Source organism: Thermobia domestica, chromosome 4 (genome assembly GCF_964235325.1).
Source record: "Thermobia domestica chromosome 4, izTheDome1.hap1.1, whole genome shotgun sequence".
Lineage (NCBI taxonomy): Eukaryota > Metazoa > Arthropoda > Insecta > Zygentoma > Lepismatidae > Thermobia > Thermobia domestica.
In genome coordinates this window covers 247,974,940-248,097,168 of record NC_137457.1, presented here as the reverse complement: position 1 = coordinate 248,097,168, position 122,229 = coordinate 247,974,940, and the positions used below count along the sequence as shown (strand labels likewise).

The 122,229-nt window shown below is 35.2% G+C and overlaps 5 protein-coding genes across 5 annotated transcripts in view; 1 reads left to right on the top strand and 4 right to left on the bottom strand.

The window, feature by feature from the left end:
• Positions 1-10,295: 10,295 nt before the first annotated feature.
• On the bottom strand, positions 10,296-23,878 carry LOC145683962 (uncharacterized). The gene is made up of 2 exons (XM_081755680.1): positions 23,745-23,878; positions 10,296-15,331 (listed from the first exon to the last, which is right to left on the bottom strand). The coding sequence occupies exon 2, from the start codon at positions 15,299-15,301 to the stop codon at positions 13,946-13,948; it is 1,356 nt and encodes a 451-aa protein (XP_081611806.1). The 5' UTR covers positions 15,302-15,331; positions 23,745-23,878; the 3' UTR covers positions 10,296-13,945.
• Positions 23,879-33,521: 9,643 nt separating this feature from the next.
• Positions 33,522-64,764, bottom strand: LOC145683960 (uncharacterized). Its single transcript, XM_081755678.1, has 2 exons — positions 64,566-64,764; positions 33,522-41,580 (listed from the first exon to the last, which is right to left on the bottom strand). Exon 2 carries the CDS (start codon positions 41,551-41,553, stop codon positions 40,159-40,161), a length of 1,395 nt encoding a protein of 464 aa, XP_081611804.1. The 5' UTR covers positions 41,554-41,580; positions 64,566-64,764; the 3' UTR covers positions 33,522-40,158.
• Positions 64,765-73,892: 9,128 nt separating this feature from the next.
• On the bottom strand, positions 73,893-83,905 carry LOC145683961 (uncharacterized). The gene is made up of 2 exons (XM_081755679.1): positions 83,773-83,905; positions 73,893-75,581 (listed from the first exon to the last, which is right to left on the bottom strand). Exon 2 carries the CDS (start codon positions 75,538-75,540, stop codon positions 74,398-74,400), a length of 1,143 nt encoding a protein of 380 aa, XP_081611805.1. The 5' UTR covers positions 75,541-75,581; positions 83,773-83,905; the 3' UTR covers positions 73,893-74,397.
• A 26,079-nt stretch (positions 83,906-109,984) lies between these two features.
• LOC145683092 (protein GVQW3-like) lies at positions 109,985-110,431 on the bottom strand. The gene has a single exon (XM_081754450.1). The coding sequence runs from the start codon at positions 110,429-110,431 to the stop codon at positions 109,985-109,987; it is 447 nt and encodes a 148-aa protein (XP_081610576.1).
• Positions 110,432-118,752: 8,321 nt separating this feature from the next.
• LOC145683959 (prolyl endopeptidase) overlaps positions 118,753-122,229 on the top strand; it is a 113,549-nt gene continuing 110,072 nt past the window's right edge. The window contains exon 1 of the mRNA XM_081755677.1: positions 118,753-118,953. Coding sequence (XP_081611803.1) covers positions 118,807-118,953 — 147 coding nt within the window. The 5' untranslated portion in view covers positions 118,753-118,806. The remainder of the gene's footprint in view (positions 118,954-122,229) is intronic.

Below are 122,229 nucleotides of genomic sequence, written 5' to 3'. Positions count from 1 at the left end.
GTAAAACTTGTCGTTCTATCTAGTTGCGCAAATCCAATACGACTAAAGTTTTCTTATTTTCAGTCCAAAGTAACGTTTTCCTATCGAATGTAACCAACTCCTTAACTTCACATTACATACCTCATTTCACAGTACTCAGTTTTCAACTTTTATGCTTCCTACCTGTAGATTTTTCGACTACATAAATAATCTGTATTTTTTATCTCAAACTACATACTACTTTTCAGTTTTTTCAAAAGAAATATATAGTTTTGAATTTTCAATGTCATCACCACTTTCTTTGTCATCAGTACAATAAGGATTCAAAATTTCCGTAAAATTATTCACGAAAGAATCGTTATCGTTGCATGCATACAAAATTCCATTATTGAATTTTGATGCGAAACACAAACACCCACATCATGCGGTCTATACAAACTGCATGTATCACTTATAGAACAATAACTCGGCTTGTCTGGAAGCTTCACTGACTGTCAGGATTTTCATGTGTCGTTTCGAAACGAACTATATTCTAATTTATTTAGCTGAGATGATGATTAATCTATTGTAGATTTTCAAATGCAGCACTTAAAGCTAGTACTTTTAACATGCTTGATGGATGCCTCAGTCATTGGTCTCTGAATTACCGTTGGTAACGGTCGTAAAGGAAATATAAGAGAGATTTTCAGGTTTTCGATATTTTTGGGACAACTTTCTATACCGAACGTCTAACATGAAATTTTCTTTTAATTGTACACCACAATAAACTGATATTAATTATATTGCTTCTGCCACTACAGAGTTAATATCTGCTCCTAGGTTGCCAAAGTTGCAAAGTTTATGACCAAGCACGAGGATTTGAAGAACCCTTTTCTTTCCAATACCATAAAGACTTCCGACGGTATCACATCCCGTTAATGCATGTGCAGCAAGCAATTGAATAACGATGACAGAATTCGTATCCATTGATGTGGATATTATCGATGATTGTTCTATTCTGAGCTGGAAATTCCATGCTGATTTTACTGTCCGTCAGACCCGTATCCAGGGGGGTCTAGGGGGCCGGCCCCCCCCTAAATTTTTACTGGCCCCCTCTAAAATTTTCACTGTAGGTTTGCAAATGAACTATAATATGGAATGAACTAATATTTTTGGATCGGGCCCCCCTAAATTTTCGAGATGGCTACAGGCCTGCTGTCCGTGCCATTTCCTGCAAAGTGATGAAGTAAAAAAAGTATGTCTACGTTGTCTGAGATGATTCGTGTCTTATTCTGACCAAATATAGAGGTTGATATCTTTGAATTCATGCTTATTCTATAAGTTTTCACATGCTATGTGATTTCAAAAAGGATAAATTCCTGATAGATGATGTGTAATTCTGGAACTTTTGATTCATCTTTAAGGTAGTTGAATACTTAACTTGCAACTCATTATGTACAACTGTAAGAAGTGCCCGATTTAAGTATAAGCTAAACAAGCTATAGCTTAGGGTCCCACTCGCTTGGGGGCCCAGAAATTTCAAGAAAAAAATGTAATGAAATTTCAAAATAACAAGAGAAAAAGCAAATAGGATAAAATGCACATATAACAATGGAGTTTTATATTGTTATGTACTAGGGTTTTATGAAGCAAGTAATAGGGCTCTATTTGTCAGTCTCACTTGTAGTGAGGTCCCTGTTATTCAGCTCCGCTTATAATGAAGCTCCCGTTTCTCAGCCTTCCCTGTATTTGATCCTTGTTTCCATTTAGATATCCATGTGGTCCATAAATTAGCATATAGCATATGTTCAAACCTAAAAAACTGCGACATGTTGTTGCTGAAAAAGAAAGCTTGACGCATAAAGGGACCCGAGAGCTTGATGTATAAAGGACTCTTTTCAATAGCTTAGGGCCCCATCAAACCTAAATCCGGCACTCACTGTAAGCTCCATTTTCTTTAATGGAAGAGGACTCTTGATATTAAGTTCATTTGTTTATTATTAAAGGTAGCTGAGCGCTTTGCACGGGTTTTGTTCTTGATGCTATGTTGATAATACCTGTCAAATTTTAGGTACACATTTGCATCTTATAAATATTTAATAATGTATCCTGCGCAGTTCCTGACAACCTTTAACCAGTCTCGTTCTATGGGCAAAGAATAAACCAAAAGACTGACAGCTGTCCAAAATACACTGTACTCGGTAGGATTTGGTTGCACTCTGTCAGACTGTTCAACTTCCAATATTGATTTTAAGGCTGCTTTCGTAGTGCTTTTCATAGATCCCTTGTTCAGGAGAGCGATTTCAATACTGGTGTCAACTTATGTTTTAGGATTTTGGATCTCTAATATTACAGTTCAATACACGAGGGTGTTTAAGTGTTGTGTTGAAGATAGGAACCCCATCTATATTTATATGTTTCTTCAATGTACTCGTAGTGACCACCTTCTATACATCAAACACGTAGCCAAGGGGGGGGGGTCCGGCGGGTCTGGACCCCTTCGAAATCAGAAATGAAAAAAATAAGGAAGGATGAAACAAAATGAAATGAGAAAAAGAAGGATCAGCGTTAAAAATAAACTACAGGAAGCTTTTCGTTACTCTTTCTTATTAGGGATGGTACCGAGACCGAGACTAGACCGAGACCGAGACGGACTTTTGTATACCGAGACGAGACCGAGACCGAGACGGACTTTTAAATACCGAGACGAGACCGAGACCGAGACAGACCTCTATAAATCGAGACGAGACCGAGACGAGACTTAGGTCAGTCTCGAAAGTCTCGGTCTTGTCTCGAATATTGATATTGAAATATACTAAAATTGCCTTCACTCAAAATTTGTTTCGTTGCTGTGTTAGGTAATATTAGAACGGTTGACTAATGTTCAGTGGCGCATTTAGGGGTGGTTATCAAGCTCAAACCCCTCCCGAAATGAAATTGTGATCATTTTTTTGCATTGCACGTACAACGCAAATGTTTCTTGCTTGTTCCTCAAGCTTCTCCCGAAACAAAATCCTCTGCTGATGCAAATATAATTGTCTCTCTGTCTCTCTCTCGATATATATATATGATCGCGGTGCCACCCAGGGCCGCCCTGTATGTGTTCCCGGGGCCCAACTTTAATTTTAAATGGAAGCAAGGGGTGAGTGGTACCTCGTTCGATATATCTTTAAAAACTAAAAAGCGTTCTGGAAAAAGATCTTTCATATCGGGCACTGTATTCAAAATGGCCGCCAAGACATGTTGCCTCTACCAGATACAGTAAAATGTGCAGTACCACTAATATGAAAACGGTTTAACATAAATGAACCGAATAACAACTCAAATAGAAAATGTCATGTGGCACATCGATTAATATTGTCGCAGAGGCTCCCAGGGCCACCCTTCATGGGGGCCCAGGGCGAAACTTCAAAATTGTAAATGAAAACATGAGGTGAGTGATACCTCGTCCGACATATCTTTAAAAACTAAAGTGTGCTGTTGCAAAAGATTGTTCATATGAGTCACCGTTTTCAAAATGACCACCAAGACATCAAATAAAACGTCCAGTATCGCTAATATGAAAACACCAGAAAAATATTCGAATAGGAAATCACAGAGGATATTTATCATTCTATATCTCGGGAATGTTGCAACAGTAAAAGGATGATTAGAGTGAAAGTACCATAATGGAAAGGAATAAATCTAACTCCTAGAAAATTATTGTTCCAACCTCACTCTGTAAGTGAGTGAAGCGGAAAGGATCGGTGGAATTGCAGATGAGAGCCTTAGTTTTTGCAAATTATATCTACGAAACAAAGTTATTTGAAATATGTTTTTATAAGAGATAAATGTGTCTCTAATGGGATAAAGTATGTAAAACTCTTGTTAAATGGTACCTTCCATTTTGATTGCAGGCAATGGTTTGATGCAAAAATGAATCAACTGAAATGCGAAACAACTTTGTCGAACAATGCAATTTTAGAACAATATTTACAAACGTTGGTTTTGTTCAACAGTCGTCTGCATGATATTGGTCTACTTCTTCTCCCTCTATGTCTTCTTGCATGTGATAGAATATGAGTTTCACTGAGATGTTGTCCACAGTTACATTCCGAACTTGGTAATTTCAGTTGTGATCCTTAGTAACGAAACGGTACATATTGATGCAGATATGTCCCAAAAATCTTGCACGCATTGCGTTAAATTATCAGGGGCAAAGGGGAGGGCAAAATGTTGTTAAACTTGAATTTCACCTTATTTCACTTTATTTTTATTCATTATAGTACCAGTCATTTGTACACACAAGTGTTTCAGACAAACCATGTCTATTGCAAATAAAAGTGAGGTTCTCATTTGAGATTTTACCATTCATTCCCGCTTCACCTACTTACGGACAGAGATCGGAAAGATAATTTTCTATCATTTCCTCTTTTGCATCATGTCAATTATACTTTAATAATCTTTTTCTCCGTTGCATTTAACTTGAGCTGTGGAATGATAAATACCCTTTGTGCTTTCCTATTCGAGTTTTATTCTGTTCATTTATCTCCAACTATTTTCATATTAGGAGTCTAGTGGTACTGGACGTTTTATCTGATACAGGCACCATGTCTTGGGGGCCATTTTGAAAACGGTGACCCATATGAAAAATCTTTTGCCACAACACTGTTTAGTGTCTCGAGATTTATCCAAAGACGTATCCTTTGACCCATATTTCGGTTTCAATTTCTAAGTTTTGCCCCCTTGAAAGGCAGTCCTGGGAGCACTGCGAGAACATTACTAGACGCGCCCCATGCCTTTCCTGTTTCACTTTCTGACTGTTCGTTTACCCCCAACTGCTTACATATTAGTGGTACTGGACGTTTTATCAGATACAGGCACCACGCCTTGGCGGCCATCTTGAATACGGTGACCGATATGAAAAATCTTTTGACACAATGCTTTTTACTTTTTAAAGATCTATGGAACGAGGCATTACTCGCCACATGTATCCATTTAAAATTTTAAAGTTTGGACCTGGGACCCCATGAAGGGCGGCCCCGAGAGGCACCGCGACAACACCGTTCCGTGTGCCCCATGACATTTCCTATTTGAGTTTTTCTTTGGTTCATGTTCAATCGTTTTCAAGATATCGTCGTGGAAAGATTAAAATGGGTTATCCTCTCTCTCTCTCTCTCTCTCTATATATATATATATATATATATATATATATATATATATATATATATATATACAGCCACGGATCCAGTATATGATCAAGGGAGGGGCTAAACCATGGTTTACCGCTTTATCCAGTGTAAAGAAAGTAGGATTGAAGCCTATTTTATCCAGTGTATACCTAAGCGTTAAGTGGGGGGGCTATAGTCCCTAGAGCCCTCCCCTAGGATCTGCGATATATATTGTACCAAGTTGGAAAATTCTTCTTGATACTCTGCAATACCACTAGATAAACAAGCAATGTTGCTAAAGCAAAATAAAGTTGTATTTTCTCAAATTGCGCTACTTAAAGTATTACATATTTCTAATTTAGTTATTTAACAAAACCACAATAGCCCTTACATTATTTAGTGTAACAAAGGACAACACAATATCACTAACATCAACATTTTGGAGATCTCTAATAACTCAAATGACATGGACGGTGCAATGCGCATCAACTGTATCTTAGCGTCAAATATTATGATCATGGTATAGTATATTTCGAATGCATGAAGAAACAAATTTATAAGAAATGGAAAATTTAAATGTTTCTAAAGACTTTACTTCGAAAACACGCTGTCATATCACGTCTCATCATGTAGATGCTTCCAAAAGACTTAAATGCTTATAACGCCATTTACAATCATTGTTATTTCAAATCGTTTCAGAAATACCAAACACATTGGTAGTGATTGTTATACTGCTTAAAATGACGTATTTGTATTAAATTTTTATAATGATTAATGCTTTCCTTTGCTTCTATAACATTACAACAATAGTTTTTTGTAGTTTTAATTAAAACAAGTCGCAGTTACATTATTTTAAGCAGTTTGCCCACTTAAATAAATTACTAAATATTATTCTAAATATTTGCAATAACGTAGATAAACTGCAAAATATTTTAAAATTACTGGTAATTTGTTTTATGGTGCAAGAATGCTTTCAAGAGACGACGTTTTTCATAGTCTTTGGGCTACTTATAATGTTAATGTTTAAATCTTCGTTCCACAATACATGTAAATGCAAATTGTAACTGAAATTAAATGTAAGTGATACATTTTCAGTAACACTAGTTGTTCCCCCTAAGCCTTAGGCCTGGTGTACACTTTAGATTAAGACCGTGCTTAATTAAAAGTTCTAATTACATCCTAATTACATTTCACTTGATTTAGTTTGACCACCGACCACCTCAAACTCGATCCATACCATATAGCTATATGCAATTATTCAAGGACTTATAGTTAGTAATACACAGTGTTCATTTTTGTTTTGTTTTGTTTCACTTGAAGTCCCACAGTTATGCTAGTGCGGCTAAAGGAGACGTGGAGCTAATGATTATAGTGGAATCCGAACCACTTCGGTCGTTCAACAATACCCCTACCGGAAATCGAACTCGGGACCACGCGAACCGAAATCAAGCATGCTAGCCACTAGACCAAATGGAGGTCCTCACATTGTGTTGATTTAAATCATTCAGTCATGTTGCCAGATCCGAGGATTAAAAAGTAGCGTGTCTGTACTCCGAAAGTAGCGAATTCGAACTATTTGTAGCCCAAATATGTAGAAATGAATACTGATGGTGCTAATGAAATAATTTAATATGAGCTGGAAAATGTGCTGGACGTATTGCAAGAAGAAATTATGATCGAGGGACGAAAATAATTCTAGACTGGATACCACGAAACAAAACCAGCCTAGGAAACCTCCGCATACAAGAAGGCGTGACGAAATCAAGAACCACTGAGGAGTAACCTGGAAAAGAATTGCCCAAGTTAGATAGTTGTGGAGAAGACTTGGAAAGACCTTCATCCAGCAGTGGGTTGATAATGGTTGATTATGATGATGGTGATGATTTTATTATATCTGGATCTCCGTGGTAAACTAAATCAAATCATAATTTCGTAATTTCACAGAAGCGAAATACCGGTTCCTCAACTAAGACCTATAGTACTGTTTATCAAACTTACTAAGTAGTTACAAAGTGTTAGGATACTTTCAAACTTACATTATTACACCACTAGAGAGAATATAGTCAATTAAAAAAGCATTCTTAACTCAATTTCGACCAAAAACTGACTTAGCATAGTCTACCTCTAAAGTTCATAAATATATATATATATATATATATAAAACTTTTACTAAGTAAGGCAGGATAAAAATGGATCCAAAATTTAATGCAAGTCGCAGAGCGAAAATATTTTTGACTATTCAATCCATCATGTTGCAGCAAAATTACGAAAATTAATCAAGATAAAACTAGAAAGTTAAGAATCACTTGTTTTGGCGAGTGAGAAAAAAATACATACAGATAACTCGAATTACTTATATACTTACATAATATGTTTGTCCATGTTTCGCAAGTAATTTTCAATCAATATAAAATTTCAATGTAATGAACGCACGATTAGTTTTCTCGAATAAAGATTACATGCACCGTTGACAGCTCAGGAATAAGATTAATCTATGTTACGGCACTGCATATGTGCTTACGTAATGCGTTACGCCCTTATGAACTTGTATAAGAAAGAGAATGCACTTAAAATGAGACGCGAACTATGCGAAACATCGGACTTTGAATCTAACTTGTTTTGTGATCCAACTTGAGATCTCACATAGCAAAGATGAGTGTAGTAGCTCCCACCACAAGGTTCAGGACGTTCGTGTTATAAAGTGTTAATTAAACACGGAGATGTGAAACGGGAATAAAGTATTTGATCAATTTGAAACAAAATACGTATATTGTAGTAATAATTTACCCTATTTGTTAAGATATGAACGTTTTATTCTGTTTTGAAAATGACAGTCAAAGCAGAATGTATTGGATAATAAATGAGAAACTGTAAAATTTCAATTTCGGTACGATTAAACACATTCATGCTGCTATATGTTGCGTTATCCGTTAGGAGGTATTGAACAATTCTGATTCAAAGGAAGGAAATAAACTACTGTATAGTACTGGAGTTAATTTAATAGAGTTTAATTGTATAGGCAGTTCTGAGGCTATATGAGACAAAGTCTATTGCTGAAAGTGAAATATGGGTTACTATTAGGGTTTTAGGGTGACATACCCACTGATCATTGAACCTAGAAAATACACACATGGAAAACATTAGCACTAGCAAATTAGCTATGAAGAGGTACACCATACCATAATTCTAAGTCAAAATGAAAGGAAAAAATAAGCGGAGACGACAGACTGTACGAAAGTAATACTTTCACTATTTTAATTTCACACTATTTATTTCGAGACTTTCGAGACTTTCGAGACGAGACCGAGACTTGGTACTCGAGACCGAGACCGAGATCGAGACAAGCATCTCTTGACCGAGACGAGACCGAGACCGAGACGGTGATTTTTTACTCGAGACGAGACCGAGACCGTTATTTATTAACCGAGACGAGACCGAGACTATACAAAGTCTCGTCTCGTCTCGTCTCGATACCATCCCTATTTCTTATGGGGAAATTTGTATTATTTGCAATACATGGTTGCGAGGTGAGCGATATATCCTGAAAGGGTCAGGGAATTTGAAATTTGTAGAAGAGTTGCGGAATTCTCAGAATTTCTGCTACTAGTCAGGGAGATTTCAAGCTTCCGAAAACATAGTGCCGTTATATAATAGCGTGGACATTTTTTAATCATAATTTTTCGTCATCGTATCCTTATAATATCAAACATGTTATTTCAAAAACAATTTTCTACTGCTCCTTTATCCTGTCATTTGTAACAGACAGTAGTTGACGGAATAATAAAAACAAAAATATATGTGGAAAGAAAGTTCTGTTAACATTTGATTCAACAGAAAAAGGAACGCAGATATTGCAAAATATTTTACAAAACATTATTGATTATGTACTTTTTATAATAGTGAATATGTACTTTTTTTAATAGTTGAGGTCATAATGAAAGGAAAATTGTTATATTTAAATAAACAGAGGAAGTATGTAAATATTGTATAATCTTTTTCAATGCTTTTTTTTAAAAAAATTACTCGAGATTTCTTCATATTTTATTAAAATACTTACCAACATATCCTCACAAACCAATATATGTTGATAGTAAAGTAGTTTAGATTGATCGAGCTCCTGGGCCTTCAGAATTTCATGTAACGCCCCCCCCCCCTTACGAAATCCTTGCTAAACGAACCAATATATGTTACAATAAAATTGTTTAGAATGATCGAGCCCCTGGTGTGATGACCACAGTATTTCGTCACGGACCTCCCCTTCCTTAACGAAATCCTGGCTACGTGCCTGTATACATTCAATCTAGTCCACCTTGTGAAATCCCTCTGGCCGGGAACTTTGAAATCTTTCCATCTAGTTCCTTGCCATTGTAGCTGCGTTGTCATTATTTGAAAAAAACAGTTTCAGTTACAATATTTTTCAATACTTCAGAATGCTGGGAGGAATATAGTTGATTTATACAGTGTATTAATTTGTCGCATACCTTGCTTTCCTTCTGTCAGCAATACTTTTCTATTTCATAGAGTGAAAGCTGTAGCTAAAGGGAGAACGAGCAGGGCGGTCGCCCCGGGCGCTAATAGCAAGAGGGCAACGAACGAGCAAGAAGAAAAGAAAAAAAAGTGTTGGAAATGAGTAACGATGCGTCGCCCTGAAGAGATATTGGCGCCCTATTAAATCAATATTGTTGTCGGTTTGGAAACAAATAGATTTGGTAAAAATTTTCTTGCTCGCTTCGCTCACAACCCAAACGTTTCAATAAGAGTCACAACGAGTTTTTACTTATTGCTTAAAGGAAATTATTATATATTATTTGTTAATGACGATTTGATATGCAAGGTGCCGAGTAATTACTTATAGTGTACGCATCAGCGTTTTAAAAATCAGAAACGGTCAAAGTCTAAAATACCTGTTCGGCGTTTTGATGGTAATAAGTTTGCTTAGTTAATCATGCTTTTCTACCCAATCAGATTAATCACGACGTTGAGAATGAAGTTATGAGAATGAAAGTAGTGAAGAGACACGCAAGCACATGCAACCTGCTGTTTGCGCGGAGATATTAAAAATGAAGGTAAACAAAGGTGATAATAACATTTTCAAACTTGAAGGAATTGTAGAATAGGGGCTTAAGGAGTCAGAACTTAACCCAAGGAATTTCGTCTTTTCAAAGACTGGTCACTACCAGTGATTTTTTTTTATTCCATTGCCATATGAAGTGCTTCCAATTTGAAGGAATTGATTGGGATCATTTCTAAATCAATTACTTGTATTGCCAGGATATGTTTTGTGCATGCGTACCTAGTTGTGTGATATTTTATCTATCTACATACATATATATATATATATATTATACGTATATGTACGAGGGGTGGTCAATATATTGTTGCCCTCGTATCAAAATGTTTCAGCTATTTGTATGCAAATTGTGTACGAAATGCAGCAACCTCTGATTTGATTAATGTGTAAATTTTATGCTTCTAGGTTCAAAACTGTTGAAGATATGACGTCTGGAAAAAGTGAAAGTGTAGAAGTGGCAAACGTGGGACATCTCGCGGTCATAAAGTTCCTCCATCTAAAGGGGATGAAAGCCAAGGACATCTATGCAGAGATGAAAACTGTTCATGGTGAAAAGTGCCCATCTTTAAAGACTATTAAAACATGGATGAGATAAATGAAATGTGGACGGATGAGTTTGGAGGACGAATCTAGAGAGGGAAGACCGTGTTTGGTGATTGATGAAGACATTATTCGGAAAGTGGAACTCGTAGTGATGGACGACAGACGAATAATCATAAATACCATTGTTAATGAGTTGAATATTTCCCATGGCTCAGTATCCATTATCTTACATGATCATATGCACCTATCCAAAGTGTCCGCACGGTGAGTTCCCAAGTTACTCACTCCTTTTCAAAAACAGCAAAGCGCTGATTGTGCATCGGAAGTGGGTCTCTGTATACCCAATGAGAACGACATTTTCAATCGTCTTGTGACAATTGATGAATGTTGGGTATATCATTTTGACTCAGAGACTAAAGTGATGACTAAACAGTGGAAACACATTCTCCCGCCCCCCTAAAAAGGCCCGTGTGCAGCCTCCTGTTAAGAAGGTTTTAATTTCAGTCTTTTGGGATTGTAAGGGCGTTATTCTTACGCATTACCTAAATTAGGGCATAGTGTGACTGGAACATATTACAGAGGTCTGCTGGAAAACCTTCGCCGAAAAGAAAAGTGCCGTGGCATCCTCACCAAAGGTGTTCACCTGTTAGTTGACAATGCTCCAACCCACAAAGTCCACGAAACAATTAATCCTGTTCAACGTCTAGAGTACCAATTAATTCCCCATCCTCCATATTCACCTGACCTCGTGCTGTCATATTTATTGTTTCTAAAACTGAAACAGTCTTTGAAAGGACGGCATTTTTCTTCAGATGAGGAGATCATTGCTGCAGTGGAGCACTGGTTTCCCAGCCAATGTAACACTTTCTACAAAGAGGAGTTGTGGAAGCTGAAAGACCAGTTGCAGAAATGAGTTACTTTGCTGGGTGACTACATTTGACCCTTCTCCCTCAACCCCTTTATAGTAAGGACAAAAATTTATTGACCGCTCCTCGTATATATATGTGTGTGTATTAGTGTTTTTTTTAATATATTAGTAATAAGTAACCTGAAATTCAGCACTTTCATCAGAACTTTCATTCATTAAGAAATTAAGTAGTTAATATAATTTCAAACATATGCAGTAGCCAAACTATATTTTGAATTTTAAATACAAATATTAAACATATTATTCATCTCCATTGATCAATATTGAGAAACTCACAAGGAAGGCTACTGAATTTCCGTTAAATTTCACAAAATATTTTTTTTTAACCATAAAAGAATCGAAATTGAAAAGCTATTTGTGTGGTCACATACAGAATAAAATTATTACAAAAGTTTACAATTATTACTGGAAATTAATACTGTCACCTCTTTCCAACACTTAAAAAAATAGTTTCTAATGTATTGAAATTTCATTTCTTATCGATAGTATGAAACATTGTAAATATTTGTAAATTTCCAAAACTGTTCTCCAATTGGACCTGTAGACAACCAAAAGTAGTTTTGTCAAGTTTAACAGAAAGTCCAAAATAGTGCTCATGAAAACAGCTCTTATTTGTAAAAGAATAGACACTGATCGCTTTTGACTGTTGGAATGATCTGTCCAAGAAGCTTCATAAGAATTCAGCGTAGTGTAAAAAAAAAAAAAAAAAAAAAAAAAAAGAAAAGAAAAGCTTGGTAAGGTGAATGTTGGGGCGCCGAATTCTACTTCGCTCCTTGCGTTGTATTTTGTTGCTACGGCTCTGCATAGAGTCAACTTCTTTGTAAATCTCAATAGATAAATGCATTACACCCCCACATCTCATCTCATTGATGTCTTTGTTCAATTTTCAGTAGGCTTATTGCCAGAGGCGGACTGGGAGTACAAGGACCCACCTGGAGAATGATGTTTAAGGGCCTTGATGAATACTGAGTTGATCTGGAGTATGGACTGCCCTTTTAGGAATGAATCCTAAGCTGGAGAGTTGGGTGGCTAAACCCCCGCCCTCCCAAAATGTAAAAATTGTGTATGCGAATCTATAGTCATGTATTCATAGCCAAGTATTCAAACAGTAAATAGTATTTATAAATGTGGGATGATAATGGCTTCATTGCTTTAAAAAAAAGTTGAGAAATGTTAATAATTTACATTGAGCTTCAGTCTTCAATTTTTTAAAAAGAAACCAATGAATCCATTATGACCCCACATTTATATTTTGACCTGCGATTTACAACACTAATAACTATTGCTACAATCGTTTTTCTGCTTAAATTCTAGCCAAAAATCATGTATCATATTGTCTTATTCCTATTTACAAAACTTGACCTGAATTCAAGATGGTGGATTTCAAGATGGCTGCTGTCAAGGTTAACCTTACCGTACGACTTCCCCTTAGGTATAGTATGTGCCCACATTGTTGTTATTGACTTTTTATTATTAACAGGCCGTTTACAAGGGGTGGTACTGAACGTATTGTGCAATTGTCGACATGGATACGCGACATTTCAATCTGCCATTTTGGTTAATTCCACTCCGAAAACGCAACTGCTTTTTTGTGTATGGTCTTTCTGTGGGACTTCCTTTCTCTGAGTGAAATTTTAGGGTAGGTTTCGATATGAGCTCATTCATACTTCCCTTGTTAGTCGCAATCGATCATCGAAATTTAAAATCAAAAAGTTATGCAGTTATTCAAGATTGTGTGTACATCAAAAATAGCTGCACTAAACTTCGTAATTTTTAGTCATAATCAACTATGTTAGGTATAATCCAGTTAATCTATTATCCTAAAAATTGTCTAATACTTTAAATTTACATATCAAATATTCGCAACACAAACACTCACTCAAACACAGTAAAAATGAGACAACATACATGTTAACTAATAATTTAAATTGTGTTTATCATTTACACATACAGTCCTGTTTTGCCGTCTCAAAATAGTAGTGGAAATCCTCTAAGTACCTCATAGCACATCATAGGTGCGTTCATTCAACATTAGCACTATAAGTAATGTAAAATGTACCTTGAGCTAATGCTACCAATCTGTGCTTTGTAATAAAATAAACTACATTCCAATACTGAAATCAGTAGAGTTAAGAGTAGTAATATCAGTGAATTCAGTAAAGATATTGTGCTATTTTCTTTAGTAAATATTTGGGGTAATCAACTAAATGACTTTAATTGTTTATTCACAACTGCAAATTAGTGACTATAGTAAATGTCCTATGACAAGTTTCTTGTGAGCGAACATTTTGATATTTAAGCTTCAAGATTCAGTGAATCGTATAACGCAGGATATTCGAAGTGAAGTATATCTTCTTCGGATATTTCCAGATCTCGCAAAGGAGCAGCTCTCTCCCTGTCCGATAGCATCATGGGATTGTATTCTACCAATGAATATACTGAAGAATATAATGGTTCTTCTAAAATATAAGGTATAGATTTACTGGTTCTTGGCACATCATAATTAAGACTGAGCTGTGATTTGCGCATTTGAGCACTTCGATAATGCACTGACGTAGTATTCTCTCCCGCTTTCTTTTTTCTTAATTTCCATATGATTATTCCAGCAACGACAACCAAAACTACACTCACACTACCCAGAAACGTTCCTAGAAGCCAATGTGGTATTAAGGAAATCTCTTCGTCCTGTTTATCATATGTCTCTTCGATACTTGAGGTGTTTGTATATTCTTCCGATTCTGTTTCGGTTTCTCTAAGTAGAACTGTTGTTAGTAATAAGTAATGATCACTACAATTTACATTATCACTACTTTCGTCTACACTGGCATGTTCGGTTACATATTTCCACACAGACGTAGAATTCTTTACTTTTGTGGGAGAATTTTCAGTGTTTGAAATGTTATTTGTTTTATTTGAGTCGGTTCTAGTAGTTGTTTCGGCTGTTGAAAGAATGGTAATCTCAATAGTACTAGATACATCTACATGTACACAATTCGAACTATTTCCGGAATCAAAGTGTAGCTTAAAAGTTTGATAATGAACCCCACAAATCCATGGATTATTAGACATGTTTAACTTTTTAAGATCTTTTAGATACTCTAAGAGTTCTGTATTTAATGCACTTATATTATTATTAGAAATATCTAGGTGAAATATGTTTCGCATTTTATCAAAACTGGAGGGACGAAGTTTGCTTAATGCACAATCACGGAGATTCAAGTATTTTAAAGAAGGTGCGTTCAGAAATGGACCATTTTCAGGAATTTTAATAGGGTTATTACTAAGGAAAAGAAGTTTTAATTTATGATTTGATGAAAAGGCTTCAGGGTGAATAGTTTCTATGTGATTGTAAGATAAATCTAAATTGGACATATTTACAAATGTACGAAATTGAAATTCTTCCACGTTCCTTATCCGATTATGTGATAAAACTAGGTTAGTAACACTTGATATTAAGCCATTATCCTCATGCTCTTTGTTGTCACTAATTAAATTTGGTATGCTAGTGAATCCTAAATTCTGGCAATCTGCTCGTACTGTCCCCAAGCTGTTGCACGTGCAGTTCCAAAGACAGTCTTCATGGCTGATGATCACAGACGTAGAATGGATAAGAATGAGGAAGCTCCATTTCATCAGAGATCCAGAAAGCATGCTGGACTTCTTCTTCGTCTATGAACATGCCTAAGGAAGAAACACATTTTATGTCTTGTTAATATTTGACATACTTTATTATTATCATTATTCCCTATGTATAAGGTTGTCATATTTCAAAAATAAAAATCCGGGCGCTACTAAATTACAAGGATCTTTAAAATACTTAAAATGAAGAGAAGCGGTATATGCTAATTTACTTTCTTCCATTAGATAGAGTTGTTCAAGTATTATGTAATCACATTTTTAGATATTTTAGTAGAACTTCTTCCTAGTTAAGCAAACATAAGCAGATGACTGGTAATTTTTTTTTTTTAAATTAATTTCTCAGGATGTGTTATGTTTCTTGGTTTCCAGAGTCTGTTTTAGCTCATTCAATGTATGATGTTTCGTTTCACACGTTTTGTCTGTTCGTGTTGTATCTTTTATTTAGAACGGTAAATTCATTGGCGATATGTTCTGGCGGCGTTTATTGTTTTCAAAGAATTTCTTTCGTTGAATTTTTTTACTGTATTTCTGTTATTTTTAACAAACTAAAATCCCAAAAATAAGGGTGTAGTTAAATTTACATTGAAGTTGCACCATCGGTCGTGACGTACAAGTAATTAGTTCATTTTGCATAGGGATGCGCACGAGTCGAGTCGAGTCCAGATTTAAGCCTGTCTCGACTCGTCTCGAGAAAATGTTGTCTCGACTCGAGTCTCGACTCGAAAATATATATCCGTCTCGACTCGACAGTTTCTGTCTCGACTCTACTCGAATTCGAGACGAGACGTCTCGAAATTCGAGTCGAGACAAAATATACGAGTTAAAATATACGCACACATCAGCCAGAACATTATGACTACCTACCTAATTGTCAGTATGATATGCTGCAACATATTTAAGCCTCAAAATAGTTAGGGAAGCGAATAATGAGGAGTTATGTAGCCCTATTGCGTTCATGGGAACGAAAACGCAATAATTATAACTATGCTAAATTACTATTATATATAGACTCCTAATTGCTCATTCAGAGAATTTATGAAGTTTACTTTATCGCAATAGTTTGATACAAACTACATATTGGCTACGGATAATAGTTTTGTAAAACTACATTTATTATTATTATTATTATTATTATTATTATTATTATTATTATTATTATTATTATTATTATTATTATTATATTTAAAGTACAATCAAATATCACGACATCAATTATTAGTTTTAATTAACTGAATTGAGCTGAAAATTAAATCTTGATCTCGAAATATTAACTATTACGTTTATGCGTTCTGTATGTTTCTAAAGTAATAAAAGCTGAAATTGATTTCAAGGCTGTTTCTGAGTGAATACTTTCTTCAAAATAATATTAAAATTATAGAAAGATTTTCGAGACATTCGAGTCGGGTCGAGATTTTTACGAGCAGTCTCGACTCGACTCGTGTATCGACTTGAAAATTCGAGTCGAGAAACACGTTTGTCTCGACTCGTCTCGAATTTTACAAAGTGTGTCTCGACTCGTGCGCATCCCTAATTTTGAAGACACAACTTTATTGATTTTTTTTAAAAAAAAGTGATTTACTTGTGTTACAAAATGTAGCTAAGGGATCGTCAGCGTGCGAAGGGGGTTGGAAGCCCCACAGGGCTCGTTTTATTTCACCTTTATCCCCATGTTAATACCACGTGACAGTATGTCACGCTCGGGTGGTGCATCTTTGATATATTTACATCAAACCTTACACTATTAATAACTCGCATGTATGCTTACGTCGGTACTAAAGATAGGCTAACAATAAGATTGAGCAGTAAAACCTTTTGTTCCTGTCCCAATAAAACGAATGCTTCGTTCAATGTCAAAGCAGTTAAATCGTGAACTTAATTAAATCCATGTTTTATGCATTCAAGTTTTTTTTTTAACTTTTGATTTGCAATACTCAGAAGCTGAAAAGAATAATTATATACCTAATCCTGTGAAAAAATGCAAAATATAATATCCCCTTCCTTTCTTGTTCACTGAAATCTGGGACATTTAAGCATCCCGAGAAATAATTTTGGGACACTTAGACACAGATCTCGATTTCGTGACAGTCTCGGATTTTCCAGGGAGAATGGCAACCCTTCCTATGTAACTCTGGGACGCAGATCTCGATTTCGTGAGAGCTCCTCCGTGGCTAAGCGGTTAGCGCACGCGCCTTTGGAGTGGGAGACCTGGGTTCGATTCCCGGCGGGAGCTCATGTGGTTCGGATTCCACGTTAATCAGTAGGTCCACCTCTCATATAGCCTCGCTGCTGAACGGGATGTAAAACTCAAAATCAACTCAACTCAACTCAACTCGATTTCGTGACAGTCCTGGATTTTCCGGGGCGAATAGCAACCCTTCCTATGTAACTTGGTAGATACATAAAGACAGGCAGTGAAAAGCAGCATGTTTTTCCTCAACAGCATGTTTTTCTCGTATGCCAATCAGCTCATTTTACAAGCATGGGGCCGCGGTGGCTCAGTGGTAGAGCGTTCACCTCTGGTGCTTGGGGTCCCGGATTTGATCCCAGCCCCCGCCAAGTGAACTTTGTGGTGGACAAACACCATGTGCGTGGGTTTTCTCGGGGTTCTCCCGTTTCCTCCCACATCCCTCATTCCACTATTTCATTCATTACTCATCATCACCGTCTCCTTTAGCCTAACCGACATAATCGTGGGACGTACAACTCAAAGATTTCATTTCATTTCATTTTACAAGCAGAATTCGCTTAGAAAGAATTGCTATATTGCATTATCAATGCATTATTCATATTATTCTACCTATCATTTCTCTGTTTAATTAGTCGAATTAGTATTTCATCAGGCGAGACTCCTGCAATAGCTTCCATGAATTTGTAACCGGCTATTTTATAAACCCCCAAAATGTTTTGAAATGTTAGAGTAGTCTTTGAGAAAAATCAGCTTTGCTCCTAACCTTTTGTAGTGTTTTGTCGAATGGGGACTTGACAGTAATTTTATCCTTACAGTCAGATGTCGAGTTACACTCGACGTGATTACTGCACTGCGGTTGATTTCGTCCAACGTCTCTTAATTAGTTATTTGATGAGTTGTTATTTAATGTGGTGTTAGTTACCGTTTTTTTCTTTTTTCTTTACTAATCCAAAGGGCAACCGTGAAACCATGATTTTCATTCCTGTTCTAACACATGGCGTTAATGAAGTAGGTTTTAACTCTGAAAACCTATCATTATGTACGAAATGTTATAATTTGACAAATTAATTTAGACCAGTTCAGACAAATCTGACAAAATGTTAAGGGTAAGACAACATTGATGCGTCATTCAAATATTCGTATAAAAGAACGCTTAAAAAAGACCGGTTTATATTTGTGGTTGCGTAAGCGCTGCAGCGGCATCCAATAACATTCACCACAAGAAGGAGAGATTCTATCACTCTTATATTCGGGTATTGTCATCAAATGAATGCAGTCAGTGGACATCCACCAGCAGTCAAGTTCAGGAGCGGATCCAGGACGGACTTCTGGGGGGTTGTAATACTGCTATTTAGAGCTACTTTTAAGAGCTTCAAACTCTGGGATGGATTTTATTTATATATAAAATAAGAAAGTTTCCTCTTCTGGGGGGGAGCGATCGTCCCGATCGCCCCCCCCTGAATCCACCCCTTGTCAAGTTCAATAATAGTTAGAAATGTTAACACTTAGGAGAGCTAGAATTAATTTTATTTTATCCCCTGAGAGTAAGTGACGGAGAAATGAAAAGAAAGGAAATATTCAATGATTCGCAAACACACTTCAAAAAAGGGAAATGAGAGTGGTCCTGTTCCGTAAACCGAATTCAAGTTACTAGTAAAAGAGCAGAGGGAATCTTCTATAAAATATTCCAAATCAGTTGTTTTAATCCTTCTATAAAAAGATAAGTACCAAGTTTTTTTCTTTTTTTAAATATGCCTGGATATGGCGGTAGCTCCTTTGTTTTTAATTCCATAAATGAAATGGAAGATAGTCTACGAAATGATTGTAATTTACTTTCTGCTTTACAGTACATGTCATATTTAATTTAATCATATTGATGTAACAGTTTTGTATAGAAATAGGCTTAACTTTCAAACTTGGGGTAATGAAACTCTTGTTTGAAAAGAAGTGTTAATTGAATATTAAGCAAGAATACCGAATGCAAACTTAAATGAATAAATAGGAAAATATCTGATACTGTTATACATCCTTTCCCCCTCATATACAAGATCACATCTGCAGAAAGAATGATGGTTAAACAAATGGACTCTGCCATACTGTAAATTCACATTTATTCATCAAAGTACAACATGAAGTACACAAAACATTCAAATTGGCCTCTCTTATTCTTAATAGAAAATCACAAACAGTCAGATCGCGGGTTTATATCACGCACTATTTTTAAGTGGAATTACTTCATAGCTTGTACCAGTACAACGGATCATTTTAGAGATTAAACAACGGGCGGACTTTTACTACAAGTCTTTTTTTCAAATTCACGCCACAGGTAATAGTCCAGCGGATTCAAATCTGAACTCAGCCGAATAATCTACACAATTAATGAACTTAAAAGGATGAATGTTATGTTCAAGTTTCCTTCGAGGACAAATTAGATCAATATTGAGAGAATAATCCGTGCACTTTTGTGTTTTTAGTTACATTCATTGTACAGAGTTATATTGTTGGGAGCTTGTTCCTAAAAAGCAAAATTAAGTGCACGTTACAACGAATAAAACCAAAAGAATTGCATGAACAATTCTCTAACTATTAATATAGTTTGTTTTTGGACAAAATTTGAATATTCACCTGTTGAGGTTCATTCAATTGTTGTGAATATTGTAACTCCTAAGAAATCTATTGGAATGATAGGGGAAATTTGCTGTCATCCGTTGTCCTTTTCCATTTACCCTAAGCTCATCATTAGGCTTAAATTTCTGTTTATCGGTTACCAGACCACATTGTGTCTGTGGGGGTGGGGGGGATGGATGTGTGTGTGTAAACACAACTCAAGTCCTGTTCCAATATAATGGTGTATTTGATATTGATTACCTATATTTGTAACATATGAATTTAGACTATGTACTGAGATTAATTCATTTATATTGAGCCGAGATCAATGTGCAACAGTACCGTGCATACATAACCCATCGTCGTGAGATTGTTACGAGCCAATCAACAGTGTCTCGTTAGTCACGCAGTTAAGCAGTATGGTCGACCGTAGTCTGACGCCGCCAAATCTAGACAGATTCTGGGAGGGGTTCATTGTGGCCCTTTCCGACGCTAAGTTCACGGCGTCGCACCTCCCAGAAATGTCATGTGCATAATTTTCGTATTGGTCATACCAGTGTAAATCGTATTATACAGAAATATGTGGTACAGGATCAAGGACGTTATAAAATAGAGGATGTGCCCATACGTATCTTCATCATATGAACTAAATGAAGCCAAAAAATAACCGAGCATCGTCTAAACCGGCACGTCTGATTGACTACTCTCGTTTCCGCCATAATTGTTGGCTCGAAACATTGCGATCTTAGTGGCGCGGAGTGGACAGAGTAGGTGTGGCGAAGCTGTGACGTATGGCTTCACGATTTTGTTGTATATGCAGATCCTCTATTTTATAACATCCTTGCACAGGATAGTGGACTTAACCACACCGACGCGAGTAGCTAGAATCGTTTTCTGAAAGGGTTCATGATTGTGGTCGGTTTCTCTTATACGAGAAGCTGCGTCTGCGAAAGGTAGAGCGAGACATCAACATCAATGCTGCGGACTACTAGACTCATGTCCTAACTGAAGTGTATCAGCATGAAATTCCAGCACTGCACGAACAAGACGTGAACAAGGTTAACTGCACCAAAACAAGGCTTCCAGGCACCGGCGAAAACATCATTGGAATTCTATCGCCGTGTGGAACAGAAAACTGGAATTTCGCCAATTTCCTTTTCTGACATTCCTATCAGGAGTGTAGACGACAACCAAAGTGCTATTGTGCTTTCAAACGACTGAAGCGAGATCTATCCTCTCATTTAGTCCGCACCGTCACCGGCTTGTGAAGAGCCTGTAAAGAGGAAGGGGAAGCAATACCCATGGTCAAGCTGTAACGCAGCCTCCTCCAATAGAAACTCCTATGCCGGGGAATAGTTAGTAGACCTGACCTGCGGATCGAACACAAGGTGGTTGAAACATGAAATTTCCTGGGTAAAAGCCATATTCAAATTTGGCTCAATATAAGTGAATCAACATCTGTATAACGTAAATCGTACTAATAAAGAATATTACAGAATATTTCCTTTATCTCAATATGAACACTAGCATAGCGAAGTCTTTCCTTTTTTTAATAATAATAATAATAATAATAATAATAATAATAATAATAATAATAATAATAATAATAATAAACTTTGTATACTTCAAGCTATTATTAGCCTTGTTGTTACCTAGGAAGGCTTCAACTGGGGAATTATAAAGTGTTTGATAAACTCAATGTCAACACATGACTATAGCATAAGCTTCCAGTGAGTGTTTTTTCTAAGTATCAAATTACTATTCTTTCTACGGTTTCGTCCGTTGTGCGCTCTTACAAGTGAGACACCAATCCTATTCCTTAATTGCATACGATCTCTTTTCAACGTGCCGCCAATGAAACAGGCTACTTACTCTGTTCATTTCTCTTCTGCCTCAGACTGGCTGTCCACACTACGGTCAATATGCTGCCGACCTTATTGTGACACCTTTCACAAAATTGGAAGACCCGTCAAAAACAAATAACAAGAATAACCGTTACGAGGTGTGATAACGCACGCCCACGTTCTGCCAAAACTACCATGAACACTATCAGTAGTGTATGTAGAATCTCACCAAGGGCAGGGATCAAGTTTCCAGGTTCACATTATTTCAAGACTTCTAATTGTAACATCTGTTTACGTTGATTTTCACATATCTTGTTAAAGAGGATTAAAGTCCGGAAAGTGCCCCTTTACACATGCTATTGAATATTGTATCACTTTGCTAGGCTTTGTTGAATAATTCGCCTTATAGTTGAATTCAGATCTGTCGTACGACTAGCATATTTCATCTTCAATTAAGCAGTTATTAATAATATGGAAGAATGGTTCAAGCAACACTTTTATCTCCCTTTGCGGAGGATATAGACAGATTTGCTCAACTTGGGATAGCTTCCTCTACAATGAAATGCTTATCTGTAGCCCAGTAGTTCCCAATCTTTGGGCATGAAGAGCGAGCAATAGGGGTGCAAGCCACTCACAAAAATAAACTATGAATAAAACACCATTTGTAATGTCCATTTACAATTTAGTTTAAGCAAGCTTTACAGACGCTACATGCAGTGACGTATTTAGGGGGCTATCGAGCTCAGGCCCATTCCGCAAATAAATTTGTTAGTTTTTCGTATTTCACGTACAACAATAATCCTTCTTACCATTTCTGAGACTTTCATTGATTTTCTATTTTCTTCTGCTCTTTGTTCTGAAATAATACTGTATTTGTCAAATTTCATTCCATGTAAGAATTGCATTCCACATCAACTTGCACGGATATCAATATAACGGGACTTTAGTTATTATAGCAAACGAGTATTTACATCGTTTAGTTATAAAGAAAAGTAAATATATATGGATTAAAGAAAGTCAAGAAGAGAGAATAAGTTGCAAGGAAAATTAGGTAGGCGAAGAGGATGCTTACTTTTTCTTCTATGAATAGTACAAAAGGTTACATTCATAGCTAAATTTTTGTGTCTATCATATCACGTGAGATTCACCAGTCTGCAATTCTTGCCATTAAAACTGCAATAAGTATACTTCAGCTTCAATTTGTCGCAACATTTTCTTCAGATAAAAACGTACACAGATAAAACTGAATATTCCCATTTCAGATTTACTTGGTAGAGTAAGATTCTCTACCGACATACGAGTTTCACGTTATTTTCTTAGACAATCGATTAAAATATATTTAATTCTCAACATCAGGTGGGCAATTGCCCCACTGCTTCTTCAATGATGTTTGTGTTTTAAAGGGTGAGAACAGTCACCTCTGGGGTTTCCAAACCCAAACCACTCAGGAAACTGTGCATAACCCCCCGAAACAAAATCCTAAATACGCCACTAGCTACATGTAAGACATTTTGCCTTTGTCCTAGGTAGAAGAGTGGAGTGAAGTATGCAGGATTTACGAAGAGGGGAGCCAGGTAAACTTAATTGGAAACCAATTCCGTAGACTTTCTCGAACTGTCATCTCTATCCTATCGGTGAAATATGTTGTTTGGTATCCCATACAAACATACAGTGTTTCTACAGTGATACCAGCCAATATTTCAGTTGAACTACCCTTACAGATGATACAATAATATTCAAAATCAAATTCAATAATATTCAAGTAATACTGAGTTACCCAAAAGACCAATAATAATAATAATAATTAAATACTTACTTTCAATTTACACATCGTTGAATTGTGTGCATTTTCTAGGAATGATGTGGCATCCGGAACTTAAAATTATTGTACTACAAGTGTTCTTGTGCGGAATTATCTTTAGAGATAAATGCATCTTCTTAACAATAAACTCTGATACTAATACAACAAAAACAAGTTTGTACAATGCTGATTGTGCTATTAAAACATTATCAGGACTTATTTTTGATAAAGACACTCTGAAGAGATAAATGTTTTATCTATCTGTGGTAAGAGTGGGTGGTTGACAAATTGTTTATCGGTTACAGGAAGAGAACAAAGACAACCAAACATACTTCTCCTGCGTGGTAACTTTAACATCAAGATAATCCTTGTTAAAATATTTGAACAGTGACTACAAATAAAAGCATTTTGGTTTGTTAGTGAAATATATACATAAATATATAATTATGTAATTTTTAGCTGTCCACTTCCCTGATTAGTTTGTCTAAAAAAGTGTTGACCATTTGAAGATCAAAATTGAGAGTACGTTTACTTTTATTTCAAAATTACATTATTAAATCAAATGTGCGCCATTTTGTTCGATACTCTGCCATTTTCCCTTCAACATGATGATCAACTTGTCTTAGAACTTCTATGGTTTATGATTAACAACAACAACAAAAAAAAAAAAAAAAAAAAAAGGAAAATAAAAAATGGATCAAAAGATTGAGATCTTGGCCAATAATTCGTTTTTGGATTACGAATCACAAAATTTTTGAACGGTCCTTAAATCGAGTTTTCACATTTTCTACGGAATAAGCACATCATATTGAGTTAAGTGATATTTTGAGTTTGGTTACACTATATGTAGTTCTTCAGATGTGAAATGAAATGAAATGAAATCTTTGAGTTTTACGTCCCACGCTTATGCCGGTTAGGCTAAAGGAGACGGTGATGATGAGTAATGAATGAAATGGTGGAATGAAGAAAGTGGGAGGAAACGGGAGAACCCCGAGAAAACCCACGCACACGGTGTTTGTCCACCACAAAGTTCACTTGGCGGGGGCTGGGATTGAACTCGGGACCCAACGCACCAGAGGTAAACGCTCTACCACTGAGCCACCGCGGCCCCCTTCTCCAGATATAAGGCGTACAAGAAAATTTTTGATTAAATGAAATATATTGGATTTTTTTGCTCAGGGGCCACAAAGTTTTTTGATGGCCCCTAAATCAAGTTTTCGTATTTTTGCGGAATAAGCACATCATACTGAGTTAAGTGATAGCTTGGACAGGCACATAGCCAGGAATTCGTGAAGGGGGGGGGGGTCCGTGACATGGAATACTGTGGTCATCACAACAGGGGCTCGGTCATTCTAAACTATTTTACAGGAACATGTATTGGTTCGTGTAACCAGGATTTCGTAACGGGGGGGTCCGTGACATGGAATACTGTGGTCATCACAACAGGGGCTCGGTCATTCTAAACTATTTTACTGGAACATGTATTGGTTCGTGTAACCAGGATTTCGTAACGGGGGGGGGGGGTTGACATGAAATTCTGAATGCCCAGGAACTCGATCAATCTAAACTACTTTACTATCAACATATATTGGTTTGTTAGGGCAATAAAATGAGGATATGTTGGTAAGTATTTTAATAAACTATGAGAAATCTCGAGTAAAATAATTAAAAAAAAAAACGTGCTGAAAAAGATTTTACAATATTTACATCCTTCCTCTGCTCATTCAAATATAACATTTTCCTTTCATTATGACCTCAACTATTATAAACAGTACATATTCACTATTATAAAATGTACATGCTCAATAATGTCTTGTAAAATATATTACAATATCTGCGTTCCTTTCTCTGTTGAATCAAATGTTCATAGAAATTTCTATCCATATAAATTTTTGTTTTTATTACTTCGTCAACTACTGTCTGTTCCAATGACAGGTTAAAAGAGCAGTAGAAAATTGTTTTTGAAAGAACATGTTTGATACTGCAAGGATGCGATGACGAAAATTTATGATAAAAAAATGTCCACGTTGTTACACAATGGTACTATATTTTCGGAAGCTTGAAATCTCCTTTGAAATCCCCCTGACTAGTAGCAGAAATTCTGAGAATTCCGTAACTATTCTAGAAATTCTGATAATTCCGTAACTTTTCTAGAAATTTCAAATTCCCTGACTCTTCCAGAATATCTCGATCACCTCGCCACCATGTATTTCAAGTAATACAAGTAACCAAAAGCTTCCTGATTTTTTAAAATTTCTAACGCGATCCTTCTTTTTCTCATTTCACTTTTTTCATTCTTCCTTATTTTTTTCATACCTGGTCTCGAAGGGGGGGGGGGTCCGGAGCCCCTGCCCCCTCCTTGGCTACGTGCCTGGCTTGGGTTTGGTTACACTATATTCAGTTCTCCAGATATAACCTACAAGAATTTTTTTTATAGAAATATATTGAATCTTTTGATCCCCCCCCAAAAAAAATAAAGATTCATAGGACTCTTTTGAAATAGTAACATGATTCAGGGAGTTCTGCAGAGATCGAAACAAGCTATAGTATGATGGTGCAAAGTAAGGGGTATGGGATGGATGCATTAAAACCTGCCAGCCAATTTCTCTCATTTTTTGACGTGTAAATAAAGATGTATGTTGTCTGGTGTTGTCAGCGTGGTACACGACACTCTTTCTGTTGACCTCTGGCCGTTTCTTTTGAATTACTAGGTTCACCCGCGCTAATTGTCGACAGTACAGGTCCGACTCTATCGTTCTGTCCGGTTATAGTAGCTTGTGATGCACGATGTTCTCTCAATTCCACCAAACCCACAACATAACCTTCCTGAGCATTAACGTGGGCTTTGTCACAGACTGTAGAGCTTTTCCTCGCTTCCATCATGATCTTTTCAGCACGCTGTTATTGTAAATTATTCAATTTTCATCATTTGTGGTCTACAGCTTCAGAAATGGCTCGAATTCATTATATTTCAGTAGAGATTTGCAGATAGGTATTCGATCAAGTATGTATTTTTGTGTCATATCGTATGCGACTGCAACCTTTGAGCTTCTTCTTCTAGCCAGCGTTCTCCGAATGGTTTAACTTTCTTTGTTGATGAATCTTTGGGTCATTGACTATATCATGACCAGGGCCCGGATCTTGTTGACCTAAACTTTTTTCAAAAGTGACCTATAAAATGACACTAAAATTCCTGTAAAATGACACTAAAATTCACAAAAATTGACTTTAAACTTGCGTTTTTAAAAACTTTTACTTCGTTAAACATTGACATTTTTTTAATATCTATTGGATTTTAAATATCATTTCTGTCATTTTCAAAAGTTTTGTTTCAGTTGCTGCAGCTCATTGATCAAATGTTTGTGTTCAATGATCAGTCCATTGTACTGTATTGTAAGTACTGAAAGTGTCAATTCACTCGCGAGTTGAAACTAGGAAGTACAAGTTCAGTACAAGTTTGAAATTAGGAATCAAATTTCGCAAGTGTAGACAGTATACACGAGAATAATAGATAAAAAAGTCTAAAATCTTTGAACGCCTTCCAATTTATTTTTAGTTATTCACCTGATCATATCTTATGGGGTCAACAACCCAAACCCATCTCTTTCACTACCTACCAACCCCTACTAATCGTCAACCAGCTACAACTTAGTATTCATGAGCTTGTTAGGAATGCAGTTTTTCCACCCCAATAGTCAGAAAGCAGGAAAAGAGATCATTTAACTTCGTGTTCTTCAAATCCGTAAACAGTGTTCATTTTAAGATTTCTTTACGTAGAAGAAAAAGAATAAAAAGATCATAAATGACCTAAGAGTTACAATAAAATATTAAAAAATGACCTAAAACTTCAAAACGGCCAAAAGTGACAAAATGTTGACCATAAAAAGATATATTTTTAGAACCTAGAGTTGATGAATATCGTTTTTATTTCAACTTGCCTTGTCTTATGCGTAACAGAAAAAAGTTGACTTGTCAACAAAATCTGGGTCCTGATCATGACTGCTTACATTTTGTTCTTGCTCAACTTTTACCAGAATATTAACCACGTTTGTTGTGATTGGTAGCTCACTGCTAGGATATCTTGCATATCGACATTTCCAGAACGATAGCTACTGAACCTTTTTTTTTTTTTGGCTCTTGATTCTGATAATATATTTTACCCATAAACAACACAAAAAGCACACTCACCTTCACGTTTCAATACTTTATGTCTTTTTATAAGAATTCCACCACTTTTTTTTTCTCATTTTCTAGCTTCAACGGTCAGCTGTCATATGACGTTAGACCTAACATGCTATCTCGTGCACACTATCGCCATTTCGTGCACAAAAGACTCAATACATTTAAGACGATCTGATATAATTAGGTAACCAAGCGTAACCTTCGTCTGCCAACTTCTCTGATCAAGTGGGAAAAAGAACAACTGCACGTCGTTCTACATTCTAAATCTACGGTGCCTTCCAAACTATGCAAATTCAATTCTGAAACCGGAGGTAATGAATCTGTAACTCCGTATTGTAATCTATACTTGTAAAAGAAGACATTCTGAATGACTCTCTGATTGATCAACACTCAAGCCAAATTGTTAAGCTAGAAACTTGAAATTTGAACAGTGCATAGGATTTATGTTGTAAGGTCCCAATAAGGAGGGATATTTGAAAATTTGATGGGTAAGAAGGGCAAGAGGGGTGGCAATTATTATTTTAAAATGGCCATATCTCGGAATATTTGAAGGTTAGCGACATGAAGTTTGGTACATACATGGACTTCCCATTTAAAATAATTATAATAGACAAATAGGTCCCTACTGTATTTCGATTTTTTTTTTTTTTACCTAGAAGGGAAGAAAAAGGGCGAACAGGAAAAGAGGTGGGAATTACAGATATTATAATAAGATGTCCATATCTCGGAATCTCCTAAGTTAGAGACGTGAAATTCGGTATTTGCATTTGTCATTTAAAATAATTAGACACGCATTGCACAGTTTTTTGGTATTTACCTTAGACGGAAAGGCAAAAGGCCGGAAGAAAAACGGGCAGGATTAAATTTGTTATAATTGGATGGCCATATCTCGAAATTCGTTGAAGTCAAAGACATGAAATTTGATATTTAGGCTTTTCATTTAAAATAACTAAAGACGTGTTTCAGTGTTTTTATTATATTTCCTTTATAAGGAAAGAAAAAAGGGAAGAGAGAATAAAAAGAATCGCGGTTGAAATTATTAAAATAACATGGCAGTATCTCGAAATTGTTTGAAGATGCTTAAATTTTTACCAGTTCTTGGAATACACTTTTGGGGCTTTGTGTTAGAGGCATGAAAGTTAGGTATTTAGGCTTTTAATTTAATAAAATAATTTCTATATAGCCCTATACAAGGGCGCCGATTTCTCTGTAACTTTGAGGGGGGGGGGCATTCATAAAAAATATATACAACAATACATATAACAATTTAAAAATACATATAAAAATATATATTCATAAAAATACATGGGGGCCCACATGAGCTTTGGGGAGACCTGGGACCCCTTGGCCCCCCAGGATCGATGCCCTTGGTCCTATAAAAGAAGAAATTCTGATTGATCAACACCCAAGCCAAACCACTTAAGCTAGAAACTTGAACTAGTATTAGTACCTGAACTAGTTAGGCCTATATCATCTGAAAACCTCAAATTGTTCATAGTTTAATGATTATTCATATTAGAAGGTTAAGGAATTCTGTTTCAAAACATTGTATCCTTTGCTTTGTAATCTTGTTGCTATGTTTCAGTTATATGAAGATTTCTCCACACTAACCGTTTTGTTAGCCGTATCCGCACTAATGCACCATAAGTTGATATCTTTAACCATCTTTTAGAATGAAGTTACAGTTTCTTGATATTATTGGTATGGAATGTCTGTATTCTCCTTTGTATCGATTTTACATAACGCAACGTGAATGCTGCTTATGTAATCCGTCTTGAAACTATTTTCTTATCTTCACCATATAGCTAATCCTTCTCAACCGACAATATAAATTTAACAATTGGAGAATTTCGAACGGAGTCTAAGTAAGTACGGAAATTCCCACCAAATGCATTTACATATATGGTTTTAATTCATTGTTCCGTTCAAAATTCAGTCAATTGTAAATCAAAGTGATGGCTCAGTTTTAAGTATTCTAGTGGGAAAAGGTCATCCTTCATTGAGTTTTACTGCTAATTTTTATTAAAATTATTTTGGAAAATTTTCGTTAAATCCTCTCCCTACAATCGAAGACTCATACCTCAGGAACCAAAAGAATACACTCCCTAGCATTTCACAAGCTTGTACAGGCAATCCAGAACTAGCACCATGCCGAGTTTAATACAAATAAGATGAGATTCGTACAATATGTGCTGTATTTAATATTTCAGAATAAATCAGGAAGGACGCAAATAATGGGAAGTGTAGGAGACGCCATTAACAATTTCGTTTATTTTTTGTTTCATTACAAAAACCTAAAAAATACAATAAATGAAAAGTGAGGAATAAATAAAAATATTTTTATTGAGAAAAATAATTCCAAAATAGTTACAGTATATAAACAGAAAAACATGATGACACTTTTTGAATAAAATTTTTCTCTTCAACACAATTTTATTTCATAAAGACTTTTAACGCATAAATAAAAAAGAAATTGTAATCACATTACACTAAGCCACATGAAAATATTTTATTTGTATGTATTTTAATGTATTTTAACAGTCAACTATATTAAATGGAATGAAATATTGTCCGTTATATTACAAGGAAACTCAAATACAATTCACTAATCTCAGTACTTACGGAAAATAATGTTTGCACTAATAATATAATTAATTTATACATCGGCATTTACAACAATCAAATTATTAAAAATATTAATTGTAATTATACTAGGGATGGGCAAAACCGGTTTTTATAAAAACCGAAAAACGGTTTCTATAAAAACCGAAACCCGAAAAACCGACATTTCTGTTTTCTCCAAAACCGGTTCGATTTTTCACCGAAACCGGTTTCGGTTTTCTCCAAACCCGGTTCTGTTTTCACCGAAACTGGTTTCGGTGAAAACTTTTCGAAAACACATAAAACTATTTCTGTGGAAATGGATTCGGTTTCCGGAGAACAACGAAACACCGTTCTGGTCAGAAATAGAACAAATTTTGGAAGAAAATAGGAATCGGTTTTGAAGAAAACCGAAACCGGATCAGGTGAAAAACCGAACCGGTTTTGAAGGAAACCGATAACCGGTTTTGAAGAAAACAGAAAACGGTTTTGAAGATAACCGAATCCGGTTTCGGTGAAAACCGAAACCGTTTTTTTTTAAATTTTCAAAAACCGGTTTCGGTTTTTCTAAAAACCGAAAAACCGGTTTTTGTGCCCACCACTAAATTATACCGATTCAAATTAGTGAAATTACTGTATGTTTTATTATTAATTAATTCGACTCATCTATTCATTACACTTTTAACGGAAATCAAAAGAAATACCTGAAATAAATTCGTATAATATGTTGGGGGGCACGGTGGCTCAGTGGTAGAGCATCTATCTCTGGTGTATGGGATCATCCCTGGTTCGATCCCCGGCCAATTAAATTTGTGGTGGACAACGTCGTGTCTGTAGGTTTTCTTGGGGTGCTCCCTTTCCTCGTACATTCTCGTTCCACTAATTTTTCAATAATCATTCACTTGCCATAATAATCCGTTTCCTTTAGTCTACAGGACATAATCGTGGGATGTTAAAGATTTAATTTCACTTTGGATAATTTGTTTATAATCTAAAAATGTATTTTTTTTAACAGCTATGAAGCTTATTAACAGTCTTCATCCCGGCGAAATTAAAATACCGCTAATCTTACAGTAATTATGTGATATCTTCAAATAGATAAAAGATAATAGAAATATGAAACAAGAGCGCCCTAGACAATATTATTTTGCGTGAGGTACCGTTATCACAAGTCATCTAGTGGCTTTCCGTTTTCAGCTGTTTAAAAACGCGAAAATAAATGCCAATTTTCAAAATGGCTTGAAATCGAAAGCAGATAAGTGAGTCGTGATAACGGTTTCTCATGCAAAATAATATTGTTTAGGACGCTCTTGTTCCACATTTCGATTATATTTTATCTATTTGAAGATATCACATAATTACTGTAAAATTAGCGGTATTTTAATTTCGCCGGGATGAAGACTCGTAAAACCTGGATCTATAGTTTACAAGAAACGGAACCATATGTACTAACGTAAAACTCCCTAACAAATGTATCAACTTGGTATTCTGAAATACAATGTAAAGCAGTTCAAAACCTTGGATCGAACCCAAAACATGTAAGTTTGTGGTTGATATTTTGTCCTTGAGTTTTCAAGATTTTATTCTGTTTTCTCCTACATTTGCATTCTATCAATTCCTTTGTTTTCACTATTTATTCTTCTCCTTACACTAAAGAACATAACCCTGGAATGTTAAAGATTTTCTTTTTCAAAAAAGCCTTACATTCAATTTCTGCCCTCAACTTTGTTTTTCAATAAGCTGGAACTAATTTTCATGTATGGTGTAAACCAGTGACGCCAAATGGTGGAACGTGAGTATGTTTCATTTGGCCCGAGAATGGGGAACGAGAACGGGGAATGGCGGAAGCTTCATAACGAGGAACTACATAGTTTATACGGTTTACCCAACATTGTTAGGGTCGTCAAGTCTAGGAGGCTTAGGTGGGCAGGTCATGTAGCTAGAATGGAAGAAAGTAGAAACGCTTTCAAAGTCTTGACTGGTAGACCCATAGGAAAACGACCATTAGGAAGACCTAGGCGCAGATGGGAGGATAATATTAAGATGGATCTCGCAGAGATAGGAATACAAAGTAGAAACTGGATCCAATTAGCTAAGGATAGAAGTCAGTGGAGAGCTTTTGTGAACGCGGCACTGAACCTCCGGGTTCCATAGGCCATAGAGTTAGTTAGTTAGTTAGTTGGGTATCACATATATGCACTTGCATGTGTTTTATTCGGGAGACATACTAGGCAACTGCAGAAATTGGCGCCGTATCCCAGGCTTTATTTTTTAAAAAGGCTCCGTAATTAAAAGGTTAACAAAGTTAGCGTGGCTGTAGCGAAAACCTTAAGTATGCTTTATATCTGAATCTTAATCAAACATATAAATATAAAACCAATCTTATAAGTAACTGAATCACGAGAAAACAGCTGAACCATTTGATTTTTCTTTTAAATATAGTTATCATATATATATCTCGGCCTGGCTCTTAATCGTGTCAGTTTGATTAAAATATGCATCCTAAAGTTTGAGCGGGAAAAAAAGAAAGCCCATCAATTTAAGAAAATGAAACTTAGTACATAACTTTCTCGTTACAAATAAACGGACAAGACTGCTAGTGTTGTTTTTATTTTTCGTTTTAAGGCGAAATAGGCAGCAACTTTTAGTATTTTTCCGTTATATTGAAATCCATATAATTACTTGTTTGTGATCAATCATGAGAAAAGGACTGATCAGTGAGTAACGAATTTTGGAACAAAATTAGTACTTACCTCAAGTTGAATTTTTATCATGTTACATTGGTTAATGGGTATATTCTAAATGAAAGGGGGGATCTTTAAAAATTTATGTTAAAAATATATTGTCTTACGAGATTTTATCATAGACTTTCATTAAAATGAGTTTCCTGATGGGGAGAAGAGGTTCAAATACTTTTGATAAATGTATTCTCCCCGTGCGAAGATTGGATAATTTATATATATATATATATATATATATATATATATATATATATATATATATATATATATATATATATATATATATATATATATATTAACACACATAGAATACCTTGTTGATATCGTTTGGATATTCTAGCAATCTAGATATTCAGCAAAAATTACTGTGTAAAGAAAACGATATAATACTTGCATAGAACAAGACAGATTGGTGAATCTGTATTTGGTTTCCTACTGATCTAATGACTAGATTGACTTATTTTCTTACAGTTGTTGGAATTAAATTTTGAAAGTTCGTTATTTGACATAATATGTACACATATAACAACATCTCTACTTATATATGTATATATACAGATTCTACAGCTGAGGAAATAAAACTATAGCTAAATTAAAATAAGTTTTTAAGAATGTATATACAATATTTATTACAGCCTTCATTCATCACTTTTTTATATATAAATATGACTCTTGTAGTGCTTTACCTATTACACACAAAGAATTTGCATAATTCAATTCAAAATTAATTGTACGAACCACACATATATCTAGGTAGAAAATGAATTAAACATCTTCACAAATCACATTAATAACTTAAGTGAAATGTTTTGAACGGATTTTCGGATCATTTAAAAAAAATATTCAAAGTGTGGCAATAAAGAAACTGAACTTGCACGCCTGGACATAAATCATTGGTACAAAACCAAATGATCTAACCAAGCCTTCACTACGAAGAAAGGAAATGATTCACATCGTAAGCAATATGAAGAAAAGAACACTTCTGAGTATGTGCTTTTGCTTCGGATGTAATTTTCGACACATACCAAAGTCCTTACAGTCTTAAAACGAATAGTTAATTTAAAATCTGCGTGAACTCGGTAAACACAGAAATGATACACTTCTACTTATATTTAGTAAAATAGCACAGGGACGTGCTGAATGTTTCGGATACATAACGATTTAATACCACGTTTTCACAAATATCAAGTGGTTTTCCTATTCTGAAGTCCTCCAGGTGTACGAGCTCTGAAACTTTGGTACTTTGGATACAGTGGTATTTACATTCTTGATCTTTATATTTGGGTTCATTTCTTACCTATTTTCTTCATGATCTCTAGTAACTTGTTTCAACTATTAGAACAGCTCGAAACTATACTTTTTTGAAACATCTTAACAGAATTTGTTTTAAGTTTCATTGAAATGATTAGAAAATCTGATCAAACCAAGAAAGTAAAAAACAAGAATATAAGTTTGTAACTAGTATCAGTATTTGAAATATTTCTTTAAAATTGATTTAAACGTATTAATAAGAAATTAACATTTAAACTAATTCTTCATCCACATGTCATTAACTAATAATCAAATTTTTACAAGAGTTTTGCTTTATTTTATTCTAATACATGGTACTTCACGAGTAATGTGGGAAAAGTATAAAACTGTAGCAAATACATGTGAACTATTATTCTTAATTAGATATTGAGAAACGTTTAATTTGTGTCACATATACTCTACTTAATTCAATGGCACCTTTCTTCATTGCTTTGCACTGCTCAATCATGTTATGTATAACTAAATTTTGCTAATATAAACGTTCCCAAAAATAAAGCCATGATTTTGGAAAAAATGTAGATATTACTTGAATGTTTGTCAGTTTCTTAGAACGCCATTGTCACTTATAGATTTATTATTATTGGATCAGAAATAAAATTCCAAGCTTCCAGAGACACTTAGCGTAGTTTACAAGTATGTAATTACACAAAAATATACATTTATATAATAGTAATTACATATTAATATTCACGCCATCTCCGGCTGGATATTATAGGCATATAAGATATCTATACACAATTGTAATTGTTATATCTTTGTCATAATGTGTATATTTTTCACCAGCAAGTTGTTAGGTGATCAACGCGTGAGATTTATATCTTTTTTGCTGAATGACATATTCTTAAAATATGTATGATAGTTCACAATTTTAATCTTTCTACAGTACACGTTGCAGCGGTAAATGTAATAATTCAACACAACGTACTTCTCAGCATTTCGTAGCAACTTCCTTCTATATGCTGATAAGCCAGCCAAGTAGCAAAGATAATCTCAAGCAACAAACTTGATGAGTAATTATTCCATGCGCAAGTTACGTTGTAGCCTAAAAATGTTAACTCAACTTTGTGGTCTTATCAATTATACTTATTTCTTTACTATTTATTTGTGCTTATAAATTTCTGTTTAGGATAAGTGGTAGTCATAAAATTAAGACATTAGTTTGCTGAAGATAAAAGACAGGATATACTGTTTTTTTGTACTAAAGATATACCCCACAGAAAGATGATGTAAAAACACTTGTAACATAGGTATGCAAAATAAATTGGAAAGAAACTTACCCGGAAGGAATGAGAAATCAACAAGGAAGGGTTAGAAAAAGAACTTCAGAGTACGTGATGATGATTAAACAATTAAAAGATGGAAAAGAAACTAGTTACAACATTGTATGGGAAGAAACTGAGTATGGGAAAGAATGGAGAACTTTATCTGGAAGAAATAAAACTCAACAAGGTAGCGTTAGGAAGAGTATCAAGGGCTTGAAAAATTATTAAACAATTAATTTTAACAAAATTATTAACAATTATTAGTGGAATGTAAACTAGTTGCAACAGTACGTAAGAAGAAACTGGTTATGGCAAAGTATGGAGAACATTATCTAGAAGGGACATGAAGCATTCGACAGCTTATCAATGATTAGACCATAACGAAGTGTAAAACAAATTAATTGCGAATTATTTAAAAAGAAACCATGTCAAAGGGAATGAAGAAAATTAGCTGGAAGAAAGGAGAAACTAATAAGGAAAGTTTGGAAATAGTATTCGATAACTTCACAAAAATTATACAATTGAGAACTGGAAAATAAACTAGTTCCAACATTGTATAAGAAGAAACTGGTTATGACAAAGAATGTAGGATATTATTTGGAAGATAGGAAAATCAACATGAAATATTGGAGACCTTAACCATGATTAGACTATTAAAAAGTGGAAAATGAATTGATTGCTGCATAGTTTAAGAAGAAACTGGTTATGACAAAGAGTGGAGAGCATTACTTGAAAGGAAGAAGAAATTAATATGAAATATTGGAGAGTTTAGGAATGATTGGATAATTATAAAGTAGAAAATAAACTGATTGCAACATTGTATAAGAATAAACTGGTCATGACAAAGTATGGAAATCATTGCTAATAGGAAATGAGAAATGAACATGAAAATGTTGACAAGAGTATTCGAGATCTTAACAACGATTACACAATTAACAAAATAGAAAATAAACTAATTGCAACATGGCATAAGAAGGAACTGTATTTTTAGTGATGTAAGTGAAGAAATAATAGATGAAAAATGCAAAGCTGGAGAAAATGTTACAATTATATTGGACGGTGTTAAATTGGATAATTCTTGTAAAAGAAGCAGAGATTATCTGAGAACATTAGGCTTTTTAATTTGTAACAAAAAGTGCAGCAATGACGACGAATGATTGTGAAGATTATCAATAATTTCAGACTTTCGATTTGTTATTAAATAACCAGTTTTTATGAAATCTCCACCCTATACTAAATTGACAACCGTAATAATATTAAGATTCCTTGACCTTTCTTTGCCTATATATAAGAAATTACAGAATGTAGTGCAATTGCTTTGGTGTTCAAATAACTCATAAAAGATCTTTCATGATAAGATACGCTAATTCAAATAAAGTTCTGAAGAACTATTTCAAACTTTTCAAGAAAACCTTATAGTTGTAATTACATTATGTATACGTGTAATAGTAGTAATACGTTAAACGTCTCAGTTTGTACACCACGCTTATCACTCTAATAGTATAGTAGCTACTTGCATTATCTCTTGCCTGTCTGATGCTATAATAGATGTCACTACATGCGCTATCACTTGTCTTGAAGTCTTTGAATAATTGTGTACAGTATGGACTTTGGGGTGATTGGTGGGTAAATATTAACAATTGAAGTTTCTATTTAAATATGATTATAACTTATAACGTACAGCGGGCCAAAAGCTCGGGAGGTACAGTTAGTATTAGTTATTTGTAAAACTTAAGATTTAATAAAATTTTGAGATGTATTTAAGTTTGATGCAAAAGTAAACTGTTTAATTTTATTGTTATACCGTAAAATATAGACCCAATTTTGAATAATTGTCGAACCAAATTTGTTCATTTGTAAACTGCAACTATTCTTCCATGCATACACAGTGTGTTTGATAGTAAGTTAATTATGATTGCTAACCTTAGATTACATTTCTTGTACCCCAAATAAAGAAAAACTGTATGTTTTGTGCGTATTATGCATAGTATTTGCATATTTAAAATTATTATGAGCAATATTCATACTTTTTTGTCAGTATCGTACGAAAATTATTGTTATAGGTAACTAACATTAATCTGAAATAAGATAATTATAAACAATCTTCACAAGTTAGCTGGAAGGTTCTCTTCTGGGATGTAAAATTAATACCAGAAGGTATGTGTTCGTTATTTTTCACCCATTTAAACTCGAATGATAAAATAAATTGTAACCATCATAAAATATACAGGGTGTTAAATAAATGTGCCACAATATTTACATAACACATTTTAGAGAGGCTGTTTGGGAGTACTTGATCACTTTCTACCTACCTCTCTAAAAATTAGTGTGCAAGTACTGGAGCATCCTTAAACATGGATATTTGGATAGTTCACATACCAGTTCCTCGGTGTGTGTTGATCCGACTACGATGGATCCAATAGTAGTGGAGCTACAAACTTTTAAAGTTCACTTATTTCACATTTTCGGCACCGTATAACTCCGAAACTATCCACTTTTGAGCACATTCCATATGAACTTTTTTTTATTTTGGATGTAAGGAATCTGTTCTCCAAAGAATATGACACATTTATGTAACACCTTGTATAAGCTAGAAGCAGACATAAGTTATAGAATTCAGACATTAATTATAATAATTATCTTGAGGAGAAATTTAGCTGCACCAAAAATTCTTATATATTTCTCCAGTTTTCTTTGTTTCTTGGAATGTATTCGCATAGCACTAATGATGTCATCAATGATATTAAAATATGTTGGTTAATAATGGAAGACGAACAAAGGACTGGAAATCATGTTAATAGATGGTTTTTATAAATCTTACGTTCCCAGTCTCTTGTCAACGATCATTTGTAAATCCTGATAGTTCTTTGCCTTCATGTTAATCTAGCACAATACGAATCATCGTGCTATGGTCCTGGGTTCGATTCCAAATGGTAACAGATCGAGCAATAATTTTTCATATTGTCTTTTAGTGTACACATAGTATAACGTTTTAGTAATGTTCGTTGTCCTTATTCGCTTTCTTCGCCCATCAGAGGGCGACAATACCATTATTTGATATAACATTCCTTGCTACTGCGTCTTTTAAATAACAAAGGCGTAAACACAACTAGAATTTTCTCATTAAAACTATCCCAAGATTGAAAACAGATTCATATATCCAAGAACTTCACCTTCATCACGACAAAGTACTTATATTTTACCTTGTTGTTTATTAGTGATATGCCACATCCTTGCTACCTTTCTCATATATGAATTTATGATGAATTTTTTTCTGTTAGAAATATTCATTCAAATATGCCACCTTTCCATGGTAATAACCATGAATGGATATTAAGTAGTTATAGTAATTTGTAAAACTGAATTGTCTTATTCTTAAGGTACCTTTGATTAGATTCCATAGTTAGACGGTCTTTTTATTTATTCCTAAAATATCTAGTTTACTCTTGTGAGCATCAAATCCGCTGTGTAGTAGAATCTGAATACTATATTTTAAAACACATACATGCACGAACTGAACATTTTTTTTATGCGCGCACCCATATGTAATGTAGAAAATCTCACAATTCATTCATCAGTAATATGATGAATCAAATAAGAAACTGATCCAAAATATCTCTATGTCCTGTTAACTCTCAATTGATGCACTGTACCAAATTAACTTTATAGATTGGTCTCGAGGGCTGAAGTTATGTTCTATCTGTGAAAAATATCTGTATTATATATAAGCCATTCAATATGAATGATAATATTCTACTTTGATTTCTTAAAAAACGTCTCCGGTCACTTTAGAACCATTTCGGATTTATCGTATTCCAAATCCGACAAAATTCTTCGGAGGTATTTAAAAACTCAAAATTTACCACACAATTGATTGCATAATTTTATGTCCTTCACGAGGATAAATCCTTATTAATATTTTATCCCTAAACCATAGCTAAATGCTTTTTACTACGATTGTCATTACGACCAAACATGCAATAAATGGGCATGAACCTCGCATACAATATACTGTACATTTATACATATTTCCATTATCATTCATGCAAGATGAAATATTTTTCGTTATTCTTCACATACACACTGCATCATTTGATATACATCATGCATGCATAGTTTGATATACAATAAAATTAGCGAAAGGAATAAACTTGTAGCCCACATGATAGGACATTCATTTTAAAACGTAGAATCATCATATAATCAAAATGTTTATACGACAACACATCTAAGCTATACAGAAATAATGATGAGCTCAAATGTGGACGATATACGTACAAACTTACTGATGACGTCAACTCTTTCAAATGTATGTCATAAATACGTACATATCTAGTAGTGACACTGTTGTTTCTCGATATCTACATTTCTGAGGTCCTTCTTTTCCACTGAATCTAAAGCGTCTCTGCGATGACTATCAGCTGTTGAGTGAAGGATTTCGTAGATGGGAGTCTTTCTCAAGAAATGCTGCTGCGATGTCGTTGTCTGTGTGTGTTTATTCGTGGATGTCATATCATTATTAAATGTAACATCAGGTTTAATTGTCACAGGTGGGATGTCCGTCGAGTACGGAGGAGGATAATCACAAGAACTCCTCTGGAAAGTAGCGACATCATCAATGATTCCAAAAGGCATGATAGAATTCTGTCGATGATTCATGAAGTTCTCGGTTGTCAATGGTGCAGTGTCCCTATCACGCACCCAGAAGGATCTTGTTACATGCTTTTGTCTGCATGTTCTGTAAAGAATAAATCCAACAACTATTATTAACAGACACACTACAACGACACCAATCACAGATACCCATGGAAATTCACGCGTTGGTTCAGGGCCTTTGCATCCTGGATATGGTAACCCTGCCCAAAGCGGATCCTCAGTGTTCACTTCTCGCTTCGACCTACTAGCAAAGCTAATTGCTGTAGCACCATTGCAGAAACTGTCCTCCTCTGCCCAAGATCTTCCTTCTAAACATTTGGGTGCACTACAAAACACAGAGTCTTGAGAAAATGGGTACTGCTGAATGTACCAGTCTCGTAAAGATTGCATCATGCATACACAATTCCACGGGTTTCTTGATAAATCTAAAACTCGTAGTTGATGTAAGGGAAGGAATGTCCTGTGACTTACCACAGTAAGTAAGTTTCCAGAGAGATTTAAATGAACGAGATCTTTCAAATTCAGGAAAGAGCTAACAGTTAAACTATGAAATTTACACATTGATATGTCCAAAAACTTTAAAGAAGGTGCATTAAGGAATGTAGGCTCTTGAGGTATTGTTGACAGTGGATTATTTCGTAAATTTAGGTACCACAGTGTTGGATTATCTTTAAATGTGTCCGGATTCAAACTATATAGTGCATTGTTTGATAAATCCACCTCACTGAGGAACATCAAACCACTAAACGCTTGAGGATCAATTAATTCAACTCCACTATTGGACATGTGAAGTCGATTTACTTTCGTAAACCCTCTAAGAAGAAATATTTCTTTAGGCAACACATGTATATTGTTATTAGAAATATCCAACACTTTAATTTGTTTGTGGGAATGTACATACACTTTGACAGAGGACATGTTATAAATATTTCTACACTTGTATGTAGATAAGTGGTTAATGAAGTCACAAGATGACCTTGTGTGAAGTAATTGCAGTTCAACCGTCACAGGTCGCATCACTGCCAGCAGGATGAATGCAATCCATAACATTGTGGCTGAATTGGACGCCATTTTTATATTTTCTTCAAATCTCTGACCCTGAAAACAAAAATAAATTTGGATATTAACAATTATGAAAATATTACTTGTAATATGTAATGTTAATAAATTGCACAGAAAACAAGGTTAATAGTTCATGTGTAAGAAACTTATTTTCAAAAATGAAATTTTAAATTCGTAGTCTCTTCGGCTGATGTGAAAAGTTTTCCCTTCTGAAACAGAAGTCATAGAACTTATTTGTCAACATACTTGATAGACGTTGAACGGAATATAATTGTAACTGTCTGGATATTTTTCTGTTTTAGATGATTAAAATTATCACATCTTCCTCAATGAATGAAGAAATGAATGTATTAATTGAATATTCTTACATGAATGAATTAATAGAGGAGGGCTATGGATCCTAAAATTTCCGTGGCTCCTCCAGATCTCAATACAAAATGCTATTATTAATGAAAAATCATAATTTAGATATTGGTAAGAGAATTTTTAATTACTTGGCGCCCCTAACATATTCATGGCTCCCCTCAAACCTGCGAGTGTTTTTGAATGAATTGTGATCTTCTCCCTTGAAAACTGGACTATTCAGAAACTTTTGCAAATATTACAAAGTGTATGAATTATAAGTCTTTAAAGTCTTTTATATATATATATGTTGTTATAAATTAGTGTTTGAAAAATAAGCAACATTATAAGAAGTTAATGAGATTTCGTTCAATCTTTAATTTGAAACACAGCTTGAGATACTTCAATCTGATATCACATTGATCTGAAAATTTTCACAATATTCTTTGGAATGATGAAGCTGTTTTCCTATTTCTCTTCCACCTCTCCTCGGAGAAGGCTAACTGTTCCCCCGGGAGCTAAGATAATTCAAATTGCGATTACATGTCATGTTGTGCAGGACATTTCTGATTCATATAATGCATTAGTGCAGCCCCGTCACATTTTAAGTTCGTTCTCTCCTGCGGAGAAAATTTTCTGGAAGAAAGCCAATTTGCCCAAAATGCGGTTGGCGAGGTGATTTATCCTCCAAACAAAATACTTCTTGACCATTTGAACGAGTTATTATTATTTCTGTGTGACAATGTCGAATTTTACCAATGTGAAGCTGAGTATGAATTTATACAAATAAAAATTCAAACAGAATTGGAAACCCACTGCTGAAATAGAAATCTTTTTTTTTTTAAGGACTTGTTTATACAGCGAGTCATCTAAAAGCTAAAGATCTGAGTGCTGAGTCTCTGGAAATAAGAATTATGAGCTCTTGTATACATTTAGAGCTGTAATGAGAATTAATAGATTCAAACATCTCTGTATATTTATGCGGTTCGATGATAAAAATACACGAAATATAAGGATTCAATTAGAGATATTCATGAAACAATAAATCAATGTCTTCGAAAACATTACCAATTAAACAAAAACATTGCGGTTGACAAGTAGTAGTTTCATTTCGAGAACGTGCCCATTTTCACAGTAATTACTTATGAAGCCAGGCAAATACTGTATGAAACTTTGGAGATTACGGACTCGAAAACACTTTATCCGCTCCATGGAAATTCTTACATAGAAAAGGAAGGAAATCTGACTACTAAATCTTAGGACAAATAGTTGTGAAAAGTTTAGAAAACCCTATTTCAGAAACAATCGAAATATCACTTGTGACAAGTATTTTACTTATTTCTGTTTCTCCAATGCACTTCCAAAACTGACTAGAATCATGTAAACAGTAAGGAAGTCACTGAATTCATAGCTCATTAAAACTAGGCATTTACCTCGTCTGTATTTGGTTTTCAACAAAACTGCAGAAGCAAGTGTATCATAAATGTAAGAGAAATGTTTTTTGTTAATATTCAGTACAAATAAGGTGCTGCGTAAATTATTATAAAAATAAAATGTAGACACTTTGGTAAGATCTCAAGATCTCTGGAGAAAAACAGAACGTTGAGAGAATCAACACTGAAGACAACTGTATTTTTGAAATTCGCCAATTTTCTACATTGCCCAGAAGGTTACTATTAAAGACAACTTTGCATATAAATTTCTAAATAAAAAAGTATCGGTAGTAGATATCATTTTTATAACAATATGTACCTAAAATATTGCTTTAAGACACTATGTAACCGAATAATAATAAAAACCATTAAAAATCAGTATAACAGGCAATAGTTGAATTAAACACCATCCAGTATTCATAAAACTCAGATATATCGCTAGCCTAAGATTCGTTGACAATGTTAGTACGTACAGAATTCTGGTCTCTGTGGGTAGTAATTACGAAGACCCGGTGAACAATGAAAAGAATTTCAATCCTGTCTTCCGTGCGTAGATTTCATTTCGCAAATTTTGTCTTATTTCCAGCCAGAGTTCACGATAGAAAACATTCGTAAAAGGTTTCAAGTTCCTATATCTAACGGCTTCGGAGATCCAGCGTTTTCAAATCGCCCCTCTCAGTCCGTAAAACTTTATGTTATTATCAACCCAGGGTCAAGGGGAACGTTTCTACAGAACTTCTAGTTCCTACTTTTAAACATTTCAAAGAAGTGATGAACAACGAAACTACGTGTAACAACTCTACCCCTTTAGGGCCATATTTCGTAAAATTCTGTGTTTATTTCAAGCTTCTGTTTTCAATTGTTACAGAAATGTAAGTGATCAACAGAAAAAAAATATTTAGAAGACCTCTTTATTCCATTAAGTGTCACATTTTTGTAAAACTCTGCTTTATTGCCAATCGCTGTACAAGAGGAACATTCTTATAAAATTTCAACGTTCTACGTCTAATAGTTTCAAAGATCTTGAGAACGGTTAGAAACATTCAAATCCTTCTTTTCCCACGCAACGATCGAATTTTGCAAACTGTAGTTTTATCGTCAAGACAGATGAGTTAGAGTATATTTTAAGCTTCAGAATGTTCCAGCTTTAGGTTCGCATTTTGCAAACTTTCTTCTTATCTACACTCTAGAATGCAAGAATGTTTATATGAAATCTCAAAGTTTTACGTCAACAATTTCGGAGACCTGATAAACACTATAAATGCATTAAAGCTATCTGTTTTTCATCAGAGGTCCAATCTAACAAAATGAGATCTTAGATATACCTAGTATAAGAAACCTTTATAAAAAATTTCAAGGTTCTACGCCTAATAATTTAGGAGATCTCGTGAATGAAAAGAAAATTAAGTCCTCCTTCTCCTCTCATGGGCCTCATTTCGCAAAGTTCCATCTTATCTATAAACTGGAACCAATAGAGAATATTTATACAAACTTTCAAGGTTCTAAGTCTGGTAGTTTCAGAGATCTGGTGTATACCAAACAAGCATTCAAGTTCCCCATCCTCCTCTGAAGGGTTGAATTCCGCAAAACCCTGTCTTATCTACAACCTAAGGCTCAAGAAGAACATTTGGGGAATTACAACTAAGTACTTTGAAGGGGATGGACACGGCTGGTAGAAGTACTTGAAAATTACTTATTGTTTTCTTGGATGTAGAATAACACCAGTTCAATACTACATAGATGTAATGTCTTGTAGTACTGGATCCCCCCCACAATTGAATTCCATCCCTTCAACAATAATTTCTCAGTGCGCACCTGATCTACGTTTACATTAAATATATAAAGGAGTTTTTGATAAACCAATAAAAACTGAAAATTTTCATTTTATTTTTATTTATTTCATTTTATTAGGACGGGCTGAGAGACACGTTGTGAAGATGACCATAACGGACTGAAGAGCGGCATCCACAGTGTTGGCTCAATCATGGAGCACAGTCATAGGTGTTGCCATGTATGTTTAGACTGTTCGATGTCGTTTGCTGAAGGCTCGCATACCGTTGCGACGGCTCCCCTTTACCAGAAACCACAAAAGCAACAGATTGATATGGGGACGCGAACACTGTTACTGGCGTGCTGAATAGTAAAATGTGGTGTTTCGGATGAGTCTCATTTCAACCTGTCCTACAGTGATGGCTGCATACATGTATGACGCTTCCATGGTAAACGCAATATGTCAGTTTGCATTGTTGAGAGTCATAGCAAACAAGTGCCCAATGTAATGCTATGGGGCGTCATTATTTACAACATGCGATCAGAACTCATTCATATCCAAGGCAATCTTAACACCAACCAGTATATTAATAAGGTTTTAGAGCCCCGGATGATGCCCTATCTACAGAAAACTCCAGATGCCATATTTCAGCAGGACAATGCCAAGCCACGTGTATCAAGGAATGTGCAGACTTTCTTCGCAGAATGCCAGGTATCACTACGTCCTTAGCCTGCCTGGTCACCTAACATGTGGTCCATAGCGTATGTTTGGGATATGGTTGGTCGCAAACTTCTTCGTCGCTGTCCGCCACTTACAAATGTGGATGCCTTATGGACTCACGTACCAACCGCGTGGGAGAATATTATCCAGGAAAATATCCAGCACCTTCTTGATTCCATGCCAGGACGTATAGAGACGCTGATCTCAGCATGTGGTGGATTCACACGATATTGATTTTTTTAAAAGGTCACAGGTGATGTACAGTTCAGTAATTCTAATCATTTGTGTTTTGTCATGTACCTAATCTCTGGAATAAATTTCACTGTTTTACTGTAGATCTTTCTGGGTGTTGCAATTTTCAAAACCAGCAGAGTATTTACGCTGTCCGTCCGTCCGCCCGGGAGACAAAAAAAAAAACTCAAGAACTACTTGACCAATCATCAGCAAATCTGGTGAAAATGTAGAGGTTCAAAATTTAGGAATAGAGTTTTCTTTTCTTTTTGGAGCAAATATTCAAAGTAGCAGTGTAAAAATTAATGTTGGTCGCTATAGAGCAGAAATAGTAATAGATAAGTGGTTTTTAGTAATCGGTTAAGCATCCTAAGCATACATTACATCTACATTCGGTTCTTCTACCCCAACCGAAGTAATAAAAATCCACTACAACTTCCGATTCCAATATGAATTTACATAGTGCAAATTGCTCTTTTCTTCCCCACCATTTCTAACACATTCTCATTCGTTTTCCGCTCGACCCAACTAATTTTCCCCATTCTTCCCCATACCCACATTTTGAAAGCTTCCAGTCGTATTTGATCACTTTTGCATAATGTTTATGTTTCTACCCATACAGAACAATACTCCACACAAAGCATTTTATGAATCTTTTTTCTCAACTCTTTATTCAAGGTCCCACAAAATAACATTTTCTTCCTCCTAAAGGCTTCTTTCGCCATTCTTATACTAGCTTTTACTTCAGTGCACACTTCATAGCATTACTAATAATAGTACTTAGGTGTCTAAAACTAGTCACTTGTGCTATTTTATCCCTTCATACTTCTATATTTGACATCGACTACTTCGTTCCAATCTGTTCCATGACTTCTGTCTTTGTAACATTTATTTTCATCCCATATTCTTCACAGCCCTTCATGAAGTTTTCTAACATCTGATTGATTTTCTCTTCAGATTCTGCAACAAGCGAGACATCATCTGCAAACCGTATACACCTAATCATTCTATCTCATATAGAAATGCCGTCTCCATTATGTAGGCTCTTTTCCACTATCTTTCCCAGATAGATATTAAATAATGTTGTCGACAGACAGCATCCGTGTCGAACTCCCTTCCAATTCCACTCTCCTTTGTCAATTAATACTATGAGCGCACACAAATTCTTCAGATATTTAGTTCATGGTTTTAGCGAAGACATACAACTGGTGCAGTATTTTTATTTGCGAATACTGTATGCTGTGAAACAAATGTGTTAAATTGAATCTATACTAAAGCCTAGCATAACTTTTTATAATAATAGGAAGGCACGAACCCTCAGTGGTAGAGTGCTTACTTCTGGTGACTGAAATCCCTGGTTCAACCCCAGTCAAGTAAATTTGTTTCAGATGACATCGTGTCCATTGGTTTTCTCGGGATACTCCTGTTTCCTTCCACATTCTCATTCCACAAATTCTTCCATCATCATTCACTTGCGTAAAACATCGTCTCCCGTAACCTAACGGACATAAACTTAAATATTTAATTTCATTTCACTTTATAATAACAAAGTAATATTTGTTTGTCTCTCTGTTATCAGACTTGTGAATAGAAATGAGTCACCTTGAGCTACCAATTTTTGAACACAGATAGAGCTTCATCATATTTATGTACGTACGAAGCCACTTCCTTTTTTTAATGATTTTAGGCTCAAGAGAAAAGGTAATATACGGAAGGGCGAACATGAATGCAAAAATGTATGCAAACTTTTACCGTGGTTTCTAAGAACGCCTTAAACGTTTGCAACCCATAATACTTGCCAGATATGCGGGCTTATATAATAGCAGAGGATAAATACACGGTGAATGTATTTCGTCTCTTTAAAAAAAAAAGTTCTGGATAAAGACCTTACAGCGAGGGGAGCTTACTCTTTTCTATCCAATACTGAATTAAGACCTGGATGCTTACAACTACTTGATAAATAAATAGTTTCATTGAAAGGAATAAATAACTTGTACATTGTTAGCATACAAAAGAATATCCACAGACGATGCGTATATTAAGGGGCAGACTACTAAATATTTTTCAAAAGCTAACGATTTTCTTTTTTGCCAGTTTTTCGTAAGTGAAGAGAGATAATGAAATGTAACTTACCTCAGTAATAGATAATGTTATTCTACACCCAAAAATACGAATCGGAAGAATTTTCAGTGTGGCCATTCATAGAAATTACAGTGTGACCAGAATTTGAATTACCCAAAAATCTAGGTTATGGCAGTGACTAGAAAAATGAGCTCTCGGCAATTGATGACTTATTATGCTATCTGTGGTCCTTGTTAATTACTTTTTAAATAACATTTGTATTTTAATTCTAGTGATAATTAAAAACTATTTATTTTGTACTCTTTATTACAAAATAAATACAAATATTATTTAAAAAGTAGTTAACAAAGATCACAGACAGTACGATAAGTCATCAATTGCCATTGAGTTCATTTTTCTAGTCGCTGCCATAACCTAAATTTTTGGGTAATTCAAATTCTGGTCACACTGTAATTTCTATGGATGGCAACATTGAAAATTCTTTCAATTCGTATTTTCAAGTGTAGAATAACATTATCTATTACTGAGGTAAGTTATATTTCATTATCTCTTTTCACTTACGAAAAACTGGCAAAAGATTAAATTGTTAGCTTTTAAAAAATATTTAGTAGTCTTCCCCCTTAATTGAAAGAACTGATTGAGTTCTTGCGCGAAATTTTCGACTGCGCGAAAATCGATAAACCAAGAATTTTAGGAATGATAAAAAAATTGATCAAAAAATTGCGATCTTGGCTAAGAAGTTTAGGACAGATCCAAAAAAAAAATGCATTAAAAGATTGCGATCTCGGCTAGTAATTAGTTTTTGGATCTGGGGCTACAAAAATTTTGAACGACCTCTTAAGAGACCTCATCGCTGTGAAATTTAAATACCGCTAATTTTACAGTAATTATGTAATATCTTCAAATAGATAAAAGATAATCAAAAAGTGGAACAAGACCTCCCTAGACAGTATTATTTTGCGTGAGATACCGTTCTCACAACTGAATTATCTGCTTTCGATTTCCAGCCATTTAGAAAATCGGCATTTATTTTCGCATTTCTAAATAACAGCAAACGAAAAGCTACTACGTGACTCGTGATAACGGCACCTCATGCAAAATAACATCGTTTAGGGAGGTCTTGATCCACTTTTCGATTATATTTTATCTATTTGAAGATATCACAAAATTACTGTAAAATTAGCGGTATTTTAATTTCACGGTGATACAGACTCTTAATCGATTTTTTTTTTTTTTTTTTTTTTGTATTTTTACGGAATAAACACATCATTTTGAATAAAGTGATAGTTTGGGTTTGGCTACACCGTATGTAGTTCTCCAGATATAGGGAGTACAAAAAATTTTTTTATTAAAATATATTGGATCTTTTGATCCAACAAAGATTTCTGTAAAGCTAAAAATGTATTATATTTGGTCTAGGAATTAATTCGTGCGGTTGGACAAGAGATGGCGCAACGAACGGAGCGTCCCACAGTTCCGTGTATCCACACATGTGTTGCAAACCCCTGTCATCGCGTATCGTTCGTAGTATAGATCAGTGGATTAAAGCGTCAACAACACCAGTTTGTAGTTAAGTGAACATGGCGCAATTTGTGCCTGATAAAGTGTTTTTGCGGGGTGTCCTGCTGCATTACTTTAACATGCAGAAAAGTGCGACTGAAAGTCATCGTATTTTGGTGGAAGTGTATGGTGACCATGCTCTAGCTGAGCGAACGTGTCAGAAGTGGTTTGCACGGTTTAGAAGTGGTGATTTCGGCTTGGCAGACCAAGAGCGAGCTGGACAGCCAAAAAAATTTCAAGACGAAGAATTGACAGCATTGCTCGAGCAGGATTCGTGTCAAACGCAGGAACAAATTGCAGCAGCATTAGGCGTTGATCAAACAACAGTCTCCAAACGCTTGAAAGCCATGGGAATGATTCAAAAGATGTCACATTGGGTTCCACATGAATTGAAAGACAGAGACGTTGAAAGACGAAAAACCATTTGCGAATTGCTGCTTCAACGACAGAGCAGAAAGGGGTTTCTGCATCGAATTATTACGGGTGATGAGAAGTGGATCCATTACGAGAACCCTAAACGAAAAAAGGCCTGTGTGAAACCAGGTGAACCAGGTCCATCACAACCAAAACGAGATATTCACTGTGCAAAGGTTATGCTGTGCATATGGTGGGATATGAAAGGTGTGGTGTACTATGAGCTGCTGCAACCGGGTGAAACTATGAATGGAGAACGTTATCGACGACAATTAATGCGTTTGAAGCAAGCTCTGGCCAGAACACGACCAGAATGGGAGAACAGACATGATAAACTTATTGTTGAACATGATAACGCTCGCCCACATGTCGCAAAACCGGTCAAAACCTATTTAGAAAATGTCGGATGGGAAGTTTTACCCCACCCGCCGTATTCACCAGACGTTGCTCCTTCGGACTACTACTTGTTCGATTGCATGAACAACGATTTGATTGGACAGCGGTTTACTTCTTCAGAAGATATCGAAACATGGGTCTCTGAATGGATCGCTTCCAAGGATGAGGACTTCTTTCGCCACGGAATCCGTACATTGCCTGACAGATGGGCGAAAGTGGTGGCTAGCGATGGACAATATTTTTCTTAAGGTATTTATGTATTTTGTGTTTGTACTACAGCTTCAATGTGTGCGTACCAACCGCACGAATTAATTCCTTGACCAAATATGTCATAATCACGCTAACTATTAAACTATGAAACTGATGCTGAAGTATGTCCATATCAAGTTATTATTATTATTATTATTATTATTATTATTATTATTATTATTATTATTATTATTATTATTATTATTATTATTATTATTATTATTATTATTATTATTATTATTATTATGAACCATTATGACCTAGCAAAACAGTACTTCAGAGTATAGTTAATGAGATACACTCCAAAATTATGATTAACTGTTAAATTTCAATTTTTGTTTTCATAACATTATCCTATACTCAGACATATATCAGTCGATAGTGCACATCGAGCAGAACAAAATTACGTATTTGAAAATATATTCTTATGCATAATTTTCGAGAAAATTGACAAAAAAAAAAAAAAAAAAAAAACTAATTCTTATTGCACTAGAAAGTGTATTTTATTTGTTGCCAAGTGAAAAAGAACAATGTGGTGTCTATTGTTGTCGGTCTATTCCTAGTAGTTAAACACGCTTCTTACATAGTATCACATAATACATGTACAAAAAATAGGGCATAAATTTTGTATTTTCAAAAGGTGGAAGAGAAACACCGGCATTTCTTCTTCCCAGCAGTTCATCAAATCTTCCATTATAAAATCATCCGTCTTCTTTAAGATAATGTCTATGAAGGAATTGACTTTTTCTTACTATTAGAAGCCAAAGTGTTTTTCTTTTATCAGAAAAACATTAATTGGCTACCAGAAAATATCTGTGTACTAAAGAATAGCTTACAAAAAGAGAAATTGAGTTCGTCGTGGTTAAACGGTTAGCATACGCCTCTTTGGGGTGGAAGACCCGGGTTCGTTCCCCGGCGGGAGCTTATGTAGTTCGGATTTCCCGTTGAGCTGTAAGTTCACGTCTCTAATAGGCTCCCTGCTAAACTAAAATCAAATAAAATCGAGACAAGGAGTTCAATTTCAAGTCAAGGCTAGAATTTTCTTAAGCTTCGTGGGGGGAACACAATTCACCCAAATTTTAGATCTCAAACACTGTTTTAGTGTTGCACGATTCATAGTAAAAGACTATAAATTGACAAAGTGGTTTATGTAATCAATAAAGAGCATTTATCAACGTTTAAAGATGCGCTAGTTATTACACAATAGGCATCTATATTCCAATAATAAGTATAGTTTAAATGTTATACCACATCCTTGGTAGACAACTTCTTATACGGATACTGATAACTTTTAAATGAAATTAAGAACAAAAATTAGAGCATACATTTTGTTCACAAATTTACAGAACAAGACGAGAAATATTTCGAAACAAGACGAGAAAAGCTTTTTGGCAATCAAAACGAGACGAGATCAGAAACTTTATTTATCTTCTCACAGGCAACACTAAAAAGTATACACAATCAATTTATATCCGCGCACCATTCTATTCATCGCAATTCTATCTCATCTCTCTAGAAATGACAACACCATCTTTAATTTCTTTGGAGAGGGAAAACGGAGGATACAATACAAAATATCTAGAGAAGCAGTTAGAGAAGCATGCTTAGCTACCGGGAGCGCTCGCTACCTTCTGCCACTCCTCTGATATTATCACTGCTCTTCACTGTCTCTTCTAAACGTCCTCCCCATGACCTACTGATGTATAGTAATAGGATGCAGCGTTTTACCACTTTTTTTCTCGGAACGAAATGTAATACTTGGCAAAAGTGGCCCACCCACATGGACATTATACGTATAGATTTTCTTTTTTTAATTGTATAATATCTTCTGTGAGAACTATTGCCTCAAAGTTTCAAAATTTAGCTGAAAATTACAAAAAAAAATCAAAAGTTGTTAATTAATTTTAGTTGTGTTAAAGTAAACATACTTTTGGTTAAATACATGTCAGTTGCTATGAAAACTGAATTCAAGTATAAAAATGCCAGTTATACGCCCCTGTGGTGGGATAGGGGTGCCTCCTCTGGGGCCAGGAAACGGAGGAAATTCAGTACAGCTAAGCGTTTGTGTAGCTCCTCGCTCACTTGGCCATATACAATGGGCAAGCGACCCAAAGCCCACGTGATGGTGGCTGTACCTAGGGCTCCTCCGCCAGCCCTACCCAATCAACCAAACATATGTAGGGATGGATGAACTAATCCGACTTGTCACTGTCAGGAAATATTGTCATAAATTGGGACTTTGATTGAAATTTAGACACTGCATGCCTAGAAAGTAAGCTGTACATGATCATCCCGTTTCTAGCATTACTGCAACATACTTGGAAGGCTGCTTCAATAACTAATTTCACTATCCGTTCTACTGCCACCGTGTGGCATGGATAGACGGTGAAGTACCATTCTGACACAGTGTTATCAGGAAGTGAAAGTTTGCCCATAACTGTTTGTTTGATACCGTGCTTAGAACTGATGGTACAGTTATTGACACATCAGTGCTTTCCCAGAAGATCATTTCAGTGTAATCTTTCGCCTCAAAATTGTCTAGGAATGATGTTATATCTAATGGAGTTTTAAAGATTCCCTGCTTCGTGTTTTCGAGCACTAAGAATCTTATGTAATACATCTTGTCGGACAGCAATCGACCATTAGTCATCATGGCGAAAAGAACAATTTCTGGGAGTGCAAAGAATGCATTCTCTGAACGGATGAACGGATTACAGCCCGGTATTCCCTTGATAAATATCTAGACCTATGAATGGTCTCAAAGACGTGACAAGGACCATCAGCAATGGAAGACTGTTCTGGCACGGTATTACATAACCACATAGACTATAAGTATGAATGTATGTGAAGATGGCATTTGTTGCAATATACAATCTTAAATTCTGCTTGCGGTAGTCAACCAACGAGCTTTGTTTAGTTTGTCAGGGATCATAGAAGCAAGCTTTTCCGAACATGCTCCGGACTCAATGACTTGAAATATCTGGAACAAGTATCTCAGGTCTTTACTGAGTATTCTGAGCTCTTCTGGACTATGGTGAGATAAGTCACATTTTATTGGTTTGAATGGCACGTATTCAAGGAAACAATGCAGAGAAATAGTAGTGAGGGGATTTCACAAAGTGATGCAGTCCACTGTGACACAAACTCGAATGTCGTTTTTCTTACTTTTTTCTTGCTTCTGTTTAAAGTATTTTTGAAAGAACTCTTGATAGTAACTACAACAAATGTTCGAGTTATAAGTCATTTTTGTGATATAATAAATAGTATTGACTTTTTTTCTTTTAAAAAAAGAAATACAGTATTTTCTGTGAAAATAGTGGTTAGCAAACTTACCTGTAACAGCCAATTCATTAAGCTGAAGGCAGGAGTAACAAAATTATAGCGCTTCAGAAATGGCGCCCAATTCGAAGTGTATCCGACTGGTTCCTGACTGCGAGGCAGATCGGGACAGCAGAAAGGCGTTGCGGTATTGTGAGGTGGAGGGATGGGAGTGTCATGGTGAAAAATAATAATGCTCTGTTACCGCTATGAACCACCAGTAGAAGAAAAAGGCAAGAACAAAAAAAAAAAAAAAAAAGCTGTAGAATCGTTTAATTGTACTGAATTTCCCACCTTTTCCGGCCCCAGAGGAGGCATCTCTATCCCACCGCAGGGGCATATAACTAGCATTTTGAGACTTGAATGTCAGTTTTCATAGCATCTGGCGTGTATAAACTAAAAAATATGTTGCGGGGCCGCGGTGGCTCAGTGGTAGAACGTTCACCTCTGGTGCTAAGGGTCCCGGGTTCGATCCCCGCCAAGTGAACTTTGTGGTGGACAAACACCGTGTGTGTGGGTTTTCTCGGGGTTCTCCCGTTTCCTCCCACTTTCTTCATTCCACCATTTCATTCATTACTCATCATCACCGTCTCCTTTAGCCTAACCGGCATAACCGTGGGACGTAAAACTCAAAGATTTCATTTCATTTTACTTTAACATAAGTAAAAATATGTTTACTTTAACATAACTAAAAATAATGAACAATTTTGGTATTTTTTTATAATTTTCAGTGAAACTTTGAAACTTTGAGACAATACATAGTTCTCACAGAAGATATGATCCGAATTGAAAAAAAAATCTACACCTGTAATGTCCATATGGGTGGGTCACTTTTGCCAGGTATTACATTTCGTTCCGAAAAAAAAAAAAAAGTGGCAAAACGACCCACCTAGTATAGTAACCCATCATAGCTGCATGGATTAAAACTGGTACTGTTAAAATTCAAACGAAATGAAATTTCTAGATTTACGTCCCTCGATTGTGCACCGAGCCTAAGGAAGACGGAGATGATGATAATGAATGAAATGGTGAAACGACGAGAGTGAGACAAAATGGGAGAACCCCGAGAGAAAGCCGATGTTTTTACACCACAGTATTCACTTGGCCCGAAGCTGGGATCGAGCCAGAGACCTCAGGTACCAAAGATGAGCGTTCAAACATCAAGTGTTAAAATTTTAATAATTCATTATTCGAATATCCGACTAACGGATTATTTGCACATTCATTAGTCGAAAAATTATTCGAATGATTATTCCAATAACGCTGGTCTTGAAAACGAACATTCGAGTTGAGTTGAGTTGATTTTAGTTTAGCGTCCCGTTCAGCAGCGAGGCTATATGAGACGTGGACCTACTGATTAACGTGGAATCCGAACCACATGAGCTCCCGCCGGGAATCGAACCCGGGTCTCCAGCGCCAAAGGCGCGTACGCTAACCGCTTAGCCACGAGGGAGCTCAACGAACATTCGAATAACAGTAGAAAAACTATTTGAATAACAAACGAACATACGAATAATTTTTACAACTAGTTGAACCTGTTCTTCAAATAGAAAAACTCCTACATGATGATATTTAATTTTCACAGTATAATCGTAAATTTTAAAGTAAAGTATTTTATTACTAGAATGCATTATTTACTACAATCACTAAACAAATATTAACATTATTGTAGGTTATTTGACATTTCAAATTACGGCTTATGTACTATATTAGACTATTGTACACTCCCACGTACGTTTTTCTTACTGTACGTGACTTCGGCGTGCGTGGTCCTAGGCTCAAAACCTAGTACAAACAATTTCAGTTATTGTCGCATCATCATGAAACAAAATTGAACGGCTACCTTAAATGAGAGCTAGTGAACTGTTGCCCTGGAAAGTAAGAAATTATTTTAATAGGATCCGATGTCCTGGCCATGCTAATCTAGTTAAAGATGCGCTATTTGTGGTACCGTTAGTTTTCATCGATTCTTATGTTAATTAACTGAAAGTTTAACGTCCCACCCAACACCAAGGCTACATGAGACGGGGGACGCGGCAGAAGTCCTAAATGGCAGAAGTCCTAAAATGCAGAAGTCCTAAACGGCATTAGACCTAAAATGCACAAGTCCTAAAAATTATTTCGCGGCACAAGTCCTAAATGGCAGAAGTCCTAAAGTGCAGAAGTCCTAAAGTGCAGAAGTCCTAAAATGCAGAAGTCCTAAAGTGCAGAAGTCCTAAAATGCAGAAGTCCTAAAAGGCAGAAGTCCTAAAAATCATACCCAGGCAGAAGTCCTAAAGTGCAGAAGTCCTAAAGTGCAGAAGTCCTAAAAATCTCTTGTGGCGCTACCATCGCGTCCGTAAGAAGAATACTGTCAATCTGTTAGTCAAGTTTTAGATATACTGTTTCATATTACAGAGCCTTAGTTCTTACAAGTTATTTGTATAAATACATATTCTATCGTTCTGAAATAATAAATAAATAAATAAATAAATAAAGCCTATTGTCCTTTCTTACTCTTTCCATGATATATTTCTATGTTGACAAAATTTTAATTTTCTACCAAATGTGATTCCCAGATCTTTCATAATGTCTGTTTTTCTCTATTTCCACACCATTGACTTCATATTAGTAACATAATATTGTGTTTTAGTTATGTACGTCATAAATTTTGCTTTCCTTGTGTTGTTTTGAAGTAAATTATTTTTACACATATATTTCTTGTACAGAAGTCTTTCTGTAGCAAATAATTGTCATATTCGTAATTAACTACTCCTGGGATACGGCTGTTTCAGTGTAGGACGTTTTGGTGCAGGGCGTTTCGGTGTACGGATTGCTCGGTGTAAGGACGTTTAGGTGTGAGGCTGGTTCGGTGTAAAAGTTCTAATGTTTACACCGAAACGTCCACTCTTCAAAATGAAAATTATTCGTTAGGGAGAAATAAATTCACGAAGTAGAATATATAAATTAATAAATAAAATAAAAATTAAATGTTTCTGTAATTGGCAAGGGTTATTTATTTATAGTGAGTCCCCTCGCTTCACTCTATGTCAGAACTTCTTATATCCTCAAATGTTATAATTATTAATTGATTGGGAAAACGTTTTACGGTAATGATATATAGTAAAAAAGTGTGTGATGCATAAACATTGTGTACACCACACACACCTTATTACGGCAATAACTGTGCACAAATCGCAAAATGCTGCACAATCTTTGAAAGAAAATTTTCAAACACAGATGGTTTTTCTTCCAATAACCGCTTTTATATCATGCATACCCAATAAGATTAGCAAATCTAGGAAAAGAAAACTGATTATGAATCAGTGATGAGATCTTAATTATATTATTACGGAGATGTAAATTCATGTTATAGTTGTAGAGAAGGACAGTGTCAGAAAAATGTCTCAAGAAAATTTTTAACGGCCTAAAGAACACAACAAGAGGCTGAATCCTACCAGTTGTTCCTGCAGAAATTGTTTCTATTATGAGTTACTCTTTTGTTCTTAAAATAGGTCAAAGTTGAATTGTGACCACTCCACGAAACTAATAACAAAATGGACTTTGCATTAGACGCTTGAAGAAAAATCTCTTGGAACCATGATCTCACAAGACTTGATGTTAATTTTTCCGGATTTGATGCTTTTACAAGGATATCTTCAAATTTAAAGAGGTTGTGTTGGACTATAAGACCAAATGTTCCATTGTTTTCCTACAAAACAATTAAAAGTGGTGATAACAAAACACTATTTGCAGAAATTGAAGGCTGTATGATGTAGCTACGAGTCATAGAATTTACTGACTGTACCACCCTTTCTACTGTTTGTGTCCCTGTAAACACTAGAGTACATCCCGTCTGCATTTAAAAATTAAACCTATTGATCAGAGTTATAAATATTTAATTTTCCAATATGTGTTGCTTCACATTCGCGACAAGTGCATTGGCATTGGCTTCTAGCTTTTTGGCTATAGATTTAATCAAACGTCCTGTTAAAATAAGTACAAAAAGGGGTTTCAAATCAGTCTGCACCTTCTCTCAGTAGCCCCTGCCAATTATAATTGTTCTTGGCTAAATGCAGAACATTTCAAACCAGAAGACTTTGTAATTGTAATCATCATATTGGATCCGCCAATTTGAATTTTGTAATTTCAATGTCAGGTTCTGAATCACCTGTCCTAAAACCTCCTTGACAGTAAGCTGGTCGTATCATTTAATCTTCTATTTTAATGATTGCTTTCTGTTTATGCTTGGAGGCCACCTCTAACGTTCAAAGAGTGGTTTCTACCCTTAAACCCGCACCATTGCCAAAAATAAAATTAAAAAAAAAGTGACGATTATTTTTTGATATTCTACAAGTATGCAAAATTTCATTCAAATCAGTAAATTACACTTCCATAAGTCTCCTTATTAGTGCTGTTCAAATGGAAAAAATAAGTTAATTGGCGGATATGAAGTCAGAACAAAGAAAAAATACGCCGGTGTTACGAAGAGACTGACCAACGTTTGTGAAAATTACAAATCTGATGATGTGATTACAGTCTTAAAAGGAATTGTGTACAAGTTTAGATTCTTAGTTGAGTGATTCTATGTAATTATATTTTTTTCAACAAAATTCCTTTGAGTTGAGATGAGTTGATTCTGAGTTTAACGTCCCGTTCAGGAGTGAGGCTATATGAGACGTCCACATACTGATTAACGTGGAATCCGAACCACATGAGCTCTCACCGGAAATCGAACCCGGGTCTCCCACGCCAAAAATTCCTTTGAGGTATTATTCAGTTTGTATATATTATTACTGTGTCTCAGGAACTTTGTACAATATATTTATTTCAATTTAGAAATAATGCTGAATATTTTGCAGTAAATTTGATTATTATTCTATAAAACTCGCCTATGGACATCTCTGAATAGAAATTATTGTTGCGAATGGATTGGTGTTGTATTATCATCCTGTCTCAATAACAATGAGACTCAATAACAATGTTAATCAGTTTACACTATTCCAGAGTGGCTACACTATGTCACTTCATGCCTGTTCATTACAAGCATATGATTAATGCAATCAAATATTAGGCTATACACCGAAACGTCCTTTACAGCAAGTGTCCTTACACCAAACCGTCCTTACACCGTAGCGTCCGTACACCGAAACATCCGTACACCGAAACGTCCTACACCGAAATATCCTAAACTCTTACTCGTTATCATTATTAATAATAATTTTAGTGTTACTAACATAGTTGTTACCGTTGGAATTAAATACGTTCATATAGGTATTGTGGCAACTACTTAGTACTGAAATGCTTTATCGAATATTTAAGTCTGTAGTTTGTAGCAGGGTGGCCATAGAAGTTAATGGCTTATAGCCCATATTGCCTCACTGAAATTTTAGAGGATCTTTGAAAAGCAACTTAATTAAAATTAATGAGAAATATATATTTAAAATACATTTATTTAATACAAGAACATTACGTTTAATCAATTCCGCAACCATGGTTGAGGAAGGGATGTCTTAAAGTACGAACCATTGAAATAGTGCAGAAGCAATAGCTGAGTTTTTTATAAACATATATATAAATGAAAGTATACTAGAATGTAACTAATTAGACTGGAAATGAAAGAATGTAACTCTCTCTCTCTCTCTCTCTCTATATATATATATATATATATATATATATATATATATATATATAGTGAAAGTAACTATATTTGTAACTTAACAACACTTGAACCACCAGACTGATCTCGACAAAAACTTTCAACATAGATGAGGTTCGGGCCTGAGATGGTTTTATCATTTCACTTTGAAGGTGCAACTTGGAGGAAGGAAGTGCGGATATATATTAAAAATTATCGATCTTAGTGTCGAACCCATAGTTTTCGGGGTTGCTGAGATGAACACTATCTCCGATGAAGCTTAAATTCTAATTCAGCACTGCAACTTGGAGGAAGGAGAGGAAGATGTATAAAATGATCGAAAATGACCGCTATAAGTGTCGAATCCATAGTTTTTGGGGTCGCTGAGGTGAACAGTTACACTTTCGATGCCGTTTAAATTCAAATTTACTCCCGCAAATTGAGGGAGGTATATAAAAATGATGCAAAATAATTGATATTAGTGTGAATCCATAGTTTTCGAGGTCGCTGAGGTGAACAGTGACACTTTCGATGCTGTTTAAAAAATTTTAATTTGTCCCCGCAAATTGAGGGAGGGGGTGGTATATTAAAATGTTGGAAAATAATCGATATTAGTGTGAATCCATAGTTTTCGAGGTCGCTGAGGTGAACAGTGACACTTTCGATGCTGTTTAAAAAAATTTAATTTTTCCCACAAATTGAGGGAGGGGGTGGTATATTAAAATGTTGGAAAATAATTGATATTAGTGTGAATCCATAGTTTTCCGGGCCACTGAGATAAATAGTAACATTTCCGATGCAGTTTAAATCCAAATTCAACGCCGAAACTTTAGGGAGGGGGAAGGGGGTGATATATAAAAAAAATGATCAAAAATGACTGATATTAGTGTTGAATCTATAGTTTTTGGGATTGCTGAGATGAACAGTGACACTTCTAAAGCCGTTTAAACCCAAATTAAGCGCCGTGACCTGGGGACAGAGGAGAGGGGTATATATATATATATATATATATATATATATATATATATATATATATATATATATATATATATATATATATATATATATGTGTGTGTGTGTGTGTGTGTGTGTGTGTGTGTATGTGTGTATGTGTGTGTGTGTGTGTGTGTGACCGATATTATAGTCGAATACATCGTTTTTGGGGTTGCTTTGATGAACAGTAACACTTCCGATGCCGTTTACATCCAAATTCATCTCCGCAACTTGGAGGCGGAGAGATATATAAAAATGATCGAAAATGACCGATATTAGTGTCGAATCCATAGTTTTTAGAGTCGGTGAAATGAACAGTAACACTTCCGATGCACTTTAAATCCAAATGCATCCCCGCAATTTGGAGGCGGATATATATATGATCCAAAATGATCTATACTAGTGTTGAATTCATGGTTTTTGGGGTCCTGAGATGAACAGTGACACTTCCGATGACATTTAAATCCAAATTCAGCACCGCAACTTGTGGCGGGAGAAGATGTGGGTATATAAAAGTGGTCGAAAATTGTCGATATCAGTGTCGAATCCATACTTTTCTGGGTGGCTGAGATGAACAGTGACACTTCCGATGCCGTTAAATCCAAATTCAGCCCCCATTATTACTCCTAAAGGGAGAGGATGACATGTAATAGTAAGTCAAAATGACTGATACTAGTGTCAAACTCATAGTTTTGGGGTCCCTAAGTTCACTGGTGACAGTGTTGACGCTCCTTATACCGAAAATGAAACTATTCTCCCCGTATGAAGAACGGGTAATCTGCTAGTCTTTAAGAATAACGAACGGAAGTTTCACATGTTATATTCTTTAATATATTTGTCGCTGCTCAAATTTACGCACTTATGTGGTGTATGTAAAGAAAATCGTTTCTCTTTTTGAGTTCTTCGAAAAGTATACAAATAATAAAGAGGTATTTTTTATCAGAAAACTAAAAAGTAAAATTAAAAGATGTTGCTTTAACTATTTTTCCTGCTAGCGAAATACGTTGTATGTATAGATACTGCAGACACGTTACAGCAAATAAGATTAGCATCAGGCGAATAAATAGTTTTTAAATTACATTATCCGGGTTTTGTCAATATTTCCGAACAAAAGATTTTTTCCAATGGGTTCAAAATTTACAAAAATTTACACCGCACAAGGAAGATACGTGTATCCATAAAATAGATATTTGATTTTAACATACTGGTATTAACTAAAATGATTCTGGCCCTGATATTTTAACACTTCCCTGCTATGAAACGGTAACTTTATAAGATTACTTAAGATAATTTAAATGCGTCTATATTATTTAATCTAACTTCGATTATATTTCAGAATTTTTTGTAGCCATAACTCCATTCTATCACGGTGCTAACTTTAAAGGAATGGTGTAAATATATTTATTGCCATTAAATTTCCCTATTCTAATACAAGAAACATAACTACTCAATGATCTTAACTGTAAAGCAGTAAATATTAAATAGTGTAGTTTTCATTTTAAAAGCATAATGTGTGAAACATTCGAATATTTCAATTTTTCCCAATCTTTTCGTTTTTTTCAGGTTCGGGAAAAACGGTAAAAAATTGTTTTTTTTTACCCAAAATTTCCTTTTTGTTTTTTCTAGACCTTTGCAACACTAGTTGCACATATTGTAACATTCATCAGACACGAAGACATGATTCATCACTATTCTCCAATCGTCAGCAGTCCAATGTTCTTTGCCACGTGCCCATTCGAGGCGCTTCTTTGTAATGATTGGAGTAATTTTTGCTTTCTTTCTTGGCCTGAGTGCTTTTATTCCCTTAACACAAAGAACCCTTCGAACATTTTCAGGCTAAATGTCTACACCATACTCAGCCATTTTAATGTTTAAGTCTCTAGAAGTTACGTTTCTGTTTCCCAGAGCCAATCTTTTTTAGTTTTTTGATACCTCTTAGCAATAGCTTTGGATCTCACCCACTGTTCCAAAGTCTATTTTGCTGACACATTTGCTTCTTGCTCATCGCAACGGAGATTTTACTCACAAATTTTTGCCCTACCCCAACTCTAATAGCAATTTGTCGTGTATATCTTCCTTTCACCAGCAGTGTTTTGACAACTTCCACTTTACGGGAAGAAAGGTCTCTGGCTTTACAAATTATGCCGCGATTACAGGACTTCATAGAATAAAAGATTAATACACAAAACACGTCAAGATCATTTCTAACTGACCCATACGAACTGTTGAAGGCTTTGAATGTCGTAACCGCTTACGACACAATACTTCAGATTGTAACTTGTTGTTCGAAATCACAACAGCTGTCTAAGCTGAATACCACTTTCAGAACTCTTTCCCCTCTACTAATGCCATCTGCTGTTCAACGGTGATATCACCACTTCAAGTCTACAGTAAACAAACGAAGAATCCTATATTGGTGGTTTAAACAATTACACTACACGTTCAAGACTTATTAATGTCACCCACTGTATTGCATAATAAATGTTCTTTGCTCAATTTTAAATTTACTGCGTTCTTTATGTATACAGTTGGTATTTAATGTTCACTCGTGAAATGTCTAGTGAGCTTTTGTCCTAATTAAGTAAACTTTGGTGGATTTTTGTCCTACTCTTAATAAAATACGCTCCGTACAGTATATATTGCATTTCTGAATGTTTGCTTGGTTTCAGAAGTCTGGTAAAATATGCTTTTTAAACATTTTTTATTATTTATTTATTTATTTATTTTTGTTTTAGGAATTTGTCTTGGGATTCTCGTATCTCCATTCGAAAGAAACGAATTTCTTAACAAATTATGTAATTAATTCTTAGAATGAAATAGGTTGTATTATGTAATTCGTGTATAAGTGCAGAACAGATAGTGATAATAACGATCTTAGTAGTACAAATATAGCTGTTACTGTTGGAATTAGATACGTTTGTAACATTATTGCCAACTAGTTGCTGCATCGTCCCAATTTCGTGTGGTGGTGGCGAATTTCAGAACTAAAGCAAGTGAATGATAAAGGAACAAGTCCTAAATGGCAGAAGTCCTAAAAGGCAGAAGTCCTAAAATGCAGAAGTCCTAAAGTGCAGAAGTCCTAAAGTGCAGAAGTCCTAAAATGCAGAAGTCCTAAAGTGCAGAAGTCCTAAAATGCAGAAGTCCTAAAGTGCAGAAGTCCTAAAGTGCAGAAGTCCTAAAGTGCAGGAGTCCTAAAATTTAGGTCTAGTGCCCATATTTTTAGGACTTCTGCATTTTAGGACTTCTGCACTTTAGGACTTCTGGATGTCACCCCATGAGACGTGGACGTACAGATTAATGTGAAATCTGAGCAGCATTGTGCCCTTTCCTCTGGTCTACTGGCAAGCACGCGCGTTTTTAGAGTACAGAGTAATGGGTTCGGTTCCTGGTGGAAAAAGGCTTTAAAAATTTGAACTCTTTACGGTTTCCAGCATAAACTATAGTTCCACGTCTCAAATAGCTTTATTGTTAAAAAAAGGAACACTAAACTCCAAATAACTAATTAACCGAGCATTTGCTCGAGCCTGGAACCGAACCCGGGTCTCAAATGATAAAGGCGCATGCGTTAATCATATAACCAGGCACTTTGCGTAAAGTTGAATGCAAAGAATAACATATTAGTATAAACATTGGTTCGTCTATATACAGTGCTATAAAACAAAAACAAAATGAGTAACTATTACCATAGCTAGTAAAATATAAATACGTAAATAAACATATTAGATGTGAATTAAAAGAAAATCCAGAGATACCTCAAATTTGGTTGTTAACGACCAATATACTACTAGAGTAAAGCAGAATATAAACATTTAACACTCAGCTCATTTGTTTATCTGTATAAATAATAGTGATAAAAAAAACGGGAGTACATTATTTGTATTGCGGAATTACTGACCTCAGAAAATGGTTCAAGCTTCTAAAATTCGACCTTGTAAACAAGTATGCACTGAATAATTGAATAACAAGATTGTTACAAAGCCAAACAGGTACATTTCTTGCGATTTTGACAATCACGTCAATAACAAATGACACTTGTAAAACAGAAAATCTTATTGGGGAGGTGGAGATGTTATATCCAGGGAACTTAATTACGCTTATATTTTGTTCTTGGCCCTTCGTGCAAGTCCCTTGTAGGTAGCAGCACCGTCGAGTGGCACTATTGATTTTTGCTAGCTAGCTCGTAGCGTGCAAAGGGTTCGCTTTCTCTTTTTTATCCCTTCTTTTGAATTTTATGTATAAAATTGGTATCAGTCTACATATTTAGATCATATGAATATGTAAAAGACAGAAAACACCGTTTGAAAAATCGAATAGTTTGACCTTGAAACAGAACATCTTTAACAGTAGCACGCAATTAGAACAAAAATAGGTCGACTCAATACGGAAACTCAGAAATGTTTCGCGGGACTTTTACGTGCATTTTAAAATATCGTCTTTCCTTACTTAGTGATTCTATTGAAATGCAAAGACACATGTAACAGTGATTTAAGTAAATTTTATATTTAGGTTGCTGTTATTTTTTTCTTATATTCTTGTGCAATACCAAGTTTATGAATACTAAGACTTGTTATTCAACTGAATTCTCCCTACTCTAGTATCTGAAGCGCATGTCCTTCTTACACGATATCCTGGGTTCGGTTCCGGGTGGGAGAACATCAACTACACTACAGTGGGGCACAAGGGAGTTCACATTGAGTGCAAGATGAGATAATCGCTTCCCTGTAGCATTCCAAAACATTTTACTCAGAAAATATTGATATAAAAAGAGAAACGACTAAAATAACTAGATATTCACTTTATTACTCCTATGTAAAATATTAAATAAAAATAAAACCGGATCAAAGGAATCCTTATTATAACTAGTATGCGTTACGGTTTCAGCAATGTACATATACCTGTCATTGTTTCCAGCATACAGATTATCTGCCGAACATATCTAAATTATATATTTCCGAAATTGTGACACATATTCGTAATAGAGATCGCGGTGATTCTGAAAGAGAGCGCTCATTTCTAGCGCGTAGGGTTCCTGGTTCGATCCTAGCTCGCGACTGACTCACTTGTCAGCAATCAGACTATATAGAACAAGATCTACAGTTTAATTTATTGATTTGCATTTAATCCTTTGTCACCAATGAGACTATATAGGACGAGCTTTACACTTGAATTGATTGACTTGTACTTAATCCTTTGTCAGCAGGATATAAATATGTTTGATTTTAAATGGGAAAAACAGATGTTTGTTGGTATAGTACCTTATTTTATAGGACTAATATATGAATTTTCATGAAACGGACTATTTGTGAGGATTCGTTTTAGCTATAAGAGTTAAACTTGAAACTAGGGATGATATCGAGATGAAATAAGACCTCATTCTGTCTCAGTCTCTTCTCGATTTACAAATATCAGTCTTGGTCTCATCTCGAGTGGAAAATCACGGTCTCGTGTCAAAAATCGTTTTCTCAGTTTCGTCTCGATCAACAGATAGTTCGTTTGATCTCGATCTCGGTCTCAAAAATCTGGAAATGAACTATATTGATTTAAAAATGTAAAATAGTATAATTTTACAGCATGTTTCCTCTTTTTAACTGACTTAAAAATGGAGGTGCTCAGTTTGGTGTGTAGATATATTTGTAGGTTTGTTCGCCTTTGTGTGGAAAACCGTTGGCCATATTGCGATGCGTTTTTTACTAGTCAACTAAGTAATTTCCAATAAAAGTTCTTACTATATTTCTATAATATTTTTAAAATGTTAACAATTAATTAATAATTTTAAAAAAACTAAAATAATCACTACATCGACTGGTGAAGAAAATCATAAAATGTGCGGCAACCAGACAATCAACAAAGTAAGGTGGGTTGCATATAAACCGGGGGTTATAAATCTTTTATGGTCCGCTTGCTCAAAACGATTTAACACTGATAATCTCATTTAATTGGCGATGTCATGACTGCATACATGGCAATCTTGCTCAGTTTTTTTTTTTTTTTTTTTTTGTCAGAATATCATCCACTTTTTCTGTGATAGGCCATCCACTGCGAGGAGCATCGTGGTCACCAAAATTTTCAGAACGAATGTGAATTAACCGACTTTCGGCTGTTGGATGATACAACGTATCTTACATGTTGACAGCACGAATTCTTCAAGGCCTGCGCAGCAGTTGTTCTATCGAAATAAAATTGTAAAAAAATAGGGCAGCTTTGAGAAAAGTTTACTCATTTCCATGGCGCGGTACCTTACGTTCCACTATAAGAATTCTAGTACTTTCCGGATACCTACTAGCGTCAACTATCAGCTGTCAAATGACGATATGTCTGATCCTACGATTTGGGATACTTCTAGTACCACCTCGTGCGCAAAACGCTCAGTACATTTTAGACTACGTGATACTTTAATGCGGTTTTCACTAATACAGAGTGTCTCAAAAGTGCCCTGACATATGGTAACTCTGTTATTATCAGAGCTACAACAAAATGTAAGAGAGCAACCGTCTCCAAATATAATGTTTTCAATCATAAGTGAAGGATTTTTTTATAAATCGGACGAGCCATTTGGACTGTACACTTTTTATACGCCCAATGTTAAATGAAAATGCAACGTTGCCTTTTTTCTGGACTCCAACATAAGTGAATCAAGTTACTGTCTTTTATGCTAATGTGTCGATGGCCAGTCCCCATTTCAAACAGTAGCTTCATTCACTTATGTCGTGAGTCCAGGTAAATGGTAACGTTGCATTTTCATTAAACATTGGGCACATAAAGAGTATACAGGCTAAACGCTCGTCCGATTTAAAAAATTCCTTCACTTTAGATTGGAAACATCATATTTGTAGACGATTTCTACTCTTACATTTTGTTGTAACTCTGATACGCTATATCAGAGGACTTTTGAGACACTCTGTATAATGAGCTATTCCTAAGGAAGGCTCTTATCAATCTATATATGTATAAATGAAAGTCAGTATAACTTAATAAGTCTTAAACCACGAGACCTATCTCGATCAAATTTGACACAAAGATGAAATTTTGGCCAAGGATGGTTTAAATCATTTCACTTTGACGAAGGAGGGAGCTATTTAAAAATGATTGAATATTGCCGATATTAATGTCGAATGCATAGTTTTCGGGGTCGCTGAAATAAACAGTGACACTTCCGATGCTGTTTAAATCCAAATTCACCCCTTTATGTCGAATTTGGAATTATGTCGAAACATACTCTTCCCGTGCAAAGAATAATATTTTAACATTTTTAATAATTAATTATTATGCACTTGCTGATACTGTACATATTTCACAGGGAGACTTATTTAATAGGATGTTAATGTAATACCTTTAGTTTAAGTATCTAACTAAACTACTGGGTAACGAAAATTTAAAACAAAGAAAAATTTTAGTATGAAAATAACTGACTTGAAACATCCACTTGATTTCAGAAACACATTAAAATCAGAAAGTAAAAACTTTTTAAAGAAACGTAAAAAAATTTTAAAAAGTTAAATGCATGGAACTAAAAGGCAAAAAATAATAAAACTACTGAAAAGGAGAAAATTATAATAATAAAGTGTTTAAAAGCACTAAATAATTCATTACTATGATCTATATAAGTTTTGGAATTGTGCTAAGTCGAAAAGATTAATGCCTAATACAAAATTATTTCTACAGTAATTTTATAAGGCATTAATATTTCACGATTTCAAAATCATTTTAGGTAACTAGCTGAACCTGCGCTCTCTACACAGCGCATAATTCACGTATGAGCATGAATCTCCTTGTTATTCCTCATAACATCTGCACATGTCCCTTTACAGACACAAGTGAAGAACGTTCTGATAAAAATCTGCAAGGGGAATCATAAAGGGGAGAATTTTTCGATTAATTTTTCAATATCTCGCACCGTTTGCAATATTTGAGCCTACTTCCGGTTGGAGTTTCTAATTCAAATACGGTCAATGTCTTCTTTCTTCTTGCAAGCAGTATATAATAGGCAAATATATTACACACACAATTAATTATAATGTCAGTGGTATATGATGTTCATTGGTCGAAACACTAAAAATAATATTCATCTTAGACTGGAGAAATGGTAATCCTTCGTTTTTCATTATCATTTGACCATGAAACAAACGCTTGAGAGATGTGCAACCCCTGTCCAAAAATACGTGATGTCGGAATATATAACTTGTAGGATACGCTTATTTTTTGTTCAAATTTCAATACTTCCAGTGAACCCCAAAAAAATTCAATAAAGAAATAGACATTTTAAAAAAAATATTTAATTGGAACTGAACAATCTACTCAAAATTTGCAATCGATCAGTGAGAGTTTCTGGTTTCCGAGATATCATTGTCAAGTGAATTGGACACAAACATATAAACGACCACAAACATATAAACCTTACTTGACCACAAACATATATATAACTAGCATTTTAATACGTGGATAGTGATGAATTATTTCGCACTTTTAATCACTTTATTATTATTTTATCGCTTTTATTGTTTCATGCTGTTTAGTGTTTTTTTTAGTCAATTCATATTTTTTAAAAGTTCCTATTACGTTTTCGCTTTATTTTTTAATGCAAAGTTGCTGTATAGGTTGGAAATGCCTTCGTAGCTAAATGATTAATGCTTTGTGTGTTGGTGTTTGAGGATTCAATAGTCAATGTGTATCATTATGTCTTATATAAAACCGCATCCCACTATAAGCAATAGATCCTGCTTAACTTACTTGCTTTAAGCAACATCTATAACGACTGTTACGTTCTAGTACTCACAATATAAGATGACACAACTAATTAACAACTAATTAAAAAATTAAAAAGTATGCTACTACCTATTGTCTAAGGAGACAAGTCTCTAAAAGTGGCAAAAAAAAAAAAAGATATTTCAATTTAATATCCCACGATTATACCCTTTAAGCTAAGGGAGATGGATGATAAAGACAAGTAAATAATGATGGAGGATTAGTGGAGTGAGTATGTGGGAGGAAATAAGAGCACCCCGAGAAAAGCCATGGACACGATATTGTCCACCACAAATGTACTTGACAGAATTGGACCCGAAATCCCAGTCACCAAAGGTGGCACCGTGGCATATCAATCGATTGATCATTACATAGAATGTAACAAATTAACAAATTTGAGAAGTAATTCGAAAATCGAGAATCGAAAAAAAAGGCTTTTATTGTTTTATGATAATAAAAATTATGTCATTGTTTGCAATTAGCTGGAACAAATTGTTATTTATTTATGTTCTGTAACTATATGTAGCAAAATGCATTCTTAACTAGCAGACCGTATCTATTATTTATTTTTTTCTAACAGTGAGACACATTTGTTATCACATATACTCTACTTGTAAAATTAAAAAAAAATGTCGCGTAGAACATGAATAATGGCGCTAAGTCCAAACACAGTTTTCTTACATAAAAAAAAAATACTATTTTCCACACTGAGAAGACGAATAAACATAAAGTTATGTATGATCAGTAGCGTAGCCGGGATGTGTGTTTTGGGGGGGGGGGGAGTGTTGTTATGGGTACATATAGAAAAATTACGAACAAAAAATATATATAAACATTAAAATCATCCTCAATATGCCTCCTCAAATATTCAACCGTATTTCTTCGAATTCTTTTCAAAAAGATATAAAGTATCAGCTTTTATCATCTTCTGGCCATGAACTTAATTCAGGTCACTTTTCACAGCATGTAGGTCAGATTTGAAACGCTATATACTGTATATAAAAAGGAAAGTCACTTAATAACTCATGAACCATCCGACCGATCTCGATCAAATTTTCAATATAGATGAGGTTCGGGCCTGAGATGGTTTTTATCACTTCACTTTGTCGGTGCAACTTAGGGGAGGGGGGAGGAGGAGATCTAAAACATCCGTCCAATGGGGGCATCATGGCTGCATAACTAGTTCAGCCATTTTGTGTGTGTGTGGGTCTGTGTGTGTCTGTGTCTAGAGACATCTTTTATACAATTAAACATTAAGGAAATATATCACTTTCATCTAGAATTAAAAAAAAAAAAAGTGGCTCCAGTTTGCCGTCTGTACTTTCTATTTTATAACATTCACTGCATGAATTTGTTAGCACGAAAGATGGAAAGATAAAATAATCAATATGATTAGATAAGACAATCACGAAAAAAAAAAGTATTATAAACTCATGCGAGTTCCAACTAGACAAGTGGCTCTCAACCTTCTTTGACCAACGACACATTTTACTGAACATCCAGGACATCGTGACACATTTGTTTGATATTATTATTATAAATAATAATAATAATAATAATAATAATAATAATAATAATAATAATAATAATAACAATAATAATAAAATTATCTATTATAATAATGAAACCTATTAGTTTGTATAATGACTATGCAGCACTGAGCATTATTGCTGCCGCTGGAAGTAATGACTAGTACAGTCTATCTTGATTTTAACTAATTATTATTAAATTCAACATGATTTTTAAATTATAAAATTTCGGGACGCACTTTAGGGGGCTGCGTGACACACTAGTGTGTCGCGACACATCGGTTGAGAACTACTTAACTAGGCTATTAAATTTGCTAGACTATAACTTGTAAACAGAGCCGACCGTAAGCCGATTGGACTGATTGCTTCTAATAGGGCCTCGCGCCTAAGGGGGCCCCGCGCTAGTGCCGTCTGCTCTACTGTCCAGTCTAATCTACTCTCCAGTGCCGTTTTACCAGCATATTAGGCCCCCTTGGCTGTGGTCCCCATAACTAAGTTTTGCTCCTAATACATGTAATTAATACATGCCATTCTGCGCGCAGGGTAACCAACCAAGTGGCTATGGTACTGTTAAAATGGTTCTGCTACCCTCGGTTGTCAAGTACACATGACAACATATTGCAATACAGGTACATCCATGGACTGACTCCACAAGGGAGGGTACGGCCTCTCTCTCACAAGTAATAAATTTCCGGGCATAAGTAAATGTTTTCTGAATTTAATGCTGCAGTAGTTTCTTTATTTTATTTTTTTTTTCGTTTACAACTTCTGTTGTAAAAATAGATATTAGCCTATGTCCAAGAATTATTCTGCACACCCCGAACAGTCCTAATACTTCCCCAAATTTCCTTACACACACACACACACACACACACTCCTGAGCGTAAAAATATTGTTTTCTTTGAGTTTGTGTAAAAATGTATATCGTTATTCTGGGTGGACACCCTCTTTTATTTTGAACATTCCAGTAAGTGTTCTTACTGATTATGTCATGTGATACTACCGTGAATACTGAGATGGTATCAAACAAATCAGCCTCAGTGCGACTTTGCACATCCTTTCTGTTGTTATAGCTTTATCAAAAATACAAAACCTAAGGACAAACTTTGCCCTCTCCTGCGAAAAATTCCGTAGATGTATTTTTTTTTTTTTAAATCAGGCCAGGAAAACCGAATGTATACTAGTGCATCCTGTATGGGTGGCTACTTATGAAGGTTTGTCTTCAAACTCAAATAATCCATTGGAAAATATATCATCCATCTTCCATCAGTTAATTAAGGTTTGTAGTCGTCTCATCACCATTTCATTTTGTCTGCAGTCGATAAGGATTTCAAGCTGATTATACCTTTCATAAGTAGCTAACTATGATGTTCTCATTAGCGTACATTAGGTTTTCCTAACTTAAATTCTTTTTAAAAAGATAAAGCTGTTAAGAAATATTTGAACCAAAGAATTCATATCACTGTGCATTTCATTATGTCTTACAAATATAAACTTATGGAAACATAGATTTCACCATTGCATTTCTTGAAAAAATTCTAGGCCAGTTTGATATATTACATGACCCTGTTTGACCCTGCTCTTATTTTTAAAAAGTCGAGCTAGATGAAAGATGGCCGACTTCAAGATGGTGACCATGATAAGCATGCCCGCAAACAGATATATAAAAATAAATAAAACTTAATAACACTTGAACCACCCAACCGATCTCGATCAAATTTTTAACATAGATGATAATTCGGGCTTGGGATAATTTTTATCATTTAACTTGACGGTGCAACGTAACGGAGGGGGAAGGGAGGGGGAGACAGAGATATATATGTAAAAATAAAAATGAAAGTGGCTGTCTATGTGACTTCATTCTTGAACCACCTGACCGATCTCCATCAAATTTTCAGCATAGATGAGGTTCTGGCCTGGGATGGTATTTATCTATTCACTTTGACGATAGAACTTAAGGGAAGAAGTAGTAGGGGGAGATATATAAAAATAAATGAAACTTAATAACTCTTGAACCACCGGACAAATAAGATCTCGATCAAATTTTCAACCTATATGTAGTTCGAACATGAGATGATTTTTGTCATATCACTTTGACGATGTAACTTAAAGGAGGGGAAAGACATTTACAAATGATCGAAAATGACCGATATTAGTGTCGAATCTATAGTTTTTGAGGTCGCTGAGATGAACAGTGACACTTATGATGCCATTTAAATCCAAATTCAGCTCCGCAAAAAATCGTGGGAGGGGAGAGACATATATATATATATATATATATATATAATCAAAATGACCAATATCAATGTCGAATTCATACTTTTCGAGGTCGCTGAGATGAACAATGACACTTCTGATGCCATGGCCCGCAATATGGTGAGGAGAGGGGATATATAAAAATCATCGAAAATGAGCAATATCAAGGAGCGCTTAGTAATAGTAAAAAGTGACTGACGAACGAAACATATTACTATTTTTTCTTAATTTAACCCAGCGAAGCGGGTAATTAATGCTAGTTTAAAATAAAGAAAAATCTTAATAAGAAAATAACTGACACGCACGTGATTTCAGAAACACATTAAAATCAGAAAGTAAAAACTTTTTAAAGAAACGTGAAAAGAATTTTAAAAAGTTAAATGTGCGGAACTAAAAGGCAAAAAATAATAAAACTGCTGAAAAGGAGAAAATTATAATAATAAAGTGCTTAAAAGCACTAAATAATTCATTACTATGATCTATATAAGTTTTTGAAATCGTGCTAAGTCGAAAAGATTAATGCCTAATACAAAATTATTTCGACAGTAATTTTATGAGGCATTAATATTTCACGATTTCAAAAAAAAAAAAAAAAAAAAATTATAGGTAACTAGCTGAACCTGCGCTCTCTACACAGCATATCATTCACATATGAGCATGAACAAAATACCATGCTGACAGTTTTTATTTTGCTGGAAAAAAATTGTTTTATTATGTACTTTGTGTGTAGCAAAATACAGTGTCAACTTGGAGATTGATATTTGAGTTTTGCTAACAGTGACCACATAGTCTTTACGCATAATCTACTTATAAAATCAGTATATAGAACATAATATATGATCAACGCGTGGGCAAGAACTTATCTAATAAATTTTAGTTGTAACGAAACAAAATAACTTTTTTTTTTTTAAGTTTACCGTCATTCTATACAAATGGACTTGAGTTCTTTTGCCGAAAGTCTTTAAATTTCAGACAAATCGTCTTTATTATAAATTTGTCATCAAAAGGTCGTAGATTTTATTCATGGCAATGTGAGTTTGTGGTAGTACAGTACGTATATCCACTATCTTCTACTCTACAGCATAATTACACAACTTACTTTACCAACATGCACATACGTATCATCCATCTCCTTTCACCCTAAAGACTAAGCATGCAAAAGTTAAAGTTTTCTAGAAATTACATTTTTTAAAAGAAGATCTATTGCGAGGTAGAAAAGAAAATAGTGTCTAGTTCAGTGGTGTCGTGGTTGTCTAAAAGATGTCTTGTTCCCTCGTCTATTCTTGAAACTCTTCTGCATCTGGAACAAACTAAATGTTGCCGACTATCTCTACACAACAGAAACCAACCGAAAAACACAGCAACAGAGAAAAACACTCCAATTTGAAAACCAACAAATAATGACCAATACATTGGGAGTTCAAATTTTACAGGGTCTTCCTGAATATCTGACTTGTCAGTCACGGATTTTCCCAGCACAACATTCGCTAGCTTTTTATCTTCTTTGTTCAAGGAACCATCATGAGTAACTCCAAATGCTTCAACCTCTTCATTTGGATCAGGTGTCATGGTAGTAACTAACATGGTACCGGTATATGATTTTTTACCACAAAACGCTGAGTGTGAAACACTATTATTTTGCAGATACTCTTCTAACTTATCCATAGTTTTATCACAAATAAGATGATTATGAGACAAATCAATTGTTTGTAACTTAGTAAGAGGACTAACAGTTTCAACACTAATACTAAATAAATAGTTTTCACTTATATTTAGAGTTAACAGATTTGGTAGTTCACTGAAAATAGTACTTGTTAGAGTCCTTTGTCTGCATAAACTCAAGTCCAATATTTGAAGTGAATTTGAATTTAGAAGAACGGAATCTTCTGGAATGAACTTGATTGGATTGTCTCTGAGATGTAGCTCAACCAAAGCAAGATTATTAACAAATGTGTCAGGATGAATGTAACCTATTCTATTACGAGTCAAATCAACATATTGTAGATTATAAAGTCCATTAAAGGCTTCTTTTTCTATTTGAAATATAAGATTTCGTGCTAAAATCAGGTACTGAATCTCTCGAAAATCTAAATCTTCGAATTCACTGTTTTTCAACTGCGTAATGCTGTTCCCGGTCAAGTCGTACACTTCAACATTTTCCACCACTCGTGTCTGTGCGTTTAGTAATCCTTTCTCAATACAGTCAGCACGTATTAGTTTCCGCCACATGTAACATTTGCAGTAATTTCCACACTCACAAGCACTTTGGTTATAAAGTAATGATAGTACTAGAAAACACAATGCTATTTGACGATAGTTGAAAACACGTTTTGGCATTTCCATATTTCACTTCTGACTTGGGTAGCTCATCTGAAGGAACAGACCTGAAATAAGAGAAAAGATTTGGCAATTATTGATTAGATTTGATTTTCTAATGTGTGATCGGTGCATAAATTCGTAGCGTTTGATTTATAAGTAGGAATGAACGTATTACAAGGATTGTTTGTCCGTTATTTCATTGTTATTGCTTAGTTTGTGTTCCGTGTTGGTGAAAGCACAGTGTACCGGTATTTTATTTCTATGCTCATTTTGTACATTTTGCAGTTAGAACAAGATGGAGTGTTAAGTAAACAGAATTCAACATTTTGCACATATTCTACTCTTCGAGATTAACCAAAGATAAAGTGCACCAGAAGCGGCGAAAACAATTAGTACTCTGTACGATGTTAATGCCACTGCTAGTGTGTCAAGGAAATGGTTTTATTTCCGATAAAACCGATTTGACTTATCTGATTCCATGGTCAGGACGATCGTTAAGAATTTGATGAAAATAATTTTAAAAAACTTCTTCGCCAAATCGTCAAACAATGAGAGAATTAGCACAAATTATGAATTATGATCACTTAACCATTGTGCTTAATTTGTATTCTATAGATAAGATGCGAAAAATTACGTACAGAATACCATGCGTGTTAACGTACACTCATGTCCAAAATGATTTTCGCATATCTATAACCGTCTTCTTGTAAGAATATAATTATTTGATAATGATGTTGCAGGGCACTTTTAATATTGATACTATGTGTATAATCGGAAATGTATATTTGTGGTAAATTTCATAGGAAAAGAATTATAAATACGAAAATCAGAATGAGTAAAACAAAATATTGCTAAATGGACAAGAAAGTTTTATTTTCGTTTTATTGTTCTTATTTACTGCTCTTTCGACATGAAATTTGCCACATTCATGTCTTTGCCGATTATACACATACTAACATTATAAGAAATACCGGATATAAGACCATATAAGAAATATAATTTGACAAATTCGTTATCAAATTATATTCCTACCACAACATATTTATAGACATGCGACAATAATTTTGGACAAGAGTGTACATGAATAAGAGTACTTGATTTACAAAACGCTAAGTATTTATGCACTGATCCAATAATAATAATAATAATAATAATAATAATAATAATAATAATAATAATAATAATATATTAGGTAGTAAAATTGAGCTACCAGAATATAATGGAAATTTAGAGAAGTACCCCGAAAATGATATGAATATTTTTGTCAATATTTTCGGACCCTTCCTCTTTGGTAAATGTGCCTTTCTGCTCCAATCCCTTAAATTTCCTCCGAAGTCTCGTCTGCAGTTTGAAGAAGTATATGAAGGGCTTTAAGCTTTGCTTAACAAAAGGAAACTTTCCCTATTCTCAAAGAAAATAAATACATTTGTCCGACATTTGGGTCTAGCTAAATCGTTTTTTCGCATCCAAAAACGGAAACACATGAATATGTAAAATTATGATTAGAATGTAAGAAAACCACTTACATTTTATGACTACATAAAATAGAAAGTATCTCATTGATGTATGTGGAGGAAAAATGTAGCATAGAAGTTACAGCAGACTGATTAAACACATGGACGCATCAATAAGGATGAAAAGCAGCGCAGGAGAAATAGAGCTTCGAAGTGAATGTACTGTAGAGCTGCATGAATTTTCAACGCTAAGTTCTGTCCTTTTTAATATTGTAATAAGAAAGTAGACTGAGAAGTTCAGGGAAAAGGCTCCATGGATCTTGTTATACGCAGACGACATTGTCTTATGTGACAAAACTTTTACTTCAATTTTTATCGTTTCAAACGAAGGAAAGAAAACTTTTTAATGTACCGGTACTATTTCTCCTGGTTAGAAATTCAACCTTACATAATTTAAAGCCGGAAGGGAACAAGTGAAAAGTAAGTATGGCAACTGATATTAGGGAGGGGCCGCAACTTTTGTGGTGTATGTCGATCATGGCCGCCATCTTGGTTTCAAGTCCATTTTTTAATGGAAAGGTATATTAAATAACTAGCTCGAGCTCAAATGCAGTGGTGTAATTGTTGTTTTGTCAATGTTGGAGGGTTCGGGAGTTGTAAAGACCCAAAGTTAGCCTATATACCTATAAAAAATCCGTGTAGGCCTATATATATATATATATATATATATATATATATATATATATATATATATATATATATATATATATATATATACTATATATATACATTTCTACGTGCAGGAGTGAAACAACATCTTATATTTTATGTACTAACTCTTTTTAAAGTTAAGGCATTTTACCTCTTCCTACATTTAACCATTTGTGAGAGTAGAGCAAATACATGTTAAAGTATATAAAATACTTACAAAGCAGAGTATACCTAAAGAAAAGAAAATGACAAAAGATTTTTTAAAGAAAAAGAGACGAAAATGCACGAGGATAGTATACTAAGTATATAATATGATTTTTAAAAATATTACTTCTCGTAAGTATCCCTAAATGTATTTGTATAAATGTCAATTTTTAATGTTCACAATGTCCAACATACAAACACAATATTATTCCGTTTTAATATTTCTCTCTCCTTTCATAACATTTGTTTAAACATCATTTTAGTTTTCCTAATAGGCTCGTGATTTAGGGTGTGAGGTCATAAGTTTTATATATATATATATATATATAGGGTATTCATTTACTATGTAGCCAAAATCCACTGGTGAAATCCTCGGATTGGTCTATCGGTGCAACGGATTTTATAGAGGGAGCTGCGGTATAGGTTACGCTCTTTCATCTCTCTCTCTAAAATCGTGTGCGCAGGTACAACCCAACTCTGAAACATAGGTATTTAAATAGAGAGGGTACTAATTGGTTCCTCTAATATTTCTTTAACGGCCTTTGATATATCTCATAGTTTTCGAAATAAGCAGCCTCAAAGTTACAATTTTCTCAATTTCGGCATCTTGTAACTTTGAAACAACGCATTTTTCGCCCTATGTTCATATGATTTTTTTTTTTTCTTGTTTAGGTGTGAGGATTTCACCAGTGGATTTTGGCTACATAATAAATGAACACCCTGTATGTATTGTATTCTAAGTACTAAAGCGTGAGACAAATTTGATGTCGTTTGAAGTCCGGGCTCCAAGTTTCTTTTAAACACTGTTAATAAATGAGAGTGTTGCAGTGTTGCCATCTCTTCCCATACATTTACGTTAGTCTATCCGTCACTTACTCGCGCTGTAGTACGTCTGCTTAGTCACACCCCTTCACCACGTGACGTTACATCATAACCTTTGTTTCACTTAGACAAAAATTTATATGTATATTATTCATTTGCCACGAAGTAAAATTAAAAAAAGAATACTATTAATAATTTAAACTATTGTGCATCTGTACCTAATTAAACTGGAAACAATATTGTATCTCACATAAAAACTGACTTCTCAAAATTTTAAAAAGTATTTTATCTCTCTTTGCCTTTGAAAATTATTAATAGCCTGTAGCCTATAGGTTATATCAAAGTTATATTCGAACAGTTTGATGAAAAGGAAACTATTCGTACATACATAAGAAGGTATACTACCTTTCTCTCCTTAGACGACCCACAACATGTCGAAAACTATTAAATTACCCTTTTTTTTCGGATACAAAGCTAATGACTGTTGACCCTGATGAATCACTCCCTATATTCCTAATTGAAATTCAAATTGTTCCCACAATTCAACGAAAGCGACTCTACCGGCTAGAGTTTTAACTAATAGCATCGTCTGCTACTGGCAGTAGCTATTGTCAAACTCATATACTCTGAATGATTTGATTCGTTCTCATTTTCAGCACTTCGTGCTATCCAACTGCTTCGAGTGGCGGCGCCACAATCTCCACTCCCGCAATTTAGTGTCAGCGGGAAGAGCAGCTGAAACCTCTTATACTATATCTTTATTCCATGGGGCTAATCTTCTCCCTTGATAAGATTGTTATTATAGTGTCGTAAAATAAGTTGTGAAATAATCAAATGCGATAGATGAGAGTAGACTTACTATACTTATTGTTAACAGTAGTAGCATACAAACTTCCCCTGCTGGGGGGTCTAATGGCTACCTCACGCGTCTTCGGTACACGGGATTCCAGGTTCTTTTTCCAATGACAGAGGATTTAAATTTGAAGGTTTTACAGGGTTTAGCGTCCAGATTAAACTGTAAGACCATGTCACATAGAGCCTAGATGCTGAAAAGAGACGCTGGATTTCATATGTTATTAATCAAGTAATATCAGTCAATAAGGAGGCCTATTTTTTCGCTAAATTTCTCACGATTTAAGAATAGATTTCACCAAGTGCTTCCTTTTTTTTATGGATAATCGTCATAAAATATTATTTAAATCGAAACTGATTCTCCAGATACCTAAATTTTATGAAGTCATCAGATGAACATTCTTTCTTATACACATGTAGTGTGTAGGGTTCCCAAATATGGGTTGATCCTGGGAACATGGCTGAAATTGTAATACATGATTTTAAAAAAAAGGACCCGCACAATTCTTATGGAAATTGATTCCAGTGGAATTGCGTGAAACCGTGATATGTTGTAAATATTGTGATCCTGAGGAAAAAGTCTCACAGTCAGTGGACACAACCTCTAATGATTAAGTGTTTGGCCACTAAAGGGCCACTTTTTTGAACCACATGAAGATAACGATATTCTTGATTTCGATCGGAATGACCGAAAGCGTGTCCATTGAGACTTTTTCTCAGGATCACAATATCTACAACATATCACGATTTCAAGCAATTCCTTCGAAATCCAATTTCCAGAACAATTGTGCGAGGTCCTTTAAAAAAAACTATAAGATTATATTACAAGTTAAAAAACAGATTCCTGAACATTACATAATTAGTTTTATTGTTATTGATAATTTTGTAACTCCCAGGCCTATGATTTCCATTTTTACAGCGTAATTACATGAGACATACTTTTTTGAAAAATTAAATTTTGCAGAAATACCATTATCATATCATAAACACGAAAAAACACTTTTAACTATGGCATATTCCCCTTAAAAATGTTCCGAGTCGTATGTACTCTGATAGAAGAAAATATCAATTTGGTCCTGCCATAAATATCATTTTTTTAAGTCTAGTTTTTAAAGGATTTTCAGTGTAGAGAAGAAAAGAAACTCCATGAACACACACACACAAGACAGGAACTACCATGTACCAAGTCACCTCAGCTCAGTTTTTAAATCGGTATTTTCTCCTGAGATTTGCAGTTGCGATAGTTCCAAACTTTGTTTTATTTCTTTTTGTAATCAACGTAATCAAGCATCAGACAAACGAAAAATGTAATAAAGCAATCACTGTACGGTAATTAATTACAAAGAAAAATGAAGTTTAATTTTGGACTCTATGAAGGTGGGTGGGGGCCGCGGTGGTTCAGTGGTAAAGCGTTCACCTCTGGTGCATGGGGTCCCGGGCTCGATCCCGGCTCCCGCCAAGTGAACTTTGTGGTGGACAAAAGCGGGGTGTGTGGGTATAGTCACTTCCTTCATTCCACCATTTCATTCATTTCTCATCATCACTGTCTCCCTTAGCCTAGCCAGCATAATCGTGGAACATAAAACTCAAAGATTTCACTTCATTTCATTTCATTTTTCTATGAAGGTGCGTACTAAGGCTACATTAGGTAAACAGGCAGTATAGCATAATGTGTGTCAGTGTTTCAAAACCATTGTCTAATAACTAGCTTAGAAATTGCATGATTAACACGGGAAGGAACAGTGCTGATTGATTCTACCAACACGTGATAATGCCTCACAACGTGTCGTTTCCTTCGAGGCTCGGTGCTATTTTATTTTAAGGGGGAATGCATAAATTTGTAAAATCTAGGGAAGAAATATGTGAATTGAATTCACAATAGGGTTGTATAAGTAATCAAAATATATCGGGATCTCATCTATCACATGTAAGTCACTATGTTTGTGATTCTTAATCTCTTGAACTACCCGACCAATCTCGATCAAATTTTCAACATAGATGAGGTTCGGGCCTGGGAATGCTTTTATCTATTCACTTTGACTTAAGGAAGGGGGAGATATAGAAGGAAATTAAACTTACTAATTCTTAAGCCACCTGACCGATCTCGATCAAACTTTGTATATATATATTGATGAGGTTTGGGACTGAGATGTTTTTTTATTACTTCACTTTGACGGTAGAACTTAGAGGGACGAGAAGGAAATATACAAAAATCAATATATGCCTATGTTTGCCACTTAATAGGCCTAACTCGTGATCCAGAAGTCGATCTAAATAAAATTTTCAACATAGATGAAAATTTCGGCTTGGCTTCGGCTTGGCTTTCAGGTTTCGGCTTGGGAAGCTTTTTTGTCACTTCACTTTGAAGGTAGAACAAAACTTAACAACTGTTAAATCACCCGATCGGTCTCGATCAAACTTTCAACATTGATGAGGTTTGGGCCTCGGATGGTTTTCATCTTTTCACTTTGACGGTGCAAATTAGGGGAAGGGGAGATATTTGAAAATGATCGTAAATCACTAGCGGCACAAATCTGTCTTCAATATTTGGGGGGGGGGGGGACAAGTAAGACTGTTTTTTTTTTTTTTTTTTTTTTTTTTTTTTTTTGTTAAGCGATTCTCAAAATAATTGTGAAGATGAAAAAGAATTCTGTGGAGGATAAGAGAGAAGAATTATCTTCAACATTGATAGGCGGACAGATTTGAAGCTTATTTTGGGGAGACATCAATTTTCGTCTCACTTTCCTTTGTGGCAATCGGATACAAATCATCACATTTCCCCCCCCCCAAAAAAAAACACATTTCAAATCGGATTATTGGGGGAACAGTCCCTCCCAGTTCCAAGATTGGAGGAGACATGTCCCCCTCATCCTCCTGGGATTTGCGCCAGTGAAAATGACCGATGTTAGTGTCGAATCTGTAGTTTTTGGGGTTGCTGAAAAGAACAGTGACACTTCAAATGCTGTTTAAATTCAAATTTAGCTGAGTTGAACATTGACACTTCTATCCCGTTTACACCCAAATTCAGCCTCGTAACTTGGGGGAGAGGGAGGGAAGAGACATATAAAAATGATCAAAAATGACCGGTATCAGAGAGCACTTCAGTAATTGTAAAATGTTACTGACTGATGGAACATATTAGTAATTTTTCGTATTGCGATCCAGCGAAGCGGTGGCGCTAGTACTCCATACGGAAGACATGATGAAGTGAAGTGCTATGATGGCAGTCTACAAAGTGATCATGTAAGTGTCACAAAGCTGTGCCACACACAAAACATCTGTTTTTATACCATATGAGGTGTTTTTATACTATTTTCGTTTATCTTATACTCACCGTTGCTGACGCGCCTACTCCCTATTGAGGGATCGTGCGTCAACGGGATGGCTTTCCCCTGTTGCGCTCCTATTCTAACTTGGTTAGATAGCATTTTCGCTTTTTGTGGCGCAAGTTGGTTTGTTTTTTTTTAAAATTTGGTTCGTGTTTTATGTACTGTAGTTTTCATGCTAAGCTCTACATTCTCCCTTACAGTGATAAAGGTAATAAGTTTATAACAGAGTTGCCAACCTGAGAGAACAGAATTATCGTATGTTACAAAAAAAAAAAAAAAAAACAGATATTCGTTATGCACCTGATAATTGTAGAAACAAGCATAATAAATTATCTTGTGATTTGCAAGCCTGTGAAACATTGTTTTCATTATTTCTGAATATGATAGAATTTGCAGTAAGGAACTGTTGAAAGGTAGAATTTTTGAAATAGAATTTGCAATAATGAACTGTAGAAAGGTACAATTTTTGAACTGCAATACATTATGGATGCATACGTAGATAATGAAGAAATAGAGAAAGCAGGATTAACAAATATTTGCGAAATACAAGCAGAAAAATGAAACAAGAGTAGTTGTGAGTAAAGGTTATTAAACATAACCATAACTTAGGAAAATAACATTTAAAAGAGCTTCGTGTTCTTCCAATCTCAGTGGGATATGAGGAGAATCTTAGCCAAAAAATCCTTCGGGACAAGACATAAAATTCCTAATTCCGCCCAAACTGTGACAGTTAAGAATCCTAATGTATTGAATTGCTAGCCGAGCTCCTGCTAACAATTGTACAAAACCTACTGCTTTAGATTCATTTCTGTATTTTTTTAAAAAAATTCAGAATATTTGATAGTAATGATAACATATTTCTACAAAGAATCAAAATTATTTACCTGTTGAGAATAATCATAATATTAAGCTTCTCTTGTCGAAAAGATCCAATTTTTCTTTGAACCAGGAAGAGTTACAATCACTACCACGCATCTATACTTTAAGTCTTTCCAACAACCACATCACAGTTGTTCAACAGGAAAGAGGCGTAATCATGTATCCTTTGAAATCTTATCGATATTAGTTCACGATATTAGAACGCAGTTCGTTGCAATGAATGAGGTGCTTGTCTCGCTTATCAATGTGTTAATATTGATAAAAATACGTCATTCCCCTCACACACAAGCTTAAGGATTTTGCTATAGGCTTTGTCAGTGTTCTCAACGCTTAATCTAAGAAAATATAAAATAATTATTAAGCCTATTTTTAAACGTTTAACTTATGGTTTGCAACTGACTGGCATTTTTGTCAGACGCAGGTATAATCTTATATTCTAAGGTTAAAAATACAATTATTCTTAACTAGCAGAATACGTTCTTCGCGCGAGGAAAATACGTTTCATTTTGAACATAAAATACTAATGGAATTGAATTTGGATTTAAGCAGCATCCAAAGTGTCACAGCTTGTCTTAGCGACCCCGAAAACTATGGATTCGACACTAATAGCGGTCATTGTCGATCATTTATATATACTGTATATATATCCCCTCATCCAAATTGCGTAGCTGAATTTAATTTAGTCACTGTCTCACTTCTCCTGTCTCACTTCTAAATAAAGTTAGTCTGTTATGTGTATTAAACTTGTTTAATACTTACAGCAAATCAACAACGTTTATAATACCATACAAATTGCAGTGTCACGTGTACACAACATGGAGTTTGCTTTGGAAAAATGGCGCGATATTTTTCTCAATTAATATTGAAAGCGGAAATGGCAATAGATTTGTACCAGTTCTGGTTTTAGTAGAGAGATTACAATGTAGATAAAATATATTATTGGGATTAGGAAACTGTTCAAAATGGCGTGGGATACCCGGGTTCGATTCCCGACGGGAGCTCGTGTGGTTCGGATTCCAAGTTAATCAGTAGGTCCACGTCTCATATAGCCTCGCACCCATATATATTAAACTTAAAATCAACTCAAACCGCTCAAAGCTAATCTATAGCCTTTTTTGCTCTATAATGATCAATATTAAAACCGGAAATGGTTGATTTCTGTTACTTCCGGTTTGAATATCAATATCATTGAATTCGATTCTTAACTTTTGACTCATTACATCGTGGCCCAAATTGGTGGTGATGAATCAAGTAGTTCTTGAGATATTTTCTCTCCTGAACAGATGGTCAAACGGACAGACATGTTTTGTCTCCTGGGCGGGCGGACACACAGACATATGGAGTAAATATATAAAAGTGTTTTGGTTGGTAATCCATACTTCTGAATTAAAGAAAACTAGTTTTTAAAATGTAATTTAAGAATGTCAATACGTTAAAATAATTAAAACGACTGTAATTTAGTCATCCACTTTGTTTCTTTTATTGCCTAACTGGGTGAACATAGTTCGACATTTATTACAAGTTTGAGTAATAAATCTTACAATATTCTGGCCAGTATTGATTACAGTACAATGAAAGCTGTTTAACAAAGGATAACCCTTCGTGTTGGACTGGGTGCAGCCATATTGCCAGTTCCTCGATTCCACATGGATACCACGTCTTGTCAGTCACTGCTGTTTCTACGTGGAGCATCGTGATTGCATGAAGTACGCCATGGACCGAAATAGATAGTAATTCAAAGGGGCAAGGTCAAGACTTTGTGCCGGATGAGATCGATGCAATTATTTTTTTCTTGAGTGTATTGACCAGGTTTGTTCGGTAGATGGCGCTAGCGCTTCTCATACGTTTATTATGTCCAGCGTTTTACGTATTTAACAGTACATTTGGCATATTTCAAGAACCAAAGCTTGAGATATATTGGACTCCACTAGCACATTAACATATTGTTTTATTATTATAAACAATGATAATATGCAACTATCTTCCTTCGTTACTGGTGATTGCTTAATATATTGTACTAGTGAACTAATTATACATATTTCCAATTGGCTCTTAACTTTCCAACTGAGATACGTACCAGCGGTATCGAAAAAAAAATGAAATGAAATCTTGAGTTTTACGTTCCACAGTTATGCTGGCTAGACTAAAGAAGATGCTATTGATGAAAAATGAATAAAATAGTGGAATGAAGAAGGTAGGAGGAAACGGGAGAATCCCAAGGAAATCCACACAATACGGTGTTTGTCCACTATAAAGTTCACTTGGCGCGAGCTAGGATCGAGCCAGGGATCCGATGCACCAGAGGTGAACGCTCTACCATTGAGCCACCGCGGCCCCATCAGTAATATCGAGTTCTGGCTTTAATCGATCCTGAGTTGCGGACGTTACCAGGCAATCAGAGCTACGAATGTACTGGTGCGACAAGATAGAAGATTTCACTCAAGAGATGCCGTATTTCTTTTTGACTAGTATGTCATATTTTCATATCTCCATTGTGTACGTATTCTTAATCTCAATCACCTATTCCATTATTACAAGGATCTCTACGAAAATGATGGTAGATACTAGAGAAGCATTATCTTCATCTTCTGATTCAACTGGCTCTCTAAACAGGACCGTTAAACGCAAAAAATAGCAAAGACTCCGAGGCAGGTGTTCGCTCTCTCTCCTGCTCCAACTCGTAATACTCGTAGTCAACAAAAGTCACACCACTTTTCGAAACCTGTTTTATCTACATCTACCAAGATGGAAGTACCATGTCAAGACGACAAACAGCAATTTCCTTCTCTAGAGAACATTTCGAAACCTACACAATTTTCTTATTTGAGTGCTAACTACGATCCAAATTAAAAAAATAAAACTTTCTCTAACTCAGCATACCGTTTACTCGAGCACAAGTCATCCAAATCACTAAAACTTGTATCGAGGTCATAATCAAATCAGTGGATCCTAACTTCGCCATTACTATCAGTAATAAATACCTTTTCAGTATTTTAGCAAACAGCATCCCCTTCCACGTTAACAACCTACTTTGCCAGTAGTCATACGTGGTGCCGAAATAAGTATCAGTGAAGAAGAAGTCAGCAAGGAACTTGAGCAAGTCAGCAAGGAAGCTGAATGGTACTCGATTCTAAAATGTTTACACATCAAGAGCGTACATGGTCCACGTTTGAGTAGCTCACAGGAGACTATCTATGATTTACTATGCAATGAAGCTTTTATTTACAAAAATGCCATAGAATCTAACCACGAGACACTGCACCTCCCCTTTCACTACGCTGCGAGAAATCCCAAAGCTACAACTCACACACCACAGCCGAATGCCGTAATACTGCAAAATGTCCTCAGCTTCATAAGACGAAAACATGCCCGAACCTTAACAATCCATCGGCATGTATATTGTAAAACTTTGTCTCATATATGATTTTAGGTAGAGCAGTTAATAAAAGGAGCGTCCGGTATCGACTCCCACTACCAGTTTTATTATAAAACTTTTCCTTTATAAAAGTATTTTTACAAAACACTATACAAATTGATCTCTCTAGAATCAAGGTGAGTTTCAGGTGGTCTTTGACGGTAAGATCGCAGACAGGATCTCCAACAGAGCCCCGAAGCAGGCAAAGAGGAGTGGATTTTAGGTGCCCAAAGCTCCGAAGCAAGCAGTGGGTAGGTTAGATGGCCAAGAGCCCCGAAGTAGGCAAAGCGGCTGAGGTTGGGATTCCCAGTCAGAGCCCCGAAGCAGGCAAAGTCAGGAGAAAGGATAGGCGTAGTCCCGTAGCAGACTAGAGGCCCTGGGGTTAGGTTACTCCTGAAGTCCCGAATCAGACAGTAGGAGGGTCACCAGAAAACTGGTGTCGAGTTGCCTTCGTCCATCCAATTTATAGGGTCCTTTTGGGTGGCGGTGGCGCTGCGGCTCCGATGTCGTCTTCTGCTCCATGGGAGGGGCCAGAAGCCGTCGTCTGCATGCGATTATAGGTCCATCTGGTGGGAGATCCTCTTGCTTAACCATGTGGTGGTGTTTGTAAACATTGATGAGTAGAATTGCTTGTTTACGACATCTCATAGGATATTACAATATACGTGGAGATGCACATCCCACTTTCAGTTATAAGTGTAAAGCACGTCCATGTCTTAAACCAATCGAACCAGAACTGGTTGTGCCTTCACGGGCTATCGAAACCACGGACAATTTTACTGATAGTCCTACCTCTATTTTTCAACCAATTTTCATCAACCAGCTTCTTTCCCTTATCACCACGGTACTTCAAAACATTCTTTCTTTTCGAAGGCAACACGTCTTTTAACAGATTCAAGTGACAGCTAAACGAACTATTCCTCTCTGTCTCCGTATTTGAGTCTCTCTCCCTTCACACTCTCTTTCCCTCCCTATTTCTTAACTCGTCCACCATAAACTTACATGATATGGGTCAAATCTGAAAATTTGGAACCAGATATAAGCGCTCTGACTTCCTATAGATTTGTTGCTAATAGTCTTTGGATATTTAAGCACTTCTAAGAAGAAATATAGTCACAAGAACATGACAAAATGACATAAAATAGCCCATGCTCAAATACTTTATCAACATTTGCATGCTATTACAGAGTAAGAAACGAAATTAATTATTAAAGGACACCCACGCCTTTCAGTAGCGAGTTCAACAGCGAACCTCACATGCTATCTAGATAAAATATCCTTTTTCTTTAAAAAAAAAAAAAAAAAAAAAAAAAAGATTTATATTTTTAATGGGCGGGATGACCATGCCACGGTTGTTTTGCAAGTTATTGCTCTGCTCTCGCATTGCAGACTTTGGACACCACAAAACCTAGTGTTGTCTTTGACAATATGCATAGGTTTCAGAAGGAACATCATCCTTGCCTGATGTGCAGTACAATCTTTGAAGAAGTGAAAAGAATGTAAATAAAGGCGTTTTTGAAGCTATGTGAACATTTTGTGACAAACTTTTTATTTAAGCTCTAAAAATGCATTTAAGAGCAAATAAATGAAAGATGCATTTTTAGACGTTATAAAACTGGTAAACATTATTTTTTCTTTAAAGTTTTTTAGTCCTTTTTTTTTACAACAAGACTATATGAGACAAGACCTACTAGCTGAAATTGGGATCTTAATAATATACACTCCCACCAGGGAACGAAACAAGGTCTCCTACATTGAAGGCGGGAACACTATCTCTTCACGGGGGAAGTAAAAGGGTTTGTTAATTACTCAAAACGAATTTATTACCAAACAGCCTAAATTTAACACCATTGGAAACACAGGCGGACCCAGGGGGGCGATCGGGTTGATTGCCCCCCAGAAGACAAAACTTTCTTATTTTATATATAAATAGAATCCATCCAAGAGTTTGCAGCTCTTAAAAGAGCTCTAAATAGCAGTATTACAACTCCACCCCAGAAGTCCGTCCTGAATCTGCCCCTGATTGGAACAAACGAGGCATTTGCAACAAAATTCACGGCTAGATATTACACAAATTCATTTAACTTGTCTTTAGTCACTGCCGGGAGAAAGGTGTAAACCTTTTCTTCATCCTTTTCAAAAATATTCATACTTTTGATTTTTCTCTCATATCTTTGTTAAGACGCATATGTTTAGTAACCGTAGGCTATTCATTTTGTATGCTAGGTAATACTGTTGTTGTGAGAGCAAGCTTGCTTTGTTTGAAAACAGCTTCTCAAACGTGACAAAATAACTTTACATTGAGTTGACGTGTGAACTTGATAAACATATTGTAACGCTCGATTAGAAAATCATTCCAGGTGAATTTCTCTCTGAACGGAAGGAGTAATTTACGTCACAGCGGCAATGGATTAATGAACATTGCTTTAGATAAAGCGATAAGGGAGCGGGAGAATCGAAAACCAAACATGACTAATCATTCGAGTATGTAAGTTAGGTTGTCTATGTATCTACAAAATGTGTTGTGGCAGTTTCAATGGCAAAGTCTTGTATCATTTTCAGTGCCGCTGTCTGTACCAAAAATAGCATTATACCCAATCATTTTAATAAAAGAATGTAGAATTTGCTTTGAAGATTTATATTTTAAAAAATATATATATTTAAGGGACATTTCGTTCATTTTTGCTTACAAACAGGACATTTAAGCGTCCCGTTTGATAATCGGAGAAAACTGCGACAACGGTTGAGAAAAATTAACTATCCGGGATAAAACAGGACATCTGGTTATCTTAGGCATGACTGCTTTATCAAGTACCGTAATAGAGTTTAATTAAGATGAACTTCCTTTATTAGCTTTTAGACATGCTATTCATTAGCATATCTTCTCTTCATTTTTATGCTTATGATACTAATATTTCTAACTTACTCACTCTATGGCTTATGGAGCCAGAAGGTGCAATGCCGATTTCACAAAAGTTCTCCATTGACTTCTGTCCTTAACCAACTGGATCCAGTTTCTACTTTTATATACCTATTTCTGTGAGACCTATCTTAATATTGTTCTCCCATCTTTACCTAGGTCTTCCTAATGGTCATTTTCCGATTGGACTTTCAGTCAAAACTTTGAAAGCGTTCCTACCAAGGATGTTATAAAATAGAGGATCTGTCCATACAACAAAATCGTGAAGCCATACGTTACAGCTTCGCCACACCTACTATGCCCACTCCGCACCACTAAGATCACAATGTTTCGAGCCAACAATCATGGCTGAAACGAGAGTAGCCAATCAGACGATGCTCGATTGTTTTTCGGCTTCATTAGGTTCATACGATGAAGATGCGTATGAGCAGATCCTCTATTTTATAACATCCTTGGTCCCTACTTTCGTCAATTCTGGCTACATGACCTGCACACCTGATCCTCCTAGACTTGATGATTTGGTAAAATAATATTTATATGATTTGTAATTTTCTTTCTTTCTCATCATTTTGGTTACTGACCGTTCCAAAGTTATACTTATTAGTAAGCTCTATCCCTAGTGTAAATTAACGTATTTAATGTTAAGATTTTATAAATTCATTACAAAAATGCAATGAATATATTCATTTTTTGTTACCACTTTCAACATTTATTTTGCCAAATTTTTGCATTTTTCTTTGTCATAAGTGCCAATTTTCACATATGACATATTTAATCTCAACTTCTTTTGTTACTAATTGGCGTGGGAGACACGGGTTCGATTCCCGGCGGGAGCGCATGTAGTTCGGATTCCACGTTAATCAGTAGGTCCACGTCTCATATAGCCTCGCTGCTGAACGGGACGTTAAACTGAAAACCAACGTTTGTTACTAAACAATCCTAAACACGTGTTCATTGTATAAAACCTTTTTCGAGTCTTTGCAGATGTGTTCTTACTTCATGAGAAGCAAGCCTCGTATAAAAGAAAATTAAATGAACTATCGAAGAATTTTGAGTTATTGGACAAGTGGAGAAATGCTGTATTTAACAATTAAACACACGTTGAGAAGAACAAAACGTCATTATACCACGCAACTGCTCTACAGTGTCCTATTTAACAGTTAACCTTGATACAGAAATATGGAATCTAAAATCCGTTCATGTGTATGAAAATGTCAATATTAATGTTTGCGTGTAGAACGCGTCTATGAACAAAAAAACATTGTTTCATGCTTTTATCGAAGCTCTTAGTAACACAGTTGTCGAATGAAAGGTCTTGTTTATTACACGCGAATGTATATACATTGCTACTCTAGTTTCAGTAAAGTTTCTCTTGTTGCATCGAAATGGCATCATCTATATTTTGGAAATTTGCTCATACAGTTGTTGATGAGTTATTGTTTGTAATGGTTCCAGTAAGTACAAATATAGTTGTTTTATTTCTATATTAAAAAAATTTTGTAGGGTTTAACATAACACCATATTTATTTCCATAAATGGTGTGCACATTTAAAAACTGATAAAGATGGAACACTCGACAAACTGGCCAAATTTGACAGCCCGACACTGTTATGTCATTGTTCATACAAATGAAGAAGAACTCTAACATAAGTTTTTAAAATAACCAGTTTTTTCTTTTTTATTTATTTCAAGCTTATATCGATTTTATTTTTATATTATCTTTTAATATTTAACACGAATTAGTATCCATTGTTTCTTCAATTCATAATTCTTTTAAGAGGCTTCATCACTGCGAAATTAAAATACCGCTAATTTTACAGTAATTATGTGATATCTTCAAATAGATAAAAGATAATTGAAAAGTGGAACAAGACCTCCCTAGATAATATTATTCTGCGTGAGATACGGTTATCATAACTCATTTATCTGCTTTCGATTTCCAGCCATTTAGAAAATCGGCATTTATTTTCGCATTTTTAAATAACTGCAAACGGAAAGCTACTAGGTGACTCGTGATAACGGTATCTCATGCAAAATAACATCGTCTAGGGAGGTCTTGATCCACTTTTCGATTATCTTTTATCTATTTGAAGATATCACATAATTACTGTAAAATTAGCGGTATTTTAATTTCGCAGTGATAGGGACTCTTAATTGATGAATTCCTTGTAGAAGGGTTGGTCTTTCCCTGAAAACAAGTGCATACAAGAAATGACTAATCAACTTAGTAACCTAGCATCCAAAAACGGAAAATTTGCGATTTTCTCAGGACACCGAACGTCTGTCTGAAAAAAAAAGGGGGGGGGATCAATTCCGCTTAAAGTACGTCTGGTCATTCTAGTTTCACATGCTATCTTTCTTCTTTTCAGCACCAATCTTTCCAAGAAAGTTAGCTTATATTATTTATCACTATGCAGATTTCTTCCAAATTAACTTTTAAGAGTACCATGAAAAGAAGTCTAACTTTTCAAAATAACCAGTTTTTATTTGTTTAAAGCTTATTCCGATTTTATTTTTTGTATTATCTTTTAATATTTAACAGGAACTAGTATCGACTATTTTTTGAATTCATATTTATTGTTAATGACTGAATTTATTGTAGAAAGGTTGGTGTTTCCCTGAAAACATTGTTGTAAGTCCATACCAGAAATGACTAGGCCTAGTACCTACTAACTACGATCCAAAAGACGGTACATTTTACATCACGTTTCTGTTTTCCTCAGGACACCGGACGTCTTTCTCAAAAAAAAAAAAAAAAAAAAAAAAAAAAAAAAAAAAAGACAATCACGTTAAAAATATGTCAGGTTACCCTAGTTTATCATGTTATTTTTTTTTCAGCACCAATATTTACAAGCTAGTTATATTATTTGTTTTATCACTATGAAGATTTATTTTAAATTAATTTTTAGCACCAGCGTCGAAAGAAAGGTGTGATTATTGCTTTTATTTCTATAAATGGTAAACCTAATATAAGATTTTGGATCATAGATCTGAATGAAGTTTTCTACAATATTGTTAGTGTTTAATGAAAATAGATAAGACATATACCAGTAAAATGATCTCAGTAACTTGAAGAGACGATAGACGTAACTTTAAATCCTTATACGAAACAGTTTCCCAGAAAATCGAGATCATTTTGCAAACCTAAAAATTGATGTTTTATGATAATTACGCTATCTATTAAAATGAAACTGATAGTGGAGTATAGCCTTATCATGCTTTTATTATATGGCTTGCAAGATTTTGTATATAGTATTGTTAATCCCACATTATTAGTGTCTCAGGATTTGTGACCGATATTCAATTCTCGGAAATATTTGTCAAAACATAATAATTTGGTCTTACATACTACAGGGTGATTTTTTTTTAAAGTCACGGGTTTTATTTGGGTCTAGAACTTCTAACTGAAGTCTGATTTTCATGTGGTTTGTGGCAAATGATCAAGAAAGGATGGGAGATTTATGGGACTATGTTTACTGGTTTAAATTCGTCCGGAGTAATATCGATCACGCCTCAAGAAAAAACAGCAAATATTTACCAGTGTACCTTACAATTAGAATGAGGTGCAATGCGGTGCGGTACGACAACTGAGTCAAGGTCAACGGGAAACTAAACCATTATATTGGGAATTGCAGTGCTGTACACTTGGTATCGTAGACTATTTTTCTTGTGACTCTAGTCAACAGGCAGGTTCTCTCTGCTACTCGAGTGCATGTAGTGTTGCCAGTTCATGCGTTAAAAATAGTACTGTAGCTGCGTGATAATATTATTCCAATATATACATTTATTGCCACGATTACAGCAACAACTATCACTCACATAAATTATTATGCATCAAAAGCAAATTTCTCTTACAACTGCGATTCGGTACTAAACTTTAAAATTTCACAAACTAGTAAATTTTGGTGACACGCATACGAATAAATGTTTATTAAACGGGATGCAAGGATCACTGAAGCATGTGGAATTGCTATCTCCTTTACAGTTGCTTTTCCTTGAAGGAGAAAAAATGCTCAAAAACACAATGCTTAGCTGTGAGGGAGGTAGTCTTTCTTTTAGGAAGATTCCACGAAACCAGTTTATCTACTTTTTCTTCTTTTTGTATCTGCTTCAGGTTCAGTGAAGTTTCAACATTCAACAGACAATTAACGAAAAATTAGGGGAATCAATTTGTTTCTTAACCAATGACAATGGTCACACTCAAGCCTGTAACTGGAAGTGCCCTTTCGGAGGAGTATTCCGAACACATGCTTGCCATTGCAAGGTGTATATTGAATAGTAATCGGTAAGCATAAATTCCCATTAGCCTAGGATTACCATGTCAGACATAATTTCAGTAAAAGCATGACTTTTCAGGTTTTTTTTTTTTTTTAAAAAAAAGAAAGACCATTAATTTTTGAAGTATTTTTTTACTTTAAAATTCTGTTCATAATATTGAAGCCGTCTCGTTTTAAATGGGAAAATCCCTTCAGTCTTTGCCCAGGCTCTCTCTGGTTCTAAAATAGGGCGACGCCAAATATCAGTGAGCTGAGATCATCAGTTCCTATATAATAACAGGGTGAACTTCTTTCCAAAATATTATGAAAACTATTTGTCTTATGCAGTTCAAACTTTCACCAGATGTTAACCTACCCCAATACTACATGTTCACTTTTTTATTTTTAATCTAGCTCTTATAGTTCTTAATATTATTTTTTAAAGGAACAACATGTGACAACGCTGGAAACAACATTCATTTATTGCAGAATCAGCAGGGTGTGATTTCGTACTCGTGGAGGTGAAGAAGTAAACACGCTCTCGTGATCCATTCACACCATTGTTCGTCACTGATCTTCTAAAAGTTGGTAGGGGAGGGAGAATGGATATCTTCAAAGTTATGTTAGTTGACAATCTGATTATTTGATTCGGAAAAAGAAAGGGTTGCGGGAAGCAAGACTAGCCGCTGTCAGAAATAATACCTACACATCTTTTTATTTGTACTTTATAACAAAAATGAAATGAAATGAAATGAAATCTTTGAGTTTTACGTCCCACAGTTATGCAGGTTATATTTTATAACAAGACTTGTCAAACAACGTGAACTTTCCCTATTTTCATTTTTCAACCATTTTTTATTCTAAATCTTGATTTTTGCGAGGTGAAAAAAGGAGACACGACAGAAGGAGCACAAAATTATTGTAAAAGCATTATCATCAATATTTTGCATTCCAAAATAAGAAATGTTACTTTAAAACATAAAACATAACTTTAAAAGAAATATCTGGGAAGATGAAAGAACAAATCAGCATTTTAGGCGTGTGCGTAACAGTATTATAGAAAACAAATAAATAAATATTACAATACTTTTGAGGATCTAGATCATTTAGACCAGATATTGGTATTCCAAAGGTAAACAAATGAAATATTTATTACTTGATTTTTACTGAAAACGTGATTTACAGAATATATATATATATATATATATATATATATATATATATATGTGTGTGTGTGTGTGTGTGTGTGTGTGTGTGCGTGTGTGTGTGTGTGTTATAGTATTTTTACTCAGTTTCCTGTCCAACGTTATGTTATTTCCTAGGAATCCACAATTGCGTCACTTTTGAACAAAGAGACGTTTATTCTTGTTTTCCCTACGTAGTTCATAACACTTCATAATTTTAGAGAAAAATACCTGGTAATGTGTATCACTTCTACTCCGCTGATTTATATAAAGAACCAATTACCGGTTGGTCGCAAACTGGAATTATTATTTTCCGCTGAGGAATCTTATCAAACTCTAAATCAAATTTGGCCGACACATGAAAAGTAATGACCTTGTCGCAAAGTGGAATGATTAATAAAAATACATCCACAGAAAGCTATATTGGTCCATATATCCACATTCGTGCATACTTCTATTTTTTAGTTGACCATCCAATACAACAGATTTGTTGATGATTTGCGGACGAAACATCGCAACCAAAATCTCATGGCCCACAATCTCGCCTAGCGCAAATCTCACATAAAGAAAATCTTGCCGGACGAAATATAGCCCGGCCAGAGCATCGCGGGATAAAACTTAGCCATCTAAAATCTCGCGGGTCTTATATCAGATCGACTTGAGTATGCTATTCACGTCCTTTGTTTTCTCTGTTCAGTTGTTTCGTTTTGGAAATAAAAGTGAACACACTTTTCATTTTCACTAAGAGTAAGAGTATTTGACAAAAGTGAATTATTTGCTTTATTTGGGTTCTTTTGTACCATGCCTGTGTTAACTGCTCACTTTTAAAATTTTGCAATGATATAAAAATAGATTTTACGAAAACTCATCAAAATTCCCACTTGTCGACCATCATCGCTCAGTAGTCGACCGCATTCATGCTATTAGTCGACCGCGCGCAATTTCTATCGTTTCTATCACGTAAAAGTAATTGATTGCCTTAGGTGATATTTCGAAATTGTATTATTCGCGAGATTTGAACTTGACAAAACGATTATAAAGATTTTATTTAATTTTCAATAAGGTTTTCTCCTTAGTGATTATAAATGAAAGAATCACGCTATTAGGATTTGGTACATAGCTATTTTATTTGGAATAATGGATTTGAATATTAAATAGATCTTTCACGTGAAACAAGACTTCTCTCCTCCGTTATATGCACACGTTATCTTATCACTTATATTACGGTTTTACAAATCCTAAACAAAGTACGAGTCTCTAATAATTTAGAAAATCCTAAGTGTTCACTTTTCTCCTGTATGAAATATGTTTCCCTCCGGTGTCGCTTGAGCACATCGAGTTATCTTCTCATAATGATAAGGTTTCTCTCCTCTGTTATTTGAGCACTTCGAGTTATCTTCTCATATATGATAAGGTTTCTCTCCTGTGTTACTTCAGCACATCGAGTTATCTTCTCATATATGATACGATTTCTCTCCTTTGTTACTGCAGCACGTCGAGTTATCGTCTCACATATGATAAGGTTTCTCTCCCGTGTTAGGTTTCTCTTTTGAGTTACATGAGCACATTGAGTTATCTTTTCATGTAATAACAGTAAGTTCCTGATTGTTTATTCAAATCATTTATATGGTACAATCTGCGCACAGGAAAAGCTTATCTGCAAGTTCTTCCCATGTATACCCAGATAATTCGGTACACCGAAGATGGAACCATTTATCACAATGATCGCAACCCACTGGTTTATCTTCACTTTCCAAAGCAAAATTGTTTATTATCACTCCACATCCTGCGCATATGGCTCCATCGCCGTAATCAATTACATCTTCATTGTGATGTTCTTCTACAACAGCAGTGGTCGTCATCTTCGATCGTTTCTTTGGATTTTCCAGTTTGTTGCTCTTTTTTGCTGTTCTTTCATCCCTTTTGCGTTTCTTTTCCTCCTCTAGTTTCTTTTGTTCTTCTTGTTTTGCAGTCAGTGCGCGGCGATATTCTTCTGAGCCAATCGCAAACGGTATCTTCTCTACCTTCTTCTTAGGCTTTTTGACTGGACTCTTAGGCCAGAACAGATGCTTTTTAAAAAGTTGGCGTTATACATATTGGTATGATAGTTTTAGGGGTTGTTGCGATATTCTTCTGACTTGATTCACTTGGTCCAGCAACAGCATCGCTTTCAACGTCCCTTGTTTCTTGCTGTGCTTCTGGTATAGAAACCAGAGCTTCAGTAGGAGGTTCTTTGAGAGAATAAGTATCTTGCTGAATATCTTTCATAGGTTCAGTTTCATTCAGTGTAGTTGATGTGTTTCCTTCTCATTTGATGGCACAAATTCTGGAATAGACGCTTCCTTCCTTCCTTTCTTATTAAAGGCCTCTCTGATTCTGTCGTTGGAGCAGACATACCTGATTCTTTGTATGGCACAATACTGATTTCCTCTTACTCTTGTGCTGCAATGGTGTCGAATTTCTCAGGTTTCGTAGGTAGAATAGATGTTATATTCACTCTGTTTTCAGTTGTTGCACTTGGATTGGCTTCAACAGCTAATGACTGGAGAAGATCATTTAGTAAATCCTTTCCAACAGTGTGAGTAGCTTGAGACAAGTGTTCATTGTTGTCATCAACTACAGGGATTTCGCCAACTGAAACTTCGTCATCTAATGGTAAGTTGGCACTTTTAACATCAGTTTGTAGTGCTTCGTCCATAGGCTTTTCTGCTGGAAGTTTCAAAACCTCAAGAACTGCGTTGAAGTCAACCGCAGCCTTTTGAAGTTCATCCTTGTACACAGTAATAACTTTTCTTGCAGTACGAAGGTCTTCTTCACTAACATTTGGCTGAGAGGAAGTACTCTCTATGTTTTTGCATACACTCTTGATGCATTTTGTGTAGCCAACAGCGTTCGGATTGAAAGGATACAGTCCACATTTGCGAAACCCATTCTTTATTGTTGACGGTGTTGCTGCTGTTGCTAGGACCTCTGCAATAAGTGGTGCAAACTGAACTCCATATAATTTGTCTAAAACTGTTGTCTTTGGCACACCAAACCTTTTGCAGGCATCACAAACTGAAAGTTGTTTTGTTCTTACAGCTTCTAAGGCGCACAGCATATCAAATTCCGAATAGCGGAAAAATTTTCTTTTATATCCCGGAGCCCGAATAGCGGAAATCTGTCAAAAATACATAAAATTTAAAATGCTTTGCCATATTTCTAACAACAAAATGCATTGCTATATTACGAAGCAGAAGTAATCAAGAATATATTAACAAAAGTTGTTTTTCAATATTGATACTGTTAATATTTCAGTGTTCTTCCCGAAAGCAGGTTCTGACCAGAAAAAACCTGAGCCGAGCGAATCGATATTTTTTATTGACATTAATCGGATGATGATGACGTCGCAAGGAAATGAGACCTAGAGTTTAACATGAGCTCCGAACCAATTGTATTCCCATGGAAAATTGAACCCAGGACTTTATTACAAAGCAGCATACTTTAACACTTACTTGAATTTTGTTGAATTTATTTATGTCCTTTAAGCATTTGTGGCACAGGACAGGATAGGGGAGGGAGAAGGATGAGGAAAGGTGTCGGCCAGAGCCTATTATGTAGGTAACATCATGACGTGTGCCTGGTATAACTGACAAAACCCCTAAGAAACCTGTTAGAAGGGCCGGCATTGGGGTTTCAACCCGCACATCTCTCCATTCCCAATTCGTAATCCAGCAGGCTAGGCACTGGACAACGTGTCTGGTACTACCATGAGCAAAATAAATGACGCGTCTCTTTATTTTGAAGTTTTTTGAAAATATCTCCGTTTTCTTTATATGTTCGAAATTTCGGAAGGTTTCCCCAGCAGGACAGGTTAATAACAAATCCGTTTTTAATATTTGTGTTAGATATTAGCTTAAAATAAAGAAATTAGAAGCAAAAAACATTAAATCGACAGAAATCTCGAGAATTACCAACTCTGCTAAAGTGGGAAATTTTCAAGAACGCGAGGGAATTCTGCAGTTCAACACGAAGCAGCGACATCTATGTCATTGAGAGAAGCGTGGATTAGATCTACAAACGAAAATTTTAACGAAATATTTCTAGTATGTCTTATTATATGCATTATCAGCGAACTCCAAATATATGAATCTATGCTAAGTATTAACGTATAGATAGTGCAAATAGTGGAAATTACCTATGGAAAAAGACGAGTTGTTAGCCCAATCGTAATGAAAAATCGTCTTTACTGTAGAACAGGTTCAGCTCACGTAAGAGAGTAAATAGCTCAGTTAGGTAAAGCAACGAGTTTGTATACCGAAGGTAGACGGTTCGAATCCCATTGAAGTACTGTTGTCATTTTTATCACTAAGGTTATTTTATTTATTTTTTATTTGGGAAAGAATCAAATTGTAACATATGTGTAAAACTCATGACGATACCAAAAAAAAAAAAAAAAAAAAAGAGAGAGAAAATATCGTCGCATTTGCATTACTGTCTCTAATTTTTGTTTGCAAACAGATTCGTAATTATTTCCCTTGTGCTCACTGATGCATAACGAATGTTTTCCAGTAAATGTTAATTCTAATTTGGAGAATTTTATAGTTTCACAATGTTTCTCACTACATAGTCTTCTATCTACGTGTTTGGATATTTTGATAACAGATTTTCCTATTAAATGTTTAATTTTCTCTATAAATATTTGTCTTAAATTGAAATTGTTTTGAATTTACTACATAAGCAAAGTTGCCCGAAGGAGGGGAGCTCAAGTAATAGATATTCTACGTAAAAGCAACCTATTGTAGAATGATGATGCTTCTTACCTTCAGCACATAATCTTAACGTTAGAGAGTCAGAGAGAGAAAAATCCTGGTTTTTCCTCCTCTATGACCACCCATCTTAAACCTCTACATATCATTGTTCGTCTCACATAATTTCGGCTCTCCAAAGACATTCATATTTATTATTATTATTATTATTATTATTATTATTATTATTATTATTATTATTATTATTATTATTATTATTATTATTTAACACACTTTATTCAACATGCCATCTCTCAATTTTTCGATACAGCCCCCTTAGTACTATGAAACTCTCTTCTTCCATAGTGAAATGGAAAAAGATCATATAATTGCCACTACTTTACAAGAATATAAACCAAAAACGTCAGTAGAAAGCACATTATAAAATTTACTTTTTGAGGCTCGTTTGGTGCCTCTCTTTCTCCGGCGCCCCGGGCAGTCGCCCGGCCCTTAGTCCGCCCTTGAAAGTACGGACGCATAACTAAGGACTGCGGAGGATAGGTTAACCTTCATGTTATGCCACTGGTTTGACGTGTTTGAAATGTTCAGTAAGTGATCAGTTGGTGAAATAATTTCGACGGTTACTGATGTTTAAAGTTTAGCTAAGACAAAGCTACCTAATCAAATATATTTGATATCGCGATGTCACAATTTGATTTTTCCTCACATAAAAAAGATAAAAACAATAGTAATAAAAACCCTTACTCGTACTGGGCTCCTAACTAACTAACAACCTAATTCTTACAGACTAGTTGCTCTAACCAACTGAGTTTCGATTTCTTACGCGAAAGAAGTCTGTTATATTAAGAGGTATGCTTTTCATTATCAAAACTGTTCGAAGTAATACGAACATGGCTTAAGAACAGAGACGGAACTGAATTACCACTCGATTGACCTTGAGGGCAAATCACCAAAGCGTAGCTATAAACGTAAGTTCAGCATGCATTTCTCTGGAGTTGTGTTCAGTATTCCTATCTGCCAGTCATGCTTGTTCGTAGGAGTAATATGTTACAAACGTAACCTTTCGATAGAGCACAATGACAGAGAATCAAAATTAATGAATTCTTGCCCTTGTGAACTTGGGATACCACCATGTGCAATAAAACTGTTGCGTCTTCTGAAGTGATATTTTATCGAAAATAACTCGTTTTCCTTTATATATCCGAAGTTTTTGAGGGTTTCAAAATGAGGAAACGTTACTGACAAACAAGGACGCATTTAGGGGTGGGTCCAGGTGGTCCGGACTCCCCTCTGAAATCCCAACTTCTCTGTAAATTTAGCCTACATTTAAGGATTATCTTTTAAATTTTATTATAATTTATCCTAATATTGAAGTCGGACTTCTCCCGAAATAAATTACTGCATACGTGCCTGCTGACAATTTTCAATATATTCCTTAAATATGTAAAATAACTAAATTAGGAGCAAAAAGCTTCAACACGGGCTAACTTTTGTCCACTGCCAATATTGTTAGAAGGGATATTAATAGCAAAAACTGCTAGGCAATGCTGAACCTTGGAACTTCACTCCGAACAGCAAGCTTATTATTGAGAACTACATATGAAACATTTTATCAAAACTTATCTAGCTTTTACCTGACATGAAATTATTATATACACCAAAATTCACTCTCCTAAAATGTGTATCTAAACATTGCTCTACGTATCTACGAAGCAATGAAAATTATTTATCGAAATATGTGAGCAGGGAATTCTAACAGCCAGCCATTTTATTTAAATCGTAGTAAACCCTGTAACCGGGCGTTAACGTGAAGACAAAGCTTGGTCCATTGGTAAAGTGTTGGAAGAATATAAACTCAATGTTTTAGGTTCGAATCTATCCACTCACCATAACATTTTGTTCTTATGTGTAACGATGAAATAAGAAAGAAAAAATGTATAACCGTTAAGACAAAACTTCAACCAAGTCTGAAGAGAACAATACTAAAATAGTAATACAATGACGTCAACCAAAAATTATTTCATGTAGCGTTTGGACGAAATTACAGCTGTTAACAATTGCAGAAATAAAAACAAGCTGTAATGCAGTCTAGACTTCTGAATGCATTTACTTCCTGAAAACTTCCGTCTCGTCATTGGTATGCCGTTAATCATTGTAAAACCTTTCAATTGGAAGTGAAATGACACAAACTAAAACAGTTTTAAATCAATAAATGTCTATGTGTAAAAGTAGGTGTCTTTTATCTGTAGTTCTGAGTTCCTTTTACTTTGAAGTGACAAATGAGAGAAGAAAGTATGATGTTCGAAAAAAAATCAAATTTGAGATTTCAACGAATTTACACGTATTATAGCCCCTAACACCGAAAAAGTTATTTTTCGATACATGTCCATCAGTTCGTCCGTCCGTTCGCTACACTTTTCTGTGCACTCGCCTAGAAGCCATACCGTTCAACTTATCTGCACCAAATTTTAGTTTAAGATTTTCATAGTATTTCCTATAGTTTTTTTTATTTCCCTCCTACTTCCAAAACAAGGGTAGTTTCCTGTACGATGAAAATAGAAAAAAGATATTTTCTCATAACTGGCTCTAACGATCTTGTTTTCTTTCTTTTTTTATAAATCAATATTTAATTAGCAACCCTATTTTGTGGTATAAAGCATTTATCTGAGAAAAATCTACAAGGGGTAGTTTATACTAAGGGGGTGAGTTTTTTCTCAGTGATTTTCTCAAAATGGACTCAAATGTTTTCGTTCATATTTCATAAATAAAGATTTCATTAATAACTTATCAATATGGCATAACTCGTTTGTCCTAAAAAATGCGAGGGGTAGTTTATTCTTGGTGGAGTGTTGTCTGGGCGATTTTCTCAAAAACGACTCAAAAGAGTTTATTCATATTTCAAAAATAAATATTTCGTTAATAACCGAACAATATGGCAAAACTCGTTTGTCCTGAAAAAATATGCGAGGGGTAGTTTACTCTTGTGGGTGTTTTTCCTCCACCGTTTTCTCAAAAATGAGTCAAGCAATTTTGTTCGTACTCAGAAATAAATATTTCATTAAAAACCTAGTAATATGGAATAACTCGCTTACCCTGAAAGAATCCTCAAGAGATAGTTTATTCAGGGAGTTATTTTTCCCTCACGATTTTCTCAAAAATTACTCGGACAATTTTATTGATAATTCATAAATAAGTATTTCATTAATAACCCTATATTTTAGTATAAGTCATTTCTATGAAAAACAATTACAACGGATAGTTTATTTTTGGGGTCAAGGTTTTTTCCCCAACAATTTTCTCGAACGACAGGCGATTTTGTTCAAATTTCGCAAATAAATATTTCATTAATAACCAAAAGTATATCTTAACTCATTGTTCGAAACAATTCACAAGAGGTAGGTTACTCCTGACGTGTTCTTTTTGAACGACTTTCCCAAAGTGACTCATTTGATTTTTTTCATATTTCATAAACAATGATTGCATTAATTGGTCTATTATATGTCTAATGAAAATGTGCTCAAAGTGTGAGTTAGTTTTGTAGTATGGATTTTCTTCAATCGAAGTTTTTTATTCGATAATCTGACATTCGATGTATTTGAATAATACGATAATTTTATTCGTATTATCCAAATACACACTTCAGTAACAACTGCGGCCTAACACAGTTAAGAAATTGAATTGAAAAAGTTTAGTGCGGTGGCCCTGTAATTGAATATTTTTTGAGAAACTCCCTAGCTTTTTGTGGTAAACTCAGGCTTTTCTTTTTCGAGCGACAAAAGAGAGAAGAAAATATAGTGATTGTGAAAATAATATCAAATTCAGATTTCAACGGATTTACATGTTTCATGGCGTCTACATACCGAAAATGTGACTTTTCGACACCCGTCCTTCCGGTCCGTCCGTTCGGCACACTTTTATATGCACTCGCCTAGAGGCCATACTGTTCAACTTATCTACACCAAATTTTAAACTTAGGGTTTACTTAGTATTCTTACAGGAGCTTTTCCATTTTTTCCTACCACCTAAAATAAGTGTGGTTTACAAACAGCCGAAAATCGAAAAACGCTATTTTCATTATTTTTCATTAATCAATATTTAATTAACAACCCTATATTGCAGTATCAGATATTTCTCTTAGAAAAATTTACGAGGGGTAGTTTATTCTTGGAGGTGACTTTTTCTCGACGATTTTCTCAGAAAAGACCCTGGCGAATTTTGTACACACTTCATAAATAAATATTTGACCTTACAACATGGTATAAGTCAATTGACCTGAAAAATATATGAGTAGTAGTTTATTCTTGGACTTGAATTTATTCCCAGTGAGTTTCTCAAACACGACCAGTTGGCAACCCTGTATCTCGACAACGAAGCTGAATTCGAAAACTGCAAGAGGAAAATTTGTCTCCTTTTGATGTCACGAATCACCTCCCGAAGTTTGTGGACATCTTTCAGGTTCACCCTTAATGAAGCTTCTTTTCGAAAAGTTAACTATCAACTTTAGGCATTGTTTATCTTCTTTTAAATCACAAATGTCGTTATTAATTTTAAGGCAGAGAACTACTTCTGAGAGAATAGATCTTGAAAAATAATTTTAAAACTTAGACTTTTGTTTTCGAGGCATTCCAGACAAGACGAGTCATTTTACAAGCTATCTCGTGTCCAAAACATTTGCCTCGTATTATCTTGGATGTCACAAAGCGCGTCTTGTCTCTTTCTCGAGACATGTCTTATCTCGTGCGCATTCGTTAACACTTGGAAAGGATTATCTTTCTACTCAAAACATTGTTTTTATAATGGTTGCATATTTATGATAATTGCTGTCCACATAAATTACAGTCCTTTCAGTTGAATTAATTATTATTATTATTATTATTATTATTGAAATTGCAATATCTAGTTTAACGTTGGACGATTATGCACCTACGCTAAGGGAGAATGATGATGAATGAAATGGTGAAATGAAGAAAGTGGGAGGAAAATGGAAAATCTCAAGAAAACACATACCCATGCACACGGTATTTGTCCACCTCAAATTTCACTTCGCACGAAGTGGAATCGAGCCACGGACCCCCTGCACCAAAGGTCCCTGCAATGCTTTATTATTATTATTATTATTATTATTAATAATAATAATAATAATAATAATAATAATAATAATAATAATAATAATAATAATAATAATAATAATAATTGAAGCGAGCTTAACGAGTTTCAACCGTACGATTCAACCAACGTTTGGGTGCCTGTTCGTTCGTCTGCTCCTCTCATAAAAGACATTTCATTTTAATGAAACTAGTAAGTGCCTTCTTTTAGCTCTGCGAAGTAACTATTGCTTGGAATATGAATCTGCAAAACATAAGAGGTAAAATTAACCAAATGGTGCAAGTTTCCACTTATATATACAAAACAATTTTGCAATATCAACTACGTGAATCTTGTCCCATAAAGAAGCCGAAACCCCTACACCGAAGAACCCTCCGAGATTTGATCATTGTCCACACGGACTGAAATTGTCATTTGAAGCCAAGACTTTAATATGAAGCCAATAATTTCTTTAAAATAGACGGAAAATTCGGAAGTTATAAGCATTTTCATATTTTTGCCTTTTCCCATAAGCGAGCCGTAGCCCCCTATACTGAAGACTCCCCCCGGAGATTTGATCATTGTCCACTCGGACTGAATTTGTCATTTGGAACCAACACTTTAATACGAAGCAAAATATTTCTTTAAAATAGACGAAAAATTCGAAAGTTATAAACATGTTAATAATTTTGCCTTTTCTCATAAGGGGGCCGTATTAGCCTACACTGAAGAGCCCCACGAGATTTGATCATTGACCACTTGGACTGAAATTCTCATTTGAAACCAAAACTTTAATATGAAGCCAAAAATTAAACTTTTACATCAATTTAAACTGACTGGGTTCCGGTTCCCCCCACTATTGTTTAGTTTAGTTAAGTGGTAATTTGTGACAGCTTCACATCATCAAAAGAATGTTTCACTTCCCCTCCCCTCCCCCAGGAGTTCGTGCTGGATCCACCACTGGAATCAATAGACACTCTTCCTATTCTTTTTGTCACCCTTGATTGTGTAGGGGCTCCCTCGTACAAATAAAGAAGCGGTAATATTACAATCAAGGGGCGCTATATATTAGGTATTTTTTTTAGTTACCTACCCCTAACCGTACAGGGCCATCTTTCGTAGAATAAAAAATATTACATGATATTCCAATCATGAAAGGGGAGAGGATGCTGTAAATATATTTCTTATTCATTTTGTCTGTCCTGCTTATCAAAAATTACTTTCTGTTGGAAGGCTACTGAAATGAGAGGGGCAAAATAGAAAGTCGTACCCCCTCCTACATGGTTGCTCAAATAAGTACTAAAGAAAGCATTTTAAACTAAGATATTTAAGATTTAAACTAGGAAACTAAGATATCCTACATTATGTAAGGATGGCATATTCAGGATTATTATTATTATTATTATTATTATTATTATTATTATTATTATTATTTGAATGTTTTTGGAGCACCGAAATTTTGTGAGACGAACAATGATATGTAGAGGTTTAAGATGGGTGGTCATAGAGGAGGAAAAACCAGGATTTTTCTCTGTCTGACTCTCTAACGTAAAGATTATGTGCTGAAGGTAAGAAGCATCATCATTCTACAATAGGTTGCTTTTACGTAGAATATCAATTACTTGAGTTCTCCTCCTTCGGTCTACTTACCTTATGTAGTAAATTCAAAACAATTTCAATTCAATACAAATACATTGTAAAACTTTTCCGTAATTAAACATCTAGGGAAAATTAAACATTTAATAGGGAAATCTGTTATCAAAATATCCAAACACGTAGATAGAAGACTATCTAGTGCAGGGGCGGATCCAGGACCGACTTCTGGGGGGGGGCGGTGGGTTGTCATGCTGCTACTTTTAAGGGCTCCAAACTTTGGGATGGGTTTTATTTATATATATAAAATAAGAAAGTTTCCTCTTCTGGGGGGGACGATCGCCCCGATCGCCCCCCCCCTGGATTCGCCCCTGATCTAGTGAGAAATATTGTGAAACTTTATAAAATTCTCCAAATTAGAATTAACATTTACTGGGAAACATTCGTTATGCGCCAGCGAGCATATGGTGAGCAGTGAGCACAGGGGAAATAATTACGAAACTGTTTGCAAACAAAATTAGGGACGCTAATGCAAGTGCGACAACAGCATTTTTTCTTTTTTTGGTATCGTCATGAGTTTTACACATACGTTACAATTTGATTCTTTCCCAAATAAAAAAATAAAAAAAATAACCGTAGTGTAGTGATAAAAGTGATAACAGCACTTCCACGGGATCGAACCCGCTACCGTCAGCATACAGACTCGTTGCTTTAACTAACTGAGCTATTTGTTGTTGTTTTTTTTTTTTTTTTTTTTTTTTCGTGAACTGAGCCTGTTCCGGTAAAGACGATATTTCATTACGATCGTCCTACCAATTCGTCCTTTTCCATAGATAATTTCCACTATTTGCTCTATCTTTATGTTAATACTTAGCATATATTCATATATTTGGAGTTTGCAGATAATGCATATAATAAGACATACTAGAAATATTCGTTAAAAGTTTAGTTTGTAGATTTAATCCACATTTCTCTCAATGACATAGATGTCGCTGCTTCGTGTTGAAATGCAGAATTCCCTCGTGTTCTTGAAAATTTCCCACTTTAGCAGAGTTGGTAATTCTCGAGATTTCTGTCGATTTAATGTTTTTTGCTTCTAATTTCTTTATTTTAAGCTAATATCTAGCACAAATATTAAAAACGGATTTGTTATTAACCTGTCCTGCTGGGGAAACCTTCCGAAATTTCGAACATATAAAGAAAACGGAGATATTTTCAAAAAAACTTCAAAATAAAGAGACGCGTCATTTATTTTGCTCATGGTAGTACATGCCTCAAAGAAATTATTATTATTTCTCTCATTCAGGAAGACGTAGTAGACGTACAGGAACCCCTTCTTGTTCTCGTTTGTTTGCTTGTTTCTTTGTTTATTATGGTTTAACGTCCCTTCTTAGAATCAAGACTATGTAAAGACGTGGACCTACAGTTTACAGTAATATTTGAACCGCTTTAATTCGTTCTATGCTCTCCCGCTTCGAATTGAACCCGGAACACAGAGCACCAAAGGCACGGTTGCTATCCATTAGACCAGCGAGGAGGGCTTCTTGTTTCCGTGTAAAAAAAACTTGGTTTCACATTGAAATAGTAGATCGTCATAAAAAGAAACTTTAAACTAAGTTACTGAACAAATTACAGTCAGCAAAACGCGAAACATAGTATGAAACAGTGCGGTCAACAGGTGGCAAGAAATATTCCAAAGGTCGACCAACACGAGAAACAGGCGGTCGATTTTTAGAATATGTCACGAAATCAAAAATTTTATACATGCATGTTGAAGAACAGACCTTAATACCAAACAGGAAATAATTTGAAGCAATTTGGCGCACTCTCAAATAATCCAATAATCGACCACCCTTGGTCGACAATTGGTTTGTATGGGAAAGAAAAAATGCCAAATTCCGACCACATTTTAACATGTATTTTTTCATTTAATACTATCCAGTTATTGACAAATTATACTGTACAGTTTCTAGAATAACTTAGTTTTGTAACAAAAACATTTCTTACCTCACGTACTATCTATATCCTAAGAAAATCGAAAAACAACAGGTGCACAAGATTCCCATTGCACGCTGTCGTAAACTGTGCACCTGAGTCGTAATTCTACAGATACGTCGAAATTTATCGGTGAAAGACGACCAGCTGGCCAAGGGAGAGGCAAACAATGATTGTCATTGGTGGTATATGATGCAAGCTTTATCGCGAATGACTTTCCGCTCCAAAAGACCATTAGACATATTTTATACACACAATAGTAAGCAAAAATGGTCGACTATTGGATGGCGGTCGACTATTGGCGAACTCACCCTATATATATATATATATATATATATATAAGGGTGGATCAAATGAAAACCTTAAAAGTGCAATAAATATTAGAATGTAACAATGAAAAGGAAATGTTACATCTTGTTTTTCAAAGTAGTCCCCTTGATGTTCATTGCAAGTATTCCACCGTTTCGGAAGTACATGGATACCTCGGTGGAAGAATTATTTTGATCGATATTGTAGCCACTCGTGTACCGCATTTTTCACCCCTTCATCACTATTGAAATGTTTGCCGTCCACCGCTTTTTTGAGTGGTCCAAACAAATGAAAGTCACTGGGGGCAAGGTCTGGTGAGTAGGGTGGATATATGAGACTCAAATTTGATGTCATCGATAGTTTCAACAGTCAAACGGGCAGTATGCGGTCGGGCATTGTCATGCTGTAGGAGTAGTCCTGAGGACAAAAGTCCTCCCGTTTACGCCTGATTGCAGGGCGAAGTTGATTTTTCAGCATGTTTGAATACGAGGCACTTGTTACTGTCACTCCCTTTTCCATGTACTGTTCCAAAATTATTCCATTAGAATCCCAGAAGAGAGTGAGCATGACTTTTCCTGCGGATGGTTGAGTGCGGTTTTTTTTTTTTTTTTTTTAAGAGCTATGCCCCCATTCCTTGCTCGCTTTCTTGGGTTCTGGTTGATGATAGTGAACCCAGGTCTCATCGCCTGTAACAATCCTGTCCAGAAATGCATCACCCTCGGCGTTCTTCACAGGCGTCGACGCGACGATCTTCCAATTCAGCAGTCAACTGACGTGGGACCCAACTTGCTGATACCTTATTGAAATGTAGAACATTATGCATAATGTGTTGAGCTGAACCAAAGCTAATCTTCAAAATTGTTACGATTTCTTTCAGGGTAATACGCCTGTTGTCCTTTACAAGCTTTTCCACTAGCGTTATGTTCTGGTCGGTCACTACGTGGTGAGCCTGTCCCGGTCGAAGAGCATCCTCCACAGATGTTACGCCACTTTTAAACTTCCTACACCACTCGTATACTTCGTGGAGGGACAAACACGAATAACCATACTTTACTGCCATCCTGCGATGAATTTCAATTGGTTTCACACCTTCACTATTTAAAAACCGGATCACCGAACGCTGTTCTAATGCGGTGCATGTGGACAGTGGGGCGATCATCTTGAAACTGCTCCTGTGCTGGCGCTTGTTTGACTAGACTCTTCTGCCACTTACTGAATAAAGAGAATGCTGTTAGAAACAATATTGCCAACTTTCAAAGCAATAGCACAATATTTGAAATTTATAATAAACTTTTAAGGTTTTCATTTGATCCTTTCTCGTATATAAATTCAAACAATATTGGATGTTGAAATATGTAATAAATTTCGTCGTTCCATTCAAACACACTATAATATCTGCTATAACTTTGGTTAAACAAGCAAATTCTCTTCTTAAAGGAGAAAGTTTAACGCATACTACCAATACCAACACACTTGATTCCTGGTTCAATCCTTGCTGGAGGACACAGCCTTGGAAAGAAGACAGCAAAACCTCAGGTCACATTGCTATATTAAATTCACTGTTTTTATATTTTCGGAGTTGTGTGGACTAGTGATGATTTTAAGGGACGGCTTGGGGAGGAAATTCTATCGCTCTCCAAACCTACGAAATTTTCCTGGGTGATTATCCCCGATCATGTTCAACGTGTGTTATCAGTATTTTCTCAGTAGAGTCACGAATTTCTTTTCCTAATAACTCAACAATAAATTAACTTATTAAAGTACCGACTTTAGCAAGTTATAACTATTCTGAGGATAACAACAAAAAGATCAAAATTAATTAATTTGTTCCCGAGTTATTGGCAAAAGAAAATTTGTCAACTGTCAAATACTTTCTTTTCCCTGTGTACTATTTTCACCCCCTCTCCATATGAGATGGTAGTGTAATCTATGGCCGGTTATAGACGAACAAATATTCTATCATATATTGTATCAAATATTTCATCAAAGTGGAATTTGAACGTGTACGATAACAAGTTATATGCAACTTTTGGGTTGGTTATAACATTTGATACAATTCGTCGACAGCGTCACAAAATGTCATATCTCAAAAAATCTCAAACCTAAAAATTGCTCTCCTGAAAAGTTTAGAAAACTGAGATACGACAGTTTGTGACGCTGGCGACGAATTGTATCAAAGAAAACAAACGGAAATTGCTATGTGGTGGGACTAGAATCGAGTTTGATGTGGACAAGGAAAGTAGTTGACATTCTTTCGATGCATACTAGCAATAATCTGTTTTGCATAAAATTAAAGAATATTATGACTAAGTACCGCAGGTGACTTTCTAAAATTGGTGTAGATTAAGAATATTCCGTAAAATTAAAAAAAAAACATTTTCTTTCACTTTTCTTGATTTAAATGATTTCTTATGACATTCTGGTATATTATTATTTTGACACATGCTCAGATAATTGCGTACAGATTGACAATATGCATGCATATGATGTGTCTGGAATGATTATGTGCTATCTTATTATATATAATTATTCCTTCACGAAATTCATTCGTAATGTCTTAAAATTGTTTCTTAGAGTAAGAGTTGCATTCATGAATGCAGATTCACTTTACGAGGACATTCTTTAAGGTATAAATATGCGTCGGACGAATACCATTTGAAAAAAAGACTGCAGAAAAAGCAACTTACGTTAGGTGGCCGTTAAAAGCGAGGATGATATTTAACCGATTCAGAGCAGGAGCATAGGGTTAGGTTCGCAAGAAGCAGGGGCATCAGTGACAGGGTGGGCGCGTAAATGAGAATAGTGCGAAAATACTTGATGTTGCATAAAATCACATGAGTTAGAGCACATAATATTTTAGCATTTCTAAACATAAATTAATTGTTTCCTACACTGTGAAAATTCCTCCGGAATTGAATATCCTACAGAATCCTCTTTAATATGTACTCTCTCATTTTAACTGTAAAACCTAACATTTTTATGACAGACTATTTACCCTTAATCAGTGCCCCAAATTTACTTAGTTACTCGAAAATTAACTGATTTAGACGAAATTTAAGCATCGGACCAATAAATAGAATATAGATTCATACGTATTTACTGAACAAGAAAGGAAGCATAAAAATGAGAAGTATTTGGGAATAGCAATAAAGGAGACAAATGAGACAGAAGTAACTGTGAATAGTCATTCCATTCATTTCTACAACCTTATTCATTATAGTTACACCAGCAGGTGAAACCTTAAAACTACACACATACGTTTAAATAACCTAACAATTCAATCAAAAAATATAAACAAATTAGCGAGGATACTCATCTTTATATTTGATCGTTTATAATGGATGCGAAAGTTTTAGGCAACTTATTTGACCAAATTACCATCAAAGGAAAGTTTGATACAATACCTGATGGAAAACTATGACGATGTATAATAGGTTTATGAGTTCGTACTACTGCTGAAAAGGGTGTGTGTGTGTGTGTGTGTATGTGTGTGTGTGCAGTCGCGCAAGCGTAGTGCGCCCGTCACGTGCTTGGTAAGCTACATAGTCGAGTCTCAAGAAACCAGTGAAGCCATATCTAGCATTTTGGTGCTTGATCTAGCATAATTCAAATGCATTTAGCATCTAGCATCTTGGCCAAATCTAGCATAAATTCATTCTTCCCTCTGGAGAACAGAAAAAGAACGAAAATATAGATGGTTCAAGGACCGTCGAGAATTATTCTTTTTAGTTGAAGCGATGGTTGGAATAATGAAAACCAGTCAGTATCTCCAGAGTTGTAATTTATTGTTGAATTCAGAGAAATGTTCAAAAATAGCAAAATGTGACCCTGCAAAACATAGTTACTTACTCGTAGTCTTATTACTGTCCACTGAAACTTGAATGTGTGGTTATGTGGGATGTTTCTGTTCCTTTTCAATTTACAACTTGAGAGGAGAGGGATATGAACGTCAGGGGACAGCTAGTAATACACTAAAAGAAATGCTTCAGGGCTGTGTCGGAAGCGGCATATTGTGTATATGTTTCTCAAAATGTTATCCATTCATAAAATATAAATTCGACCTTCCTCCCGTATAATGTGCCATTTACCAATTTATTTCATTATCATTCCTGACAGCGTCATATTAGCTTTGTACATGAATACAGTTAAAACACTTCGTTAAAATAATGAAGATAAGTAGGGGCGGGTCTTTAAAATTAGTTAGGAAAGATAATTTGAAAATCTGGCATAATTTACAAAAATCTAGCATAATTCAGACACATGTTTGGCATCATCGCGATTCTCGAGTGTGGCAACCCTGCAAGAAACCTTTCCATGTTATCAGGACACAGTGAGAATGGTGTATTCTTTGGAGAACGGAATTTGATGTTGCTATACAAATGGCATTTAGAAACAAATTTGCCTCACGTTCTGCAGCAGACAGGAACACAATATGTCTCTAGTCAATAAATTAGAAGAAATAGGATCGCTTCTGAATGAAAACAAAAAAAAAGATGTTATTGAAGATGTTAGTTATCGACTTCTTAGATCGATCGCCCAAGAAATCCCTGTCACCTAAAGAATAATTTTTACCTTTATGGGTGTTACCACTAACACTTAATTTGTATTTTGCAATTCCGCTTCAAATATCCAAACCTTTATTCCAATTGTAAGGTACACTGGTGAATACTTGCTGTTTTTCTTGAGGCGTGGCCGATATTACCTTCGATGAATTTAAACTAGTAAACATAGTCCCATAAATCTCCCATCCTTCCTTGATGATTTGCCACAAACTACATGAAAATCGGACTTCAGTTAGAAATTCTAGACTAAAATGAAATCCGCGTTCTACAAAAACCGCCCTGTATAATTGGAGCAAAACTCCTCTCTACTTGACTCCTCTCTGGAGCGTTCGGTTTTCCGAATACTCCTTCGAGATGCCTAAACCATTCTTAAGCAAATGCGATATGGAGATTCGAGTGGACTCGCTGAGTGTCGTACGGAGTCGCATGTCCCAAATCGGGCATATTATTGAGGAATAATCACCGAAAAACTGTATCTCGGAGATACCTGAGCCATTCTTCACCATATTTGACAAGGTGATTCGAGAGCGCGCGCTGAGTGTCGTACGGAGTCGCATGTCCCAAATCAGGCATATTATTGAGGAATGATCACCGAAAAACTGTATCTCGGAGATACCTGAACCGTTCTTCACCATATTTGACATGGTGATTCGAGAGAGAGCGCTGAGTGTCGTAAGGGTCACATGTTAAGATTAGACATACCATTGAGAAATAATGACCGAAAAACGGTACGCCTATAGACTTAACATTGGAAAAGTATTTGGCGCACGAATTACCATTGTAAACAATGGAAAATAAAATTTTCAGCATCAGAAATGGGACAAAGCCTTTTTCGTTTCGTTCTGCGAACACAATTTTTTCAGAGTCATTATGCTTTTCGCTGATATGCCAAATTCAAGTATTTGCATGTCGTGTTCGTTCACGAAAACAATTGATGCACTAAAAATTCTATAAATAAATCAATAAAGGTCGATCGCCTCGCTCCAAATTTGCAATTAATGCATAGCTAATATAGACTATTTATATTAAATGCTTTAATACTACAACTTATTTACTGTTTTAATAAGGATATGTGCGTAAATAGTTGTGTACGTATGATGTATTATGTGCACACGTCCATCAAAATGTCTGTTTGTATTCGCGATTATGCTTATATGTCGGTATTTTCATCCCATTTAGAACAAACCATTTGTCTCTCTTTGAATCGGTCTTTTGCCCTATTTGATAAAAAAAATTTGCAAGTGTCACCGGCTACAATATTTGACTAAAGTATTGTCCAGACATGTGAGTTACACCAATCAATACATCACAATAAGCTGAAAAACTAGTGTAGGTGAGTTCTAATTCTTATTCGTGCTTTTCAACGAAAACGAGCTTTTATGACACTAAAAGGTATAATGATAATGTAAGAGCTGAGATATCGCCAGTTTTATGAGCCGATTAGACCGCCATCTTGCAAAACTCTCATTTCGAAATGGCCATGATGGTTTTTCGTCCCACTCAGACATCAATACAATTGTGGTTCGAAGAAAATCTGGTACCGTCAAATTATATTCACTCCACCTATACTGACTCATAGACTAACATAAGGCAGTGTGGATCATAACTCCAAAATACCAGCAAATTCACCCAATTAGACCACCACAAATTATCATTTTCGAATTATGACAATCAATATTTGTTGCTTACCCAACCTCTCATGTTCCAACGCCCAGAAAATGAGCAGGCGTACAGCAAGAATCTCATGTTTATACTGTGAATTTCGCTGTTTTGAGAATAACACCCTTGCAGAGTAGGTGCATACGTCAGGAACTATGCGATCCAACAAATATGCTCTGTGTCAACCGATTTAGGACAAGCATGTAGTTATCATTAAAGAATATCTTCCTCTAACCACTTTGGAATGAAGAACTCTTTTTCAGATTTTCATTTTTTCCAACTTTGCCTGAAGCCATCTGCTAAAATTTCCATTGATTAAAAAAAAAATCATTTCAGAATTCAATGGGGAATTATCACCGCATGGAAATCATGATAAGAAATAATTGTGATAAAATTTTATTTTAAATAGCGTAAAGTGATTAAATTATTAACCAAAGGTAAATTAGAGTCCGATTTTAGACCACTAGCAACAATGATAGTCAAATCAGCGGGTTCGCAATTATGCCGATCACAAGAGTTTCAGTATTCGCGCGCTCGTCTGTATTAGCACGCTCGACTACGAGGGCCGACAGCAGTTTGCCTTTAGTTTCCGCTATAAGTCGGTCACGACTCTTGATGTCCCACCTGTATCAGCCAATAAGATCAGAGGATATCTGAAACTGTTGGGATCTGCGAAAATGCAGGAGGTTCAGAAACGCACTCCATCAAATGCATTTATTGTTTAAAATGAAAAATACAATACTGGACATTAAAATGGAACACTAAGAAAGAGAAGAGGTAACAGCTTTTAGGATTGGGCACGGGACGAAAGTTATCTGCTTTGTTTTGAGAATTTGTTCTGAAAGTAATGTCTCGCCTAAAAAATGTAACTATTTCTATTTGAGGAGGACTATCTCGTTTCGAATCATGTCACTAAAACTTTGTCTCATCACGTTACGTACGACCCTTCCTGCTCCAAAGATGGCAGACAAATTCAAGTCTTAAGATACAAGTGTGAAATGAATACACTTTTCTCTCTGTTCGATGTGTGAGAGCACCGTGAGAACCTAGGAGGAAGTTCACAAGTCAGGAGCGTGTGAGTCCACCATAGCTATTTGGAACAGCTACGACGATATGGGACATTGGGAGAATGATACCTTGGATGTTCTCCTGGAGTAAGGAAAGCCATATGTCTGAGGCATTATCAAAGCATATTAATTGTAGTTGGGAAAGGTTTCTGGAGTGCAATGTGGTGTGCAGTCGTGAAGTAAACGTGTTCAATCAGTGAGATATCAGGTTTACTAGCTGACCAAAGAAGTGAAATATGTTCATCCACGAAGTGTAAGACATTGCGTGCCACATGCAGTTGCGCATTATTTTGTTGGAAAGTGGTTACATGGAGGACCTGGAGTAAATTACCACAAACAGATCCAACATTGCACTGCGTATTAAACGCGAGTAGGCACAAAGCCTAATGCCACCTCATACAACAACGTTCAACGTTGGACCGTGTGGCAACGTAGAATGCCGATGTCACAAAGATCGGCCATCATGATGCTGCAAACTGAAACAGAATTCGTCTTTGAAGATATCCTGCCATTTAGGTAAATTAAGAAATAAGTGGATTTTATAGATTCCGTGTATTATAAGCTTATTAACCTGCCAGAGATTGCTATAAGCCTATATTTTCTTAATAGAAGTAGAGGTTAGGATTCCCATCTTTTGATTGAAGTAGCCACAATTGCCTCACGAATTAGAAAATTCTCACGATTTAGGTAATTCAAGTACAACTACATACATGTTCTGTGAACTGTTCTCATCTTAAGTTTTAATATGCCAGACATACTTTCTAAGTGTCATCACGTGAAAAAATGTTAACCTAACATTTAAGTTCATCGATAGACTTTATTCGAGTCTTGAGCAATATGTATTTGTAGGTAGCCTTTCAAACCTTTTGTGGAAATATCTATTGTGTATAAAATGATATAAAGTTCAATATTTTGGTGTTTCCAACGCGACAAGAGAAGAAATTAAATGTTTTCATCTCGTCTCGCCTCGAAGGTCTTGTGTTATTATCGACTGCAGCCTCATCATTACATGTATCGGTTTGCATGAACACAGTTCATCTTCATGGCCAATCCTTTTGTAATTTGGTGTAGAACCGTATGGATTAAGGTCACCGTTAAAAAAGAAAGAAAAAAGAAAATTATGAGAATAGCATACGATGAAAAGCTGCGAATCTATGGTTTATTCAAAGAAGAAATAAGAGAGAACATATTTTTGGGCCTTTATTATATGACAACGTTGCAATTCAATGAGAAACTCGGTGGTGTTTCCAGTTTTAAGTCTGGAACCTGTTGATTGAACATTTTTAACACATTGATTGACATGTAAATGGAATTCCATACACACGGCTCTTCTGTGCAGTGCTGCGTGTATGATTTTCTATACACAAATAATATATTGCACTTTTGTCGTGTTTGTTTTATAGGTGTATATACAATTACGTACATATTTCTTACGAAACAAAATTTAATGTCCACGCCGCGTATATGAAAAACCACACACAAAAACTTATATACATTTATGGGGCTAAAATGAAGACGAAAACAAAGCATTACTAGCAGATTATTGCCCGGGGCGCACAGGTGATAACGGTCAACAGTTATGGTGGCAGTGCAATCTCTATTATTGCGATATAAAAAGCAAATTTTTTGTTATTAACGCAAAATCTGCGGTTTAGGTGCGATACTAGGCATAATGGTTAAAATTGATTTTAAACTTTTTACTTTGTGTTACGATCCACCAGTGATGATTTCAGATCTTCTTCGCGGTGGGGTGGGGGGATTTGAATACACGGTGGCTAAGAAATACTATTACGAAAATACTGGGAATCCATATTGAGAACGTTAGGATATATGGTCCTGGGGTTATTTCGTTTCTCCGGGAAAGAATTCTTCGCAACCCCTGATATCATCACTGCGTTCCGCAATTTTTGTCATGGCCATTACGAAATAATGCTTATTCTGGACTATTTATGAATCAGCCTGCATCAAAGCAGCGCAAAATTTTTTATTTAGTTTTGGAGTCGCTCTGTAAGACTTCCCGTAAAATTCTTTGATAGCAACACTACACAAAAATCATTACCATTACTATGTCGATTACTTTATACTTAATCACAAATTTTGCGTTGGTTGTCGCAAACTGCTATGGATAGTTTATGCTAATAGTGTGTTTCGGTTTCTGACGTCATTCTATTTATATTTCTGATAAGAAGGAAGGAAGATGAGGCAATACAAAGTCGATTCTCATCACCATCACTGTTTGCAGTGATATGTTAGCATGGATATCGTGCACTCGTAAATTTTGTTTATCGGGTTATCAGAGGACTTCAACGGTACAATATCTGTTAAGAAATAAGACGCAAACATTACGTCATATAGAACAAACAAGTATTTTCGGAATAGTGTTTCATCATAAAGTAAGTGTTTCATCAGAAAAAAATAATTTAACATCATTAAGTGGATTTTATAGCAATATATACAACTTGTGTGCTTCAGTATATAATTCATCAGCCTGAATTTAATTTATCAGGACTATATGTCAAATTTACGCTAGATTTTCAATTTTATGTAGGGCAGTATTGTAATTTGGTATTGTGATAATTCATATAATACTATATGTAAAATCGGTCTCTGGTTTCTAATAGACGCCGGCTATTTATTTCCGTTGCTTACGGGATTTGCAGTAATTGTGGATGGGTACAGATTAACGTACTGGTTTACTTTTGGGACACCACTACAAAGAACTGTTGAAGAATTAAGGTTCTTTCACTAATTTCCTGAATGTCCCATAAAAGGTTTTCGCTAAGCGTTATGAAAATATCTCACTTGGCGTAGATAAAATTCAAGGGGAGCATCAGAAGTAATTGAGCAGAATTTACAATTCTTTTACGATTTGCGTATCGTATAAATACGACTTCCGGATGCATGGCATGAAAACTACAATGCAAAAAACAAACCAACCTGTGCTATTTGGTCACTAAAAAGCACCATTGTAGTTAACCGAGTAAGGGCAGGGCAAATCTGGCGGGTATCCGCGTAAGAAGGATAGTAAAAGGGGTCGGGTATGGACTTTTGGGTTTCGGGTAGAACAACAACGAATTTCGAAAAAAGTACTTATTGAGGCTTAATAACAATTGAAAATGTATTATTATGTAAAATTTGGTAGGTACCCCAATGGGGTTCGGGGGTATCATGGGGTTCCTAATTTATGAATTTTTAAATATTTTGAAACATATGTCTACGAAATCTTTCAAAGAACGTTACAAATACTAGATAATCGAAAACAACATCTCGCTACACCTCTTGGTTACCGAAATATGGGGAAATAAACAGTGATACCATAGATGTGTGGGGTTTGCGTACTAGATGGAACAATTTCGAAAAACTAAACACTCATTCCTAATAACAATCTCAAAAGATGTTTAAACCCAAAGCAAACATACACAGCTGTGGCGTTTTGGGAGGTACCATGGGGTCGCAAACCATCCATTTCTAAACATTAACAAAACACGTCTTAACATACTTTTAAAAAACATTACAAAGATGTGTTTACCGAAAATCCCAAGTCAGTACACCTAACTGTTACTGAAATATAGGGAAATAAAAAACCGGTACCATAGATTAGTGGGGTTCACGTGCTAAAAGGTACAGTTTTGAAAAATTAATTATTGAGCCCTAACAATAATACCATGAATATTCATAATCCATAAAAAAACACATACATACCATCGGGTTTAGGGGTACCATGCGGTTTGTGAAACCCCACATCTACTTCAGTTTTCAATTTCTTTCGGGTGGCTTAAACACCACCCTCAGCTGTGTCGAATACTGAAAACTGCATGTCAATATTTGAAAAAGGAACCGAGATTTTAAGAATTGTATTTTTGATGACGTCATAAATATAGATTCTTATGGATATGGACTTTTGGGTTTCTACTATAAGGAGGAGAAATTTCACAAAACTAATATATGTGCATTAATATACAATCTAATGGACATTTTATAGTAAAATATGATGGTACCCCTATGGGTTAAGTGAGAACCCCACTATAGTTACTATAAAAAGATTACTTCAATCATTAATTTCTTTCGGGTACGTTAGACAATGCACTCAGCTGTGTCGAATACTGAAAACTGCAATATCTGCATGTCAATATCTAAAAAAGAAACCGAGATTTTAAGACGAAGAAACGAAGAACTTTTGGGTTTCGGTATTCGACACAGCTGAGTGCATTTGAATAATAATACATTTTCAATTGTTATTAAGCCTCAGTAAGTACTTTTTCGAAATTCGTTGTTGTTCTACCCGAAACCCAAAAGTCCATACCCGACCGTAAAAGGAAGTGTGTTTTGGTAATGGTACAAATTTCAATAGCACTTGTCATAGTTTCATAATAGTAACGCTTCACTTGTAAACATAAAATATGGGTTCTATTGAGACAGTGATTATTATGTCTACTAAGCAGTACTACAGTACTATATATGGGTCGCCATATGGAGAGTAGCTCCAGAAACATTAACACAGACAGATAACTCCTTCCAGGTCCGGAGTGGAGAAACATTCTACTCAAGGATTCGATATTTGTAGAGGACGGTAGTTAAACTAATTACTATAATCATAAAAGTAAACAAATTCTTGATCGGCACATAAAATATTATTAGATCCAAAACTGAGAAACGAAACAGCTTAGTAAATAATGTACTATAACATACATAAAGAAATTACCTATACATAGTTAAATAACATTTCATATTTTCTCCCGTCTTCGAGTTCGACATTCCAGAGGTGATGGTGTCTCTCGGTCTTCAGATTAGTACTTTTCCAGGAGCCAGAGCCATGTTGATGTTCTATGGACAAACATTAAACAGCATACGTACAGACAATTCATCGTATTCAATTGTAATTTTGCCGTCGGTGAAATCAATCAAAACATGCTTAAAATCGGAAGGACTGGCAAGCATTTGAGAACACAGATCGGGTTTATTAGATGAGCACTCCATATCAATAACGCTCATTGTATTATCACCAAATAATAATGACGAACAAAAGACTGATTTGGAAGTGAGATACGTATGCACTAATTTAACTTACTTATGCTGTCTGCTCCCTTTGTCCTTTGGAATTATCCGGAAAGTTTCGAAAGTTTCGAAAGACATTTTATATAAAATTGGAAGCTTGATCTGTAACTTACATTTCTATACATTTTTTGTTATTGGTCAATTTCTTTTTCTTCCTAAGAATTTTACTTTCAGGACGAAGAAAATAAGGTCGTTGTTGCCAATAAATTGAAAGTTTCGTTGCGAACAGATCTAGAATATGTTGGCAAGTAGAAATTTTGTAAAATAAGTTCAGAATATGAATGCAAATTCAAAATAATAATAATAATAATAATAAATAACTATTAACAACCAATGAGCATCTAAGATGTGTAATGACATCATCGAAGGTGGGGCATTTCACTGTACACTGTGCAGAAATACGCCGTCGGTGGAAAGTAGCAACTAATAGAGTCATCTTTCATGTGTATTCATTTATTTTAACCGCCTTTAAAGTACTTGTAACGATTTTACACTAGTAATCGTACACTTGTAAACCTAAAATACCGGTAGAGCTGTATTACTTTGTATTATGTCGTCTGCAGAAATTTATTCCTTATAAACATATATTTCATGCACAGTATTGAATTTTACCT

Coding starts and splice junctions, on each gene's coding strand:
- LOC145683961 (XM_081755679.1), bottom strand. CDS start 75,540: ATGGAAATGCCAAAACGTGTTTTCAACTATCGTCAAATAGCATTGTGT.
- LOC145683960 (XM_081755678.1), bottom strand. CDS start 41,553: ATGGCGTCCAATTCAGCCACAATGTTATGGATTGCATTCATCCTGCTG.
- LOC145683962 (XM_081755680.1), bottom strand. CDS start 15,301: ATGCTTTCTGGATCTCTGATGAAATGGAGCTTCCTCATTCTTATCCAT.
- LOC145683092 (XM_081754450.1), bottom strand. CDS start 110,431: ATGATCGCCCCACTGTCCACATGCACCGCATTAGAACAGCGTTCGGTG.